The 122623-nt window shown below is 37.3% G+C and overlaps 5 protein-coding genes, 1 long non-coding RNA gene and 2 other non-coding genes across 12 annotated transcripts; 5 read left to right on the plus strand and 3 right to left on the minus strand.

Moving 5' to 3' along the window:
• Positions 1-28428: 28428 nt before the first annotated feature.
• LOC137013136 (uncharacterized) lies at positions 28429-35936 on the minus strand. Its single transcript, XM_067376760.1, has 5 exons — positions 35798-35936; positions 33429-33767; positions 33144-33317; positions 31217-31320; positions 28429-28918 (listed from the first exon to the last, which is right to left on the minus strand). Exons 1-5 carry the CDS (start codon positions 35853-35855, stop codon positions 28856-28858), a joined length of 738 nt encoding a protein of 245 aa, XP_067232861.1. The 5' UTR covers positions 35856-35936; the 3' UTR covers positions 28429-28855.
• Positions 35937-36271: 335 nt separating this feature from the next.
• On the minus strand, positions 36272-51787 carry LOC137012207 (uncharacterized). Its single transcript, XM_067375347.1, has 6 exons — positions 51658-51787; positions 51044-51382; positions 50174-50224; positions 48342-48392; positions 45716-45832; positions 36272-36606 (listed from the first exon to the last, which is right to left on the minus strand). Exons 1-6 carry the CDS (start codon positions 51713-51715, stop codon positions 36272-36274), a joined length of 951 nt encoding a protein of 316 aa, XP_067231448.1. The 5' UTR covers positions 51716-51787.
• A 26035-nt stretch (positions 51788-77822) lies between these two features.
• Positions 77823-90848, plus strand: ppp1r26 (protein phosphatase 1, regulatory subunit 26). 4 transcript variants are annotated; one of them, XR_010893581.1, is made up of 7 exons: positions 77823-77960; positions 82713-86189; positions 89302-89385; positions 89765-89882; positions 90218-90267; positions 90496-90565; positions 90788-90848. XR_010893581.1 is itself a non-coding variant. In XM_067375834.1 (4 exons), the coding sequence occupies exons 2-4, from the start codon at positions 82777-82779 to the stop codon at positions 89979-89981; spliced, it is 3714 nt and encodes a 1237-aa protein (XP_067231935.1). In that variant the 5' UTR covers positions 77823-77960; positions 82713-82776; the 3' UTR covers positions 89982-90159. The 4 variants fall into 4 exon arrangements, 3 of the variants coding, with proteins under 3 accessions (XP_067231935.1, XP_067231936.1, XP_067231937.1); XM_067375834.1 differs by lacking the exons at positions 90218-90267; positions 90496-90565; positions 90788-90848 and having other exon boundaries at positions 89765-90159; XM_067375835.1 differs by lacking the exons at positions 89302-89385; positions 90218-90267; positions 90496-90565; positions 90788-90848 and having other exon boundaries at positions 89765-90159.
• Positions 90281-95584, plus strand: mrps2 (mitochondrial ribosomal protein S2). 2 transcript variants are annotated; one of them, XM_067375839.1, is made up of 4 exons: positions 90281-90894; positions 91021-91253; positions 91797-91940; positions 94784-95584. In XM_067375839.1, the coding sequence occupies exons 2-4, from the start codon at positions 91126-91128 to the stop codon at positions 95316-95318; spliced, it is 807 nt and encodes a 268-aa protein (XP_067231940.1). In that variant the 5' UTR covers positions 90281-90894; positions 91021-91125; the 3' UTR covers positions 95319-95584. The 2 variants fall into 2 exon arrangements, with proteins under 2 accessions (XP_067231940.1, XP_067231938.1); XM_067375837.1 differs by having other exon boundaries at positions 90288-90894; positions 91140-91253; positions 91811-91940.
• Positions 95585-97638: 2054 nt separating this feature from the next.
• On the plus strand, positions 97639-101235 carry LOC137012852 (uncharacterized). Its single transcript, XR_010893623.1, has 4 exons — positions 97639-97659; positions 98305-98363; positions 99493-99861; positions 100112-101235. It is a non-coding gene; the product is annotated as an uncharacterized lncRNA (long non-coding RNA).
• On the plus strand, positions 99257-99386 carry LOC137013377 (small nucleolar RNA SNORA17). The gene has a single exon (XR_010893714.1). It is a non-coding gene; the product is annotated as a small nucleolar RNA SNORA17 (small nucleolar RNA).
• Positions 99898-100035, plus strand: LOC137013376 (small nucleolar RNA SNORA17). Its single transcript, XR_010893713.1, has one exon. It is a non-coding gene; the product is annotated as a small nucleolar RNA SNORA17 (small nucleolar RNA).
• Positions 101236-101408: 173 nt separating the features above from the next.
• On the minus strand, positions 101409-115877 carry dipk1b (divergent protein kinase domain 1B). The gene is made up of 5 exons (XM_067375866.1): positions 115369-115877; positions 108695-108829; positions 107610-107717; positions 105844-106020; positions 101409-104006 (listed from the first exon to the last, which is right to left on the minus strand). The coding sequence occupies exons 1-5, from the start codon at positions 115432-115434 to the stop codon at positions 103194-103196; spliced, it is 1299 nt and encodes a 432-aa protein (XP_067231967.1). The 5' UTR covers positions 115435-115877; the 3' UTR covers positions 101409-103193.
• Positions 115878-122623: the final 6746 nt, after the last annotated feature.

Raw genomic sequence — 122623 nt, forward strand, 5'->3', positions numbered from 1 at the left:
CACACGCTGTTCTGATTGGCTGTGGTTTTTGATTGATTTTGTCACATCTCATAGTCGCACTGGAATCTTAACGCATCGCGTCTAGTTAAGACACGTGTTAAGGTGGCTTGATGGAACGGACCAAGGGGGACAACCCAACCCTGGCTGGACAAGTTAATAGCTTTATTTAAGTATTTTAATTAAAATATTTTTTTGAAATAGCACTTATTTATTTCTATTTCTCTCTTTTTTTAGCTCAGTGGCTGAAAGCTCATTAAGGTGAAGAGGCACTTCCTGGGGGACAGGAAGTCAGCAGCAGGTGGCATGAAATAACAGTGAGTTGTCAAGCCATAGTATGATGAGAACACACACACAGCTGCCACCTCTAAGACATCGTCTGTGTCTGTTGGTCTCTCCTGCTCACTCTTTCTGTGTCTAGAAGCAGCTGAAGATAAAGAGAGAGAGACTTATGTATAATTCATGCTACTGGAGACTCATTTGCTATGGAGACAGAAAGGCACATGAACTTGTGAGTAAGTGTGTGGAGGGATGAGCACATACGTGTGTGTGTGTGTGTGTGTGTGTGCGTGTGTGTTTGTGTGATGAACAGCCCTGCAGTGCTGGTGTCAGAGCTCACAGGAGCATTAGCACACATTCTTTAGACAACAACATTTGCTAAAAATGATCTCTTCTGAAAATAATATCTGCTTTGTTTATAATCAAACATTATTAGCTGCTGTGAGTCATTTCTCAGCCTCTAGTGGCATCATGTGGAATGAAAGAAAGAAAAAAAAAGAGTGTTTTCAAACAGGTTTCCTGAACATTCAAGGCTGTGATTATTTGGAAGTCCCTACAGTAATTAAAGGATTAGTTCACTTTCAAATGAAAATTAGCCCAAGCTTTATTCACCCTCAAGCCGTCCTAGGTGTATAAGACTTTCTTCTTTCTGATGAACACAATCGGAGAGATATTAATAAATATCCTGACGCATTTGTGCTTTATAATGGCAGTGAACAGGGGTCACAACGAGTATGAGCTGAAGAAAGTGTCTCTATCCACATCCATCATAAACTTACTCCACACGGCTCCGGCGGGTTAATAAAGGCCTTATGAAAGGAAGCGATGCGTTTGTGTAAAACAAAATCCATATTTAACAAGTTATGAAGTAAAATATTTAGCTTCCGCCAGACCCGCCTTCCGAATTGAAGTTACGAAGAAAGTGCAAACTGGCGTCACGTCAGTTACACTTATTCCGTAAGTTGAATAGGGATAGCGTAGGACGTAGTGTAAGCTTTTTGAACTGCAATAGTTTTACACTTCCTTTATATGTTGAATATGGAAGCCGGTCTGGCAGAAGCTAGATATTTTACTTCATAACTTGTTAAATATGGATTTATTTATTCTTTTAATACAAATGCATCGCTTCACTTCAGAAGGCCTTTATTAACCCCCCGGAGCTGTGTGGAATACATTTATGATGGATGGATGTGGATAGAGACACTTTCTTCAGCTCATACTCGTGACCCCTGTTCACTGCCATTATAAAGCTCAGATGCGTCAGGATATTTATTAATATTTCTCCAATTGTGTTCATCAGAATGAAGAAAGTCATATATACCCAGGGATGGACTGGGACCAAAAACCGGCCCTGGCTTTTTGGCCCAGACCGGCCCACCACCACATAAGATCACAAATACCACCCGTCCTTCCGCTTATATATATAAAATTTATTCTACTTATTTATTTATTTTTAGTTGTTTACAACCAAGTCACCAAAATACGATGAATACACACTGAGCATAACCCAACACACAACAGTAAATCTATTAGCCTTATTACAGTTTACTTATTCTTATCACAATGTTAATTGTTGTTGGTGTGGGTTACTTATATCCAACAAGCTATGGTAAACAAGCTAGGTAACATTATAATCTCTAAAATAGCGGAGTAATCGGAAATAGCGGAAAAAATTCAGTCAAATTCATCAGTTATCATCTTTTTTTTTTGTTGTTGTTGTTATGACTAATTACTCAGCACCATCAGCGTTAAAGAGAAAATAATCACTTCACCCGATGTTTCTGAATAAAATAGCCTTGACAGCCGACTTACTGGAACTCATCTGTCTGTAGAACTGTTCTCTCCCGCCGGCGCCGCCGGACTTCTACAGAATCTAAGCACAAGCGAGTGTGACGTGCGCGGTGGACCAAACCACTGTGAGGCAAGGGAGGGGTGACTCAAAATGTTTAATAAACTTAAAACGCCCGTTTGCGTTTGTATTGCTTTACTACTTACATAATTATTTTAGGTTTATATAATTTATGCACAATACTTAGCGTGGTTATTAATTATATTTTTTATATTGCGTGCAGGCAGAAATCTTATAGATGGTGCTGTTCAAAGATATGATTGAGCCAGTCCAGTGTCAATCAAGAAAACAACCAATGGGCTACATGTTTCATGAGCCGCGTCTGTCAGAAGGAAAAAAATAGCCTATGTGATATTTTTGACTAAAGTGTTTTGGGCCAGCAGCCCAGTGTCAAATGAAAAAGCATTGGGCCGCCGATCTAGGCCTACCACTTTCATGGGCCGAGATAATTTTTTTTTTTTTTTTTTTTTTTTGGCGGTCGGCGACCGTCGGCCCCAAAAAGCACGTCGGCCCACCGGGAAAGTGCCCGGTATGCCAGATGGCCAGTCCGCCCGTGTATATACCTACAGTAGAATGGCTTGGGTGATTAAAGCTTGGGCTAATTTTCCGGTCATGAGTATCAGGTAACGCAGCTCTGTTTATCATATTAGATATATTTGAGTGTGTTGAAAATGATGTTATAACGTTACTCTGTGCGTTCGCTCGACGGCTGCTGTGAGACACTGTTACACACTGCAGTAAGATAGATTGATTTTAGAATATCATATTAAATGTTGGATGGCTTGTGTGGATAAATGGCATGCAATTCATTTTAAAACGTATTGTATGATGGAGAAAATGCTGTATTACTGTTACTAAAAATAAAGCTGCATCTGATTATGCTATGTTAGCTACTTCAAAAAATAGTTTTTTTTTTCTCTGAGGCACACTGTAAAATGTAATTAGTTGAGTTTACTTAGAAAGCTTAATTAAACTGTTGGGTTTACATAAAAAACTTAAGGAAACCGATTGCCTTAAATTTAGCAAGTAAGTTAACTCATCATTTTGAATTGATAAAACTAGCTACCACACAGTACAGAGTACTTAAAATCTTGAGGATTGGTAATTCAATTTTACAAATTGAGTACTTAGTTCAGTCATGTTAAAAATCTTGTTCACATTATGTAGAAACTACCTTAAATTTCTCAAGCATTTTTTACTCAAAGTTGCAACAATGGACCATACATTTATTTGTATTTATTAAACTGGAGATACTGTTGAAAATAATAAAGTTTGATGTCACCATCATGGTGGAAAGTGTTTGCTTTAGTTGGGCTCTTGACCTTGACTTTTAACATTAGTGTTTCTCTGTCGTAACTCAGTGTTTGTAAGACACAGCTGTTATGGTGAAAAAAGCCAAGAGAAATACTGTGATTGATCTGTTGGATCTGTACTTATAATGTCATCATCAAAAATCCACAGGTTTCATTCCAAGGTTTGTACTTGATCAAAAGTGTGCTTTGTCACTATAAACAATTAAATATTTTATTGCTGAAACTAGATCAAGAGACTGAGCACGGTTGAGATCATATATTTTTAATATTATATTTTGCAAAAAACATTTTGGACTACTTTTAGACACACAGAGACATCAATAATCAGCGTATAAATCTCAACCATGGTGACATGCAATGCATGCTGGGAGCCATCATAGTATAAAACTCATCCATGGCTCCCAGCATGCATTGCAGCATGAAGCATGTCACCGTTGTTGAGATGCATACACTGATTCTTGATGTCTCTGCGTGTCTATATAGTCCAAAATGTTTTTTGATTAACATATTAAAAATATGATTTCAACAGTGCTCCGTCTCTTGCTATAGTTTCATTGATTTTTAAAAAATACTTATTTGTTTTTAATGACAAACTACACTTTTGATCAAGTATAAACCTCAGGGTCAAATCTGTGGGTATTCAATAATATCATCAGGAAAGATGCAACAGATCAATCCCAGTATTTCTCTTGGCTTTTTTCACCATAACAGCTGTGTCTTACAAACACTGAGTTACGACAGAGAAACACTAATGTTAAAAGTCAAGGTCAAGAGCCCAACTAAAGCAAACACTTTCCACCATGATGGTGACATCAAACTTTATTATTTTCAACAGTATCTCCAGTTTAATAAATACAAATAAATGTATGGTCCATTGTTGCAACTTTGAGTAAAAATGCTTGAGAAATTTAAGGCAGTTTCTACATAATGTGAACAAGATTTTTAACATGACTGAACTAAGTACTCAATTTGTAAAATTGAATTACCAATCCTCAAGATTTCTAAGTACTCTGTACTGTGTGGTAGCTAGTTTTATCAATTCAAAATGATGAGTTAACTTACTTGCTAAATTTAAGGCAATCGGTTTCCTTAAGTTTTTTATGTAAACCCAACAGTTTAATTAAGCTTTCTAAGTCAACTCAACTAATTACATTTTCCAGTGCATGGTAAATCATGGTACTCACCAAAAATCAAGAAAATTAGATTTAAACAATAAGACTAAATGTGTTGAGCTATATAATAATAATTATTTTTCTGTCTATAAATATATCAGAACAGTTGTTCCTTTGTCTATTAAAACATGTAAATATTAAAGCATCTTTGGTGTTTCCATGGTTTCTACAAAATAAAACGAGGGTAACGCGGGTATGACGCCATTGACAAAATTCTTACATATTGCACCTTTAAGTCCTATATAAATAATTATCAAAGAGATGTTTTTTTATTTGAGATTTTTTGTTTTTGTTTTACTGTAGCAGTTTGAGTTAATTTCTGTATACATTAAAATGTAAAAAAAAAATATATATATATATATATATATTATTTTAATGTTTTTTATCTTTTAGAATATCTGTTTGAATGGGCATTATGCCTCTGTCATTCAGGCACAGGCAGCTCCACAGTGGCTGAATTTATAAAGAGATGTGTGTTCACGATGTTTACGATAAACTGTGTGACTGTCAAAGCAGCTAAAGTGCAAAACACAACCTGACACTCAATGTCATCGTGTCCCCACAGCATCAGAGGAAAGGAAAGACGTGAAAAGAAATTGGAAGAAAGAGATTTTCTGCTCTCAAAACATCACTTCAAAGCCATTCACACGCTACTGTATTCTGTCATTTTGCCCCAGTGTTTCCTCTTGAGCTTTTTAAGTTTTTATCCTTCAGTTGACACATAAATACACACACAAAGACATTTTCAACAAATATGGATTGTCCTATGGGATTTGTACTGTTTTCATATAAAGCTAATTATAACAGAAGAACTCTAACCCTAGCCCTAATTTTTTTTTTTTTTTTTTTGAGAAGTCAAACTCACATTATCTAATAATATAACTATTATTTTAAGCACTTTTGTTCTCTAGTCTATCCGTGCTCAGCATGCATTGCAGATGGAGTGTTTACTCGCCTCCTGATACACACATCTGACTCGAGACAGTTATACTGTGACCTTTTGTTTTGTTTTCAACACCCAGTTGCAAAATTTCATTACAAAGACAAACAGAATCGCATCTCAGCAGACTAATGCAATCTCAAATACAAACAGCTCCTCTGTGAAATTACTCCACAAACACTTTTCTCTTTGTCTCTCTACAAAACGATTTACTTCTCTCTTGCTGTTTCCAAATTTCATGTGTTTTGTACCTCATACTTTACTACTCTATTTTCTGTTTCACATTGGAAATTGGAAAACCTTTTTTCATCAGGTTACTGTCACGTGAAAAGAAGACTGGATGCAATAGCAAGTTATTCACTTTAATAGTGCTTCACGCCAGGTAGTCAGATATACACACACAGTACAGTCACAACACAGACAGCAGGAGAGATGGTAACACAGGGACTGGATGGGCGCTGGTGTCCGTGGTGAGTGGTGCTCCGTGGTGAGAATCCGTGAGATGAGATGAGCAAGGTAAATCCAGAACGAGTATCCAGGGGAACAGACAGGAAACAGCAACGAGAACTCCAACTCCAGGAAACAAGAAACACGGAAACACAAGACAACACCAGGACTCCAAAACAACGATCTGACAAACATGAGACGAAAGACAAGGCGTTAAATAGGCAAGATCTAATAACCACCAGCTGCCGCTGATCAGTAATCAGCGGCGACGCCCACACAGAACAATCAGGTGACACAACCCACACACAGACAACAGAATGACACAGTGGATCTGCGAACCGTGACAGTACACCTCCTCCTAGGAACGCCTCTCGGCGTTCCCACCACTCCTTACCTGTTGATTGTAATCATCAATAAGGGAGTGATCCAGAATGTCCCTCGCAGGTACCCAACTTCTCTCCTCCGGACCGTAACCTTCCCAGTCCACCAAGTACTGGAATCCGCGTCCCCTCCGCCTCGAGTCCAGAATACGATTAACCGAATAAGTTGGTTCCCCGTCTACGAGACGCGGCGGTGGAGGAACCGGAGGAGGCGGATTAAGTGGTGAATGAAAAACTGGTTTGATTTTGGACACATGGAAGGCGGGATGAATCCTCCTGTACGCCGGAGGCAATTTGAGGCGGACTGCCACTGGACTAATGATCTTAGTGACAGTAAACGGGCCAATGAATTTGGGAGCAAGCTTATTAGCCACGGAGCGGAGCGGAATGTTCTTAGTAGAAAGCCACACTTTTTGACCAACGACGTATACGGGTGGCTTTGACCGGTGGCGATCGGTCTTAGCCTTGGTGCGCGCCCTCACTTGCAACAGAGTCTCGCGGGCTCTGTTCCAAGTGCGATGGCACCTCTGGACAAAGGCGTGGGCAGAGGGGACCGCAACTTCGGACTCCAGACTGGGAAACACAGGTGGCTGGTAACCTAGGCTACATTCAAACGGAGAAAGGCCCGTAGAAGACACTGGTAACGAGTTGTGAGTGTACTCAATCATAGAGAGTTGTTGGCTCCAGGAGGAAGGATTCTTGGACGCCAAACATCGCAACATTCGCTCTAAATCCTGGTTGGCTCTCTCGGTCTGACCATTGGTCTGGGGATGGAACCCAGAGGAAAGACTAACCGTTGCCCCCAGTAACTTACAAAACTCTTGCCAGAATTTGGACACAAATTGGGGACCCTTGTCAGAAACCACATCCACCGGGAGGCCATGTAGCCGGAAGACATGATCAATGACAGTAACTGCTGTCTCCTTAGCAGAGGGTAATTTGGCTAAGGGTATAAAATGGGTCACCTTCGAGAACCGGTCCACAACGGTCAAAACAACCGTATACCCTTGGGAGGGTGGGAGGGCGGTCACAAAATCTAGCGCGATATGGGACCAGGGTCTCGAAGGGACAGACAGCGGTTGGAGTAACCCATCTGGAGGGCGGTTGGAAGTTTTACCAGTAGCACAGACCGAGCAAGCCAAAACAAAATCGCGAATGTCGCGAGCCATACCTGGCCACCAGAATCGTTGCTTGACCAAAAATCTGGTTCGATTAACCCCTGGATGGCAAGCCACGTTAGAACAATGACCCCACTTGATGACGCAGGACCTTAACTCATCCGGCACAAACAAACGGTTCGGTGGGCATGCGGGCGGAGGCGTTACCCCTTCTAAGGCCGCCAGGACCTTCGATTCGATCTCCCATGTAAGAGTGGAGACCACTAATGTCTCGGGAAGAATACACTCGGGAGTAGACGGGCGTTCGGAGGGATCAAAAATGCGAGAAAGAGAATCGGGCTTGATGTTCTTGGAGCCCGGGCGGTACGATAGAGTAAAATCAAAACGACCGAAAAAAAGTGCCCACCGAGCCTGCCTGGAATTGAGTCTTTTAGCCGATCGTATATACTCTAAATTCTTATGATCAGTCCAAACGATAAAGGGTACCCCTGAACCCTCTAACCAGTGACGCCACTCTTCCAACGCTAATTTGACTGCCAACAACTCTCTGTTACCAATATCATAATTGCGTTCAGCGGGAGACAAACGATGAGAATAATACGCGCAAGGGTGCATCTTGTTATCTGAGGGAGAACGCTGGGAGAGAACTGCACCTACCCCCACCTCTGACGCGTCGACCTCCACCACGAACTGACGCGAAGGATCAGGGGCTATCAGAATGGGGGCCGAAACGAAGCGGCCCTTCAGTTTGGCAAATGCAGCCTCGGCTGCATCTGACCACCTGAAGGTCGTTCTGGAGGAGGTCAAAGCGGTCAGAGGTGCGGCTAGTTGGCTGAAATTGCGAATAAAACGCCGGTAAAAATTGGCGAACCCCAGAAACCGCTGTAGGGCCTTACGGGAATCTGGACTTGGCCAATCCACCACAGCCTTAACCTTGTCAGGATCCATGCGAATTCCCTCAGACGAGACGATGTACCCTAGGAAAGAAACAGATTGTGCATGAAATTCGCATTTCTCCGCCTTGACAAAAAGCCCATTCTCTAACAGCCGCTGAAGCACTCGTCTGATGTGTTGAACATGCTCCTGGAGAGACGATGAAAAAAATCAATATGTCGTCCAGGTAGACATATATGAACTGGTCAACCATGTCTCTCAACACGTCATTGACGAGTGCCTGGAAGACCGCGGGCGAGTTGGACAGCCCGAAGGGCATGACCAAGTATTCAAAGTGCCCTCTAGGGGTGTTAAAAGCGGTCTTCCACTCATCCCCCTCCCTGATGCGGACCAAATGATATGCGTTTCTTAAGTCCAATTTTGTGAAAATGGACGCTCCTTGCAACCTCTCGAAGGCTGAAGACATCAACGGCAAAGGATAAGTATTCTTTACCGTGATGTTGTTCAGCTCCCGGTAATCAATACAAGGTCGCAAAGACCCGTCCTTCTTCCCCACAAAAAAGAACCCCGCCCCCGCTGGAGATGAGGAAGGGCGGATGAACTTGGCTGCCAGGGAATCAGAAATATATTTCTCCATGGCCTCCCTCTCGGGAACAGATAGAGAGTACAACTTGCCTTTAGGCGGAGACTTACCCGGAACTAAGTCTATTGCACAATCGTAGGGACGATGCGGAGGGAGAGAAGCAGCTCGGGACTTACTGAACACCTCCTTCAGGTCAAGGTACTCCTTGGGCATGTTAGACAGATCCACCGCCTCATCCTGCAAAACAGAAACAGACACCGTGGGACAAGCAGACAATAGACAAGACTTGTGACACTGGGTGCTCCATTCAGTAATAGTTCCGAGTTGCCAGTCGATGTGAGGGTTGTGTTTGGTGAGCCAGGGGTGTCCAAGAACGACAGGTGCGTGAGGGGTGTCCATGAGGAGGAACTGTGCTTCTTCTGAATGGTTACCGGAAGTGACGAGGGTGATGTAATCCGTAGTGTGGGAGAGACTGGAAAGAGACTGTCCATTGAGTGCGTTGACTGAAATGGAGTGCTCAAGGGATGATGTAGGAATTCCATGTTGTCGTGCAAACGTGATGTCCATGAAACTGCCCTCCGCCCCAGAATCCAAAAGTGCGCTACAGGTGATGTCGTGTGTAGCCCATCTCAGTCTAACCGGGAGGAGGGTCGATGGCGAGGACTTCTCGGCGGAGATCCCGCCCGATAGTAGCCTCGAGTTTACTATCGGGCTTGGTCTTTTACCGGGCAGTTCTTGATGATGTGTCCCGATGTCCCGCAGTATACGCAAAGACCAAGGGACCTCCGCCGCTCCCGCTCCTCCCGAGAAAGCCGAGCTCTCCCTACCTGCATGGGCTCAGGATCGGGTGCTGGGCTAACCGCATCCACCGGGCTGACAGGAAGACCGCTGTGCCTCTCTCCGGATTCCACTAGTGACTCCACTCGTCGGAGGCGAGAATCAACTCGAAGTGCCAGCTCATCAAGCCCGTTGAATGTCTCTGGAAGGTCCAACGTGTATGTCTCCCGGTGGATACGATCAGCCAGCCCATGCAGGAACACGTCCCACTGCGCCTCCTCGTTCCACCGACACTCTGCCGCGAGGGTGCGGAACTCGATGGCATAGTCAGCGACCGTGCGGTTGCCCTGCTTGAGAGCGGTGAGTTTGCGGGCGGCCTCTTTTCCCGCAACCGCACGGTCGAACACCCTCCTCATCTCGGCGGCAAGTGCCGTGAACGAGGAGCAGCACGGGTCCTGGTTTTCCCAAACCGCCGTTCCCCATAGCGCCGCCTTCCCGGTGAGCAGGGTCAGTACAAACGCCACCTTGGACTCCTCCCTCTCAAAGGTGCGTGGCTGCAGGGTGAAATGGAGAGAACACTTATTCAAAAACGCTCGACAAAAATTTGGCTCACCGGCATAGTTCTGAGGAACGGGAAGGCGGGGCTCCGACAGGTCTCTTTGTACGGGTGTTGGTGGGGGAACGGACGGTGGGGCTGGCGCAGTGGGAGCGCGAAGTTGTTGTAGCTGCTGGGAGAGCTCGGACACCTGTGTTACCAGCGCCTGGACGGCGCGTCCGGTGGATGAAAGACTCTCCTGCTGCTGGTCCATACGATTAACAGCATGACTGATGAACTCCGTGAAAGCTGCTGAACTCGCTGCATCCATAGTAGATGGTCAGATCGTTCTGTCACGTGAAAAGAAGACTGGATGCACTAGCAAGTTATTCACTTTAATAGTGCTTCACGCCAGGTAGTCAGATATAGACACACAGTACAGTCACAACACAGACAGCAGGAGAGATGGTAACACAGGGACTGGATGGGCGCTGGTGTCCGTGGTGAGTGGTGCTCCGTGGTGAGAATCCGTGAGATGAGATGAGCAATGGTAAATCCAGAACGAGTATCCAGGGGAACAGACAGGAAACAGCAACGAGAACTCCAACTCCAGGAAACAAGAAACACGGAAACACAAGACAACACCAGGACTCCAAAACAACGATCTGACAAACATGAGACGAAAGACAAGGCGTTAAATAGGCAAGATCTAATAACCACCAGCTGCCGCTGATCAGTAATCAGCGGCGACGCCCACACAGAACAATCAGGTGACACACCCCACAACCCACACACAGACAACAGAATGACACAGTGGATCTGCGAACCGTGACAGTTACTGGTAACATGCAGTTCTACCACACATCGCAAAGTGCCTTTGAAAAATGGTGGATTTACAAACCGCAGTGTAAATGCAGAGCATTCAGTAACCTCAGTTTAACAAAGACAGATCTGAATGTCAATGCAGCTCCTATTTGTCTTCCTTCAGGTCCTTTAAACTCAGTGTTGTTATCCCAGCTGACTCTTTCTGCCCCTGTCTCTCTGCTGTCATAATTTAGCAAGTGACTGTTTTAAAAAGAACATTCTGGGTTATTTTCTATGGACTGTATCTGTATAGCTTTTCTTTAGATTGACACAGACAAGTACGTTCTGTCTACAAATAAACAGGAAACACAATAGAGTGCAAAAAGTTGGGTTCCAGAAGTAAAACCTCCAGTTTCTCCATAGGGAAATTGATTTTTAACAATAACTTATAAACCTTTAAAGACCCCCTGTGGTGAAAATCAAGTTTTTAATGTTGTTTATATGTGTTTTTAATGAGACAAACCATGTGCAAATTCATAAGTCAACACCATTGCTGAGTATTTTCTCCTCAAAACTGCAGTGAAACAAAAACGCAGTTTGAAATCGATGGTGTCACAAACTCCCTTTGTAACCAGTCACGTCAATGTGTCAGTAGGCTTTAGCATATCATTAACTATGCTCTGAAGCAGGGAGTTTTAGAAGGGAGTCTTCTAAATCAGTTTTTGGTTCAAACATATATGGCTGAATGCAACCAGTATTTTCCACTTGCCATTGTGCAGCATTTACTACAGTAAAGTTGACCGAGTGGATCTCTGAGCTCTTTTGCATATTCATGGCTCCCCATATATTAAATATATAATATATGGGGATATATTATAATATAGTTTTAATATTGTTTAACAGCAGAATATGTGATAAGTGGTGAAAAACTACATTACCCATGATGCTGTACAGTAAATTCCACCAATCAGAGTCGAAATATATATATATATATATATATATATATATATATATATATATGAACAAAAAATATATTTAACCATTTTTTAACACTACTTTTTTTTCAATTTGATTATGCTGTTCGCAATGCTTCATGGGATTGTAGTTCGTTAAGTAGGCCGTTAAGTACACAGTCTTGTACCTTGCATTTTTTTTTTTTTCAATTTTCTAATACTTTTTTTTTTGCTTCAAATCAGAATGTTATTATTCATCTCATTGCTGGTTGGTTCGGTTCATGGCTTACAATGCTTTAACAAAGACTTTTTTGAAATCCCTGTGGGAGAAATGAATGGAAAAAAAACTTCCAGAACTAACTGTGCTGAAAAAGTGGACGGGAACTAATGCACTCTATTATTGTAAAGGAGCAGTGCACTCAAAAACTGAAATTTAATTAAGTAAATATAACGTTATTTTGCTTTATTATTTATTTTATTTTTTGGCTATTTATTTTGATAATGTCCGTGCTGCTCTTTTACTTACTGTACAATGAAGGTGGATGGAGACTGACCAAAAGTCAGTGACATCAAACATGATTTTCATCAATGATGTCTAACATGATACTATGAACATATACAAATACAAAAAAAATATTTGAAAGCTTTGATGAAGGGGAATATTTTCAGTACACTTCAATTTGTTCATCATTTATTGGCTTCAGAAGACTTAGAATGTACAAGTCATATGGACTACTTTTATGATGGTTTTTTTTTTTTTTTTGGACCTCCAAAGCACTTCCACTGGAAAAGAGCAGCAATGATATTCAGCAAAATACCTTTTTTGTGTTCCAAAGAAGCAATAAAATCATATAAAATGACATTAAGATGAGTAAACAATGACAAATGTATCATTTTTTTGGGAAAACTATTCCTTTGAAAGCGCCACTGTTAACATTTAAAATGCCAAACACACATCTGCAAGTTATCCAGTGTATGTTATGGCCACATAAATGGTATTTCTCTTCAAAAGTTGATTATATGCCTGTGAAATGAAAGGGGTATTAGGCCACATGCACTCTTCTGAACGCCCAGGTGGAGGGGTGAGTGAATAGAAGCTGAACTCAACGAGTGGTTTGGGGCTTCCTGTCTGACTCTTTCTCTTCCACCCTCTATCTTTCCCTTCACCGCAGTCTCAACCCACTCCATCAAACGGCCCCAGAGCGCCAGAGTCGGATGCATTGAAAATCTCTCTGACTGCCTTCGAGCAGCTCACACGACATAAACACAAGAAGCTAATTGGAAATGAACAAAACCGAGGGAGAAAGGGCAGAATTGTTGTGTGTGAATTACCAAAGGTGAAAGACTTTGACGAGTTCTGCGTTTGCTCGAGGCATATCAAACATCAAACTTGTGACCTTTGCAACAGGAAATGAGCACATTGGCTGTTCACCAGGGTTTAGGGGCTGCAGAAATGCATCAACCACATTTATAAGCTGTTATTACATAACCACTTGGCACTAATGTAATAAGAAAAAGTACAACAAGGGCCACATAACTAGTTTTAATGGTCTATAACTCTTCAAAATGGCAGTTACCTCCAGAACGTGATTTTTACCGGGAGACCCCCCTGAAACACGATTGGGCTAGTTTTGAGTAGCAATTGGGTGGGTTTTGTTGTGAAAACCTGTCAACCCTGTACTACAAATATTTCTAATACACAAAGCTTCCTCCTCAGTCTACCAGCACTTAATAAAAAAAAATAAGAAGCAAAAATGGGTCTTAAACAGGTCTAAATGATGCTCAAACCCTGAAAACATTGAGCTCAAAGAGGAAACCAAGCCAACATTCAGCGTATGGAGCCACATCAGAGGCTGAGAGAATAAGAGGTTGTAGCTGGTAGCAGGTGAGGTTGAAGATGAGATGAATGGAAAGAGAAATATACTCTGACATCCCATTTGTGAGAGCGTGTATGTGTGTGTATGAGAGAGAGAGATCTCATTCTGTACTTAATGAGGACGGCAGTAATAAAGGAAGGAGAGATAGACCAATGCGGTGTAATTTCAGCCAATTCAGACAGAAAGCAGTTCTATTAGTGGACTATCAGGACTCTGTGTTCTTGCCAGAACTCCCACAAACAGCAGCGGTGCGGGTGAACACAACAGTCGTCTGTGAACAATGTGACCACTTACATGCTCATACATTTCCTTGCTTTACGACTGCAGTTGATGCTGCTGTACAAACAGTCATATACACATTGACTGACTGCTACGGTATTGCTATAAATTTAGAGGAAACTGGGGTTAGTTGTCACATTGGGGAAGGTTTGAGTAAAAAGATAAATAAAACAAATACTTGTTTTGTCCAGCAGGGATTTTTATATGCTGGTTTAAAACACTTTGATGATGCATATACACTATATTGCCAAAATTATTGGGACACCCCTCCAAAAAAATTGAATTCAGGTGTTCCAATCACTTCCATGGCCACAAATGTATAAAATCAAGCAGATAGGCATGCAGACTGCTTCTACAAACATTTGTGAAAGAAATGGTCGCTCTCTGGAGCTCAATGAATTCAAGCATGATACCATTGACACCTGTGCAATAAGTCCATTTGTGAAATTTCCTCACTACTACGTAAATATTCCACTGTTAGTGGTATCATAACAAAGTGAAGCAATTGGGAACAACAGCAACTCAGGCACGAAGTGGTAGGACATCTAAAATCAGAGCGGGGTCAGTGCATGCTGATGCACACAGTGTGCAGAAGTCGCCAGCTTTCTACAGAGTCAATAGCTACAGATCTCCAAACTTCGTGTGGCCTTCAGATTAGCTCAAGAACAGTGCGTAAAGAGCTTCATGGAATAGGTTTCAATTAGGGGTGGGACGATACAGGTACCTCACGATTCAAGTATGTGGCGATATGTGGTCCACCATATGGTAATATCACGATTCATGATATCTACGATATTGAATATATTGGAAAAAATTTCATCAACGATATATCACGATATATGTGACTGAAAAGAAAAAGAAGGAATAAGGAAATTTTATGCATTTATTAATGCCACCATTTCAAACATTGTGCAAAGAAATATGCATTTGCATAATAACTCACTGCCTCCTGGTCTTAAATGTAAACACTGTACATCTAGACAGATAAAAGTGCATGAACATTACAAAACAACATGAACATTAACATGTGTAAACCATAATACTGAAACGTCAGTAGTAAGTTACTCTGTTACGGTGGACACATCAAGGCATATTCTTCTTGAGGAAAACTAACTGATCAGCATGCTCAGATGTAAGAGCACACCTCTGAGCAGAGATTATGTCACTGGTGGTAGAAAAGATTCACTCTGATGGCACGCTAGTACCTGGCACACACAGGTACCTCTGGGCCAGCTTGGCAAGGTGTGGGTACTTGCATGCCTCAGATTTCCACCAACCCAACGGCTCATCTGACAGTGGTAGAGGTGAGGATTCTTGATATTGCTGAACCTCCTTTTTAGCCTTGGAGTTAGGTGATGGGGTCAGGTAAGATCTGGCATGCTGGAATGTTTGTCCAAGGAGATTTGCAAGTGCGGATCTCCTTTTTTTGGTGTGTGTGGTGGTCGGTCCTCATCACTGGTGTCATCAGCAGGACCACTCTCTTCAGTGCTTCCTCCCTCCTCCACATTACCATCAGACTGCATTCCCACATCTGCATTCCCCTATAAGACAAAAAAGCATCTTCATTTTTATTTTTGTTATTAATGAAATAACATGTTCATCACAACAAGAAATCCTCAGCCCCTAATCATTTTAAAATTTAACACATCTTTGCACATGGTTAGATGTGTGGATGACATTTTTCTACCAGCAGTGCAAGAGTTGAAAGTTTAAAAGGCACAAATACAATGAGAATTTCAATGACTTAAGTAACTGCTGTTCAGTTTTTACAAGTTGTAATTACCATCAGGGCAGCAGCCTTGGACACAACCATGGCATACGTCTCCTGCACTTCTGAAGGCGACAAGTAGAGCATCGACTTAAACCTGGGGTCTAAGGCTGAGGCAACGTAGAGGAAGTTTTTCTCCTCTGCAGACATGTAGCGCTTTGATAGGTCTCCATGGATGGCACACTTTATGTCCTTGACGAGAGGGGCATCCTCAATTATGCTGAGTGTGTCGCTCAGAAGTTGGGCGTGAAGAGGAGCAATGATGGGACTTTTCTCCTAACACATGCTATTTGTTGCTACCAGCATTGGATGGAGGTCTTTCACAACCTCTTCTGCATTCTTGATGTCTCCATCAGTCAGGGTAGAGATGTCAGTGGTATTCTTTCTGACCTTTAAAGAAGGAAGGAAAAGAACAGAATGAAGTCAAAAGTTTAAACTTTATAATGCATATATTCCTTATTAATCCAGACCAAGAAGTCAGGAAAAAGCACTTTACACTAAGGAACAAAATATATATCATGTTAACAATAATATTTTATAACACATTACAGTTATCATATGCAATTAAGTAACAAAACAATAAACGCCTTACCTCTGGAGATAAGAGGGCAGCAGTAACAGCTGGCTGTTGCTCAAGAAACTGGCTGATCATCTCATAGGCACTGTTCCAGCGGACAACAACATCAGTTATCAGCTTGTGGTGCGGAAGGCCTAACATCTTCTGGTTCCTCTTCAGTGCCTCAGCTGCTGAGGTGCTCCTGTGGAAGAATGTGCAAATTCTCCTAATTCTCCCGAGCAGTCGAGCAACATTTGGCAGTTTGAGGGCACGCTGCACCGCGAGATTCAAAACATGAGCGAAACAGCGAACATGTGGATATCCAGCAATCTCAACAGCTACGGACATATTCGCTGCGTTGTCAGTCACCACTGCTGGCTCTTTCTTGGTGAGCTTCCACTCGTCTACAGCCTTCTTAAGCACCTCTGCCATGTGAGCACCAGTATGACTGTCATTCATAGCCCGAGTCTGAAGGACGTAGCTTTGGGCATCCCAGTTGTCGTCTATGAAGTGGGCAGTAATAGTTACAAAGGACTCGGTGGCCCTTGACGTCCAACCATCACAGATTAGTGCAACTCGTTTAGCAGACCGGAGCGCACCCTCTACTTTGGCTCTGGTATCTGCATACAATGCAGGGATGACTTTGTCTGTAAAGTGCCGACGACTCGGTATCTTGTATCTCGGTTCCAGTGTTGTCAACATTTTGAAAAATCCATCATTCTCGACCACGCTGTAAGGGCGAAGGTCCTTGCAAATAAATTCGGCGATGGACTTAGTGATACTCTGTGCCCTCGGTGACCCAAAAGGGAGCTTTGCTTTGAACGCAGTATCGATTGTCGGCTGGCTTGGTTTACCCTCATTATCACCTGAGAGTAGTTCACCGTGATAGCGAACGAGGTGCATTTGCAGATTAGTGTGATTAGTGTAGTTAGATAGTGTTGCTGTTATATTTTATCTTTGCAAAGCAGTTCTTGCAGATTGCATAGTTTTTATCCAGTGCCTTTCCGTCAACTGTCTCGTAAAACCCGATGTGTCTCCACACTTTAGAGTGGAAACTAGCGGGTGGGTCTTTGATTAGTTTTTTATTGTTTTCTGCCATTCTTCTCGCTTCTCTTTTTTTCTGCAATTCTCTGTTGTTTAGTTAACTTGTGTTCTTCACCGGCCGCTGTTTGTGCCACTTTACCCCTATTTACTCGAACAGCGCCCCCCGCAAACAGAATGGTAGATATTGGGTAGTGACAGTGACACTGACAACGGGTAAATTAATCATTTTGTGTTGTAATAAAATATCGATATTGGGCGTTAGTGTATCGATTATTTATTGCGACAGAGAGCACAACAATATATTGCAATTTGGATACAGTGGTGTAAAGAACGCCATCACTGGACTCTAGAGCAGAGGAGACGTGTTCTCTGGAGTGACGAATCACGCTTCTCTGTCTGGCAATCCGATGGACGAGTCTGGACTTGGCCGTTGCCAGGAGAACGGTACTTGCCTGACTGCATTGTGCTAAGTGTAAAGTTTGGTGGAGGGGGGATTATGGTGTGGGGTTGTTTTTCAGGGGTTGGGCTTGACCCCTTAGTTCCAGTGAAAGGAACTCTTAATGCTTCAGCATACCAAGACATTTTGGACAATTTCATGCTCCCAACTTTGTGGGAACAGTTTGGGGATGGCCCCTTCCTGTTCCAACATGACTGTGCACGAGTGCACAAAGCAAGATCCATAAAGACATGGATGAGCGAATTTGGTGTGGAGGAACTTGACTGGCCTGCAAAGAGTCCTGACCTCAGCCTGATAGAACACCTTTGGATGAATTAGAGCAGAAACTGTGAGCCAGGCCTTCTCTCCAACATCACTGCCTGACCTCACAAATGTGCTTCTAGAAGAATGGTCAAACATTCCCAAAATCTCACCCCTAAAACTTTGTGGAAAGCCTTCCCAGAAGAGTTGAAGCTGTTATAGCTGCAAAGGGTAGGCCAACTCCATATTAAACCCTCCGGATTAAGAATGGGATGTCATTAAAGTTCATGTGCATGACATCCCTAAACTTTTGGCAATTTAATCTATATAATCTATGGATAATTTTTCCAATTAAGAAAGCAAATGTCTTCTGCATGTCCCCAAAGGGAGGTTTTGTCAAACTGAGTTCACTTCTGGGTACAAATTTATCTCAGAAGTGTAGCTCGCCCACACACACACTGCCAGAGGTGTCTGAGTTCGCAGCTGCCACTAAGACACACCGATATTAATTACCACTGTGTTGATGTGACAGCTGAGAGCAGGGGTCTCCAGCCTTTAGCTTTACAGAAGAACAATACAAGCAAATCCACATTTGATATGACAGCTCTAGGGGGGAAAAAAGAATGATCATTAGGTTATATAAAGAGAAAGAAAACAACACCATTTTGGACACCCTTGACTGAATTTGTATCTGAAACCTTTTGATCTGAAGGTTTATGAATGCTTGAAATTAATTCTGCAGAAATAAATAAAGTGTGCCTATGTAAGAATTTCTTTACATAACTGCAATTGTAATTAAAACTCAAATATAAGACCATTTTAATTGATTCATTTAATAAGTTATTAAAAATTAAATAATTAAAAAAAAAAATTATGGTCACTATAATCCCCATCTGTTATATTTGTATGTATTGTATTGAATAGCTACTATTGCTACATTATACATATTTATGTAGGCTACTTTATGTATTTGTATGTGTATGTATACAGAGAGACTTTGTAATAAAACTCAAGCAAATATAATTCAGCTCAATATTACAATACACAAACACATCTGTCATATAGGCATAGAGATGTTTATTGAGTGAGTCTGTTATTGGACGCGAGTTTCTATTAGTCTGAGTGACAAATGCAAGACCGAGGGAGACATTTATTATTAAACCCTGTGATGACAGACAATCAATATGCAGGTGTTTGCTATTGTCCCAGACGCAGGTGAAGCTGTCTACGACAGACAAAATTATTGACTTACATGCAGTTTTTGCTGTGTGATAATCCAGTTAGGGCCTCCTGCAGTCTGTCAGCTGAAAAGAAACACCGGTGCTCCGAGGATGTTTGTGTGTCGCGTGCGTTGAGAACAGGAGACGAGATTAGCATAGTGAATGACGAAAGGGCTGATTCACAAAACAGTACACATTTTTAAGCAAAACCACCAGTTATTTTTTAATATATCACTGGCAGTGCAACTTTAGTTTTCTTCCTTTAATTTATTATCGTTCATTTCTTTTCATGCAAAATAGGCTTGTAGCATGAAATTCAGCTACTCCATTTCAGAAAAGTTTGTATTTTTTATTTTATTTAATTAAAGTCCCCCTGAAATCTAAATTTTAAGTTTTGTAGCTTTTAGTATGAATATGTTAGCTTTGAGGTTATGAATAAGCTGGTGTGTTCCAAAACAATGAAAAAATTCACATTTAGGAGATATAAGCATTCAAAACCTAGTCTCTCACTTCCGCTAAAATGGATCACAGATTTTCATGACATCACATCGCACTTTAGCTTCTCATCAAATCCTCTGTCCAATCAAATGCTCTTTAGAATCTGAAGTCCCGCCCCTTCCCACACTACAAACTAGTGATGGGAAGTTCGGTTCTTTTCCGCGAACCGGTTCTTTCGGACAGTTCGATTCAATAAACCGGTTGAAAAAAACGGTTCATCGGTTCTTTTACGCTCCGACGTAATGACGTCATCCGTGATGACGTTGTCTATCGCGGGCCGGGTTGAAAAAAACAAGTGATTCAAATATATAAAGTTAGTAATCATAACATCAGTCAACTAAAACATTATAATCTGAAGCGTTTCTTACAATTTAGTTTTGCATCTAAAGCATCCAAACACATATACAGGCAGTGATGTGCAAACAAAGTTTTACAGTTATAAAGTGAATAAAGTAGTCTTCATCAGCGCAGAAACCATCCTCTTACATTATGATTAAATAAACTTACGTTTCGCCAGATTGGCCCCTCATTCGAGTCCTCTCATAGCATCAGTTGTCCTAGTTAGCCGGTGCTGTGATGTTACTATTCGGTAGCTTCAGATCACACGCTGAATCACGCATGCGCAGTATCATCAGCTCATCGGTTCTCAAAATCCGAAAGAAGCGGTTCTTCGGTTGTGTACTGATGATCCGAAAACCGTTGCAACCGATTCTACTCGAGAACGAGATTGAGATTCGAGAACCGCGAGAGCGATTCAAAAGGAGTCGCCAGTTTGCTCTCGCTGTAGTTTGATTACGTCATTTTTTATCTTTATATCACCTTGTTTAGAAATTAAAGCTGTCCATGGATTATTTATGAAACAAATAAATGTTTAGTTTGATAAATCTAATTGTTTTCAATCTTTAAAAAAATAACTTGAAAGCACAACTGCACAACTTTTACTATATTGCTTTTTAATTAATATTAATATAGAAAAATGAATTTGTAGAACTATTTCTGAACATTAGTTTGATCTGTGGACAAAATATTATGTTCATGTTGGCATGTAGTTTATTATGTACAGTATTATGTACAGTATTTTATGCTATTAATCTGCTATGGTGTATTTGGAAAAGCACAATAAACTTTTTGTATTTTGAATTAAGTCATAAACATATTTTCAGTATGTTTTATATTATCACACTGTCCGATGTTCAACAAAATTTGACTAACGTGCTTTTCGTTCACTTGAAATGTTAAACGCATGCGCAATATCATCAGCTCAACGGTTCTCAAATCGTACATGTCCGAAAGTAGCGGTTCTCGGTTGTGTACTGATGATCCGAAAACCGCTGCAACCGGTTCTTGACTCGAGAACGAGAACCGTGACAGGCCGTGTTCGTTCGTGTGCGCCGCGCATGCGCACTCATATCAGCTGCTCTGCAGCTCGTGCCCATCATCATCAGTTCTCTCTTTACAGCAGGTTAAATCACTGTATTGTTGGAGTAACTGAATAACTCCGGGATGTTGGTTTATTTCGAGAGGTAGTGTCAGGCACGTCAAAAAGTATGGAAGTAAAATAATGCCAAATGTTTTTGAAATAAAAAGCTTGTTGAATTGCACTATTTGAAAAAAAATATGCATTACATTAGCTGTGCTTGCATTTAGATGCACTGTATTTTTAAGGCTTGCATTTTTATGGGCTGAAATACAACATGGTCGTATATTTAAGCTGTAAATATTTCAATTAAAAATATTTCACACACATTTTCATTATTAAAAATTCAATAATTCATATTCACCTTTTAGATTTCACTTCCAAAATATTCATTCTGTTTAAAAATACAACCTATAAAATTCGACTAGCAATTTTCAGTCCATTTTATTTCGCTTTACAAATTCGCTTCCACAAATTCAGTGGCTCAAATTCGGCAGAAAATTCAACATTTCACATCCGGGAACTGCAGGAAGAGCAGTAGAGTGCCGATGCATCATCTCTATCTGCTGTTAGTCTTCTTCACCAGCAGGTGTCGCTAGCGGCTGTTTAGGAAGACCAAAGCAACGCTAGTAAGTCATCATTCATTCATAAAAACGGATTTACAGAAATGGAGCAAGTGGTAAGTGAATGTGTGATGATTATCAGGGCCAGTATAAATGCAGAAAAGCTGATAAAGACACAAAAGCTGCATTTATGTTTAATTCAGTGTATTTACGCTTACTTTCCCTGTGTAGCTACAGCTTTCTCTCCAGTGATCAAGATAACGTTATTGCCCGATGCTGGTGTACAGATCAAACGTTAAATCTGAGATATACATATATTTCTCTCTGTTGATAAGTTTCCTTAACTTTATATCGCAGCGCGGTGTTGTAATAATAGGGTTTCCCTCATCCGTCATAGGATTCCCCTGCCATCAGGACATATAAAACTCTTAACACAGCTTAATGGACTCGTACAGTGATATAAAAGACCAAACTCGCACCTCATTTGTGATGTAGGTTAGACTATATAGGCTCCAAGAAAGCAGATACTGGCATTAAGTTGATTTGACGCTGAACGTTTGATTATGATATTCGCAAATTTAGGGACCGTCTCTAAAGTTACGACATTCTGTATTCACGTTTCTACCTTCAATAGCATTTAAAGAGAATGACTTAGTCACAAAACCAACTCTAAAGTGTTTATCTAGGTGTCAGGTATAATGCAAACCTTTTAGATTATTGATGTTTATTAAAATAAAAGGTAACACTTTATATTAAATAGTTGATATGAACGAACAATGAACTGCACTTCTACAGCACTTACTAATCTTTGTTAATGTTAATTCCAGCATTTACTAATACATTATTAAAATCAAGAGTTGTATTTGTCAACTTTAGTTAATGCATAGTGAAGTAACATGAACAATGAACGCTGTATTTTTATTAACGTTAACAAAGATGAACAAATACAACAACAAATGTGTTGCTCATGGATAGTTCACATTAGTTAATACATTATGAACCTTACTGTAAAGTGTTTCCAAATAAACTGTCAAGTAATATGTAAAGATTGCTATGTATTTCACTACTGTATTGGATAATTAGAAGCTCAATAACATTTGATGAGAATGATTTACAATCACCAAAACTACCTGTGAAGTGTTCATCTATAGGTGCCAGGTCGAAGAGTGATGCACCCTTCTCTCTCTCTCTCTCTCTCTCACACACACACACACACATTCAAACACACTCAACTCAAAGTACATGCACATATACTTTTTCTTTTTTTTACACATTCATCACACAATTAGTTCTACTTTGTTAATTTTATTTCTAAATTTTATTTAAAATTTGTATAAGCAGGATAATCTATGATCAGGTAAAATAAAAAATGAACAAAGTAAAAAAAATTGTGTGATGAACATGTAAAAAAAAAAAAGTATATATGCATGTGCTTTGAGTGAGGTGTGTTTGAATATGTATATGTGCATGTGTGTCTACAAGATTTTGGTAGAAGGTAGAAACGTGAATACCAAATGTCGTAACTTTAGAGACGGTCCCTAAATTTGCGAATATCATAATCAAACGTTCAGCGTCAAATCAACTTAATGCCAGTATCTGCTTTCTTGGAGCCTATATAGTCTAACCTACATCACAAATGAGGTGCGAGTTTGGTCTTTTATATCACTGTACGAGTCCATTAAGCTGTGTTAAGAGTTTTATATGTCCTGATGGCAGGGGAATCCTATGACGGATGAGGGAAACCCTATTATTACAACACCGCGCTGCGATATAAATTTAAGGAAACTTATCAACAGAGAGAAATATATGTATATCTCAGATTTAACGTTTGATCTGTACACCAGCATCGGGCAATAACGTTATCTTGTTCACTGGAGAGAAAGCTGTAGCTACACAGGGAAAGTAAGCGTAAATACACTGAATTAAACATAAATGCAGCTTTTGTGTCTTTATCAGCTTTTCTGCATTTATACTGGCCCTGATAATCATCACACATTCACTTACCACTTGCTCCATTTCTGTAAATCCGTTTTTATGAATGAATGATGACTTACTAGCGTTGCTTTGGTCTTCCTAAACAGCCGCTAGCGACACCTGCTGGTGAAGAAGACTAACAGCAGATAGAGATGATGCATCGGCACTCTACTGCTCTTCCTGCAGTTCCCGGATGTGAAATGTTGAATTTTCTGCCGAATTTGAGCCACTGAATTTGTGGAAGCGAATTTGTAAAGCGAAATAAAATGGACTGAAAATTTCTAGTCGAATTTTATAGGTTGTATTTTTAAACAGAATAAATATCTTGGAAGTGAAATTTGAAATGTGAATATGAATTATTTAATTTTTAATAATGAAAATGTGTGTGAAATATTTTTAATTGAAATATTTACAGCTTAAATATACGACTGTGTTGAATTTCATCCCATAAAAATGCAAGCCTTAAAAATACAGTGCATCTAAATGCAAGTACAGCTAATGTAATGCATATTTTTTTTCATTTAAAGCAATTCAACAAGCTTTTTATTTCAAAAACATTTGGCATTAATTTACTTCCATACAAAAAGTGAGTAACTTTAGTAATTTGTGGATTCATGCTTGCTGAAGATGCGAACTGTTTGGAACGATTCAGACCGATTTGGTGAACTGGTTCAACCGGTTCACTGAAAAAAAACGGTTATAAAGAACGATTCGTTCGCGAACCGGACATCACTACTACAAACAGACACTGAAGCTGTGGCTGAAATCGGTCATTTGTTCACACATTTACTAGTTTCTACATGGTGAACGGCACATAGTGCACTATATAGAGAATAGGGAACGATTCAGACAGTGTAAATATGCTTTCATTGACGCCAATGAAGTCCGTTTTTACGTCATTGTCACGTGAACTGCCGCAGCACGAGACACAAGAGCACAAAGTGGATCATATCTGCGGACCGTGAGTCAGCTCAGACCACGAAAGGTATCGGACCCATTTGAATTCTGCACAATGCTGTATTTTAAAGTGATATAGAGGAGATTAGGAGGAGAAACGGTTAGAGATTAGAAAGAAATGTTATCGAGTTTAACGGCTCTGGCCGAGTTGTGATATAAACAAAATACTATTGGCTATTTTTAAAAAAGGGGTGGAGCTGTTTGATACATCTTCCTGTTTTAGTTGAAATTAGGTCAACACATTGAATAATGCTGCACATTCCAACAAGGCAATTCAGTGGGCCTTTAAACACTTGGGAAAAAAAAGCTATAGTCTTCCCTATTGTGGCGTATATTCGAGTGAAATGCTTCTTAAACAAAGAAAATGTAGGGCAGGACTTGACTTAGTCCACCCCATTAAATTCCCATAGGGATTTTTAAAAAACTCTTCATTAAAGAATTATAACCCATGATCCAAGACAATCAGCTACACGGTGAATCAGAACAAACTTTGATTTGAAGCCAAAAAGTATTTGAAAAATCAGACAAAAATACAAAGGTACAAGAATGTGTAGGCCTACTTAAAGGTGCTACAGAGGATGTTTTGTTTTATACATTTTTGCAATATTACTTGAAACTGTCTTTACTAACTGATAAAAGACTATTTATTAGGTGCACTGAAAGGAATAATATTAATATACATCATCTGTGCACGAGGTAGGGCCTTAAAAACATCAGCCAATCGTTTGTATGATCATTACACAAACGATTGGCCCTCTGGCTTGTCAATCACTGCCGTGACGTTCCTTGTGAGAGACGTGTGCGCTCCAGTAACTTTCCACAGGCGCTGCATGCAATGTTTCAGGAGTAACAACTGCAGATTGTGAGTTACCTGCGGTGAGTCCAACATAATGAATCCACTAACACGACACAGCGAATGCCAGTGGTAAACACTCGTGTTCTAATAATCGTGCACGAGTTTTGCGAGGCGTTCCCTCGAAATGAGCTGTGAAGGAGGGGGGGTTGTTCTTAGGCATGTGCTCATTTCAAAAACTCACTAACAGTCTTTGGTTTCTCAGTCAACGAAAACATCCTCTGTAGCACCTTTAACGGCTTTAGTGAGGGAAAGAAATACAGTAACATGTATGAAGCATGATCGAAAAATATAGAACTACTCATTTACAAATGTTACAATTGTTGTATATGAAGAGTTTGGTTCCAAAATGCGATAAATGCCATTTTCAAAAAAACTGAGTTTCAGCCAAAATCAGTATTGTATCTGGTCGGTATTGAAAAGTCATTTATTAATTTTGCACAAAATGCGATATCCGTCGTGTTATTCTGTCATGTTTTCTCCCTTTCTTTCCAAAACACGACAAACGCCAGTCTCCTTTTTTCTGCAGAAGGCGATATATCCGCTCAACCAATCACAGCGCTCCATTCCACCCACTGTAAACATTGAAAGCTTTTTTAAAAAGCCGTTTTTAATACCACTGTACTCGGCAAATGTGTTTATTTAACCATGCGGTGGTGCCAGATACTCTTTAATTGGTAATGAAAAATAATTTATAACATTAACAAGATGACCCCTTGAATTCATTTTTGGGAGCGACGGCTGAATGTATTTTTAGTAAAATGCCTGTATATAAGATAAATATTGGCAAAGTTTAGACTCTGTAATATATGTGAATCAACTTTGTTGTGTATTTTCAATTTGAAAAATAACTTTTATATTGATGGATTTTGAAAAAAAAAAAAAAGTGTCATGGATTTATTGCTTTTTGGGGAAAAAATAATAAGTTTTTATAATAAACCTTTTAAAATCAAAATGTAGATTTGAATTTTTAATGTTTTTATAACCAAAAGATGCTATGTGAAAGTTTGAATCAGAAAATAGTGGTTTTCATCTTGCTGCTTTCTTGGTAAAGAAAACACCTTTACTCAAATTAATCAAAATGGAGTTCTAGTGTTTTGGAACCAAACTCTTCATATATACACAAGATCTTATGCCATGTGTTGCTTTTTTGACTCTGATTGGTGGAATCAGAAACAGCATTATGGGTAATGTAGTTTTTACCAGGAATTCCACTGTTATTTTATATAACACTATTATTAACATATAATAACAATATTATTTTAAAAAATCTGAAATAATGTGGTCTAACATCTTCAACAGAAGCAAATACCATGGATTAACATCCTTGTAGCTCACAGTAGGGCTGTCTTTAAAGGTTTATTAGTTATCATTCAAAATCAGTTTCACTATGGAAAAAAAAATAGTTTTTACTTCCGGAACTGTTGCTCTCTATTGATCGATCTCATGTGAGTGACAGGTTGTCCCTCCCTAGCGCCAGTAAACACATTTAAAAAATATATAATGATGTGTACAGATTTATTATTTAAAATAAATACTGCAAAATTCCATAAATAAAAAACAAGAATTGTCCATTATGATTTCATGGTGACTTTATGCTGTCATGCTGTGACATCGATCTTCTATATTAGTCAAACATCTTCACGACATGTGAAACTTCTTTGCATGAGCTTGCGTTCCCAGCCTCCCACATTTGCATGAGTATGAATGGAATCAAAGGAAGTAAAGAGTAGTCTGACTGTCCTGTCAAGCATTTATTAAAAAACACCACGATTCATAGTGGTTTCCCTCCTCAATGTTCAACCACTGACCATGACCTTTAATAAGCTAATAATGACGCACAAAAAACCTGCAGTTTTTGTGACAACTGTAAACAAAAAATTGCTTAGGTCAGAGGGGTCTGTAGGCACTGAAAGTTGAAAACTTAAGCTACACTTGCTATATGTGTTTTAATGAGCAATGCTAACACCCCTGGACATGTTCAACTGAAAAAGTGAACTAAAGTCAAAGTGTTCCCTTACTTGCACTTGAACTTCGCTGCATCAGTTGTTTTCTTCAAAGAACATTGACCGTTATCCTGCCTGCTAATTACAGTTATTTGTCTATAGGGATAAATCTTTCCTTTAATTGAAAAAATTGTTGGCTATTTAGTGAAGCAAATCTTTCACACCAAAATGGACCAGCACAAAAAAAGACGTCATGGTCTATAAAGAAGGATTTGATGTAGTGAAACGTAATGCACGGTGTAATGTAGTATAGTTTAGGCTCATATTATAGACAAATGCAGGTTTTATGTTTGTGAGAGAAAAACTGAATCTAGGTCATGTGGTTGTGCATGGCGAGGACTAGTGGCCTGATGGTGCTTTCGTCTCTAAATTCAGCCAAAATCTGAACATATTTAGTGACATAATTAGTTTTATTTTCCTATACAAGAAATAACCTAGTGTTTTTATTCTGACTTGGGAGTAAAATGTGATTTCTGTGAAATCTGTTTTACTTGTTTGGTCAACAGAAGTATACGACAGTTTAAAACAAGGTCGAGGAAACCAGATGCACAGCACTTTCCATTTCCTGCCATTGACCTGTCAATACCACCAGAGTTTCCACCCTGAAATGCAACATCTACCTCTCTCTTCTTCTTTCTTTCGCACGTAATGACACCAGTATCGCAGTCAATGGTTTTCGAACACTTTTATTGTAAATGGCAAAAGAAACCACAGTATGAAAGTATCAACATTTCTAAGAAGCCTGAAAGGTACGGCAGACATCTGTACAGTGTAAATCTTCACGGTTAGACTTCAGGTGCAGGGCTGCAGGCAGTATGTACTACTTTTATACATGTTTGAATTGCATCAGTTTGGGCATGAATGTATCCAAGTAGTTTTCCATGGCAGGTTGAAACTTTTTTTTAGACAACTAAAAAGACAACAAAATTAAAATAAGAACAAAACGATCAATCAGTGGAGCTGCTACAAACAGAGATTAATATCTGAAGCCACAGTCAAGAGCTCAGATGGTTTCCACAGATTCTATTTACAAAAGCACTCTCACAAAAGAAAGAACAATGCAAAATACAGTCCAATGAACAGAGCATCACGATTGTCTTTCCTGTCATTTGTCTTCTTCTTCGCCCCTCTGCAGATCAAAGTAAGACCAGTAAACTGGTACTTGATACTGTAAAGAGACAGAACATGAAACAAACATTGAAATATGGATGGAAACATTTCATCTGAAGCTGTAGAATTTAAAGAGATCTGCTCTGATAAAAGAGCAGATTTGGCACAGAATGAGGCTCGGATGCACACGAGTGAGATCTCAGAAGTCATGGTGGAATTGCAGATGTTGCTCGGAGATTGTGCATTATGACATCATACACTAATGTGGGAAGCAAAACAATCCAGAGTAAAAACATCTTTTAATTTATTCTGATTTAAAAGAAAAACATGTTGTTTTTAAGATGTAGCTGGACACTTGCATTTGTACATCACAGATGTTGCATTTATTGTGCTCTGTATTGCAATGTGTTATTGGTGATTCGGGTCAAGGGTCCTTCAGTGAAATGTTTGGAATATGCAGTATGCAAATTTCTGTATGAATATCAATGAATACCTGAATGACCTACCACATGTTACAACGTTACACTCAGAACACACTCCAAGACGACACATCAACATTTATTTACGGGTTGACTCATTGTTGAATTTGCATTGAGATTTTGCTAATCGAATGAATGGTAATATTGTAAATAGCTTGCATATTATTAGTATATTGTCTGTTTATTAGTACTTATGAAGCACAAATGACGGAGTATTTTAAGTCTGTTTTGCTGCAATGTGAAAAAAACCCTGCAAAACGCGCCGGCGCGTTTTCAGACCTCAGAGTGTTAAAGGGATAGTTAACTCAAAAATGAAAATGTAATCATTATATTACCATTAATTTATCTTTTAGTGCAAATCAGCTTGCGCAGTATGTGTAGTTAGCTATTATAGTTAATAAAGGTTTAAATATGGATATTTTTCTCATCGCTTCACTTCAGAAGCCCTTTATTAACCCTCTGGAGCCATATGGATTATAATAATGAGGCATTTTTTTGGGCTTCAAAACACACCCACATTCACTACCATTATAAAGCTTGGAATAGCCTGGATATTTTAAAATATATCCCATTGTGTTCGTCTGAAATCAGATAGTCATATACACCTATGGCTTGAGGGTGAGAAAATCATCGGATAATTTTCATTTTTGGGTGAACTATCCCTTTAATGCATTATTCTGCATGACCTTATTCTACATCCTTTAATCCTACTCAATACCTAAACTTAAATGCTTCAAAAATGCGACCTTACTAACTATTAATGAGCAGTAAATTAGGAGTTTGAGGCAAAAGTTGTAGTTAATAGTGAAAAAGTGTTCCCCACACTGAAGTGTTGCCATCTTTTGTTAACCTTTTTACAACTATCTAGCATTAAATGTTTTATTTATTTATTTATTTTAAGTTGAAACTACAACTGACATTTTAACTATTTCAGCATTGCTGGCTGGGACTATGTGGAATACAATTTTCCACAATAAATGCAATACAATAAAATGCACTTCTGTCCGGTGTGATCAGTATCAACCATTTCAAATCTCCTCTTAAAAGTGAGGAGATTTGAAAATTGGAATAAAAATGCAAAATCGCCCTAAATAAAATGAACTTGTCTGAACATGCACCATCATGATCTGTAGCATGCTACAGATTGAAACATTACTATTTTGTTTTTACAAAATAATATACAGTACATAATTTGAAGTATGCTTGTATTCCATTTCAAACCGAGCCAAAGACCAGCATTCAAAGCTGTGGGTGTGTTTAGAAAGGTCTCACCAGCACATTCTTACAACAACTCCATTTGTTCAGCTTTTATAGTTGTTTCTTATTACAAGCATGGTTAGGCTTTAAACATAATGTAAAAAAAAAAATGTAATAATGTAAATAATTTACAGTCAAAAACTGTAAACTGACCTTCCCACAATTCCCTGCGTGACACTTCACATTTGAAGGTATTTTGTTTAAATAACAAAAACTATTAAGAAACATGATTATCAGTTTTGCACATAAGTGAATGTTTGTTGCATGTCATGCGTGTTACCATGATGGTATTTTGTGTTTGCATGAATGACTAGTGCACAACCTATTAGTATATCAGCTTGGGAAAAAGCTGTTTGTGATGACCTTTGTGATTCTTCATGTGGCTTCCTCTATTACCACCTGCATTATTATGGTGGTCGTCAGTATAGAAGCAGTGTGGGTTGTTGAATTTACTGGTTGTTCTGTATAAATATTTTACATTTTCACTGTATTTTTTATAGAATTATTCTGGCAACCACAGCTGCCAAAACACATAGTATGTTTTCGCATTGCTCAACATATACAGTTTTGCCATCTTGTACATGTTATTATGACTTCTCATGAGGCTGGATCTCACTTACCCATTGGAGGGATCCTCGAGATGAGCCTGTGCTGCCGTCCTCCTCCTCCATGTGCTCATGCTCCTCACCCTCGCTGTGTGGCGTCTGGTGAATGACCATTCGTTCTGAGGGAACACAGAGACATAGAGATATATATTATATATAGCTCTTTGCATGGGTAGAGAATATGACAACATGTCTACACTGCAAGCAAGCGATGTGACCAACAATAGACTGTTCCTATTGCAACTCAACAAGGTGGTCTATACTGCAAATATATATAGGGGTGTTAAAGTCGTTGCTTGCAAACTTTGTTCAGATAACAAAGAAAAAGAAACCTGGCTAAAAAAAATTAAAACCTGCAAACCAAACACAGCAGAACTGAGAGAGCGCCTCAGCCAACTCAAATAGTTATGCTACTGAAGTAACGCAGTGGTTCTGCGTCAGGACTCAGGTCCAGGTTTTACATTGGATTTTGTAGAAAAGTAAACAGAAGGGTCCTTATTTAATTATATTAATATGAGCTGCATTGGCTGAAAAGGAAAATTGTACCAATACTATTTTGTAAATGCATGAATGCGTTCTATCAGCCGAACACATGGAACAAACACTGATGCTACATACTGTAATATTATACACATTTTTAAAAAATAGCTTAAAAAAAAAACAAATCAATCAAATTTACACAGTAAAATACTGTTTCCAATGACAATGCATTCTGGGTAATATGTGTTATTTTCATATAGGCTACTTTCTCATAAATTACAAATATTATCCAGAATGCATTGGTATATTTTTGTTTCAATGAAAAAAAAAAAAAAATACTGTAAATTTTAAATTTTACTGTGTAAATTAAAATAAAGCTTTATTTATTTATTTATTTTTTTTACAACCAAATGATAGAAATTAGTGTTTTTTTTTATTTAATTTTTTAGTTGCTTTCCACTTTTTCTTTTTTTTTTCTTGCTGTTTGGGAGTTGCAACTCACCATTTGAGAACAATGTAACATTTATTATATAAATAAATATAAATGTTTTATTATTATTTATATCTAAAATCAAATTCATATATATATATATATATATATATATATATATATATTTTTTTTTTTTTTTTTTTGTTAATATACTTACAAGTTTTTAGAAGTAATGATTTAGAACTTCATAGAAATATATATATATATTTTAAAAAACACAATAACTAATACTTTTAAAAATAATGTTAAAGGTGTGTTTGAATAAGCTCAACAGTTGCACTTCCTGTGTGGAGAGACCACACCGTTACAAAATCTGATAAGCTTTGACAAAGACCTGCTCACACAGCAACTTTGTGACACAGGCTACATTATTTTTCATATTACATGCACTTGCATCATACGCTGTACTGTTAGTCAGTAAGAGTGTCTGGATGTTTGCATGACAGCGTACTGCTGTTTAGTCAGCTGAAGAAAATGTCCAATCCTTCCTTTAATTGAATAATAAAATGGACACACTGGTTGTGATTTCAGTATTGGACTGGGTAGAAGAATTCTTCATGTTTAATGTCTCGATAAAGGAATGCAGTGCGCATGCCTTCAACATACATACAAACATGTCAGTACACTCTCAGGAAAAAAGGTTCAGTGGGTTCTTTATAAAACTCCACTGGGTCTGTGACTCAGTTTTAAAGAACCCCTTTTGCCAAAAAGGTTCGTTATAAAGGAGAAATGTTGTAAATGATTTATTTAATTTCGTCTAGTGATAAATTATGTTCAAGAGTTATTTAATTCATAAAATGTAATAAAAATAAAAAAATAAAAAAAGAATTAAACCTAAATCCATGAACTGATCCCATGCTGGAACCCATCTAATAGGTTCTATACATGAAGCATCTTCAAGACAAGTTCTACTCTATATAGAACCTTTCCTTCTAAGAGTGTATTGAGTCTGAGTATTAAAATGAAGTGTACCTGTTTTTTTACAGGAGTTCCTCATCTTGCACACGCTTAAGGCCAAGCAGAGGGTCACCAGGCCGATGGCAGCGGCTAGGGACAAATGCAGGGTGAGGTGATGGTGATCTGATGGTGATGATGATGGGGCTGTGGATGTACCGTCTATAGTCTTGAGTATAGGCAAGGAAGTAACTTCAAAAGAAGAAATAGATTGAATTAGTTCAAATATGAGTTTAATAATAGTGGTCTTTTAACTGTACTGAAATGTGTAGAGAAAATGATATTGTGACAGTAGAATCTTACCAGTCGTTGTCTTTTCTAGTTGTCCGACACTAACAGATAGATCTGTTCCATTTCCTTTCACCTCAACCAGGATTGGTATGTCTTGAGTCACTTCACAAACATAAAATCCAGTATCATTTTTAAGTAAGTTTGTGAGGTGGAGCGTTGAACAGTTCTGTGTTTGATTCTCTTGGCGTTGCTCGTTTATTCCTGAAAGTTTTGTCTCATTGATGTACCAAGCAACTTTAACTTTATATTTGATTTTATTCCAGCAGCAGGTGATTTGAGCAGAATCTCCCTCATTCACAGTGATGTTGGATGGGCTCTGATTCACAGTCAGCTCAGAACTTGAACCTGTGACTGAGAAACAACAACACACAAGAAACACATGAATGTTAATGGCTATTTTTGATGGTGTAGTAGTTTGTATCTTTAGGGACTTCTCCATTACTCAGACTTGAAAGTTTTAGCCATAAATCCTTTTAATCATATAAAACAGGAACCATGTGTAACTTCATATCTAAAAATGTCATTTATTTTTTTAAAATTGCTTTTTAAATGTTACATTTTTCCAGGATGCAATGTCTGTTAGAATCTTATTTTGCTAAATTGGATTTGAAAACCAGGATAAGAGGAAACGCGTCTGTGATTAGACAAAACATACAGATCATAATGGTGTAAAGCCACGGATTTAAAAATATATACAATATTTTTGTTTTTAATTAATGTCTTACATAATGGGTGATAATTATGAAACAAAATAAAAGACCAAAATCTCTTTTCCAATGCTCTTTGCTAACATTGACAAATATCCTTAAAGACATTTCCAAGCAGCTTACTTGTGTTTCTTTTTCTGTTAGATGAAATAAGAATGAAAGTGCTGTAAAGTTTTACATTTTGCTGAGGTTTCAGCATATGTACCATTCTTCCCTTATGTTATATATAGATGATAATAAATGATACATAATTACTTTATCTAGGGGGTACATTAATTAATGTATATAAAAACCCTTACAACTCATATCCGTCTTAACTATACCAGCTCATATCTGCCAAATTTTACATATATTGTAATAATTTTGATCACAACATGTAATCATTGCTTTAATGAGATCATTGTTTCTGCTTAAATTAATATGTGACATTAGTTAACTGCATAATTTGTATCATCTTAGTACTGTACATTTCTACAATTATGGACATTACTTTGATGGTCACCTCTGATAACGGATTACTCCGTAACCATGCAGTAACTGATTATTTGTAATCTGTATTATGTGGATCCTAAAACTTAAATACTTATAATTATATTACATTTTAATATACTCAATCAGAATTCAGTTACTTTTTTATTGATTACATGATTACTTAATGTTCTCAAAATGGCAGTAATTTATTCAGAATTCTCTTTTCCCTTTTCAAAAGTTTTATGGAATTGCATGCACACACACACCAGCCATTAGTCAAGTGTATATAATTACATGGAATACAAAGATTTTATGTATTTTAACACTTTTATGATTTAATTAAGCTTTTTAAAGTTTATGAACACCTCTTCGTTCCTTCCTAAAGCCTGACGTAATGTAATGTTTAATGCATTTCATTTTGTTGATAACCATTTTTCTTTATCTTCGAAATTTTTCTTTTCTTTCTTTCTCTTTTTTTTATCAACATAGTACAAGATTATCCTATTCAAATCAACATTATAAACGTTTTATGTCAAAAGTAATCTAAAAGTAATCAAAAAGTAGTCCTAAAATTTGTAATGTACTGGATTACGTTACTAACTACAGTTTTTAATTAAAAAATTTGCATTAAGTAATGGACTACAATTTGTAAGTAATTTGTAAGTAATCTACCCAAGACTGATTATAAACATGCATTTTCTGTAAAGCTGCTGTGAAACGATGCATTGTTAATTGAAATTGAATAGAAATGTGAATTGAGCCGAATTGAATAAATATCCAAACATGGGCTGCTTGTTTACAGGTTGTTGCATTTATAATGACTACAAATGTAACTGACTGACTTAGCGAGTTTTAAAAACGTCTTACTGCAATTTAAATTAATATCGTCCTCCTTCCTCCTGCCTATACAGCCCTACCTCATAAAAAATTACATTTAAAAATCAACAAAAATATTTAAATTAATTTGCATACATCAAATGTATAGAACGAATCAGATTAAAAGTTACACAAATTAATACAATCCAGATTTCAGAGCTACAATGTGACAACATTAAATGATGAATAAGTGTGTTTAATAAACAGTAAGTGTTTATTAAAATCCTACAAACATTCAATTTACTTTATTCTGGATGAATACTAAAAAGTATCCTTAAATGTCTATGCTGGTTTTCCTTTCAGGAAGTTGTTTTGTGTGGCACTTACCTCTGAAGCAAAGGCATGACATGAGGAGCCCACAGAGGAATCTGGAGGAACACTTCATTTCTGAGCATCTGCTGAGAATCTGAAGTCTGCCTTACTCCCACATCACAACCTTTCACATGAAAAAATAACTTGTGCTCTCAGATTTTCTCTAAACACCCCCCCCCCCAACCCAAAACAACCACGCGACTAATTTTGTCAGAGCGAAGCCCAGAGAAAACCACAACACTGATCTCACGCTCGTTCTACCCCGGACACACTGAGCACAACCATACACACAACCCCACAAAAACACACAAAGATTCATGCATGAAGCTGAAGACATTGTTTTATTGTTTCAAAACCAGTTCGGAAAAAAACATACTGAAGAATTCAATTGCAATCAATGTAAACCATTAGGAGTCAGCAAACAAGCTATGATACAGGAAGTGACATCATCGAACGGAACATCACACCCATAACTGCATTTCCTGTGTCTCACAGAGCTGAAACTATTCCACTTAGCACAGAAATGGTCACGTCTTCAACATCAGCCATTAGATTTGTCTTTTCTTCAGTGTCCAGAACAGAAACGCTCTTGTTTTCATTGTCCTGCACTGGAGATGAAACTTGTTCCACAACCACAACGGTCTCTTTTTCTTCATTCTTTTTTTCTTTGGTTACAGCAGTAACTTCAGGTTTCTCTGAGTTGTCCCTCCTGTTCTCCTGTTCAGAAACTTTCTCACACTGTTTTATCTCTTCAGTTTCATTTATCTGTGTTTCTCCGGCCTCCAGGTTTTCATCCGGTCCTCCTGATTCTACAGCATGCTCAACTGGTTCAGATTGAAATATGAATATATATGAAAATCAGTAAAATCTCAGCAACATCTAAGGATATAAACTTACTTCAACTGTGGTACCAAACATATTATTTAAATTTGCTTACCGCACTTAATCATAACAAAGAGACAAAAGAAGAAAAATGAACCTTTTGACCACAAGTTCATACATCACTGCTGCGGTTTTAAAATCTGAATATTATATCAAGGGTTTAGTGGTCTTAAAGGGATAGTTCACCCAAAAATGAAAATTTGATGTTTATCAGCTTACCCCCAGTGCATCCAAGATGTAGGTGACATTTTTTCTTCAGTCGATCACAAATGACGATTTTTAACTGCAACCGCTGCCCTCTGTCATTCAAATAATTGCAGTAGATGGGAACTTCATCTATAAGAGTGAATAAACCTTGCTTAGACAAATCCAAATGAAACCCTGCGGCTCGTGACGACACATTAATGTCCTAAGACACGAAACGATCGGTTTGTGTGAGAAACCGAACAGTTTTTATATCATTGTTTACCTCTAATACACCACTATGTCCAACTCCGTTCAGCTTCCGGTGAGTGAGGTCTGATCGCGCTCTGACAACGGAAGTGATGTCTCGCGCTCATTGAAGTATATGGACGAGACATCACTTCCGTCACCAGAACGTGTTTTTTGACCTCACTAGCAGGAAGCTGAACGGAGTTGGACATATGTGTATTAGAGGTAAAAAATTATATAAATACTTTTCGGTTTCTCTTACAAACCGATCGTTTCGTGTCTTAGGACATTAATGTGTCGTCACGAGCCGCAGGGTTTCATTTGGATTTGTCTAAGCAAGGTTTATTCACTCTTATAGATGAAGTTCCCATCTACTGCAATTATTTGAATGACAGAGGGCAGCGGTTGCAGTTAAAAATCATCATTTGTGATCGACTGAAGAAAAAATGTCACCTACATCTTGGATGCACTGGGGGTAAGCTGATAAACATCAAATTTTCATTTTTGGGTGAACTATCCCTTTAATAAACTAAACAACAAAATAAATAAAACTTGGCTGACTATGCAGTAGAAAGGTGGAAGAAAAAAATTATATTGGTGCTACCTGACTAGAGAAAACAGAGAAAAAGGCTGTTGTCTTCCCTATTGCCAAATAGAAAACTTCAACACCCATAATGCACTAGGCATGTTGTTACCAAGCAAAACACCGTAGAGTACAGATAAGAAAGCTGTTGCCATTGTGTTCCATATTTACCATAATGCTGTTTAAAGGTGCCCTAGAACTGAAAATGGAATTTACCTCGGCATAGTCAAATGACAAGAGTTCAGTACATGGAAATGACATACAGTGAGTGTCAAACACCATTGTTTCCTCCTTCTTATATAAATTTGATTTGTGCAAAAGACCTCCGAAGAACAGGTGAATCTCAACATAACACCGACTGTGACGTAACAGCCGGGATCATTAATATTGTAACACTCAGCCTGTATAAGGCAGTTTACACAACGTCAACCGGTTCTTAATCCCTTTATTTTAAACGGGTTTGAATAAAATACTCCACAAAATAAACAGAATAAATGTCAAACCAAAGTGTATTATACAAGAAACATAAATATACCACAACCCCAACAATATATACAATATATATATATAAACAAAAATGTATGTATGCGTGTTGGAATAGTCCGTTTCAGTCCAATGTAATGTGTGTGTGTAGGTGTGTGTGTGCGGGTGTGTGTTGAATCGGCCTCACCGGAAAGGCTTTTAGACCGGGAGCACGATGTATAGCGTTGTCCTGTCCCGTATCCCGAAGGGGAAATAATCCAATGGATGTTACTTCCACAACGAGATGATCAGTCACAGACGATGACAAACAAATAGTGTGTAGAGCGATCGATCGCGATATCCACGTAGCAATGAGAGCGTCCTCTCCCGAACACCGGTAAACCGGCTTCTTTTATCAGACGTGACAATCAGCTGTCCAACCCCATGACATCACGGGGATTCCCTGGATCTTCCCGACAGCAGTCTCGCGTGAGTAAAACGGGAACACAAACACATATCCGGGCAACATAACACAGGGGAAAACATATATACAAAACAGCTGTACTTATATTATTAATTAGAATAATTCACAGCAGTATAAATGTTCCCCATAAAGTGGCCGCGCTACATAAATCCCCCCCCCAGCCAGCGGCATCGGAGGAGAACGTCCATAATAACGCTTCAGGTTTACCACATTTAATACGTCTGTTCTAGGTGGGTTGCCCCAGGACACAGTGTAATTTATTGGCCCTGTTTTACTCTTTATTTCAGCTGGACCCTCCCACTTGGGCGCTAGCTTGGCAGAGAACTTATTTGATGAACTAGAGAGAGGATGCGTTTTAATCCAAACCAGGTCACCCGATTGAAACTGCGCATTTTTTCTACGGTAATTATAATACCTAGCTTGTTTGGCTTGACACTTCCTCATTCTATTTTTCACCTCCTCCGCCATGATGTTTTGTCTTTCCACCAGGGAATATGCAGCTTGATCTGGTGAAGGTGGCCGATGGATTAGGCGTTCCAGTGGTCCCAAAATTTGCCTACCCATCATGAGCTCAGCAGGTGTCCTTCCTGTGGTTTCCTGTTGGGCGTTGTTGATGGCATAGCGGAACTCTGGCAGCCACTGGTCCCAGGTCTGATGTTGTTGACCCACAAAAGCAGCAATCATGGTCTTTATCGTTCTGTTAAATCTCTCAGTTAGATTTGACTGTGGGTGGTAGCTCGTGGTTAGTTTTTGAACACAACCCCATGTCTTGCACAGATCGCCCAGAAGGCTGGAAGTGAATTGGGGCCCCCTATCAGACACCAGGTATTTGGGCACCCCCCATCGGGTAAATATCTCCTCCCTGAGTATTTTCACTATTCTCTGGGTCTTGCCGTCTCTCAATGGGAACATTTCCACCCACTTAGTGAAATAATCCACAATGACAAGAAGGTAAGTGTTCTGTTTTTTACTGCCGGGAAATGGTCCCATTAGGTCCACTCCCAGCATGTATCCCGGTTCTGTGATAGGTGAACTCTGCATAAATCCAGACAGTTTTGTATTGCTGGGTTTATATTTCTGGCATACCTCACAGCCTTTGACATACTGCCACACATCCTTCCTGACGGATGGCCACCATGCCACATCTAGGACTTTCAGCAGGGTTTTCAACTGTCCAAGATGGCCACCTAGGGGATTATCATGGTAATAATGCATGAAGTCAGTGGTTAACGAGGATGGTACTACCAACTGATACTTCTCTCCCTTATTTCTTAAAGGAACCTTGCGGTACCACACCCCCTGGTGGTCTTCAAAGGTGATGGGTTGTTCCTTGACTGATCGAGGTTTGATGCCAGACTGCAGGTGAGTGATAGTATTGTCCATACGTTGTGCTTGAGCGATTTCTTCCAGCGAGTGGGGTAAAGTGGATGAATGTTGCGATGACATGGAAAGACATGGGGCATCATCAGTAGAAAACGGCTCCTGGACCCGGGATAAAGCGTCAGGTCCCAAGTTAAGGCAGCCCTTTCTGTGATGGACCTGAAAGTTGAATTGTTGCAGGCGGAGTGTCCAGCGGGTTAGTCGGGAGGAGGTTTTAGGGCAGTTGAATGCCCAGGAGAGTGCTGAGTGGTCCGTGAAAACCTCAAAAGGACATCCCTCCAGGTAATGCCTCCACTTTTCAACAGCCCACACCACTGCTAAACATTCCTTTTCAGAAGTGCTGTAATTCTTCTCGGCCCCTGTTAAGGTCCGTGATGCATACGCCACCACTTGTTCTCCTTCATCCGAGTGTTGAGTGAGGATGGCGCCCAGTCCAACATCACTCGCATCCGTGTGAACCTGGAAGGTTTTGTTGAGGTCAGGTTGTATCAACACAGGTGAGTTCTGTAATCTTTGTTTAAGAGCATCCATACTAGCCTGACACTCTGGAGTCCATTCCCACTTTACTCCTTTCTTTTGAGGTGGTTCAAGGGAGCAGATATGTCAGCGAAGTGGGGAATGAACTTATGATACCACCCTGCCAGGCCCAAAAACCTCTGAAGGGCTTTGAGATCTTGTGGAGGGGGGAACTCATCAACGGCCCTGGTCTTTTCTCGATCAATCTCCACCCCCCTCTTAGAGACTATATGGCCTAAGAATTTGAGCTGGCGTTTGAAGAAGTGGCATTTCTTCATGTTCAGCGTCAAATTGGCTTGGGTAAGTTTGTGTAGAACAGTGTTGAGATCTTGAATGTGTTGTTCTTGTGACGTTGAATAGATGATGATGTCATCAATATAGACAAAGCATATTTTCCCCCTCAAATCAGCTAGCACCCTCTCCATCAAGCGCTGGAAGGTGGCAGCGGCATTTCTGAGTCCATACGGCATAGACTTGAATTGGTATAACCCCTTGGTGGTGATAAAAGCGGTCTTCTCTCGACTCAACTCCTCCATCTCAACCTGCCAGTACCCAGACTGTAAATCCAATGAACTAAACCAAGAAGCACCTTCAAGGGACTCAAGGATGTCATGAATCAAGGGCATTGGGTAAGCGTCAGGTACAGTCTTGCTGTTTAGCTTCCTATAGTCCACACAAAACCTATATGACCCATCAGGTTTGGGGACTAGGACCACCGGGGATGACCAAGGTGAGAAGGATGGCTCAATAATGCCGTCCTGCAGCATCTGATCAACTTGCTCCTCTATGACCTGTTTCTTGAGAGGAGACACTCTATATGCTCGGGATTTGATTGGTATGTCGTCCATTAATGTAATCTTGTGTTGTACCACTGATGTTTTACCCAGGGTGTTAGAGGTGGTGCGTGGCCAGGTGGAGATCAATTTCATCATCTCTTCCTGATTGTCTGAACCCCACTGAGTGATCTCGGGGTTGAATGATGTGAGCTCAGGAAGAATGTCAACCGGTGGTAAGGCGTAGTATAGATTCAGCTTTGCCGCCGTAAGAGAATGAGCCTGTCCTGTAGAGGTTGCTGGACCTGCCGGTATCAGCGAAGGCAGGAAAGAGTAATACGTGTATCCTTTTTCAGATTTCAACCCATACCTGCGTTGTCCCACCTCCAAGACAGCACCTGTGGCACTCAGGAAATCCAGACCAGCAATAAGAGGAAAGGCGAGGTGAGTATCTTTCAGGATATAAGTATCCATACTGCACTCTTGATCATGCCACTGAAACCTGATCTTTTGCAGGTCTCTGGATTGGTGAATTGTGCCATCCGCCATAATAAATCTCTGAGGACTGGAGTTAACAACCGCTGGTGTCTCCCCCTTCAACTGTTTCCACAGGTTCTCCTGCATTAATGTGTACGTGCTGCCTGTGTCCAGAACCGCCCTCACTTCTCTGCCATTCACCCTTATAGGCACAACAAGGAGAGAAGACCCAGGATGGGGTTGGGCTAGATTTACTCCGGCCAGGTTTTTGTTGAAGGTACGTTCTCCAGCTTTTTTGCATGGCTTTTCTTTGCTGCTCTGAGTGCTGACTTTTTGCCAGTAGTCTTTGGCTCCCATGCAGTCCTTCTCCACTCTTGACCCCACCTTCACCAGTTGCTCCACTGAGTGAACTGTCCCTCTCAGGCATCCTGCGACCCTGGGGTTGATGTTGTTCAAGATGCGGTTCACCAGTTCCTCCTCCAAGATCTCTGGCTTCCATTTAAGACAGAGGGCCCGGTAGTCATAAGCAAAGTCCCTCAGGCGTTGTTGTGGCTGCTGAACCAGGGTCCTCAGCTTTTCCTCCACTTCAGAGAGGTAATCATCTGAAAGAAAAGCAGCCATGAATGCCTTTTTGAAGGACTTCCAGTCCGTTACCTTCGCTTTCTCTGCCTTCCACCAGCTCAGAGCGGGTCCCTTCAGGACCGTACTTAAGGTTCCAATAAGCTCAACACAAGGAAGGGGCCTGATCTCCAGGAAGTTCTCACATTGCTCTATGAAGTTTAGCACCTCAGAGGTCTCACAGGAGTCGCCAAAAGAGGGGAACTCAATGCGGATGGGAGGTCGAGCACAGAATGAGGAAGCACCAACCCCTACTGACGAAGAGGTAAGCACATTTTGACGATTAGTATGCACAGGGGGGGGAATGTCATATGTATCATCAAGAGGTTTAAAAGCTGGAATTTTCTCCCTAGATACTGGAACTGGGGTCTGAGGATGACGTACAGCCGAAAAGCGTGAGGCATCCGGAGAGTAGGCCTGTAATCTGGAGAGTGTGGGAGTGCTAGTCAGTCTCAATTTCCTCATTTGACTTTCCCATTTATGGTCTCTCCTAAGAAAACAATTTGTTACAGCCTTTTCTAATTTTTCCAGTGCCTTCATAAAATAATCCTCCAACCCTGCCAAGCTAGAATCCACTGCCTGCCTGAAGTTGGTTTCCCTATTCAATGTGCTGTCCATTGACTGTTTGAAATCTTTGTCTAAAGTGAGTACTTTTTGGTTAAATCCACTTTACATTGTGCCATGTCTGTGTGTAATGATTGTGCCATATCAACATTCCTTATACCATTATCATCATCATCAGACTGTTCAGAATCAGAAATGTACAGTGAACTAATCATAGACGTTATTTCTGCAGCTGGATTACGCCTTGTCACAAATGGGCCTGCAGTAAAATCCATATCACTTGGTTCATTCTCACTTTGTACAATTCCATGTGTAACAGTGTCATCAGTTTGCTCAACATGAACTTCAACAACTGTTTCAGTATTTGTCCTATCCATAATGCCCGTTGAAAGAAAAAGAAAGAAAAAAAAAAAAACACCTTAGTCGGGAAAAATCCCCGTACGGGCCACCAATATGTAACACTCAGCCTGTATAAGGCAGTTTACACAACGTCAACCGGTTCTTAATCCCTTTATTTTAAACGGGTTTGAATAAAATACTCCACAAAATAAACAGAATAAATGTCAAACCAAAGTGTATTATACAAGAAACATAAATATACCACAACCCCAACAATATATACAATATATATATATAAACAAAAATGTATGTATGCGTGTTGGAATAGTCCGTTTCAGTCCAATGTAATGTGTGTGTGTAGGTGTGTGTGTGCGGGTGTGTGTTGAATCGGCCTCACCGGAAAGGCTTTTAGACCGGGAGCACGATGTATAGCGTTGTCCTGTCCCGTATCCCGAAGGGGAAATAATCCAATGGATGTTACTTCCACAACGAGATGATCAGTCACAGACGATGACAAACAAATAGTGTGTAGAGCGATCGATCGCGATATCCACGTAGCAATGAGAGCGTCCTCTCCCGAACACCGGTAAACCGGCTTCTTTTATCAGACGTGACAATCAGCTGTCCAACCCCATGACATCACGGGGATTCCCTGGATCTTCCCGACAGCAGTCTCGCGTGAGTAAAACGGGAACACAAACACATATCCGGGCAACATAACACAGGGGAAAACATATATACAAAACAGCTGTACTTATATTATTAATTAGAATAATTCACAGCAGTATAAATGTTCCCCATAAAGTGGCCGCGCTACAATATGTACGCCCCCAATATTTGCATATGCCAGCCCATGTTCAAGGCATTAGACAAGGCAGTATTAACGTCTGGATCTGTGCACAGCTGAATCATCAGAATAGGTAAGCAAGCAAGAACAATAGCGAAAAATGGCAGATGGAGCAATAATAACTGATATGATCCATGATATTATGATATTTTTAGTGATATTTGTAAATTGTCTTTCTAAATGTTTCGTTAGCATGTTGCTAACGTACTGTTAAATGTGGTTAAAGTTACTATTGTTTCTTACTGTATTCACGGAGACAAGACTGTTGTTATTAAACACTTGCAGTCTGTATAATTCATAAACACAACTTCATTCTTTATAAATCTCTCCAACAGTGTGTAATGTTAGCTTTAGCCACGGAGCACTATCAAACTCATTCAGAATCAAATGTAAACATCCAAATAAATACCATACTTACATGATCTGATATGCTGCATGACGAACACTTTGTAAAGATCCATTTTTAGGGTTATATTAGCTGTGTGAACTTTGTTCATGCAATGTATTATAGAGTTGCGAGCTTGGGGGCGCAGAGCGCAAGCATTTAAAGGGGACGCGTGCTGAATCTGCACATTTATAATTACGTCCCAAAATAGGCAGTTAAAAAACTGAATAATGAAAAAAAAAATCCATGGGGTATTTTAAGCTGAAACTTCACAGACACCGTCAGGGGACACCAGAGACTTATATTACATCTTGTGAAAAAGCATTCTAGGGCACCTTTAAAGAGTTTCTATCCACATATTTTTATGCGCTTTTTGGGATATCACATAAAAAATAAAAAATAAACGTTGGAAACAGATCTTGTTGCACAGCATCTGAAATATTGTTTTGGTCATTCTGTAATACCTGAGCAAAGGCCCCGTCCAGGCATCTGAATGCAGGATAACATGACAGCATTTATTGCGTCTCGTCTGAGCGCTCAGAGTCGCAAATAATTGATTATATATGAAATGTATTATATATAGTGGCTTCTACTGACGAAATGTCCATTTTTTGTGATATTTATCGCCAGTGTATCAGGAAGTGGCGTTTTTGTTCTCTTTGACTCGCTGGATGGAAACACTGCTTTATTTGAAAATATTTTATGCAATATTCAAAATTTGCGCATAAGTTAAATATGCAACTTTGGATGGAAACATAGCTATTGTTCATTTATATATACTATTGTCATTATAACAATACAAAGCAGGTGGAAAATTGGAAAAACTTTCACTTTAAATAATACTATTTGTTTGCCATAAACAGAGTCACTGTCATGGGGTATAAAATAGTGATTTTCATTATTTTTATTGATAGTTATTTAATGCATTTTATTTCTAAATCTTTTGTGCATTATTCTTGCATCATCGGGGAAATGTTTCTCTCTCTCTCTCTCTCTCTGAAACTGTAGCAATGCATTTTTGCAATTCTGGGATTTTATCTTTTTTTCTAAAAAAATGTTAAGCATACAGTCTATTTCCAGTTTTCAAATATTTGCCTCAAATCAAATGTCTTCTTCTCAGAGCTGGTTTATTTGATTAAATGCCAAACAAACAACTAAACTATATTGTGAATTTGGTGTTGGATATGTTACCTGGTTTTGATACTGTGGCTTTTTTGTCGTCCCTGTTCAGATAAAAGAACGCCATCAGCAGACAAATGAAGGGCAGACTTCTGAAAATGTATATCATCACAACCTCATGTGAACTACCTGTGAGAAACAATTGATCTTTTTAACAGCTGATCTTTTACAATCATAACACCTACCACAAGACTCTTGGGATTTGTAGTTTGCTTAATGGCATATCCTACTTTTTAGAGAGAGAATTTACTACAAAAGTAAAGCTAGTAAACCTGAAAACAAATTCATAAATATAAATATATATAAATATTTTTAAAATATATTGTGTTGGTCCCCCTTTTGCTGCCAAAACAGCCCTGACCCGTTGAGGCATGGACTCCACTAGACCCCTGAAGGTATGCTGTGGTATCTGCACCAAGATGTTAGCAGCAGATCCTTTAAGTCCTGTAAGTTTTGAGGTGGAGCCTCAATGGATTGGACTTGTTTGTTCAGCACATCCCACAGATGCTCGAATGGATTAAGATCTGGGGAATCTGGAGGACAAGTCAACACCTCAAACTCTTTGTGCTCCTCAAATCATTCCTGAATCATTTTTGCTCTGTGGCAGGAGCATTATCCTGCTGAAAGAGGCCACCACAGCCACCAGGGAATACTGTTTCCATGAAAGGGTGTACAAGGTCTGCAACAATGCTTAGGTAGGTGGTACGTGTCAAAGTAACATCCACATGGATGGCAGGACCCAAGGTTTCCCAGCAGAACATTGCCCAAAGCATCACACCGTCTCCGCCGGCTTGCCTTCTTCCCATAGTGCATCCTGGTGCCATGTGTTCCCCGGGTAAGCGATGCACACAAACCTGGCCATCCACGTGATGTACAAGAAAACACGATTCATCAGACCAGACCACCTTCTTCCATTGCTCTGTGGTCCAATTCCAATGCTCACGTGCCCATTGTTGCCACTTTCGGCGTGGGCAGGGGTCAGCATGGGCACCCAGACTGGTCTGCAGCTATGCAGCTTCATACGCAACAAACTGACATTCTGACACCTTTCTATCAGAACCAGCATTAACTTCTTGAGCAATTTGAGCTACAGTAGATCGTCTGTTGGATCAGACCACACGGTCCTTCGGACCTTCGCTCCCCAAGAGCATCAATGATCTTGGCCGCCAATGACCCTGTCGCCGGGTCACCTCTGTTCCTTCCTTGGATCACTTTTGATAGATTCTGATCACTGCAGACCAGGAACACCCCACAAGAGCTGCAGTTTTGGAGATGGTCTGACCCAGTCGTCTAGCCATCACAATTTGTCCCTTGTCAAACTCACTCAAATCCTTACGCTTGCCCATTTTTACTGCTTCTAACACATCAACTTTGAGGACAAAAATGTTCACTTGCTGCCTAATATATCTCACCCACTAACAGGTGCCGTGATGAAGAGATCATCAGTGTTATTCACTTCACCTGTAAGTGCTCATAATGTTATACATTACCCTTTATTTTGATAGAATCCAAAATGAGAGTTCTCATCTTCTGGATTTATTTTTGGGTGGTTAAAGGTACAATTTGTGATATTTTTTCCGCTAGAGGTCGCTAGAAGCGTATTCAAAACAAAGCCGTAGTTTGATGACGCCAAGTTTTAGAGCAGAAACTTGGGACATGTGGTCTCCATCTCAACGGATGATGCAAAAGAATAGGGATTGGAGTCTGGAAGAACTCATGTCCGTGGATGCGATTTTTTAACGTTACCGTAGTATGAACCAGAGCAGGACCGAGTGTTGCGGGAACTGAACGAGGAGCTGGAGCGATTGATCAACACAAGCCTCACGAGCAACAGGACTTTAATTATGACACAGTCGCCGGCGCTGCTTCCGCTTTTCCGGTCATGAGTTTACGGGAGCTGTCCTTGTCGACAGAACCAGCGGCAGATGGAAAACACTAATTATGTTCCATAAATAAGTAACACAATCCACCATAAAACGTGTAAGAAGTAAATAAGGAACTGCTTGAAGCAAGCTAGTGGTTTGCTGGACGCTAGACACTACTTCCGCATTTGTCCACGGCACTGTTGTCATGTGGTTTCTACGTCAGTAAAGGCGGTAACAAAGGGTAACTGACGTCATTGAGAGGCGACTGCACTGCCCCGTGTCACGGTTTAGAATGGGAATTTTCTCATGATTTACAAGTAGTTGAAAACATTAGAGATATTGTTAGTAATCAGCTGGACAAAATATATAACACTAGCCTAGTGGTTTTTGGATATTTTACTGCAAAAAATTTTACATATTGTACCTTTAAATACATCTGCCTTTTCTTCAATTATAAAATATTAATGACAATAATATTTTCTGATGACATTTAGCCTGCTAATTTAAGAATTTATCATAAATGTAAAAAAAATTTTAATTTATTATTTATTCACTTTATTAGACAGAGACAACAGAGAGTGACACTGCAGTTAGTGGAACGGATATCCATCACTGAGGATACAGTCACACTCTGACTTGAACCCAAATCACCCATGTGATCCATGACTCAACTCATCCAGACAACATCTGCTACACCACAGAAAAATTTAATTTAACAATTTAATTGAAAAAAAAAAAAAGAAATCCTGTGTTTGCATGCTGTAAGTACTCACTGGCTGATGGGAGTGTGGTGGGAACCTGGACCACTGTAGGTGGGGTAGAAACTGTAGGAATATTTTATGTAAAACAGCAGAATAATTAGATCATTTTCATTATGCAACAATCCTTAAATCTGATATTGCTTAAATGACACACAGGAATAAATGCACATCTTCCAAAATAGTGGTATTTTAACTGAGGTTGGAAATTGTGTGATACAATCTCAGTTCTCGAATGAATCTGAATCATGCAATAGGGCTGTTTTTATTCCCAGGAACGGTACTGTATGTCCTGAATCACTTTTCAAACATAATCACCTACATCATTTTAATTGAGATTTTTAGAATAGATCAGTTCAGCATTGGCAACATCTGTAAAAGGCTTTTTTTGTGCTGAAATTCTTCCTTGTTTTTTCCAGGCTGGTTTTATTCTAGCAGCAGGTGATTTGAATGATAATGAATACTGTAGTGCTCAAAAGTTTACATACTCTGTGTAGAATCTGTGAAAATGTTAATAATTTTTACAAAAATGAGAGAGATCATAAAAATCATATGTATTTTTCATTCAGTACTTCCCTCCAGAAACTACAGAAGATACTTGCATGTTGCATAAACCTTTGAACAGGATAATTTTTATAAATTTAGCTTTAATTATTTTGTCATGTTGACTGCGCATCTGTTAAGTGAAATAACTTATTCAGGACAGTATGAAATAAAAAAAAATACAATGCCATTTTTATGATCTCTCTTATAATCTCATCTTCTGGATTTATTTTTGGGTGGTTAAAGGTACAATTTGTGATATTTTTTCCGCTAGAGGTCGCTAGTAGCCTATTCAAAACAAAGGCGTAGTTTGATGACGCCAAGTTTTAGAGCAGAAACTTGGGACATTTGGTCTCCATCTCAACGGACGGTGCAAAAGAATAGGGATTGGAGTCTGGAAGAACTCATGTTCATGGATGCGATTATTAACGTTACTGTAGTATGAAGCAGAGCAGGACCGAGTGTTGCGGGAACTGAACGAGGAGCTGGAGCGATTGATCAACACATGCCACACGAGCAGCGGGACTTTTATTATGACACAGTCGCCGGCGCTGCTTCCGCTTTTCCGGTCATGTGTTTACGGAGCGGCAGATGGAAAACACTAATTATCTTCCATAAATAAGTAACACAATCCACCATAAAACGTGTAAGAAGTAAATAAGGAACTGCTTGAAGCAAGCTAGTGGTTTGCTGGACGCTAGACACTACTTCCGCATTTGTCCACGGCACTGTTGTCATGTGGTTTCTACATCAGTAAAGGCGGTAACAAAGGGTAACTGACGTCATTGAGAGGCGACTGCACTGCCCCGTGTCACGGTTTAGAATGGGAATTTTCTCATGATTTACAAGTAGTTGAAAACATTAGAGATATTGTTAGTAATCAGCTGGACAAAATATATAACACTAGCCTAGTGGTTTTTGGATATTTTACTGCAAAAATTTTACATATTGTACCTTTAAATACATCTGCCTTTTCTTCAATTATAAAATATTAATGACAATAATATTTTCTGATGACATTTAGCCTGCTAATTTAAGAATTTATCATAAATGTAAAAAAATTGTTAATTTATTATTTATTCACTTTATTAGACAGAGACAACAGAGAGTGACACTGCAGTTAGTGGAACGGATGTCCATCATTGAGGATACAGTCACACTCTGACTTGAACCCAAATCACCCATGTGATCCATGACTCAACTCATCCAGACAACATCTGCTACACCACAGAAAAATTAAATTTAACAATTTAATTGAAAAAAAAAAGAAAGAAATCCTGTGTTTGCATGCTGTAAGTACTCACTGGCTGATGGGAGTGTGGTGGGAACCTGGACCACTGTAGGTGGGGTAGAAACTGTAGGAATATTTTATGTAAAACAGCAGAATAATTAGATCATTTTCATTATGCAACAATCCTTAAATCTGATATTGCTTAAATGACACACAGGAATAAATGCACATCTTCCAAAATAGTGGTATTTTAACTGAGGTTGGAAATTGTGTGATACAATCTCAGTTCTCGAATGAATCTGAATCATGCAATAGGGCTGTTTTTATTCCCAGGAACGGTACTGTATGTCCTGAATCACTTTTCAAACATAATCACCTACGTCATTTTAATTGAGATTTTTAGAATAGATCAGTTCAGCATTGGCAACATCTGTAAAAGGCTTTTTTTGTGCTGAAATTCTTCCTTGTTTTTTCCAGGCTGGTTTTATTCTAGCAGCAGTTGATTTGAATGATAATGAATACTGTAGTGCTCAAAAGTTTACATACTCTGTGTAGAATCTGTGAAAATGTTAATCATTTTTACAAAAATGAGAGAGATCATAAAAATTATATGTATTTTTCATTCAGTACTTCCCTCCAGAAACTACAGAAGATACTTGCATGTTGCATAAACTTTTGAACAGGATAATTTTTATAAATTTAGCTATTATTTTGTCATGTGGACTGTGCCTCTGTTAAGTGAAATAACTTATTCAGGACAGTATTAAGTAAAAAAAAATACCATGCCATTTTTATGATCCCTCTTATTTTGTTAAAATTATTAACATTTTCAGTTTCTGCAAAGGGTACATAAACCTTTGAGCAAAACTTAACTGTGTTCTTTTAGTCTTGTAATAGTATTAGAATGTGTAAAGAAAATAATATTGTGACAGAAGAATCTTACCAGTCGTTGTCTTTTCTAGTTGTCCGACACTAACAGATAGATCTGTTCCATTTCCTTTCACCTCAACTAGGACTGGTATGTCTTGAGTCACTTCACAAACATAAAATCCAGTATCATTTTTAAGTATGTTTGTGAGGTGGAGCGTTGAACAGTTCTGTGTTTGATGCTCTTGGCGTTGCTCGTTTATTCCTGAAAGTTTTGTCTCATTGATGTACCAAGCAACTTTAACTTTATATTTGATTTTATTCCAGCAGCAGGTGATATGAGCAGAATCTCCCTCATTCACAGTGATGCTGGACGGGCTCTGATTCACAGTCAGCTCAGAACTTGAACCTGTGACTGAGAAATGATAAACATTCCATTAACATATGCATTTATCCACTGCATCCAAAGCAGCTAACAAATGAGGAAATATTTTTTGTTGGATCAATATTTGTGTCAATAAACTGTACATTTGATATTTAGAAACCCTTTGGGCTGCAGGTACATCTAGAGAAAGATACGTATGCTTCTTTAGACATCCCTAATGTAACCTCAAGATAATAAAAATAATAAGACAAGTATTTAAATAACTAGTATTTTGAGCAGGTGTTGAGGCGGGATGTGACTCTTACCATTGAAGCAAATGCAGGACAAAACAAGACCACAGATGAGAGGACAGGAAAACTTCATTTCTAAACATTTGATCACAAATGCAAACTAACAAAAGCTCCGACACACCCGCTCACATTAAAACACATGAACAGTCATAACTTCCTGTTCATAACTTCCCTAACTGTTTGTATCTGTGTGCCAAAGGTGTGAACTCCCCCCCTCTTTCGCCTCTATCTTCTGGTCAATCTGCATTAAGTGTGCCAGACCACAGTTATAACATTTACCAACTACACTTTTTATTGTTCTCAATATTCTCAAAATGGATCTTTACCCAATACTCACAATTTATTGCTGTGAAATGTATTACAATTTTAGAATGAAATACAAATTATAAATTATAACATCAAGATGAATTACAATTTTCTGTTCATTCTGATGAACATGTCTGAAACAGTTTGATAAAGGATTCAGTCTCCTGAAACTCCTTTCTGAGGGTCTACTCTGCTCTGATTGGTCAGATGGCCCAGTCTGTTGTGGATAGTCCATCACTTGTTTTAAACGAAACACCCATTTCCATATCTAAATTTCAGCTCTGAATATTTCCTCAGCACATTATGGCATCAGTTTTATCACATCAATTCGAGCCAGAGTTCTCATCCTTTGGAAGTGCGTGCCAAGTGGGATTGATTTCGCATGCTCAGAAAACAGCATCTTCACGACATGTTGATGACACAAACCAAACTCTTCCAGACCTACAATGACAGTGTTTGACAGAGGGACAAATTCGATGTTGTTTGCGGGCTTGCAAATTTGTCACAAACCAACGTAAAATCAAGCAGGAAGTAAAACTGAATTACTGATAACTCATTTCAGGCAGTTCATAATCTGTTCTTTCTTTTGGGAGAAAGTAATCCCATTTATCATGCATTTAGATCTTTGAAACTTCACAGACCTTTTTCACAGACAGCTATATTACACACTATATGAAAGGTAAAAAGCCCTTTAATGCTGACCTTTTGAATGACTTTTGAACATCTAAATGCATGCTGGGCACTTCATTAAAGACATTGTGTCTCTTTGCTAACATTCGCCTGCAGACTTTGTGTGTTAATTAAGTGAGCTGCTGTGGTTAGTTTGATCCCTTCTGCACTGCTGTCTTCTCTGATGCACCTGTGATGCAGAATGATTGTTTTCCGGTGCTGGTTTGACCGCTGCTGTTCTTCTTAAAAGAAACAGCAGATGCAATGATGTCCTGATTGATATGAGCTAGTCATTAGCCACTGACCTAAAGACATTGAACAATTAAAGCTGCAGACAGCATTTAAACTACCTCTTCTATAGATATAGGACATCTGTATGACAGCTTTACACATTTGTGTATGCATTGAATGCATTCCAATATTTTTACTCAAAGTGACACACCGCAATATCTTCAAGATCTGAGCTCATAATGAATTTGAAAAAAATACCTAAAGCATTTTAAAATTGACTACACCACAACTTCATCCATTTGGGGCATCTTCTCACAGGGTCTCTTGGCAGGAAGTGGTCACGATCTTGATAAACCGGACGTCCATAATGGCCTATGAAGAGAGAAGGGTTCTCAGTGAGTGAAGATCAGAGCTGGGTGGGCTTGTGGTTATATGTTAGATGTCTTTGTTTCAAACTAGTTTTCAAACTAAATGTTTCAAACTAGTCTGCTAAAGAAAGCTGTAGGGAGTCTGGGCGTGATGCGTTTCCAGTTGTCTTTGTTTTCTTTTGGTTTTGATTAGACTGATTTTCTGTTTTGTTTGCATTTTCTATTATTAGGTCACTGTAATTATGTTGATCTTTCCCTATGAAGTTCTGTTGCTTTTCTCCCCATTTATATATAAATATAGTTTGGTTAAAATTTTAATTCTTGGTCTTGAAGTGCATTTCAGAACCATTTTTCCTCACTGGATGGAAAGATCACATCCTCTCAAAGAACAGCGGGTGAGATGTATGATTTTACACACCTTTCCCATGGGCATTAACATGTGTGAAGGTTTCATTTCCTTCAGGTCAAATGCGCTCATATAGGCACACGTTACCATGAGAATCACTACAATTTCTGACAGGATGTCAAATCTGTGTGACTAACAGTAAAAATAAAAAAAATAAAACTAAAAATCTGATAAAATCTCTAGCAGGAGTTTGTTAAAGTACAATGTCTGGAAATGGCAAAAACTGCAAAAAAAATATGCAGAGAAAATTCAAAATATCTTACTTCCTGTTGGGTTTTCAGATTTTGCTCTCAGGGACTTTTTTGTAGGTATTGGGCTATTACATGTGTCTACTGAATTTCATACTTGTACGTGAAACATAATGCTAAAGGGTGCTTAATTGAACATTTGTAGGTGGCGCTATTGAGCCATTTTGCCACACCTAATTCTGAAACCCATGTCAGACATAAATTTTCACCACTTCTGACGTGTCTGCAAAGTTTCATGAGTTTTCGAGCATGTTTAGGCCCTCAAAAATGAGATTCATTTCAGAGAAGAAGAATAATAGACCAAGCGATTACAATAGGGTCCTCACACCATCAGTGCTCGGGCCCTAAAAACACAATTCACCATTTAAAATGTGTCACAATATTTCCTTAGAGTACATGTAAACCATGTTGAATAAATATTATCACCTTTTAGCACCATGGTATACAGTATATGTGAGTGTGAACCGTGTTACTACTATCTGATACCGTGACTGTGGCTTTTAACATGTTAGTGTTCTCTGGTGGAGAGAAACAAAATGGAATTGGTGATGATTTTTACTAGCAAGAACACCTCTACCTATGTTGAGCTCATTAAATAAGGTCCAGCAAAAAAAAAAAAAAGCGCACCCAAAATGAAATACCCTTTAAGATGAAGCTCAAAGAGTGCAGAAGGCACAGATCTAAGACACTCCTTCAATCACTCGCCCACTAAATTCACAAAACCCCAAAAATCAATGGAAGAAATGCACCCAACTTCTTTAACTTTTTTCCCCCCAAGCAAATACTCACGATAGACAAATCTTCTCAATAATCACTCTCTTTCCTTCAACATTCTGGCACTCTAGATTTCCACTCATCACGCCCACAAATTCAAGCTATCCTTCTTTCAGTTCCATTTAAATGAGGGTTTTTAAAGGCCTTTCAGTGACCTGCAGCAACCGGCTCCGCCCACATCAACTAGCATATTAGTGGGTTGTACATAAATAAAAAAAAAGGTGAATATCTTCTGAACACAAATTAAGATAATTTTTATAACATCCGATGGCTCAGTGAGGCCTCTATTGACAGCAAGTTAATTTACACTTTAAAATGCCCAGAAAGCTAATAAAGACATATTTAAAACAGTTCATGTGACTAAAGAGGTTCAACCTTAATATTACGAAGTGCAGAGAATACTTTTTGTGTGCCAAAAATGACTTTATTCAACAATATCTAGTGATGGGCAATTTCAAAACACTGCTTCATGAAGCTTTGAAGCTTTACGAATCTTTTGTTTCGAATCAGTAGTTCAGAGCACGTATCAAACTGCCAAAGTCATGTGAACCATTGAAATTTCGAAACACTTATGACGCAAAGAAAGCCTCGTTTATTGAAATCACGTGACACTGATTCAAAACAAAAGATTTCTAAAGCTTCATGAATCAGTGTTTTGAAATCACCCATCACTATATTGTGGAATAAAGTCGTTATTTTGTTTTTTGGCAAATAAAAAGTATTCTCGTCGCTTCATAACATTAAGGTTGAACCACTTTAGTCACATGAACTGTTTTAAATATGTCTTTAGTAGCTTTCTGGGAAAGACATAAATATCTTGGATGAAATGGGGGTGAGTAAATTATCAGGAAATTTTAATTCTGAAGTGAACTAATCCTTTAACATCACTGAACCAACCTATTAATTTATACCATATATTGGTTAAATCAGGTAGAAATAGCTCTTTAACATAACAGTTGCAGGTTACCTCTTTGTACAGCGCATGATTTTCTGTAAAGCTGCTTTAAAATGATGTGTATTGCGAAAAATGCTATATGAATACATTTGACTTAAATTTTAAATTGCAGATTTTCAATGCAATATTTTTGAACGCCACTCTGTGTACAGCGTATGAGCATCAAGCTTTTCCTTTCATACTCTACACCTCCTATCATATGATTATTTTACCTTTCTATGTTATTTAAATCCTTGGGCTTTCTGGCAACAGCATCTTGACATGAAATCATCAATGCAGCACCACACAGTGGTTTAACTTTAGATTTCTGACAGCACCGGAACAGGAGACTCCGAGAAAAAGAAGATGATCTCATCTTCAAGTCAAGAACCTTCATATAGCCGTATGCACCTGCTTTTTCACTGTCTCCTAGCAACCAGAGAGAGAGAGAGAGAGACAGAGATTGATTCTTGAGCCGCTTTACGAGCATTGGGTGTCTGATCATGGCACATAAATGGTGGCTAATTGAATTGTGTTTTTTAGCTAAGCACTTTCAAGGCTGACGCCACGTTTGCGCCTGCGTCTCACAGCTTGAGCACTCCCAAAAACATCCTCACAAGCACTTTAGCCAAGACTGTTTAATTCAATTCAGCTCCATTCTGAGGCCTTATCGATATGACAAATGATCATGTGTTACTATAATTCTCACAGACTTTCATTCAATAGAATGACGTAGCTGATTTGAGTAATAAAGCATACATAATATTTATGAATATAAAGTGACCAAGCTAAAGAAATAAAACATGCATAAATAAAACAGAACATTCCAGTAAACTGTTATTACAGAAGAGGATTAGGGCCAAGAAATAATAAAAAAATAAAACCACCTCAAGATTAAAGTTGTTAAATTTTGAGAAAAAAGTCGAGATAAAATGTTGAGAATAAACTCACTAAATTACGAGAAAAAAGTCGTTAAATTATGAGAACAAATTTCATCATTTTATCTCAACTTTTTTCTCGAAATTTAACGAGTTTTTTTCTCTTAATTTAATGAGTTTATTCTCAACATTTTATCTCAACTTTTTTCTCGGAATTTAATGAGTTTTTTTCTCATAATTTAACGAGTTTATTCTCAACATTTTATTTCGACTTTTTTCTCGAAATTTAACACGTTTATTCTCATAATTTGATAAGTTTATTCTCAACATTTTTCTCAACTTTTTTCTCGAAATTTAACGAGTTTATTCTCATAATTTAACGAGTTTATTCCCAACATTTTATTTTGACATTTTTCTAGAAATTTAATGACTTTTTTCTCAAAATTGAACTTTTTTTTCTCGTAATTTAATTACTTTATTCTCAACATTTTATCTCGACTTTTTTTCTCGAAATTTAACGAGTTTTTTCTCGTAACTTAACGAGTTTATTCTCAACATTTTATTTAGACTTTTTTTCTCGAAATTTAACGAGTTTTTTCTCAAAATTTAACAACTTTAATCTCGAGATTGTTTTATTTTTTTATTATTGCTTGACCCTAATCCTCTTCCGTATGTTTTAGACATTCATATGCGGCTTAAAATAAACATAAAATCAAACCAGACCCTATTTACCTTGTCTTACTGTGCACGATTCGTCTTTGTGATTTCATAGTCATTCCTCAATTACATTACAGATTGTCACATTTGGTTTTGGGGTTTGAAATCTAGAAATTTAGATTATGTCTTTTATTTTGTATTGTCATTTTCATGTTTCTTGTCATGTAAAGCCCCCCATACACTTAAATAGGGCACTAATTGAGGGAACAGCCATTTGTAGTCATGTCAAAAACCATAGAAGACTTATCGAGTGCACTCATTCAATTCCATAATGCATATCTTTAAAGGGATAGTTCACCCAAAAATGAAAATTTGATGTTTATCTGCTTACCCCCAGGGCATCCAAGATGTAGGTGACTTTGTTTTTTCAGTAAAACACAAATGATGATTTTCAAATCCAACCTTTGCGGTCTGTCAGTCTTATAATTGCATGTCAATGGTAACATAATCTATAAGAGTAAAAAAAAACATGCACAGACCAAATTAAACCCTGCAGCTCGTGACGACACATTGATGTCCTAAGACATGAAACGATCGATTTGTACGAGAAACCAAACAGTATTTATATCATTTTTTACCTCTAATACATCACTATGTCCAACTGCCTTGAGCATCCGGTGTGTTAAAAATCATCATTTGTGTTCTACTGAAGAAACAAAGTCACCTACATCTTGGATGCCCTGGAGGTAAGCAGATAAACATCACATTTTCATTTTTGGGTGAACTATCCCTTTAACACTTACTGAATTAAAGACATGTAAACTTTGGAAAAATGCTTGTTTTTTGCACTAAGAGAGTTATGTTTTATGCAATTCTTTTGATGGAGGGAAACAATACATGTCTATAGATTAAACATTATTTATTCTTCAGACATTCCCCTTTAAATGCAAGAAATATCAGCTGTATGCAAAGTGAACCACATTTGGTTTTCAACCACTGAAAATTGGAAACATTCAACAATTTGGACACAAAGTCACATTGGGGTCCCAATATCTATGGGACTGAACTATACAGGCCCTTAAAAATGAAGATTTCAAAAGGAAAAGTTTACTAAGTATGATCATCTAGAAGGATATTAAAATATATTGAATACTTTTAGAATTACAGACATGCAAACTTTGTAAAAAGAATATTTTTGGCACTCAGACAGGTATGTTCTATGCAATTGAGTTGATAGAAAAAAAATGAGGTACATTTCTAGTTTTAACATTATTTGTTATTTAGATATTCCTCTTAGTTAAGCATTAGTAAATAGTTAATTCATCATTTATAAAACATTAATAGACATTAGTAAGCCATTTATGAATACAGCTATAAATGCTTTGTTCTTGATTTATAAGCATATCTATAATGAGTTTAATAATTGTATTTTCATAATTTATTAATGATCAATTTATCATTTTTAAATTATGTATTACATTATTCACAAACCAGTAATTTAGGAGTTGTCAGTGGTTCATAAGATCATTTAGGAAGTGCAAGTAAATGATTATTAAAACATTTAAATGTACATTTATGCATCTTATTATTTATACATATAGTATTAGTTACTCAGTGTGTTAATAAATGCTTTATTAACATATTCCTAGTGTCAAAACTACCTCAGTACTAACTTTAAAAATTAGAGAACAGCAGTGTAGAAGATCACTGAACCTTTAAATCTCATTTATAAAAGCTTTACAGAGCATAAATAGTCCTCACTTTAGATGAGCTCACAAAAATAGTTAACTGACTACTTCTAAATGTTTTATAACTACCTGAATTAATCATGAATTGCAGTAGGAATATGTGTTAATAAAACATTTACTAACACACTAAGTAACTATTACTATGTGTCTAAATAATAAGATGTATAAATGAATGTTTAAATAGTTTATTAATCATTTACTTACACTTACTAAATGAACTACTGACAACTCCTAAATAACTGGTTTGTAAATAATGTAATACTTAATTTAGAAATAATAAATTGATTATTAGTAAAGTATGAAAATACAATTATTAAACACATTATAGATATGCTTATAAATCAAGAATAAAGCAATTATAGCTGTATTTATAAACTACTTACTAATGTATATTAATGCTTTATAAGTGATTAATTAACTATTAACTAATGCTTAACTAATGCTTCATAGTGTGCAGTTATTATAAAGTGTTACCGATGTCTTTAATACTTCTTGAGTTACAGGCATGCAAACTTGAGGTAAAAATCACAAAAAGTGCTTTTTCCCTATTTTTGAACAGTCACCGTTGGCATATAATGAAACAAAGATTGCTAAAGTCAACAGATTTTACTAATAGACCTACCAATCTCTGTGTAAAAATAAAATAAAATACGATTCCATCTTTCTAAAGTCATTTTTACACCTCTCTAATTTGACTCCAAATCTCAGGTGAAAATTGTCATTTTGAGCCCCTACAAAACAGAGGATTACTCAGTAAATACACATCTGTGACATTTAATAATTTGGCTTTCATCACTATTTAGGTCACAGTATTACAACCTAACATTTTTAACTTAAACGTGAACGTGCCTGCATTATTTCTCAATTAATATTCTGTTTCACTCAGAAATACCTCAGAACACAGTAGATAAATTGTTTTGAATGCAGTTTCATGTTTAAATTGTGTAAAAGTTCTACTCAAAAGTTGCTGTAAGGACGATTGTACGCGTCTTCACTCTGTATAATTGTTTCCCTGTTGTGCTGTTTGAGAACCTGCTTATAAATTATTCACAGAACTTTAGAGGGAAACGTCTCCCTTGAAGGACATTTTGTGAAAAAAGAAAATCAACATAGGAAAAGGAAGCACATTTGTCTTTAATCCCCATGTGAAACTCCACAGAGATGTTTGTGTCAACACCAAACTTTAATTATTTGGACAACATTAGCCTCACTACATTAATTTGTGTGTGTGTGTGTGTGTGTGTGTGTGTGTGTGTGTGTGTGTGTGTGTGTGTGTGTGTGTGTGTGTGTGTGTGTGTGTGTGTGTGTGTGTGTGTGTGTGTGTGTGTGTGTGTTTGCCCATGCAAAACCCAATGCCATGATAATATGGTGATGTGGGTGGTTGCCATGGTGTTGCTGTGAGGGAGTGTGTAAACATATAAGGTCATTGAAGAGTTAATTTACAGTACTGGATTGATGTTGTCCTCTGAATGAACTTCCTTCCTATAGAATTTCCACCGGTGATATGATGAACTCTCTGATATGAACACATTTACTTTCATTTTTTCTCTCAGTGTCTGAGCTATGGGGCAGAAACACTAAAGTAAAATGCTATTAGATATCATTAAGCACACATACACACACAGATGTTCCCGCATGAGGTGATTTAGATCTCACTAAGTACTGCTTTTAGAGTCACAACATTAATCACTACAGCAACACACTATCGCATGATGCTTCCCGTAGCCATGGACACTTATGCGGCATATTCAGCAACAACTAATATTCATTACTGAAAACTGCACACCAAAACGACAAATATCAAAAATAAGATTACCGAAATGGAACAATATAATACTTTCTAAAAGATTTACACTTGTGATTTTGTAAACTTATGCACAAGCTGAAAGTATACTTCGTTTTATTTACGCACAGTCGAACGCACAGCCTTGCAAAGTAGGCTATACTTCATTCGCCACGTATGCATACACAGGCATTCGACAAATGCACAGTTTTGAGCAATCTCTCGCCATGAGTTACAACTCATGTAAACATCTTTGTATTCTTTCATGCTAGAGTTGTACAAATGAGGGTACTTTCTAACCTTTTCGCACAATCTGTCATCTATATAGGCCTCCATTTCCGCTGTAGCTCGCATGCGTTCCAGTCTGTTCTGTTTCGATGCCACCTTGTGGATAAACTAATTACTGCAAAAAACATTAAATGCGCATATGCAACCTGCGAATACAAAGTACGCGCGACCCCAAGTGATGCCACTGGTTCATCGGACTTGTTATGGGTATTTTTAGCACCTGGTTATAATTCCTGCAGAATCACATTATGATTTATAGAATATAAAATGCATTATAATCAGTGATGGGAATAAAGGCATTATAAACGTTACTAACGCCATTTTTTTTTTTTTTTAGTAACGAGTAATCAAACAAATTACTTTTTCTCCCGTTACAACGCCGTTACAGTTACTGGCAAAAAAAAATGCAGCGTTACTATAATTGAGCTCACTGAATCTGAGTAGGCTCTCTCTTAGCCATAGGACCTGCAAAGTTTTTTTCTCTGGTGTGTGTTGGGGTTAGTCATACTCAAATATAATTTTAAACTGATAATAATGTTCGATGCTCTGTGTGTGTGTCTATGAGCATGCGAGTTGAGCGCGAGCTCAAACCAGAATGTCTTTGTGACATGCTGGATCGAAAAAATGGGAAATAAGTTGTTCTAGTCGACTAGTAGCTATTAATTTAAGCCATTAGTTGACTAATCACATTTATATTAATTTAATTTCTTAAATACTGGAGAGAATAAACCGTAATAATGAGCGTTTATGTAATAATAGGCACTCAAGCGCATGCATAAAGCTTGCCATAAAGAACCGGCAAAAGTAATAATTATGAATGTGACCAAAACAGCAAGAAGACATTTTAATTGTTTATTAATAAAGTAATGTTTTCTGAATCAGTGTCGGCTGCAAAGATGAAGTTGACTCTCATCATCTCCTCATGGACGCACTTAGAGAGAGAATGCACATTTAATTTGGATTAGGCTACATAATCAGAGTAGCCTATTTCTTTTAGTTTTTAGATATTTCAAGCTTTCTATAGATATATTTCTCATGTCTGCGAGGAAAGCAGCCTCTGAGTTTCAGTTCTGTAGCCTTTAAGATGCGCTCCAGTTCACGCGCCAGTGATCGCGCCCGCGCCTGCCATGAGTCTGCTATATTTGCTTCTTATTTATTAAATCCAGGCAATTGATTGATGAAACACTGATTAAAATTAAAGGTGCTAAAGAGGATGTTTTGTTTTATACATTTTTGCAATATTACTTAAAACTGTCTTTACTAACTGATAAAAGACTATTTATTAGGTGCACTGAAAGGAATAAAATTAATATACATCATCTGTGCACGAGAACATCAGCCAATCGTTTATGCAATCATTGCGTAAACGATTGGCTCTCTGGCTTGTCAATCACTGCCATGACGTTCTTTGCGAGAGACGAGCGCAGCTGCGCGCTCCAGTAACTTTCCACACTCCACAGGCGCCGCATGCAATGTTTTTGTCAGGAGACAGGAGTAACAACTGGGAGGCGTTCCCTCGAAATTCTTACGCATGCGCTCATTTCAAAAACTCAGTAACAGTCTTTGGTTTCTCAGTCGACGAAAAGATCCTCTTTAGCACCTTTAAGATACAATTTTTACAAAACGAAATTCACTTAAAAGAGAGGCTTTCTATAAAACAAAACTTAATGAAGTGGTGAAAATCATGTCTGACCCACTCCATGACTGCGATATACTGCGCATCTTATGATGCATCTTACTCATGGTGTTCACTTTTCATAATCAAGTAAATTAATTTAAAACATAACATATGACTATTTAAACATAAATATGAAACTACATTTTCTTTAATACCAACACGTATTGTACAGTACAGAGAAATTTCATGTCGTGAGGAAGAGCGGATCATTATTCTTTATTATTCTTAGACTTATATTTAATATTGGGGCATTCAAGTTATTTGACATATTTAAAAAAAAATTTAAAGTAACGCAATAGTTACTTTCCCTGGTAATTTGTTACTTTTAAAATGATGTAACTCAGTTACTGACTCCGTTACTATTTGTGAGAAGTAACTAGTAACTATAACTAATTCGTTTTTAAAGTAACGTGCCCAACACTGATTATAATGACCATTAATGTCTTTTAAATTACATAATAGAACTGAAGATAAAGGTTGTGAAATCAAGCATTTCAAGTTCTTACTGTTTTTTAGTTAGCTTATGTACTAGCATATAGCATACATAGCCTAGCTTAGCTTATATTATATTAGGTATGTTTTTTGCTTCCAATATAGTTCCCAATTACATGTTTCAAATTAATGATGTTTGTGTGTAGTTAGTATGACAATTAATTTATTAAAAATTATAATAGTAATATACTATATACCACATTGCTATTGTTGTGTAAAACATAGAATGCTGCAACAATCCTTATCCTTTTATACATTTTTAAGCATGGTTGTGTTTAAAGTTTGTTTCATTTTACAATATTTAGGCCATCATTTTATATTTCAAGCACGTTTTTTGTGCATTTAATGTAATAAAAATCATACAATAGTGAAATATGTTATAATTAGTCAAGACATCGCGATAACTTTTGATCAGGCATTACCGCCTGGGCCCTAAAGGAAGCCCAATTCCTGGGGGGGATTCGAACTCTTCTGATGACGAAATTCGTGTCACGCGCACTATATTCTGACCCTCACGTACGGGTAAAATGTCAAGTATACTTTGGCCTACACACACAGCTGTTAAAGTCGGTATAAAACGGAAGTTGTGAAAGTCTTTTCTTCCCTATCAAAGTGCTTCTCAAACAAGAATAAATGTAGGGCGGGACTTGATTTTAATCTCATGTGAGTGACAGGTTGCCCCGCCCTCACGCCAGTAAACACGTCATCAAAGAGAAGAGATGCTGCTGCAAGAAAGAGGGGAAGTTGGGGGGAACATGAATAATAATAATAAAAACAGATGTGCATGGATAAATCGTCAATAATAAACATTGCAATATTCCATAAAAAACAACAAGAATTGCCTTTTTTTTATCCCATTAGGATGGTGCATACATACCCACAGTAAAATAAAATAAATTTCCCAAAGGACTAAATCCCAAAAGATTTGTACACCTCAGAAACTCCCACTTTCACATTACCACTGAATTCTTTTAACCGAGAGGAGGTGGAGCAAACTGCTCATTAAATGATTATTAGCATAAGAACATCACTATCATTACATGTGTGAGGCTGATAATGGCTCTATTGCTTTTAGATGCTCACTTGTCTTTCCAGCTTTTGTCACTGATTAAATTTCCCTCCCTCCAGGGGGTCTGCCTGTGGATAAGACCATAAAACCATATATTGATTCCACATAATGTGGAATTTTGTATGAAATCGTGAATTTTTATGTGAAATATAATCAGTGAAACAAAGGAGGCTTGTTCTAGCTTGCAGCTGAAAGGTGGTTTTAATGTGTAAATTATTCCCTATTCAGCGCCATACAAGTCAAGGATAGGAGAACAGTGCCCCCTGTTGGCCAATCAGAACACCACCTGTTATACTCAACATGCAGGTTCAGAATAGCATACTATCACACTACTCTTACTATTTCTGCAGTATATTATATGTATTCCGAGCACAGTATGCGGATTTTGTTTATGCACAGAATACCTGGATGACCTACAATATTTGTTCAAAAATGTGCAGTATACAGCAAAACACACTGCATGGAATACCGTTTCTCCACAATGCAATGCACTTGACTTGACTTTACATTTCCAGAGTGATAAATGAACAGGAACGAAATATTAGCTTATTTTTTAGTATCTCTTTTATGGCTTATTATTTATTTGGTTTGCCAGCATTTTAACAAAAATAAGGTTAGAAATGCTAAATAACTATTTACATTTAGCATATATTTATTACTGAATTTATTACTTAATCACATGCATGTATGTGTATTATTGATGCATATTAATACATAATACTTTTAAATATTTGCCATTCAAATATTTATACTTTCGAAAGTCTCTTATGCTCATGTATCAAGGCTACGTTTATTTGGTAAAAATAAAAAAATATATAAAAAATAATAGTAAAATATTTTCTGTTTGAAAGGATTGTAAAATGTAATTTATTCCTGTGATGCAAAGCAGAATTTTCAGTATCATCATTACTCCAGTCTTCAGTGTCACATGATCCTTCAGAAATCATGCTGATTTGCTGCTCAAGAAACATTTCTTATTATTTCTTATTATTTCTTATTATTATCAATGTTGAAAACAGTTTTTGTTTAAACAGTGATATATATATATATATATATATATATATATATATATATATATATATATATATATATATATATTTTTTTTTTTTTTTTTTTAGGATTCTAGGAAAATAGAAAATTCAACTGAACAGCACTTATTTGAAATGTTTAATGCATCCTAGCTGAATAAAAGTGCTCATTAAAAAAAAAAAAAAAGAAAAAATCTTACTGACCTCAAGTAGTTATAGTAGCCTATGTCTTATTTACAAACAATATTGCATTGTGCAATGCCTACTAAAACAGCATTACAGCAAGAATTACTTTTAATAAAATACATTTTAAGTAAAACATTTTGACATTTGTCATTCCATTTTAAGTCAAAATAGAGAACAAATCAGATGATCTCACTGGAAATGGAAGGTCAACAAAGCATATTGCATTGTGGGATGCAGTAATCTATGCTAGCTTCTCAAACCCTCACAGCTCAAACAGCAGTATTTAACTAAAATATGCTTCTGAGAACATCAGTGAGTGTTGACTTGAATCGGTGAATCGTTTCATTGAGACGAACCATCCAAACAAACCGATTCACTGAAATGAATCGTATTTCTCAGCTAACCAAGTGTTCTTCATCGATGTGTAACACACACTAAAAATAATGGCTGAAGCTTTTCTGCATCACATGAAGAAGCAGGATATCTAAAATCCCTCCTGCTGAAACTTTCAGTGTAATGACCGGATGTTTGTCCTCAGCGACACGCTCCCTACCTCTGTCCCGCTGCGCCTCAGCGATGCTGCGACGCTCACACTGACCATCCTTGTCAAAACCACTTTTCCTCACAATTCCCTGCTGTGTGAATGTGAGGTGTTTGTGTGTCATTTGAGGCAGAACTACAAGCGTTATTGAATGGTACTTTTGTTAAAAAAATAATAAAAAATCAATACAGCTACTGCCCTTTGAAAAGATGTGGGGCAATGCACAATGGCTGCAAGTTTCTGTAAAAAAAAAAAATTGCTATTGCTTTGATAGACACTGAAAATTGTAATACAAATAATGTTTGCTATATTCTAAAAAATGTCTTTGCCACACAAAACTCTTCATTACAACCAAGCAGAAACGCATTTACAAATCATTATTTTCTCATATTTAATATGGATATTAATATTTAATTTCACTGCAGCATCCATATTTTAAATGCTAAACGTGCTTCTTTTAATAAATCCAAACTAACAACATGTTCCCTTTATTAACATTAGTTAATGGAGTATCATGCAGAAACTAACAATAAACAATATATTTTAGAGAATTTATGAATCTAGGTTAATGTTCATTTATAAGTATACTACTACTAATAATAATAATAATATGTTTTATTTATTTAGCGCCTTTCAGGAACCCAAGGACGCTTTACAGTAAGTTGCTATATAATATGAATACATATAAGTATACAGTCAGAATACAACATATAATCAATCAGATAGAATAGGTTAATCTACATTAGACTTACAAAAAACAAGCATAGTCCTGGAAAGTTGAGACAGACAATCAAATAAACAAAACATAAGGTGAATAAGTGCGTTTTGAGGGCAGTTTTAAAGGTCTGAAGAGAAGAGATATCACGAAGGTCTTGTGGTAGCTTGTTCCAGAGCTTAGAAGCTGATATGCTGAAAGCCCTACCACCCACACTAGATAGACGGAACTTGGGTACTGCAAGCAAGTTTTCAGAGCTCGATCTCAGAGTACGGGCAGGATAGGGGATAATCATTTCGCAGAGATAGGAAGGTGCTAAACCATGACAAGTCTTAAGAACTAGAGTAAGAATCTTAAACTGGATGCGATAACTAACAGGGAGCCAATGTAGTTGCTGTAAGACAGGGGTGATGTGAGCAGATTTTTTTGTAAAAGTGAAGACCCGAGCAGCTGAATTCCGAATGAACTGCAAGCGATTTATGACTTTTTTGGGTAGACCATAAAGCAAGGTGTGTACTACTGTGCATTGCTAATTCATGTTTGTTCATTAAACATGAACTTACTTTTATAACATTTAAAAATGTATAGTACTAATATATGCAGACATTAACCTAGAGTATAAATGCTGTACACCTACGATTCATTGTTTATGATACCTAATGCATTAATTAATGTTAATGAATTAGCTGGGGGGAAGGGGGGGAATCTCTCTCTAAAAAGTGTTTCCAATGGTTTCTCTGTGCTATTATCATTATAGTGGTTTCTGAATGATTTTCAGAACTATATCTTTATTGTTATCATTATAGTTATCCTTGGGGCTTACTTTTATTTTATTTATTTATTTATTTTTACTTTGGGAACAGGCCTAGAACTACAGCCCAATATAAAATTACTTATTGTACAATCTTAAAAATAAAACGTTCCAAAGAGGTTTTTTTTATATACAGTAATGACACAGAACCACCATTTTTGGTATCCTAAAGAACCTTTCAGTGAATAGTTCTTAAATTAACCTTTTTTTAAAGTCCTCCTGTGGTGAAAATCAATGTTGTTTATATGTCTATGTGGTATTTTTAATATGCATTAAGACAAACCATGTGCAAATTCATAAGTCAACAACATTTCTGAGTATTTTCTTCTTAAAACTGCAGTGAACCTAAGACAGTTTCAAAAACATGTTTTGAAATCGCTAGTGTTTCAGACATCACAAGCTACCATGTAACCAATCACGTCGATGTGTGATTGTCAACAACTGGAACTCTGAGCTGGTATGAGTAAGTGGAGGTGGGGCTAATTGGCATATTCATAGAACCATGTATACTAAATGAGGCAAGGGTGTAGAGTTAGGGTGCTTTCACATTAGCACTTTTGGTGCGCACCCGGGTTCGATTGACGTCAGAGTTCGGTACGTTTGGATGATGTGAACACGGTCTTCTGAACTCGGGTGCGTACCCGCGAACCGTACCCGAGTCCGCTTAAAAAGGGTGGTCTGGGGTGCGGTTCAAGTGAACTCCGGTACGGTTCGCTTCTGATATGAATGCAAACGTACCAAATTGCGGAAGTGAACCGCTATTAATGCCGTATTATTTGATAAAAATGTGTGTTTGTGTGTGTGTTTCACTCACTTTCCCAACGAGCGTGACTGACGTGCTGCAAACAGAGAGCTGTAGTGTAGCCTTTCTTATTTCTGCTCACCTTCCGTACTACAGTCGCGGCAGATAGAGGCAAGTGTCGTTATGAACAAAACCAACGGTTCAAAAACAAAAATATGAAAGTGAGGAGAGCAACGTTATGCATTTTCCCGCCTTCTCCTGCGCCGTCGTTACTAAGCAACGGAGTAAACCGCTGCTGGTTTGATGACGCAAACGAACCGCGGGTCGGACCCAAATAATATAATGTGAACATATGCTGCGTCCCAATTCGCCTACTTATACTACGTCCTAAAAGTATGTACTGTTTTTGTAAAGAAAAAGTACATACTTTTGAGTGTGTAGTAGAAGAGTATGCAAGTTTTGGGACATACTACCTCGTCATAATTGCGTCTTTAATGGACGTTCTGTTGCTTAGTTACTCAACCTGTAACTGTTTAAACTACCCTGTCAATCATCTTGTCACAGTTAAAATCCTCCACATTGAATTAAATTTATTTTCCTACCGTTTCGGAGAGAAATGTAGTCGCACGTTGATCTGCTAGTCATGGGTCTTTCATGCAGAGAACTCTCCTCATCTTTGCATTATGATGCATTTAAAAGTTAATGACCAAACACATCGTTATAAAAGTTCACAATGCTGTTGCAGATGAAATATAATGTGGATAACATTTAATAAATATCTTTTTGTCAGGTTAGACACTGCTTATTAATCATTCAAGCCTCTTTACCTTAACCGTTGTACATCGCACGTCCGTCATGTTTGTAGTTTTTAAACACTTTTTATTCGTATTTGTAGTTCTAATCGAATCCTCGTCCACAGCGCAATGTGTTATGGGCAATATTAGCCGTTAGAAGTGTGCACGGATCTGCACTTCGAATTCTAACCGGAAAAAGTACACCATCCGGGTATCTTTGGAATACTCATTTCAACATACTACGATTTGGGACATACTAATTCTTTTTTCAAATACTATTTAGGACGCATAGTATGCGAATTGGGACGCAGCAATAGTCCAGTGGGGGCAGGGGGAGGGGGGAGCAATCGAACTCGGGTTCGGTCCAGGCAATCGAACCAAGTGTGAAAGCACCCTTACATTAAAGTTATTTTAAGGCAGGATATTTTTTTTTCCAAGGAAAAAATGTTTAAATATGTAATTTTGGTGATAAAAGATGAGTTTTAAGGGATACAATTATTGATTACAGGGGGACTTTAAAGGTGCTACAGAGGATGTTTTGTTTTATACATTTTTGAAATATTACTTGAAACTGTCTTTACTAACTGATAAAAGGAATAATATTAATATACATCATCTGTGCACGAGGTAGGGCCTTAAAAACATCAGCCAATTGTTCACGCGATCATCGTGTAAACGATTGGCCCTCTGGCTTGTCAATCACTGCCATGACTTTCCCTGTGAGAGATGAGCGCGGCTGCACGCTCCAGTAACTTTCCACACTCCACAAGTGCCGCATGCAATGTTTTTGTCAGGAGACAGGAGTAACAACTGCAGATTATGAGTTACCTGCGGTGAGTCCGACATAATGAATCCACTAACACGACACAGCGAATGCCGGTGGTAAACACTCGTGTTCCAATACTCGTGCATGAGTTTTGGGAGGCATTCCCTCGAAATGAGCTGTGAATGAGGGGGATTGTTCTTACGCATGCGCTCATTTCAAAAACTCATTAACGGTCTTTGGTTTCTCAGTCGACGAAAAGATCCTCTGTAGCACCTTTAAGTGTAAAGAACATTTTAATAATCTAAAGAACCTTTTTTTCACTATAAAAAAAAACATTTGTGCAAAGGAAAGTTTCCAGTAATTTAAAATTTCTTTATGGAACCAGTGATGCCAATAAAGAATGTTTTTTTTTATGGGTGTTTGGGTGTATTTATATCTTTTTAGGTATGTATATTCAGGGGAGGACAAAGTCTGTTCAAGGGGTCAAAGTGTGTGTGTGTTTTGAAGTTTGTCTGAATACAACAAACTTTTGGGGGCAAAGACAAACATCATTACAAGGTTGGCTTTGATAAAACTTTGTGTGTGTGTGTGTGTGTGTGTGTGTGTGTGTGTGTGTGTGTGTGTGTGTGTGTGTGTGTTGTGCTTTTGTTTATATTACATTGTGGGGATCAAATGCCCCCACGATGTAATATAAAAATTAGTTCACCTACATCGTGGGGACCAGCCACCGGTCCCCACAATGTAAATTAATTAATAAAAATACTAAATGATGTTTTTGTGGGAATGTTTTCATGTGTGTGTGTGTGTGTGTGTGTGTGTGTTATGCCCTACTGCAAGGTCAAACACACACATAGATTAATTTATTCAAAAGGCATATTAACAAAATCTCTGCTGAGTTAAAGGTGCCCTTGTAACCAGGTTTACAGGGATGTTCTGCCTGCAATAAATCACTCCAAAAACATCCATAATCTAAAGACAATTATCAGCAAGATAAATCTGCCGCCGTTGAAAACTTTGGGTCATATTTCATCAGAGGAAATTGGCAGCTCAAACCACAGGGAAACAAACTTGTTTAGCGGAACATATCTGATTTCGTTCATCGGACATTGCTTATTTTCTCTCCCTCCCAATCTCTCACTTTCCACTCTTTTCTTATCTTCAGTAAATCATTGGTAATGATGCTCCTGTGCAATTTCCTAGAATTTCTCTCGCTCTTACACCTCACTTGAATACTAACACGTTCATTTAAATACTCATCACTTCCATCTTTCTGCTTAAACGTCTCTTCCTCTCACTTGTTTCACTGATAGACATTTAGAGAAAGTATGACAGTCCAGGGCTGGTTGAGAAAATTTTCATTTCTTGATGAATAAATGAACTAGGTGCAATATAAACCTTAAAGTATTAGTTGATCATTTACTCACCATCATGTTGTGACTTTCTTTTATGGAGCTCAAAAGGAGTTATTTTGCAGACCGTCCAAGCTGCTCTTTTTTTCACCCAGTGAAAGTGAATGGTGACCACGGCTGTAGGACATAATTTAAGGCAAGATTTTTAGTCTGTTCAAAAATTGGACACAGTTGGCTTAATTTATGAACTTTTGATATACAGTTTTTGCTCAAATGCTTGAAATATATTTCATAGTAGTGCATAAGTATACATTTCCTTTATGTTGAAGAAGTTTAAATATAAGATCATTTTGATACACTACATCTGTTGAGAACAATATTGATACTCTAAAATGTGGAAAATTATACTAATGAAGAAAGATAGATGTTCCCAAACGTTTTATTTTATACTGTCTATGTTTTCTGTTGAAATTTAGATTACTTCACATAATTTAGTCCATTTTATCTTGCATATTAAAACACAAAGTGTGTTGTGACAGTCGGGTTACTATAACTCCAATAGTAAAATGCAATTTTACTCCAAAGACACTCTTAAAAATAAAGATTATTTATTGCCATTGACGTTCCATGGAGAACCTTTTACATTCATCATGGAACCTTTCCATTGCACAAAAGGTTCTTTATAGTGTAAAAAGGTTCTTTGGATTATTAAAATGTTCTTCACACTAAGAAAAAAATGGTTGCTTTAAGAATTGATCACTGAAATGTTCAAAAGTGTTTTTTCTAAGGCATCACTGTGAAACCCCCCTTTTGAAACATTTATTTTTAACCAAGTGACTACAGTGGATGGCTATTCAATTTTCATTGCGAATGAATTGGCCAAATCTGATTAAAATTTCATTTGGATTGTAAGGGGTGGCTTAAACCTTTTCAAATCTGATTGAGAGGGCATTTAAACACTTGGTGGGATTGAAAACCAAAACTGAAAGTACTTTGCGTGTGCAATGACATAGAGATGACGTAAAATATTTTGTTTCTAGTAAGTTTTTTTAGTAAATCAGTTGATGTTATCATTATTTATACAGCTCTTTCTGGTTCTCGAATCTGATTGGCTGAGAGGTCTTTCCAGCCATGCGATATTCTACCAGTATCACCACAGTTTCACCGTTTGAATCACTCCGCTTTCAGCATTCTCACAGCGAGTGTCATGGTGGATGAGCAAACCCACCATATTTTTATAGATACTTTTGAGTAGTATTTATAGATACTACTAAAAAAATGTTCACCTATTTGAAAATTTGTTTAGACGCTTTCGGAGATGCGAGCTCCAGGCCGTCAGTGATCGTTCAGCGTCCATGTACCTGCAGAGAACAGCTTCATCTTGGCCAGTCCTTCGAAAATTTGCAGCCATCTCTTATGTGGATATTGTTTAAACATGAGGTATAAAGCTTATTAATCTCTTTATTTTTTTTTCAGTAAATAATATTTTATATAAATAACATGCTGTATTTTTTGATATTGAGAAAGAGTCCATAAGTGATTCCGACTTCAGTGAAAGTTACATTAATACACCATAAGATGGCGGCAAAGACTGTCTTTATGAGTGAGTCAGTCAGTCATAAAAACTTTTATATTGAAATGGACTGAAACAAGGAAACAATGATGTTGTTTTTATTTTAAACATCTTCCAAGACGCAAATGACAAATGCATTGACTAGCGCTGTCATGGGAATGTCTTAAATGTTAAAAGGACAAAGATATTGCTTTCCTCAGTGGACATTCAAACTGAATTTGTGATTATGATTGACCTGAAGAATATACATATTGTATAATATATATAATACAAACTTGTGTCGTCGAACTGTTGTATAAACGCAATATCACACTCGTAGCCTTGCAATATGGTTGTATATCAGCACCGATATATAGCCATATCGCACGGCTATGAGTATGATATTGCGTTTATACAACAGTTCGACGGCACAAGCGTGTAAATAAATAAGAACAACGGAGTGTCTTTGAAAAAACCCTCTTTTGTGAGGAACTACTTCCTTCCGCCACGGTTTCAAATCTCAAATTGACAGTTTAACAGTTGAGTCGCTTCATTGAAACTCATTATAATATGTAGAGTATTATGAGAGAGAGAGAGAGATCGCCTGAGCGAGTGTATTACTTGCATTTAGCGTATTAGGTCAGATTTCTGTTTGTTTATGTGCTTCGTTAATAAATTTAGTGCAAATGTCAGTCATCTGGCAGGAAATCTTGAATATGCAGGTGCTACAAAAGTATAAAGCCACATACAGCCCTAAATAACTCAGTCAAAATGATCAGAGAGAAATGAGGAAGACAAGAGATGCTGTGTCTGGGACTGTGTAGGTGTTACAGGCAGAAGAGAAGAGACAGCAGGTAAAATTATAATGACAGTAAAACACATCTGAATCATCCGCCAAATCAATCTGAAAATCACACCCATTCTGTCTCCGTCTCTTTTCCTCCCACACATGCATACAAAATATCATCTTCTTCACAATGATGAGCAAGACCCCACTTTTACAATGAAACAGACAAGTACAGACTTTGCAATGACATATGAAACTTCTTAGATGATAAAACAATAGATTAGGACGAAAAAAAACATGTCATGCACTACAGCACACCAGCGGTTACTCTGCTAAGAAAACAGTTTGAACTAAAAACAATGAAGAGAAGTGAAGTTAGTTCTGAGTAAAGCATGAGAAAAGCATTCAGAAACTCCAAACATACAACAAAACATACCAAATCGCCTTCTGACATTTCAAAAACAGCCAGTCTGCCTTGATTCTCACTCTAGTAAACAGCGCCACCATGTGTCCAAAGACTGTTACAATATACAATTCAAACAATAGTAGGCTACTGCTAAACTTTATTCATTAAGATTGTAAGAAATAAAAAAAATATCTGCATTCAGCCTCATCCCTTCTGTTCACTTTCCTCTTAGGAATGAACAATTTAAGAGAATTTATTACATGCTTTACAAACAAAGTGTGGATGAATATATAATTTAATTAGTTGGAATACACAACATAAGCAGATATGAAAAGAAGGGGCAAGGAATCAAATCAGAAAACAAGGAGTCAACATGTTTTGATTCTTGACTCTCCCTGTATTCTGATTTAATTCTCCATACTTTGTTTGTAAAGCTAAACATTACGACATTTTATATCCCTCAGTTCTCGCCATCTACAATAAGCCAAGCCAATGTTGATTCTCCTTGATTCATGTTACTATTATCTTGTTTACAGTATGCTGCTTGGTCTATTTGTTAATGTCTATCATTGATAATATGTTAATGCCTGTTTGTTATTTAAAATGATTTACTAAAAATTAAAAATAATAAAAAAACAACTAACCTAATATACCACTCCCAGACCATACACGCGTGTACGGAAATGACGAGACAAGCACGGGTGGGTGACATATGTTTCCCGCGAAAAACATCCAAGTCTAAAATATAAACACCATAGTGAATCATGGTAAGACAAAAACACGTTTTCGAAGAAGGATTAATGATGCATATTATATTTTTAACATTTTTTGTTCGTTTTGAACAAAAAACTTTGCTTAATACAACTGAAATAAAATAAAATATAAATATTAAATGAAAAACCTAAACTTATTTCAGTTAGTAGCCAATTTCCTTTTAATGTCGAAACACTAAAATTACTGAAAATAAGTAAAGCCTGAAACCGAACTACAACTAAAGTAAAAATAAAGCTAAATAGTAATATTTAAAAACAAAACATAATAAAAATGACAAAAACAAATGACAAAATGACTAAAAATTAAAAATAAAAGCTAATTAAAAAGTATAAATAAATAGTATCATATATACGTAAATAATACTAAAATAATGCTTTATAGTGTCTAAAGCCTGGAAGACACCAAGCCGATGGTCGGCCGTCGGGCAGTTTTTGTTCGTCGGCCGACTAAGTTTTCTCAGTGTGTTCCGCACCGTCGGCTGAAGTTATTACTCCTCGGCCTTTTTCAGCCAATTCGACATGTGGAATCGGCGTCGGAGCTCATCGGTAAGTGGGGCCATCTGATCATACTGATTGGCTGTTCAACTACTGCCACCTGCTGGTACGGAAAGGCATTTCTTCTTACGCATGCACAGAACGGACATACTTGGTCATCACGTGTCAAGCATCGGTTTGGTGTACCAGGTCAATTTTGGACCCAGATGCTGCCGACGTGAGCCAACCCCGCAGTCTGCTTTCGTCGCCACTAGTTTGTCGGCGTCGGCTTGGTGTGTTCCAGGCTTAACGCCATCATCCATATACAGTCCTGGAATACATGAAATAAACTAAAGCCTCAAATTCAGAAATGGTGTAAGTGAATTTAAAAAGAAAATAATCTAAACCGACAGTAGCTAAAAACTGTCACATACATTACATGATTATTCAAATTTATTAGGCAAAAATTATGGAGGGTTTGGGGGGGGATCTGACCCCCCTAATAAAGGCTTGATCCCCCCTGAAGGACAACAAAATAAGTCAAAGAAAGTCATCTACCAGTAATATAAAGCGTTACCTATAGATATGAAAATTGCGGCATCACATTTACAGTATGTTACATCATATTTATAGTCATATTTTCTTTTACATGTAGTTTCTAGTATTGAGCATTATAACCAATCACACATTTTTGTTGAGTTTAGCAATGCAACGTCCAATTTCAGTGTCATGAGGTTGCACACGCTCACTGACTGAATTCTGAATCTGAACTCACATGAATTCTCTTTTATCATCATAAACATTGAAATGCAGAAAATCTGCAAGTAAGAGATTCATTTTGCAGTATAGACAGTTTCAGAGGCTTTATAAGGAGTTTTTGCGAAAGTGCATAACTCACATTAGATTAGACTGAATTCATGGACCGTTTCAGTGTTCTTTGATCGCTTTCTTAATGTAATGGCTAAATTCCCAGTTTGAAAAATTGTTATGCTACTGAAATAATCAATGTTAAGACTTATTTTACTAATCCGTAGAAAAGCAATAAAGAAATTAATTATAGCCAGAGTATGATGCTTTTCCCCACCAAAAAACTTTGTCAATTTAATAATCATTACAATTTTAAGAGCAATAATTAACCATAATGATTTTGTCATGACATTGCAGCTTCACCCCCTAGGCTAATGACTTCATGTTTATAGGCGTTTTACATTATGCAATGTAATGAGCAGCATTAAACAGTTGGCCTATGTGTACATAAACATAAATGCCATGTCAGGTGCGGCTTCTGTTCTGGCTTTAGTTGATGGTTGAAAAAAAAAATCATTGGTAACAGTCTGTAGAATAGTGATTGATTAAAGTAACTCTTTAAATTTAGGTATTTTAACAACATATACAGATTCAAGTATATTTAATAAGGTAATTATAAAAACTAGCCCCTACAAAGGTAAAAAAAAAAAAAAGGTGTATATGTATATTGTTTTACTTTGCTGGAGTGTGAAATATAGAAAGAGTAGAAGGAAAGAGTGAGAAATGAAAATACTGAAGATGTTCTGCAGGACTGAAGTTACTGATCCATATAATATAGACTACAACATCATCTCATGGACCATTTATCTCATCTGTCTGCCCAATTCCAATGAGAATAATGCTGAGATTGTTTGCTAAATAAATAATTAAATTCTGATAATAAACTCACAATGATATGCTAGAGTCTACAAAGCATAATAGACATACATATTGACCAGTCATGACCATGAATAGAATAGCCAAAATATGAAGTCATGAAATCAAAATTAACAATTTGTTTTTTTTTTTATGGAATATTGCATTTATTGCATATATTGTATTTATTAATGATTTATACATGCAGATCATTGTGTTGTTGTTGTTTTTTTTTTTTTTAATCTTTTATAAAAAAAATAACCATCTCTTTGCTGATGATGTATCTGCTGGTGTGAGGGCGGGACAAACTGTCACTCACATGAAATCAACCAATAGCAAACCGCAACCATCCAATCAATTCCTTTTGGACAAAATCAAGTCCCGCCTTACATTTATTCTTGTTTGAGAAGCTGTTTCACTTGTATGTCACAGTGGAGAAGCGAAGACTATTGCAACTTCCGTTTCATGCCAACTGAAAATAGCAAATTTCAATGCAAATCTGTATACATCAATAGATGTCAATAGTTTTTACTCAAGTAATTTCTCAGAGTAAGTTTATTCTTTAAAGGGTTGATGAATTTATGTCTAAGTCTTGGCTCCAAAAAAGCTATTGAACATTTCAATCATTGTTGCGCAGGAAAAAATATAGATTTCATTAAACACATGGTGACCTTTTTATAAGGAAGTTTTTCACAATAGTGCCTGCTATTTTACAGCCTTTTAGTCAACCACTGCTTACATTTATTACTATTTTCCACACTTCTGAATAACAGTGAAGTCCCTAAAACTATGCATTCACTTAAATATTAAACATAACATTTGAGCTTTTATTTGTCTGGACATGCACATTCTCTCAACCAACTTTATATATATTTTAGGATGCTTTTCACATCTCCAATAGGTTATTAGACACCTGTTGTTGTCTGCTTTTCTTCATCATACAGTAAATAAAAAAATGTCTTTTGAAAAGAAAGTCACATATTCATCATTCTTCATCATTCATTTCACACCACAAATTGAGTCTGTTCTGCAGTACTGTGTCTTTAAGTGATTTCTAGAGGTAAGTCGGAAGGCAGCAGGGGTGCACGAGACAGCCGCGCGCACCCGCACCCGATGTGGACACTCCAAAAATGTGTTAAGAATCACAAAAGGTGGATCTTTTACACTGGAAGATAAACGCAACAGCTGTTCATCAGTCGTAAGGTGAGCATCACCCCGTTTATCTGTCGCTTGCATGCAGCAGGCTGTTACCAATGTGATGGTTTTCGTTAGAGAGACACAATACAAAGAGGGTTTTGCGAAATGAACCGGCGAGAAGTGAAGAGGCCCCGCGAGCGTCTAGCCGCATACATCTCAAGGCGAACTTTAGCTTTCCTCCTTCCCTTTCTTTACTACATTTTAGGGGGGCTGTTTTATTAAAGGTACACTTTTAACTCAGGACCCCCGAACTTCCACCTAACAGACCCTCTTTTGACACTAAACGAGTGAAAACATGACCGGAGCTACCGTGGCCGGCAGGCGGAAGACGCTCGTCCCTCTACGGTGTCTGTTAGCTCCGCTCCCCGGTCTCTGGTGCAGGCAGAGCCGCGAGATGGGCGCAGGGACAGCCCGGTGCGGTGAAACGGAGCTCTGACGGCGGGTTGCAAAAACCCAAAAAACACCACAAGCTTCTCGCACTGAAGTACAAAAAAGATACATTGTCTCTATTTGGAGGGAGTTTCATTGTAACATCATAGTGGAAGGAGTTATTTATCATAACTTAGGGGAGTTTATTGTCTCTGGAGATGAAGCATTTGAAGGCGGCGGAGGGGCCTCGGCCATTGCACTGCTGCTCGGTATCGGTACATGTAGCCGATGCACTTATAAAATTAGGAATAGGAATCGTAATGAATATTGACATTGTGAATCCTCTTAACTATTCTAGCTCATTATCAGTTCTCTTAGTGCTTCTTTATAGGCTACTTTTAACATATACATATGAAATAAGTAATGTTATTGTTTCATTCCACTCATCAGCAAATGTATCAAAGCAGAAATACATTTTTACACAGAAATTATGATTTGTTATAAATGAAATAATTCCACTAATTGGTTTTAACTATAAAAATAAATATAAAACACATGTATAATTTTCCTTCAAGCATTTTCACTCAAATACCACTGAATAATAGCTTTTGTAAACATTATAAACAACTATGTTGAATGTGTTCAATTTTATAATTTACAGAACATGAGATTTATGGTATTTAATCAGCCTATATTGCTTTTGTATAGTCAGTAACGTTCTTCCTTACCAGATAATGATGATGATGATGATAGTAAATTTTTGAAAGTGAAGTGAAGCCAGCAAAGTGAAGTTGTGATTTATGAGCCTTTTGCAAATCTTAGGGAAATTTTTAGAAATACTCTTTTTGCCTGTGTAATTGCAATACAATACCTGTAAGCTTGGCAGGGCCTTAACCACTATTATCATTGAATTGTGATTTACCAGCCTACACTTGGCATAAACACTGGGCTAAATATTGTATTAGCATTAGATTTTCTTATACCAAATGACTGTATAATTAGTGTAATTACAAAAATTACATTATTATATGGTTGGTTGCATTTTATTATTTGCATTTAGCATGGTTTTACCTCCAGGGTTCATATGAAGTTTGGAAAAATATGGTAATTTCCAGGTCTGGATAATTATGGGGGAAAAATGTCTTTAACATAAGCGAGTCATTTTGAACTTCAATAAAGAAATGTGTTTGTGGCGCTCAAACCAGAAACTGTTAAAGGAACAAACAATCATCTAAACCGGACTGTACTTTGCTGTTTGATGATGGTGCAACATCAAACCACGATTACAGTATCAAACTGATGCGTCAGATATACAGGTTATAAAGCTTTTTAGGTTTAAAGGTTTCTTCTCATCATTAGCGCATCTTATCAGTTGGAGACAACCAATGAAAAAAGAACAGAGAAAATAAAATATTTACAGATGACTGTATTATATTCCAACTGTAATGCTGAAAGTAATGATGTGTGAACATGTATAATGTGATCTGAAAAATCAACAAGGTTTGGAAATTTGAGTCTGGAAAAGTATGCTGTAACATCTGTTTGCTTTAATGTCAGTAACTCTTATATAGGCTAGTTTTCAGTAAAATAATTTATACAGTTTTCCAATGTTTATCTGCTACAAATTAAAGTGCTAACATCCATAAACTATGTAAATTAACATCGGTTGCTATTGCAAAGAGTGCTGCTGTTACAACCTAGCTGAGTTGTAACAGTTGGTGGGGTGGGTTGTAACATTAATAAAAAAAAAAAATGTGTACACTCATATTTTGTTAATCAGATGTACATGTTCAAAATGACTTGTATACAAACCCCAATCAACCCCTTTCACCAAATCCACCCTGTTTCAATTTAACAGGGTTCGTACAAGGTGCTTGAATTTGACTTTTTTTTTTTAAGTCCTTGAAAACCCTTGAAAAAAAAATAGCCACATTTTTGAAAAGGTATTTGAAAAGTGCTTTCATTATTGAAAGAAAACATATATGAAATTAGTGCTTATTTTTTTTGCTAAAACACAAATACAATGTTTGTTTTTTTATGCAAAATTAACACTGATATAGGTAGATCCATTATGAGCATGATATTGCTTATCAAGTATAAGATACAGCTTCATTCTACATGTTAATAATATATTAATGGGGAAAAAATCAGTTTGAATAAGGAAAGCAATATCTTTTTCATGGTATCCTTTCAATGGTTAAGGGGATTTCCTATGACTGATTCATCACTTGTCAATGGAAGCGTCAGATACAGCTTTACATCTTGTCAGTTGCACCTTATTAGGTGTTGTTCAAAATTAAAATAATTTCCTTGTTTACAACCTAAGCATTTTTAAGGAATGTCTACTAACTCTATCTTAAAGTCAGTCCCTTGCCGTCACCTACTGGTGTAACTATGTAACCTGCACTGAAGTTGTTGATAAATCCCCATGTTTAAAGGGTTAGTTCACCCAAAAATGAAAAAATGTAATTTATTACTCAACCTCTTGTCATTCTACACCCATAAGACCTTCGTTCATCTTCCGAACACAAATTAAGATATTGTTGATGAAATCCGATGGCTCAGTGAGGCCTCTATTGAGAGCAAACTCAAGATCCATAAAGGTACTAAAAACATATTTGAAACAGTTCATAAGAGCTCAGTGGTTCTATCTTAATATTATAAAGCAACAGGAATACTTTTTGTGCGCCAAAAAAACAAAATAAAGACTTTTCAACAATATCTATATGGGCCGAACACTGCTTCAGAGCTTTACGAATCAAATCAGTGAATCAGAGCACTAAAGTCACGTGATTTCAGCAGTTTAGCCGTTTGATAGGAGATCAGAATCACTAATTCAAAACAAAAGATTCATAAAGCTCAGAAGCTTCATGAAGCAGTGTTTTGCCCATATAGTCTTTTTGTTTTTTTTGCCACAAAAAAGTATTCTTGTCGCTTTATAATATTAAGATATAACCACTGAACTCACATGAACTGTTTCAAATATTTTTTTAGTAACTTTATGGATCTTGAGTTTGAATGGCTTTGCTTTCAATAGAGGCCTCACTGAGCCATCGGATTTCATCAACAATATCTTAATTTGTGTTCCAAAGATGAAAGAAGGTCTTATGGGTGTAGAACAACATGAGGGTGAGTAATAAATGACACTATTTTCATTTTTGGGTGAACTAACCCTTTAGCATACTAGACCGTTTCGCAATACCAAGTATGCCAACAATATAATATAAAATATTATTTTATGAACAATAAAAGCCATTATAAACTTTGAGTTTATTAGCCTATATATTATTAAGTAAGTTGTATTTTGGATACCTTATATCTGTAATTTTGTTTTATTAGTATATTTTTATTTATTTATTTAGGCCTACCTTTTTTTTAGAATTTGAAAGCTAATAAAGATATTGTTTCATAAGTGGGATCTCTGATTGTTGTCCTTGAAAACAAAACAAAAATGTAGTGCTTGAAAAGTCCTTGAAAGTTTCTGTTCTGTATGAACCCTGGTTTAAGCCTTTTAATTCAAAAGGTAAAATCAAAAATGTATTTTTAAATTCCAAACAAGTTGGACCTTTTTCTGGGCAAGTGTGTTCACATTAGGGCTGCACGATTAATCGCATGCTATTCTCACGCGCATTTCGTCAGTAAAGCCGGTTCCCTGATTACCGCTAAATCGCCATCACCTGCTTTTAAACGGAGCGCCTTTTAATAGACAGAGCCGTAGTTCACAGACAAGCCACGCAATATTGCGTTCATTATCGCAGGCGATTCATCTGCGATATGAACGCGATATTGCGTGGCTTTTCAGTGATCTACGGCTCTGTCTATTAAATGCCGCTTCATTTGAAAGCAGGTGATGGCGATTTAGCGGTAATCAGGGAACCGGCATTACTGACGAAATGCGCATGAGAATAGCATGCGATTAATCGTGCAGCCCTAGTTCACATGAGGGTTTTCACAGGCCAATGTGAATAAATCTAGCCCACGTTAAATCATTTTAGTCCATCCACAAGACTCATAGAAGTCATCAAATATATGACATTGTATGGTTTATGTGTGTTTTTCAAGCCATCTCTGGGTGTTTTTTATAACAATAAATTACATGAATAATGCAGTGCTAATTGACATTATGAATTGACAGCCTTTATTTATTACAGTATTTTATGCCTTATTCTGTGGTAATTTTTTTCACAGTATATAATCTATGATTATTTAATGCACAAGTGTTTGTAGTACATAAACCAATCATAAAATTGTCATAAGGAAAATATAAGATAAAAATATTATAGAATACAAAATAGTGTTTATTGTTCAGCAGTGTATTTGATTTCTTAGCCAATTAAAAGAGATATAAAAAAAATGTTGAAATTAAGAATTCTGTGTCTTCTATTTTAGAATGTAATGATCACCGGTGGAGATTCCCCATGCACCTACATCCCTTCCATTCCGACCTTCTAGAATGTTTCTGAAGACGGTTCCTCCGGTGGTGGCTATTCACTCAGAATGGAGGTCCAGTAAAAGCTGCAGCCTGCCTCTCTTTTTCAATGACAGTGCGTCCGACAGCGACCTTGCCTCTGTTAGCGGCACCCCCTTCCCACAGAAGATCCAGATGATTATAGAGAGCCTACACAGCACCCAGTCTTCGGACATGAGTGAAAACGTGCAGACCGAAAAGGCTGCTCATTCCAGCCACGAAGCTGGCTACAAGGGTCAAATGCGATGTATGGACACGTTGGCGAGATCCCGGGGAGCAGGGGCAGACACTAAGCTACAGACCGCCAGGGCTGATACTGGCGATGATTCAGACAGTGACGATTCTGTGGACAGGGGCATTGAGGAAGCTATTCAAGAGTATTTGAAGGAAAGGGTGGACCACAAGCGCAAAGGGGATCTGGTGACAAGTTCGCCCCCAGCGCCCAAACTTCAGCGGAGAGAACCAACTGCCCCAGATGCTGCTAAACCACACACACATTCCAGTAGTGCCAAGGTGTTAACCGCTAGCAATCATATCCAGAGAGCCTTGAGTGGGTCGCTGGCCTTAAAGAAGAAAGTCATAAAGAAGAAACTAAGCAAAGAAAATCCCTTTAAGAAAGCAGACTCGAGTAAAGTTTTGCCTGTAAAAAGTCTTCCTCTTCCCAGAACTAAGAAAGGATCTTCCTCGTCTTCTGAGATGGACAGATCTCCACCTCGTCTGGTCATTAAAGAGGAATGTCTCGATTCAAGCAGCGATGATGGAATCGAAGAGGAGATTCAGAGATTCCAGCAGGAGAAAAGAGAAAAACAGGAAAGTGACAAAGATGCCCTGATATCTTCACGACAAAGGGAGGACTCTGATTCGAGCAGTGATGAAGGTATTGAGGAAGCCATCAGACGCTTCCAGGAAGACAAACACAAGCAGAAGAAAAAGAAAAGTCCTCTCAAACCTGCCCAACTGCTGCCTGCGCAACGTAACAATCCATCCATCATTTCTCCCGAGCGCATAAGCGCTCAGCCACTCAAAGCGCTGTCAAAGAAGAACAACAAGAAGAAATTGGCAACCAAGAAGTCTAATCTCTCAGCACCACTGGCCGTAAGCCACTGTTTGAACAAGTGTACATCCCAGGGCTCTAAAGTTAAAGGGTTTATACCCCCCCCTTCAAACCCAAAACAAACCCACACAGAACATCAGATCCACTCCAGCCTGAAGGTCAACACTGCTGAGCTGATGTGTGCAGAAGCCATTCTAGACATCTCCAAGACTGTCATGCCTGAGGTGTTTGAGTCCAACTTGAGCATTGCTAACAGAAATTTGCTGCAGACTCCACCATTCCCTACTGTTGCACCATCTGAAACTAAAAGTGATGAGAGCTCTGTTGACAGTGAGGATGGAATTGAACAGGAGATAAGGAAATTTTTAGAGAATAAAGCAAAAATGAACAAAGAGCTTCCGATAACAGTGGGTGCACCTCTACCAGCTTCAGGAGATCCAACAGCAAGCAAGGAGCCAAAGAAGAAGACGAAGGAAACACAGCCGAATAAAGCAGTTAGGCTCTCCCTGTCAAAAAAACGCAAGATTAAAGAGGAACAAATCAAACTTGACAGAGATGGTGATGTGGTATTGAATGTTAAAGAGGAGCCTCCAGGGACACCTCTGATTCATAGTGACACCACCAGACCAGACATTTCTACCACTCCCACTGTGACATCACATTCAAGCAGTCTAACCACCATAAGAAACAGCAAACAAAAGCAGAACTCTCCACCTTGCAAGAGTTCGGATGTTAGTGTACCCAAAGATAAAGGTTCCACTTATAGTACATCCAGCCCAAAGACTGTGACTGGCTCTGAGAGAAATGACAGCAGTGACAAAAGCAGCTCCCTGGACAGTGATGAGGACCTAGATGCTGCAATTAAAGACTTGCTCAAGACTAAGAAAAAAGTCAAAAAGAAAGTGAGGGACATGAAGGCAAGGAAAAATGCCAGACCTTCAGAGACATCGTCTTTGGATGTCACGAAAAAACAGAAAACTTCCACAGACCAGAAGAGTATCCCACCTGCCAAGCTTGTTAAGTCTGGCATCTTGAAAGGTGGCAAAGAAACACTGAACGTTCAGGCTAAAAACGACAAGGGTTCTAAAAGCAAAGCTGTTAAAGGCAAATCAGAAGTCCAGAACATCAAACAATCTAAAAGCCCTGCACAAACCGACAAGGCAACTGGGAATGATGGGGTTCCCAAGGCCACAGATGGGGACATCCCTTCTTCCAGTCCACAGGCAGAAGACCATGACAGTTCTGTTGACAGCGATGATAGCATTGAGCAAGAGATCAGGAGATTTCTAGCTGAAAGGGCCAAGGTGTCAGCGCCTCTCACCACGAACATCAAACAGGAAGAGGCCGTGAACTCCTTGACCTCATCTGCAGAGCTTGAAGTTAAACCAGAAATTCAAAAGATTCTAATTGAAACTCCAGTTGCTGCTTCAACATCAACATCTGATAGACTTTGCAAAAGTGCAATGCAAGAGGAATCCATTTCCACACCCACAATACCCATGGATGCACCTTCAGAACTCAACAAGGGACCAGTCCTGACACCAGGCAGCTCTTGCATTATGGGTTTCAGGAGGACCGAAAGTCAAAAATTTGAGATCTCGACCCCAAGAGATCCAAAGAACGGCAGCTCCCAGACAGGAAAGGACACTCCGACAAGTCATGCCATCAAAACCAACTCCTTCACAACACCCTCTGTGATGTCAGAAACGCCACGTTCATCAGGTCATCAACATCAAAACTTGTTCCTGTTGACGCCCGTTAACAGCAGTATGAGTGAAGTCAAGGAACCCTCCTCTGCAGACTGTAATGTTCTTTCCATCAGCCGCCCGAGTAGATCAGCCACCAGGATACCTTTAAGGGATGTCATTAGCTCTCTTTGTCCCTCCCCTCTTTCGAAACCTCAGATCAGTTCCCCTGCAGATAACCCTGCCATCATCACTGGTGACCTTCCGACCTCGGCACCCCCTGGGGGCAGGACAGAGGGACTTTACTTGCATAACCGCCTGAAAAGGGACAGACACCTCTCCGATAGACCACACTTATCCCCCACCACCTCACATCCGTGCCAGCCTTACATGGGCGATAGCGTAACCCAGGTGCAACGGGACCAGGCTGCTTTCCCATCACTCTCAGCAAAGACAAACCTAGCTGAGGTCAACCAAGCTGAGTCGACTGAATCCAGTGCAAGTTTAGGAGAAAAACAAAGGGAGGGAGAAATTGTTAGCAAGGAAGAGAAAGAGCAGGATGATGAGGAAGAGAAATGTGTTGATGAAACAGATGTAGAGTCAGATGAGGAAAGGAAAGATCAGAAGACAAAAGACAGGAGGAAGCAGCCCACTAATCAGTGAGTACTTACTTGTTGTCTCCAAACACACACACACACACATATCAGTTGAGGGAACATGATCGCCAAAAGCCCAGTACCTATCCATGCTGTTGTTCCATCTAAGATACGAAAGACTTCTTCATCAAATTGTTGCTGTCTTTAATTACAATGATTAATGAGTGTTTTGGTCATTGGTTTGGGTGGAATTATGGATCTAAATTCTGATCCACAGGTATTTTGCAAGTTTCCCAACCATGCAGCCGAAATTTTTCTTCGGCTTTAAGTGTTAGTTGTGTTTTATTTTAGCATTAGCCTGACGGACTGCAGCATCTTATCCTGCATTTCAAAATTTCTGTCTTTTTGTACTGTATTATTTAGGTTTCAAGGGACGTCACATAGGAATGTTTGAGTGTACCACATCCTTTTTTGTATGTTTGTACATTTATAAATATATTTAAAAGCAGACATGATGTCATAAAGAGAGATTAAACTTTGTTTTTATTGTTTTTGTTGTATTTTCTCTGCAGCAGCTGCGGCGATTCTCAATGAATCCTGCTTTACAAACTTTGCTTTATACATGTTGTTTTAAAATTGTGACTATGAAAAGTAATTGCGATGAAAAAACAAAAGTTTATGAAAAGACGATAATATCATTGGTGAGTTTACATGTTTAAGAATTCTACAGGTCCAAATATTCACCCATCCATAGATAAATGAATTTTTCGCCCCAAAAAAAGAATATATATATTGCTAAAGGTTAAATAAAACCATGCAAATTGCATCTTCCAGTACAAAACTGTAAAAAGGACTGCAGAATGTAGAGGCCAAAAGAATGAAACTGTTTTAGTGTGCATCAATGCGCATTCATTTTCAATGGTTCTCAACATTTTTTGTAAATCTTTTGATATTTTTGAGTAATTTAGCCTCCATCCACAATAGAATGACATCATTTTGACTCTTGACCTCTGAGAGGGAAGTCTGAGTCACCTCTCAGTAACATTAAAATGTTTCCTGAGGGTTTTATATGTGGAAAATCTCAGTGCAACATTGAAGGACTAAAATAGGCCTCATTTGTGAAACATGAGCAAAATGAATTTCTGTTAAAATATTCCATAAAGCCCTTCTTGTATAAATTGTTCCATTCAGTTCAATGTGACAATCTATGCAAGAATAGTCTTACAATTTACAGATAAATTTGTTCTGCTTGTGTTTCTTAATGAGCCCCTTTGAGTTTACATACAATATGTATATAGAATGTGTATGAAAAACAGCCATTTACTTGGTATGAAAATTTTACAGAAAAATGGCAGTAGCAATTATTGTATCCTTTGCCCTTTGAATTAATACCTTGCCCTCAACAAATGCATTTTTTCCAGATGTGCCCTTTTAACATTTTTTTGTATTTAGTTAGGAATTCTTTATATTCTTTTGTCATAACTAGGTTATTTTTGTACCACTGAACTTACAACTTTCAGAGATTTATATCACACTGCAAATTACAGGGTGGAAACTCTGTTTCAATATTCAGTCATCTTTCTCTTTTTGCATACTTACCCAAACACAATTATCAAGTCACACCTCCCTCTCTCCACACATTTCTTAGTTCCTGTTTCTGTTGCTTATTATATGTAGGTGTTTTCCTATGTGAAAAGAATGTTATTTATTTTTGTTTATAGAAGAGAAGAAAGTAAAGACTCATGCTGACTATGCTGGGCATTGCCAGTTTTCATAAATATTTTGCAAAAAAAAAATTTTTTTTGGTCCCCTGCTCTGCACAGAGAAAAGAAACTCAAACTGTATCTCTGAAGATGTATAATAAAAACTGACTTTGAGACACAAGGCTGTACGGTTCTTAACTGGGTACGTGTGCAAACATGCATGAACGTGTGAGTTCCTGTACATGTTTATAAGCAGTATCTTATGTAGCTTCTTCTGTTTTATTTTAAATGGTTCCTATAATGCCCCTTTTTCTAGATGTAATACAAGTCTCTGGTGTCCCCAGAATGTGTCTGTGAAGTTTCAGCTCAAAATACCCCATAGATCAGGGATGGACAACTCCGGTCCTGGAGGGCCAGTGTCCTGCAGAGTTTATCTCCATCCCTGATAAAACTCACTAGCCTATAACTTTCTACTAATCCTAAAGACCTTGATTAGCTGGTTCAGGTGTGTTTGATTAGGGTTGGAGCTAAACTCTGCTGGATACTGGCCCTCCAGGACCGGAGTTGTCCATCCCTGCCATAGATCATTTATTATAGCTTGTCAATTTTGCCCCTATTTGGGTGTGAGCAAAAACACTGTTTTATGTATCCTTTTAAATGCAAATGAGCTGCTGCTCCTGGCCCGTTTTCCAGTAGAGGGCGGAGCTTTAACAGCTCACGCTTCAGTTGCTCAACAACAACAAAGCTGGAGAATCTCACACAGCCAAAATGACAACTGTCAACACTCTACTACAACAACTCTTCCAATTCTCTAAGGGGCCGTTCACATATCGCGTTTTTTGCATGCGCAAATTCGTTATTTCAAATGTAGGTGCGGGGCAAGCTTGCTCATAATAGAAGTGACACGTTTTTAGACGCAATATGTGAACAGCCCCTAAAGCAGCCCAACATGGCCTCGTCCCCTTTTTTGCATGTTCTCGGGGGCAGGGTTTATGTATATTTTAGGGTTAGTGATGTCACTAACCTGGGAAGAATCTCATTGTAGTCCCTACCAGCCATTTTTTGTAGTCCTTAAACAGAGAATTCTTTAAAAGAAAATATCTCCCTTTGCATTGAGCTTTGAGCGCCGTAACTTTGCAAATGTTGTTTATGCTCAAACAGCAACATTGAAATCAGAAAAAAAAGAGAAATCATAATCAACCACCCCTTTAATATAAAGTAGCTTCCTTTCACACAGATGTCTAAGATAAAAAATAAAGCTAATGCTATATGCACGCTTTTGAATATTCTGTCAAAAACAACTACAGTTTCCTTGCAATTTAAAAATAAACTATATCTGCGTCATGTGTAACTGACTGATGAATATACAATATATATATATATATATATATATATATATATATATATATATATATATATATATATATATATATAAATTTATGTCCTGCTGAATGTTCATGTTTTTACTCTAGAGTAATTAAACACTCATCAAGACACAAAAAGGAATGGGCTGTCAATTTTTCCTCACAAAGAAGATTGGAGGATTTCTTAAGCATGTAATGTAATACATAACTAATTTTATTCTTTGTCAAAGAAATGTTTGTTGCATTATTGTGTCCACATGCTGTGTTGGTTGAACTTGATGCATGATGTTGCAGACCAATATAATAAGCAGATAATATTTTATATATATATATAACAGTAGCTTTCTGTATAGTTCACAAGTATTCTATTGTAAATTGTGATGTTTTGTTTTTACTTGAACGTGTAATTCTAGATTCATTGCTTTATCTAAACTGAAATGCTAAAGTAAATTCCAAGTGAACACACATCAAATTAGTTCAAATCAAATTCAATCAAATGAATTATTGGCGTTTGTAGATGACAGATGCAGAGACTATGTATGTGTAAATATGTTTCTTTTGTGTGCTCCAGGTCTCTGTCCACCTCTATAGATCCAGGGTTCTTACTAAGTCCATATATTGCCCTGGACACGGAAGAGAGGAGTCTGAAATTCAAAACCAGACGCCTCCATATTCAAAAGCAGCTAGAGGTACATACAAAGACTATATTAAAAATTCATGCATTTACTTGCACATACACTAATGTAACAGATTTGATACACTCAGTACATTTAAGAGAATATATGTGATGGTTGTGTTTTGATTATGTGCACATAAGCTAAATGGTTTTAAAAGTCTGTCTGTGTGTGTGGGTCCTGGTAAACCCTACATTATGGGAACAAAATGTCCCCACAAAGATGATAATATCAGGCAAAAAAGTTTTTTATGAGTTTTGCACATGTTTCTGTGATGGGTAGGTTTATGGGATGAGTTACGCCATAGAAACTAATATAGTGAAACAAGTGTATGTGTGTGTGTGTTGTAGGGCAGCAAAACAGTCAAACGAAGGCTGCAGTTTTTGATCAGTGTGCCCAGGTAAATACATCTGTCTCCACTACACAGATGGAAGTATTGCTCACTAAATTGCACATATAACAACTTATACACATATAACATCTGATGGCTCACATGATAAATAGATACATTGATGATGCTGTTTTTGTGTAAAGAACTGTGATTAAGTGATCATACAAAAAATATTTAGATGACTTCTGGTTGTTGTGCATTAGTGGCACTTGTCCATGATGTTTTGTTTTATTACAGATAAACTGAAGCCACTGGAAAATATAATGAAATGGAGGTTCTCATGTTCAACAAAATATTGTAATATGAAGTATGTTATTTAAATGTAACAAATTATATTTAAAATGTAACTGTAAGTTCTGGTTTTATATTTGTTCTTACTTTTGTGTTTTAACCACCAGTTCCATCTAAATTGTTCTTTGCAATCAAATTGACACCTGTTCCTTGAATAAAGTTTTTGTTCATTTCAAATCACGGGGCCATTGTGGCACTTGTAGTTCATGTGGTGTTTAATGCAAACGGTTTTTATCAGACCAAAGCTCTGTATGGAACATCACTACCCACAATCCTCTGCGCTTTTGCGCAATCTCAGTGGGCGGAGCTCTAGCGGAAACATGGCAGCTGGCATCTTAACTAGAGGTGAAATAAAACGTGTTTTTATGTAATGTTAATGCACTTTAAGTGCGTTTTATTATGTAAACCATTTTAAAATAAGAATAATTATCAATAACATAATTACTTTGCAATCTTGCTTGTGGTTTGCAGTTACACAATACCTTACGTGTGAAACTACATGACCATCTGAACACTGAGCAGACTTTGGTTGTATATATATATATATATATATCAAATGTAATAAATGAACGTTATATGATGGTTTTCAGTAACGCAGGTTCTCCGGGGCCCTCGGTTGGTCTCTGCTGTGTTCTCGTGTCACGGACAGACATTCAGCTCCGCAGCAGCTGCAGTCAAATCAAAGCCACCAGCGAGAGACACCGGTGATTATGATTATTATTATGATATGCATACAGAACACCTGAAACCCAGCGACCTAGAGATACAGTTTCTGTCTGTATATAGTATATAACAGGGCTTTTCAAACTGGGAGTGTTTGGAGGTTGATGGAAACGTTTAGAGATAGTGAATTTGAAAATAAATAATAATATTGAAATAAATTAGTAGGCATAAATATAACATTACATTTTAGGATGGTTGTTCGTTGTGTTAGGATAATCATATTTGGGGGCCTGTGGCATCTAAAGATTGAAAACCCTTGGTATATAACATTTTGCATGGTTTGTTTATCCACAGTGACACAGTGGTTAATACAGATTAAATGTTTCATAAAGAAGCAGCTTGCATATAGAATTATTCCTCTTTAGCTATATAATTTGATGTATACACTTTAATGTAAATATACCTGATATGTACGTTTTTTTCTGTAAAGCTGTAAAAAAAATATATTTAAAAGCGCTATACAAAAAAAAACTTGACTCATACAATGAGAGTGTGAGATATATTTATTCATAACTAATATGCAGTCTTACATATGCAGCTGCTACAGAGAAAATCCAGAACTTCCCACTTACTCAACCAGACTATTTCCGCTTGTCTGAGCTCTTCACCATGAAGGACCTGTTTGAGGCCCGTGTTCATCTTGGACACAAGAAAGGCTGCCGACATAGGTGGGTAATTGACATGACATTTTCAAGTAGTGTCTTGTAGTATGACATGATGTTTCTTATATGGAATATTTGTATTTATATTTTTTATCTGATAGTGTATATATATATATATATATATATATATATATATATATAGATATATATATATATATATACACACTATCAGATAAAAAAAAAAATATATATATATATAATATAATTCTGTCAGATAGATACCTTAACCAAGTTTAGTGTTTTGTTAGTGTCCTTATTTAAAATATTTTAAAACTATAATGTTAAACTTTAAGGTTAAGGTAGTTATCTGATAAAATTATTATATATCACACATGTGTATATTTATACAGTACTGTTTTTAATTACCCTATAAGTTTGATTAACCCATCAAAGTATGAGGAAAATATTTTACTTAACTTTTTATTTTTTTATTTTTATTTATTTTTTTAAATGTTAAATATGAAGGGAGACAAAAACACTAAACTTGGTTAAGGTATTTATCTGACAAAATTATTTGCCAAAAAAAGGCAAACTACAGCTACAGGTTTTATTTTAATATGCAAAAAATTCTAAATTACTCTGCAAGAAAAACAAAAAGCTCACAGAAAAAAAGCATACATTGACTACAACATAAACAGTTATTAATATTTTGTTGCTTCTCTTGTTTTTGCATGTGTTTATTTCTTTGCACAATACACTGTGTTCCAAATTATTATGCAATTGACATATCAGTAAGATTCCAGTACAATAAACATTCATATTTTAGTTTTTCTAAGAAAATGTTTGTTTCTTTTATTTATCCATGTCTTTTTAGATAACTGGTATCAATCTCAGACAAAATAATTTGCCAGATCTATGGAAACCCTACTTAGAGGTTGTTCCACATTATTAAGCAAGTCACAGTTCTCATGCAATATGGGGAGGAAAAAAAATCTTTCTGAAGATGAAAAGCATGAAATGGTGCAATGTTGTGCAAAAGGCATGAAAACAATGAATATTGTGTGAAACTGAATGGAGATTATCGAATTTTCATAAGATTTGTGAGTGATTTAGAGCACAGCAGAACTCGGTCATATAAAGGCATATTAATGAAAGTTCCTATCAAAAAAAATGAATTGTATTAAAAGGGCAGCTATAAAAAAGCCAGTGTTGAGCAGCAAACAGGTATTTGAAGCTGCTGGTGTGTCTGAAGTCTCAAGAAGCTCTCCATGCAGGCTGGCAGTTGTGCGTAAATCGTAGTACAGCATTAGTCAGTGAATAAAACTATTTAAAAATGAGTCTTCATGTATTTCTAAACCCACTGTAAATGTTTCTCTTTGTGAGGTTTGGAGTGGCTGAAATGCATCTTTACGCACAACTGCCAGCCTGCATGGAGAGCTTCTTGAGACTTCAGACACACCAGCAGCTTCAAATACCTGTTTGCTGCTCAACACTGGCTTTTTTATAGCTGCCCTTTTAATACAATTACATTTTTTGACAGGAACTTTCCTCAATAAGCCTTTATATGACCGAGTTCTGCTGTGCTCTAAATCACACACAAATCTTAAGATAATTCAATACTCTCCATTCAGTTTCACACAATATTAATTGTTTTCATGCCTTTTGCACAACATTGCACCATTTCATGCTGTTCATCTTCAGAAAGATCTTTCTTCCTCCCCATATTGCATGAGAACTGTGACTTGCTTAATAATGTGGAACAACCTCTAAGTAGGGTTTCCATAGATCTGGCAAATTATTTTGTCTGAGATTGATACCAGTTATCTAAAAAGACATGGATAAATAAAAGAAACAAACATTTTCTTAGAAAAACTAAAATCTGAATGTTTATTGTACAGAAATCTTACTGATTTGTCTCTTGCATAATAATTTGGAACGCAGTGTATGCTTACAAAATCTTTAACAAATTTTTAATGATTTGAATAAAAGGTGAAGATGTCAGTTTTCCAAGGCTGGACATCACTTATAGCCTCTACTGTATTTAACTCACTCTCTCTCTCTCTCTCTCTCTCTCTCTCTCTCTCTCTCTCTTTTATATATATATATATATATATATATATATATATATATATATAGAGATATATATAATTTATATATATATATATATATATATATATATATATAATATAAAATGTGTAAGCAATAAGGTACGAGAGGCTGTGCTGTATCGTGAATAAGTGCCTGCAACCACTTCAGCCGTGACTGACTTATTTACGATACAGCATTAGCCTCGAGTACAACTTTTACTAAAAGCCTTCGTGCCGCCAGAAAAAACAGTCCCTGACCGTGAACAGCAACAGACGTTACATTATTATGCCTTTAGATGGTGGCAAAGACTTCTTTATTAGTGTGTCAGTCAGTAGTGAAGACTTTTACATTGAAAAGACTGAATTGTTGTGAACACGGAACAAGACGCAACTGACAAATGCTTTGACTAGCGCTGTCATTCACAAGAAAACCCCTTAAATGTTAAAAGGACAAGATATCGCAGCGGACATTTAAACAGATTTTTTATTATGTACATAGGACTGACTTGAAGGAAAATGCTAAATCTGAATGCAGGTAATAAACTCTTTCTCAGAGTACTCGTCTACATAATACAGTAAGCTTCAATGAACAATATCAATTGAGAACATACAGTTGATGTTGCTAAGGGTCTTGTGTAGTGATACACAGAACCGTTGGGTGAAGTGGTCATTGCCGTGTTTTATCTTGAATAAAGCAGATATTGACCAATCAGAATCAAGGACAGGAACTAACGGTTTTATTAATATATACATATATATGTCACAATCTCTGAACTTTATTTCAGAGATCACTAGGGTGTTTTTCTCTTTGTTTCTCTCTAGGCTAATGGAACCGTATCTGTTTGGCTCTCGTCTGGATGTTGACATCATTGACCTTGAACAGACAGCAGAACACCTCCAGCGGGCGCTGAACTTCACGGCTCATGTGGCGTACCGCGGTGGCATCATCCTGTTCGTCAGCCGCAGGCGGCAGTTCGGTCATCTGGTGGAGACGACGGCGAAGGAGTGCGGCGAATACGCTCACACGCGCTACTGGAAGGGAGGACTGCTCACCAACGCCCCTATCCAGTACAGCCCCGGCGTGCGACTTCCAGACCTCATCGTGTTCTTCTCCACGCTCAATAACGTTTTCCAGCAGCACGTCGGGATCCGGGACGCAGCCAAAATGAATATTCCCACGGTCGGGATTGTGGACTCTAATTGTAACCCCAGCCTCATCACCTACCCAGTGCCAGGCAACGATGACACTCCTGTTGCGATGGAAATGTACTGCCGGCTATTCAAAATGACAGTTAACAGGGCAAAGGACAAGAGGAGACAGATGGAGCTTCTCAAGGGGATTTCATCCTCCGTATGAGGGAAGGTCGATGAGCTTCATCATCTGTAATCGAGAGTCTGTCCACATTTAGAAAGTTCAGTGGAATTATATGAGTCCAAGAAGTAACTGCAGTTCAAATTCAGACATCTTCAAAACGTAAAAAAAATAATCATCCCAGAACTGAAGATGTCCAACAACTTAATTTGCCAGTGTAAAATCCAGTGGCTTCAAACTGAATATTTATTGGTTTTGTATTGATTTCCATTGCTTTCTTATTATGAACCGAATAAAGTTTCACAAATCCATAGTGTGATGTTTATCATCCCTTTTTATTTATAAAAATAAATGTCAGTAAGCAAATTAGTTTCAGAGGGTTGAGTTTTGGAAAGTAATTAACTAATTAACTTATTCTGTGTCACATGATCCTTTGGAAATCATTTTTAATATGCTGATTTGCTGCTTGAGAAACATTCATTATCAATCTTGAAAACTGTATAATATATATGTGTGGAAAACAATGGGATGTTTTTATTCAGTATTCATTGATGAATAGAGTTAAAAAGTAAAAAAAAAGCAGCATTTATTTGAAAAATAAATCTTTTGTCTTGTCACTTTTAATCAATTTAATGCATCTTTGATGAATAAAAATATTAATTTCTTTAATATTAAACACTAACTTTTATGAATTTTAATCTAAAATATTCATTAAAAACAAATGTGTAAAAAATGACTGCGTCTGACTTTCTATAGGTTAAAATTAACTAATTTCCACCTATAGAAACAGTAAGACGCGCATCCTATAGAAACGCACTGCACATGCGCATTAGCTTGATCCATCCTGAATTTTTTTTTTTCTTTTCATTATCTGAGCATTTAAAAACAAAATTTATGAGACAGTTGTTGTCAGATTTCATTGGTGATTTTAAATTTAATTGAAAGCTTAGCAAACAGCTTTGGAGAAATTGATGTTTCTTCATTCAAGCTGCACTTGTACGTCCGAGAGGCGTCAAAGATGGCTGCCGAGTGAAATGACTTGTCTTATGCTGCGTTCCAATTCGCCTACTTATACTACGCCCTAAAAGTATGTACTCTTTCTGTGAACAAAAAGTACTTACTTTTGAGTGTGTAGTAAAAGAGTAGACAAGCTTTGGGACATACTAACACGTCATACAATCGCGTCTTTTCTCTCTGTCGCATCCTGTCACCGTAAACTGGCCCATAGACATATAATAAACATATGACATATAATAAACATACCCTGCGTTCCAATGTCCATACTATCCACCCTAAATAGTATGTGAGATTAAAATAAGTGTGTCCCAAAGCATAGTATGTTGAAAAGAGTATGCCAAAAGTCCCCGGATGGTCTACTATTTCCGGTAGATTTTTGAAGTGTGGATCCGTGCACACTATAAAGGCTAATATTGCCCACAACCCATTGCGCATTGGACGAGGATTCAGTTCAGAACTACAAACACGAGTAAAAAGTGTTAAAAAAAACTACAAAACATGGCGGATACGCGCGATCGACGCTGAGAGATTTGAGTGACTAATAATCAGTTTAACCTGATAGAAAATATATATTTAATGTTACCCGTGTTATTTTTCATCTGCAAATACCAATGTGGACTTTTATAAAGATCCGAATGGCCATTAACTTTTAAATGCATCATTATGCATTAATATGAGGAGAGTTCTCCTCGTGAAAGACCCGCGACTGCAGATCAACGTGCTGTATTTCTCTCCGATACGGTAGGAAATTAACTAAATGAAATGTGGAGGATGTAAGATGATTGACAGGGCAGTTTACGGTGACTGGATGCGACAGAGAGAATTGACGCGATTGTATGACGTGTTAGTATGTCCCAAAGCTTGTCTACTCTTTTGCTACACACTCAAAAGTAAGTACTTTTTGTTCACAGAAAGAGTACATACTTTTAGGGCGTAGTATAAGTAGGCGAATTGGAACGCAGCAATAGACAGTAAAAGTCTTAAAGTTTTTTTTTTTTTGCTTTTTTTTTTTTTTTTTTCTTTAAAGCGCGTGATAAGGTACTGTTGCTATGGTTATCTTCGTAATGTGAACGCGAGATCGCTAGTGACCTTTTGGCAACAAGTACAAATGCCTGTTCTTACTTGTAATCTTAACTTTATCATTACTGAAATGTTTGAAACATATACATGAGTGTTTTTTTTTTTTTTTTTAAATAACGTTCAATAAGACCCTCGACCTTTTGTTTGACCTATTTGGGAAGGAATTCAAGCTTTAATTCGTGACTCTGCAAATCCGTCTTTTATGGTCCAGCAGGTTGCCGTAGCTCTTCCACTATATCTTTAGCCACTCCTCTTGACTCACTGGATTTTAATTTTTTCCGCAATGAAGGTGAGAGCAACATCTACATATTGCATGATACATATATCCTGATATTACAAAGCAAAATACTTTGCTCACTCGATTTATATTAGACATTATAAGCATTTTATTAATTATTATATTGTATAAGATCTTGACTGTACATTAGATCTTGTGCATTAGAATATTTAGTAATGGTAATGAGCGTGGCGTCATAAAAACATGTATGTAATAATATTTACTATGCATTAATCGCAGTTAATATGGTCTAACGTTATATGCAATGTTTACAGACATAATAACTCGCAATAATTGTTCCTCCGGCTTAAAACTGGCTTAAACCGCCCACGTGTTGCATGCAAGTACGCCAGCTTGTAGTATAACACGAAAACGTTGCTCTACAGTGCAAAATTCTGAATTCTGCTCTTAAAAATTTTTAAAAGTAACCGTGCTGTCATTTTTTATTGCGATGGGTTATTTTTATTCTCGGACACACAGCAGCAGTGCCTTTTGAGGCGACGCAGCGTGTCTTTCAGTAGCGTGCACGTGTCGGTAGGGGGCGTAAGCGCTCTGCTCAAGACACGTGGTTTCGATTCAAAGTGACACTCGCTGCTGTCAATCACAATCCAAAGTATTGCAACCACACTATTATAATTTGTTTTAACTCCACTACAGACCCTGAATGAAGATCTTTTTCTTCCTGTTTGGAAACCACCATGATTTTCCACCATCAGGTAAAGATTTACTGTCAACAATATATTTTTAACTGGGTCTCTGTTAAAGGACATCCTAATTGTGTTGCACCCTGGATACATTGAATTGAGCTTTACTAGCCTACTTCTGCTAAAATTAAATCTTAAAGACATTTTAAAGTCATCAGAGAAGAAAAAAAAAAGTAAATAATATTCCATCATTACTAAATAATTTAAAACATACATAGGTTTTAATTTTTCACACATTTGTTTTTAATGAATATTTTGGATTAAAATTCATAAAAGTTTGGGGTCTTGGTGTTTAGTATTAAAGAAAATTAATATTTTTATTCATCAAGGATGCATTAAATTTATCAAAAGAACTTTTTTAATTCTGTTCATCAAAGAATCCTGAATAAAAATGCATCACGTTTTCCACATATATATTAAGCGGTTTTCAATATTGGTAATGAATGTTTCTCAAGCAGCAAATCAGCATATTAGAATGATTTCTGAAGGATCATGTGACACTGAAAACAGGAGTATTGATGCTGAAAATTCAGCTTTGCATTCAAATAGAAAACAGTGATTTTAAATTGTAATAATATTTCACAATATTTGTTTTTACTGTATTTTTGATCAAATAATGGAACATTGGTGAGCAAAAAAGACCTCAAAAACATTAAAAAATATTACTGACCTCAAACTTTCGAATGATAGTGCAAGTATACTATCTATCACATTTTAATCACATTTTTATTATTAAAAGTAAAATTATTTTACATATCTTAACTAATATAATACAATATACATACAATGTGCATAATAATTCTATACAAATCAGAGAAAAAAAGGATGTTTAGGAGTCCAGTCCGTCAGTGTTTGTTGTCGTATGTAAGTGTGTGTGTGTAGTTGTGTGTTTGTGTTCTCTGGGTTTTGCCCCTTGAGACGTAACTCTGGCTGTGATGTCACTGTTGTGCCAAAAGTGGGCAGAAAGAAACTGGCTTGTGATCAACCCTGCTGTCCTGTATGGTGGACCAGGGGCTTGGAACGAGGCCGGATAACCCAACCCAGACCTCTGTGTGTGTGTTAGAGCCCATTTCAGTCTGTTAAACCCTTTCCAAATACCCCATAAATTCTCCTAAACTGTCTGTGTATTTGAATATTCTAGATTCTAACCATGTGCTTCGCGAACTCAAGACAGACACAAGAAATGGAGCTGCGCTTCACATGGGTGGTGACTTAAAGTGCCCCTATTATGCTTTTTTGTATATTACCTTTCATATAGTGTGTAATATAGATGCAAAAGGTCTGCAAAGTTTCAAATATTGAAGTTAATGTCTACCAAAAGAAAGATATAGATATAGCAATAGGCATTTTGTTTCCGACATGTGCTGTAAATGGTAGACCAATCACAACAGACCGGGCCATATGACCAATCAGAGCAGACCAATCCCTTTAAAATAGCATAATGGGGGCACTTTAACACAGTATGACCCTGAACAGAGGTCAAAGGTCGACTCTGCAGCAAGCTGGACTAGTAAGTTTTCCTGCAGTAAACACACACACAGTTTTTATTGCTCCTCGAGGCGTTGCAGCACAGCTGAGCGTGCCGTGTCTGTGTCATGAGGCAGCGTACAGCAGAAGGGCGCTATAATCTGCACTTTGTACCCATAATTCAATGGTGCAAAGAATGAGTGACAGCCCTTACAATCCAGCACAAGTCCATGTTCATGTTGAATCCTGTAAGGTTTTAATCTTTAATCTTTATTTTGCTTCAATGATTTCAGAAACATTACAAACCATATGTAACAAGTCAGCTGACTGCAATATTTACATCTGCTACATGTCACATACTGTATCTGACTCAACTGAGGTTGTTGATCTCCACCTTCTCTTTGGGCCAAGATAACCAGATCAGATGTTGACCAGCTGAACAAGATCACATGACCCTCACCCACAACATAATTCATTCTGATTGGTCAGTTTTTTTTAATGAGCCATAAACTGTACAATTGTTTCACTCACATCAATAATCCAATGTCAATGTATTTATTTGCTTATATTGAAAGCTGTCATAACAGAGATAATTATCAGAAAATAAACCTCTTTAGACTGATAACACTCTTTCATGTTTTTTTTTTTTTCCCCCATAATTGTTCATGAAAAAGTAAAAGTTTGGGGTAAGCTTTTTTTTTTTTTTGAAAGAAATTAAGTTTTATATTTAGCAAGGATGCATTAAATTGACTGATGTGAGAGTAAAGGCATTATTATATTATTATATAATATTATTTTAATAAATGCTGTTCTTTTAAACCTTGCACAAAAATATGAAGCAACTGATTTCAACATTGATAATATAAAGTTTCTTGAGTAAAAAAAAAAAAAAATCTCTGAAGGATCATGTGACACTGAAGATTGGAGTAATGATGCTGAAAATTCAGCTTTGAATCAGGAAAAAAAGGTCATTTTCAATTATAGTTATAAACAGTCATTTTAAATTTCACAATATTCTTTTTACTGTTGTTATTTATTATTATCATTAAATAAATGCAGCCTTGGTGAGCAAAAGAGACTTCTTTAAAAATCACCAAACCCAAACTTTTGAACAGTAACATATGTTCACATTAAACATATGCTATAATTACTATCATAATTAAAGTAAATATGCTCTAATTCAGTATATCCATCTAGTCAAATTATTGCATATTTTATGGAATAAAATAAGTCTGATGTGATAATTCTTTTACCATAAAAATATTCAAATAAATAACAGCTTGTTTGAGGTTTGATTCAAGTTTTCAATCTTTTCCTCTCCAGTTTTGGTCCAGTTAGTAACTTGTCCTTTTAAAGGTAAGGTGGGTTTGGGAGGCTCCCTGCACTAATATATGCCGATTCCTTGTTTCTTTCTAAAGGTCGGGTAAAAGGATACGTGCTGTTGTGTTTGACCTCCCACCAATTGCTGTACTTTGTGTGCCTGTGCTTCACTTCAAAAACCACAAAAAAATATTTAATAAAACACATACACACAATATGAGTTTCAAACATTTACTAATCATTGAATAATAGTTGAACAGAATGATGGAGGTAAAATAAATAAGTATTTAGGAGCCTGAAAAAGGCCAGATGCTAATTGTGCTGCTCTCCATACAGAGACACAGAATAAAATAAGAAACATGACTTAAAAGTACATAAAATCACTTCATTCAACAACATGTAATTGTACTAAAGCCTAGCACACACTAGAAGACAAAAGCTCATCGTCCTTTCGTGCCTTATGTCTGCAAAATCAACTCTCGCATAGATGCGAGTTAATCTGTGCAAGAATTAAATTTTAGGGTTGTTCCCACAAAGTCTTGGAGGAGATTGATCGTGAAAATGTGCGCTTGGTCACATGATTCTTAATGTAAATACTCTGATGTACTTCCTGTTGGTTATCCGTGGAAAGTGCACGTTGTTTAGTATTAATGAGATGCAATCTGAGATCTGTTAGTTAAGCTAGTGTGAGATGTTTATAAAAGTGGCTACTGTGAGTTAAGTGGAAGTGTTTACAGTGTGCACACACACTTTCTGCACAAACACGGTCACTGGACCGTGATTCCTCAAACTGTGTACTGACACCACAATTCTGTCTTTAATGTTAAAAGTAATCATTTACTAAACACATTCAGACATAAACACACATACCCTGAGAAACACAGTAGGTAATCTCACAGTTCAAGCATAGCAAATCCCATCACAAATGCTTCAGAACGCTCGGAAAAGGAATTCCTTCCTGTGAAACTACAACATGAGAGAAAGCATCCTCCTAGAACAAACACACTAACACACCATACACTCTGCAAAAAGACATATATAACCTTTACTCAGTCCTTTACTCATACTCATTCCAATGTTGACGTCTTGGATGTGTTGCAGGTTTTGGCCTAGAGTCTAGACATTTCTTGACTTTGAAAGAAAGGTGCTTCCAAACATTGCTAAAGATCATTCTGGTTCCATGTTGAAAGTCAAAAAAAAAAAAAAGTGTGTGGATGTAGTTTACATCACAAAAACGATCCAGGAACAGTCCACTTGCTCAAGGGTATAGCAGTTGTAGAGCAAGACCGTCCTCTTGCAAACTACTTCTTGGAATCAACCCTACTATCTTTGTGCTTGCAGCCGCGATCCATAACCAAAAGTTCACCAAGCAGGACTCAAGGTTTCATTTGGGAAGGGGTTTGCATGGTCAAAGAACGTCCTCCAGTTGTCTTTGTTCCCAATTAGACTTTAACTTCACCTTGGAAATTTCGGCTAGGAAATCTAGGAAAGAGACTCTTCCGATGGTTTTTCTATAGCGTTAAAGGGTTTTCAGATTAATTGCTCAAGTAAAATAGAGGCTGGGGTTGTAGAGCAAGACCATCCTCTTAGAAACTCTCCTTTCCTTGGGTTACTTCTACTTGGAATTGACCCTACATTGTGCTTGCAGCCCAGGTCCTTAAACAAAAGTTGACCAAGCAGAACTCACAAAAATTTGGGAAGGGGTTGCAGAGTTAAATAAATGTCCTCCAATTGTCTTTGTTCCTAATTGGACAGTCTTACTTCATTGTAGGTCTTTCAGGCTAAGGGGTGTTTCTATTGGATTAACGGACCTTCATTTAAGTCGCTTGATCAAAATAGTGGGTGGGGATGTAGTTTATGTCCTTTCAGAGCATAGACTATATTCTCTCTTAAAGGTGATTGATTTTCGACAGATTTTATGTCCGTAGGGGCTGGCAGAGTTCAGCTATTCTGTTGGCCCTTCAGAGGCTGCTGTGCTGACCCCACTTTCGCTCTCAGGATGTCTCCAATCTTCTGCTCTTTGTTGCCTTTCTCTTGATCATCCCTATGTTGGTCTCAAGAGTACTTGGTGTTCGAGATCTTCTTCCACAGTAGTGTTTTGAGGTTGTTCAGAACAAGGGAATGATGCACCTCCATCTGCGAGGCAAGTCCGCTGAGAGTCACACAGGTGCGTAACTGTTTTTCAAGGTCCTCCCTCAGGTCTGATGGCGCTCCAAAGAGCAGGAAGTCTTGCAGTAGCGCGCACACCTTGGCTAAGTTAGGCTGCACCACCTCGACATTACACTGCCTTGCCAATCGGTCGCACGTCGCGGTGCAATCTCGCCCGTAAGTGCAGTCGGCATTTGCCTCGCAAGTTCTCCCTCGCAGGAACCCCTTGACGGTTGCCTCCGATGCTACGCTCTGAAGGTCTGCCATTTTGAAGTCATATTTCGCATTGTACCCAACCCGCCTCGGGCTTGCGTCACATATGTAGAAGCTTCCGTAAAGGCCATGGAACACCTCCTCCACAAACTCGAGCAGACCGATGGTTATTCGAGCCCTGCGGGGCCATGCGGGAGCGAGCCACTGGTTAAGAGTGACACCTAGCGCCTCTGGAAACACTGGCTGTAGCCAGCCAGGCACCTCCAGCCTGAAGAGGGCACTGTGTGCTACGTGTTCAGTGACGTAAAGGTCTCCACAGAAGCCCAGCAGGTGGGGAGCATGTTCTTTATCCTGCAGTGCCACCATTAAAACAAATTCATTGATCTGAAGCAAAGCCCACACAGATTTCGCCTCTGCTAATGAAACTTTGCCATCACCATTAACATCAGCTAGAGAAATCACACGGTTTACAAGGGTGCCAAGAGATGATTGCTCTCCAACACTGTCCTGTGAAGGAATGGGTGAGAAATTTTAGTTTTGGAATAAATTGCCATCAATAACCTTCTTGTCACAGTCATGAACTATGATTTACTACTTTCTATTTCTAGTCAGAGCTGGGTGGTATTTATAATTTAGGAGTAGGGGAAGAATTCATTCTAGAGAGCAAAGTATGTGTACGAGATCATTGTCAATATTTTTGTTTTCCTGGGAGAAAAAAAAAGTACACCTTCTATTAAGATGCTTTTTGGTTGATCGGATCACAAATGGACAAGGCTAAATACAGGTGTAAATAGGGTCTAAAACATTTTTAACTTGTCCACTTTCAACCACTTCCAGAGGTAGTCGAGAAAACATTCAACCGGATTGCTTTTGTAGTGGAAATGCTCATGTGGTCAAATGCGTTCAAACAGCCACAAAAGACCGCCTACTGAACTAATGCGTAAACAATATGGGAAGCGCGATAGCCAGACAGGATTTAAACTTTGTCGGCTAAAGACCCAAGTTTGGTTTGAAGATGAAAAATGTACCAAGCACAATGCTCTCTCACCTGATTCCTGATTTCTAACAAACGGTGTTCGGCGTGGTCATGTGGCTGTCAGAGTGGAAACAAAAGCTGCTGCTCTCCGTATGTTTTTCTTTCGTCTCTGTGCATGTTCATATGTAAATTGCACAAGCTTATTTTGTCCATTAGATCGAAAGATCTGGAAAAAGCCCACACATTTACCGCCAATAGACCCTCCCCTCGAAGAAATCAGGACTGAAGTGGTTGAAAGTGGAGAAAAGAGACGGATTAAAATACCAGGTGTATTTGGGTATGTGTCTGCCTCGTCCACTTATGATCCGATCGACCTAAACACGTCCTAATACCAGGTGTAATCAGGGCATAACTGACATGGACACAAAACTATTTTTTTATTTCATGAAATGTCTAAACTACAGTCTTTATCCAGTACACATATATGCCTTTATACTGAAGGGTGAATGGCCATTTACAGCATTTTGTGTGGGTTGTGTTTAAGTGTGTGTGTTTGATGTCCTCCCCTGTGACACTGAGAGTGAGTGTATTGTTCTGGCTGTGACCTTTTCAAGCTCCTTCAGTTATTTTTGGCTTCTCTTCCCTGTTACCCCATTCCCTCCCCTGCTCTTTCTCTCCATTTTCACCCTCCTACAGGACACCTTGAGGAACAGCCGAAAGCTTAGAGAGGGTTAGACTGTCTTTAGTTCCGTTTCTGCTTTCCTCTGCAGGACATGAACTTCTCAAATATCAGTCACAATTAGAACTGAGTGATATTGCGAATATTCATCATATATTTCTGATCATTTGACTGGTGATTTCATTTAATCAACATTTAAAATCATTGCAATAAATGTTAAACGTAAGATAGACAAAAATTCATTGGATTGGCATTGGAGGTGGTAAGTTTGATTAAAATGAGGTTTTAATAAAACTTTAAAAGGTTTATTAAAATTATTAAATATCATATGCTAATGGTCATTTTGTGAAAAACACTAATTTTGAACTAGATTTTCACTTCTATTAAACATTTTAAATCTTGAAAACATTGGCTGTTAAGTTGAAATTATGGTTAAAAACCCATTTCAGACCAAATGCATTAATATCAATTTATCTATTGAATATCGTCATATGATTGAAAAACATTGATATAAGGCCTGCACCACAACAATTCAAGTTCAAGTTGAAGACGTCAAGTTCCAGAATTTAAGGACAGGCATTTTATGAGAATAAAACTGGCTTCTTTGTCAACTGCAGGTCTGGTTTACTGTGATATTTGCTTTTAATGTGAAACATTGACAATAAAGGAGGTGTAGTAGATGAAGAGACCTTGAGGAAGGAATGCAGCATCGCTCTGAATTCATCCATGGATGTACCGCGGGTGGGTTTATCATAGAGGTTGTTGTCATGCCGTAGTGGAGTGTCTGGACCGCTTTCTCCTCTCATACTCTCTTCAATGCCACACTTCACCAACACGCCTTTCTCCTTCCACACAGCACTGTACACCTGCACCACACATATTAACAAGTGTGTGACAGATGTATGCCTATTTTGGCCCATCATTTCTTTTTTTTTAAATTGTGACCAAAAATGATGGAAAGTAAAAAAAATCTTTAAAATATTCATAATTAAATTATTTGTATTAAATGAATAAATAATGCATTAAAAATTTTATATAGTAAAAAAATAAATTGCAATACTGAGAATAATGCAAATAAAACAGGTAAATATAAAGTAGTATGTCTAGATAAATATTTTGGGAAGAAAAATGTGCTTGTTTGTTCTATAAAATAAATGTGAAGCAAAAACTAAATGCAAAATATAACTTTTTTTTTAATTAAAATGTGACCTGAACACATTTTTGTAAGAATCATCCATAATTGTATATACATGCTTATTTAGGACCATAATTATTTTTTTTCACTTTGTGACAAAAAAAACCCACTTAATTATTAATAATTAAATTATTTTTAATAAATCAAATAAAAAAAAAAGAAAATTAAAAAAATAATATAATAAAAAAGTCACATTGCAGTATAGAAAAATCATAATTGAGAATAATGCAAATTAAATAAAGATAAATATGAAGTAAAATGTCTAGATTCATTACCTCAATGAGAAATTTGGAGGAAAATATGAAAGCTTGTTTTCGCCATTACATAAAAAATAATAAAGATAATTGCAACTTTTTATCTCACAATTCTGACTTTGTTCTCGCAATTGCGAGTTATAAAGTCAGAATTGAGAGATATAAAGTCAGAATTGTGAGATATAAAGTCAGAATTGAGTGATATAAAGTCAGAATTGAGTGATATAAAGTCAGAATTGAGTGATATAAAGTCAGAATTGCGAGATATAGTCAGAATTGCGATATATAGAGTCAGAATTGCGTGATATAAAGTCAGAATTGAGTGATATAAAGTCAGAATTGTGAGATAAAGTCAGAATTGCGAGATATAAAGTCAGAATTGTGAGAAAGTCAGAATTGCGTGATATAAAGTCAGAATTGCGGGTTATAAAGTCAGAATTGCGAGATATAAAGTCAGAATTGAGTCATATAAAGTCAGAATTGTGAGATAAAGTCAGAATTGCGTGATATAAAGTCAGAATTGCGAGTTATAAAGTCAGAATTCTGACTTTTCACAATTGCACATTATCACGCAATTCTGACTTTAACTTGCCATTCTGACTTTATATCACGCAATTCTGATTTTTTCTCAGAACTGCAAGTTATAGTCAGAATTGTGTGATAGATACTCGCAATTGCGTCTTATGAAGTCAGAGTTGCTAAATAAACTATAAAAATCTGATTTTTTTTCTCAGAATTGAGTTTATATCTCACAATTCTTACTTTATCTCATAATTCCGACATTACAACTCACAACTGTAAGTTTATATCTCGCAATTCTGAGAAAAAAAAAACATAACTGTGAGATAAAAAGTCGCATTTACCTTTTTTATTTTTATTTTTAATGGTGGAAACAAGCTTCCATAGGAAAATGTGCTTGTTATGGAAAATAAATGTGACAAATGTGACAAAAACGAATGCAAATTATAATTTCTTTTCATTAAAATGTGTCCTTGTGTGTGTTTACCTGGTGCGTTGGTGACGTTGAAAGACAGTGTTGAAGAGACAGAGTTTTCTCCTCACAGAGAGACTTACACACAGACCCCGAGATGATTCCTCTGCGGTAATGATCACACTAAACACACGCAGAAAATGGACAGGCATTAATCAAAAACACTATATACTGTAAATACTGTATCTTGACATCTTTTCCCAATTTAACAGTCTTGTGCAAGCAACAGGAGGACAAACCAGCCAGTTAGAGGACAAAAGGGGTCATGATGTTATGATGGACTGGCACTTGTGCAGATAATGACCCACAAACACACAGATCAGTCTAAAGTCAGTGTATAACTTCTCCTTCTCAACTGCTTTCTCTCTCTTCCTTCTCACTTTCATTTCTGATATCTACCAAAGTGGCTTTCAGCACACATGTTGCAAAACAAGAGCCGAAAAGGCCTTTCCTTTCTCTGGGCCTCACCAAGAGTCTAACACTGACACAGACGTACAGAAGTATTTTATAACATCAAGTTTTAAGGCTCTGAAAAGACTGGCAAATTAGTTTTTACAGGGACAGCACATCGAAAAATGAAAATGCAGCACAAAGTGAGGTTTCCAGCAACTAATACTTAAAATTTACTATAGTGTGGCTTTAAAAGACTGTGGTGCACGAGTAGATGGGGAGTAGATGAGATCATTTTTTTGGTAGCTGAACACAGAATTTGTGATTAAACTCAATCACACAGCATAATTAGCCTACTGCGACAATAAAACTGAGAATATTTAAATGTGGTTTCCATAACAGCATAATTATGAACTGCCACCTCCTTTTAATTTTCCATTTTCAGCAGTTCTGTGCAATGACTTCCTGTCAGGAACGAATGCTAGAGGGCAAAACAGCATAAATATCACACCATCTGTGTGTATGTACGGTATAAGATCGCACCGAGGTGTTTGTTAATCATCATGTATCATCATAAGTCTCTCACTCTCTGTCTAAAGTAGCAAATCCTCTCTATTCCACATTGATTTCACCTAAGTGACAGGGAATGTCGCTCATGGGAAGGGACGTCCTGTTCAACTCATGCATCATGGAGGATTTCAGTGACTTACGATGAGCATGGTACAGACGTGTCCTCTGCAGAGCTCTGAATAAGAGGAATACTGCATGTAAATCACCCAGCTGGCCACCAGAATCCCAAACCACGCCACCAACAGGTACTTGACCTTTACTGCAGGTAAACGGGACTGAAAGAGACACATAAATATAGACTCAACAATATTTCACATGACATTATAATCTCTTGTTTATATTGCACTTTTACTCCGAATTTATTTCCACTTTCATGTGATAAATATCAGAATTTTTCAATGTGCAGTGTAAAAATCATTATATCAATCTTAACTCAACCTTTGACAATTTATAATCATTTTACTCTCTTTACAATAAATATATAAAGTATTGCACAGAAGGGTACATATAACAATGTGTTTAAATATAACATAAGAAAATATTTTTAAAAAATAAGCAATGTGTGATATTTAAAATTAATATAACATTTTTTAATAATTTAATAAATAATATACACTTATACACTTACATTAATTTACATAGTAAAATAACAAAAACAATGCATTCTGGGTAATATTATTAGTCGTTTTTGAGAAAATGACAAATATTACCCAGAATGCATTATTTTTTAAAGTGTATTACTATTACAGTGTGTATAGGCCTCTTTATTACCCAGAATGCATTTTTTATGGTATATTGCTGTTTCAATCTGGAAAACTGTGTAAATTTGTTTCGTTTTTTACAGTCATTTTTTAGAGTGTATAATACTACATTACAATAATAAATAATTTAATAAATGTAATATTTATTGATGTACATAATGTCTCAAATGTTTCGCTTTGAACAATGACAGTAGAAATGCAGATCAGAAGTTCAAAGTTGTTCTAATTTCATATAATAAGAAAAAATATCATATTAAATTGCATTATAAAACTTGTTGATGACGTTATGATGAATATGCCAGGGTGGGGTGTTTTATGAATATGGGGTATGTGCCACATGACATATATAAGCTCTCATTTATATTACATTTTTAATGCCGATCTGGGCCACTTTCATATGTGGACCTTAATATCAGAATTTGCCATCATGAAATTTTTATTTCAATCTAAATTCAACCTTTGTCATTATGTTATGATATACAGGCAAATTATTTATTTACAAAATAACTAAATTAAGTAATAGACAAAAAAGTGCATATAAAAATACATAAGATATGTAAAATATATATAGATGCAAAATATAATAATAATTGAAATTTAATATTTATCGATGTGCATTATGTCTTAAATGTGTTGCTTAGTCCTAAGTTACTTTTTTCCATGTAAGTAAAAATGATATTAAATTACATTTTGAAACTTAATGTTGACAACATTATGATGAATATGCCAGGGTGGAGTATTTTATGTAGGGTATGTGCCACATTTAAAAGGTCATTTGAAAAAATGGTTTTGAACAGAAAATTCGAATGGGGCACATTGGCTTGTGATGTAACTGTAGCTTATCCCACTTTGAGAGAGTTAGAGAGAGAAAGCAACGGTGAACAATATTAGTGGTCATTAGCATGTGTCCTAACAAGATTAAACGTCTTCTCTTGGACAGTTTTCAGGTGTAAAAGGGCACTGAATGCCGAAGGCAGCAACTGTTCTCTGTGCTCGAGTGGGAAAGTGAGTGTGTGTTTGTGTTGTGTGACTCTGTGAAAACACACATATCTGATTACTGCCTGTTGATACAGACAACTGTTATTAGATACCTAAATTCAGTCCGTGTGCATATGTGTGCTCTCTGAAAACAAGGCCTGAACACGCAGTTTTGACAGTGCCACACTTTAAAATACATTCATGTCATGTAAAAATTTGCACTGAATTTTTCATTGAAAAATAAACATTATATAATCATTTACTCACCCTCATGTTGTTAAAAACTTATATGAACAACATTTCAATTGAAATGCCATGAAAATACAATGAATGGGGCTTTCAAGCTTCAAAAAGTATGCAAAAGCACCATAAAGGTTTAATAGAAAGTGTTCAAATCACGACAATAATCTTGAAAAATTCTCACCCTATCTCTTCTTGGCACATTCATTAAGAGTTCATGAAAGTAGAGATGCCGTATGCATGAACAATTCATTCTTTTGAGTCAAATCTTTTCAATGAATCTATTGATCTAGTTCTCAAAACCAGCCTAAATGATTTGTTTACAAATTGAACTGACTCAGTTCTCAAATTCAGCTCAATACATTAAAGGTGCAGTAAGCAATTTTTGATAAACTCTGTTAAAAAAAATGGATCGGACCGAGCGCGGCCACAAACTTGTAGCCAATCGGCAGTAGGGGGCGTGTCCACTCATGATGGGGGAGGAGAGAGTGAGCAAGAGGGAGATTTGAAGAAAGACTGTAGAGAGAGGGCTGAGAGACATTACAAAAAGTTTTGTAGGTCTTTCACTGGAAAAAGTAAAGTTATGTTCAGGCAAGATCTTTAATATTAGAAAAGCTTTCCAGTGCTGGAGAGACCTAAAGCCCAAAGTATACTTCGTTTTTTGCATACACACAGTTGAACGCACAGCCTTGCAAAGTATACTTCACTTGACTCGTACGCGTACACAGGCATTCGCAGTTTTGAGCAATCTCTCACCACAAGTTAGAACACCATGTAAATATATTTAGCCTCATTTCCACCTAAATTACCGAGAACTTTTTTCGCCCCAGACCTGTTGCAGTCTGCATTTCCATTGCGGTCTAATTCCATGCACACGACTTTTCAGTTCCTGCTGAATTTCATCCTCCACATATATGCTTAAAGGGTAAGTTCACCCATTTATTACTCACCCACATGTCGTTCCACACCCGTAAGACCTTCGTTAATCTTCGGAACACAAATTAAGATATTTTAGTTGAAATCCGATGGCTCCGTGAGGCCTGCATAGGGAGCAATGACATTTCCTCTTTCAAGATCCATGAAGGTACTAAAAACATATTTAAATCAGTTCATGTGAGTACAGTGGTTCAATATTAATATTATAAAGCGACGAGAATATTTTTGGTGCGCCAAAAAACTAAATAACGACTTATTTAGTGATGGCCGATTTCAAAACACTGCTTCAGGAAGCTTTGGAGCATAATGAATCAGTGTATCGAATCATGATTCAGATCGCGTGTCAAACTGCCAACGGCTGAAATCACGTGACTTTGGTGCTCCGAACAGATGATTCGATACACTGATTCAAAATGCTCCGAAGCTTCCTGAAGCAGTGTTTTGAAATCGGCCATCACTAAATAAGTCGTTATTTTGGGGGTTATTTTGGCGCTCTAAAACTATTCTCATCGCTTTATAATATTAATATTAAACCACTGTACTCACATGAACCGATTTAAATATGTTTTTAGTACATTAATGGATCTTGAGAGAGGAAATGTCATTGCTCCACATACTCAGATACAAATGTATAGTATAATGCAATGTAAGTCGCTTTGGATAAAAGCGTCGGCCAAATGCATAAATATAAATGTAAATGCTCCCTATGAAGGCCTCACAGAGCCATTGGACTTCAACTAAATATCTTAATTTGTGTTCCGAAGTTTAACGAAGGTCTTACGGGTTTGGAACGGCATGAGGGTGAGTAATAAATGACAGAATTTTCATTTTTGGGTGAACTAACCCTTTAATAAAGCCTGAACCTCATATTTTTAAACCTCATTGTTGATTCAAATAGCGAACAACTCTTACTGCACGCCCTGTAACAGACTTTAAAAAAAGGTAGTAAAAATAATATGCTGCGTGGAGTCAAAATACTGTGTGAACTCAGCATGTTCAGCGCCCAAGTCCCACCCCCAGAAGTTCCAGAACTTTTGAAAAAGTACTATCTCACGAGCAGGGACTTTTTGAGGGGGAAATTTAGACCCTGGTTCCTGTGGTCGAAACCTACCGAGTACCATCACAAAGTCCCTAGTTCCTGGGAAAAGTTTCCCTCAGTGGAAATAGGGCTTTTGTATTCTTTAATGCTAGAGCTGTACAGATGAGGGTACTTTCTAATGTCTTCACACAATCTCTCGTCTATGTAGGCCTCCATTGTCTCTGTAGCTTGCATGTGTTCCAGTCTTTTCTGTTTATGCAGTTTTTGTTTGACTACCTTGTGAATCGACGCCCCCACGGCACAGTTGCCACCTTGTGGATATACTAATTACTGCAAAAAATATTAAATGCGCACGTTCGACCTGCGCACACAAAGTACGCGCAGTTACAAAAATCCGGCGGTGTGCGTACAGTACGCGCATACTCTGATGATGAAATTTGCGTCACGCACACTACGCTGAACCTTGTGTAAAAGCGAAGTATACTTTGGACTTTAGCAGGAAGGCCTGAAAATGGATGCAGGGGCAGCTTTGTTTCTGCTACATACATGAGTAACACTGAGTATGCTATATTTCACTGAACCAAGATATGCTGTTGTTGTAATGTTAGCTATAATAACAGGACAGTTTTGAGTGTCATTGTTTGTCTGGAGCTGGTGTGCTGCTTGAGCATTTTTCTGCATTTTTTGTGCAGTCTTCTTTTCTGATTTTGCTTTGCTTCAGCTATGATAAAGAGACATCCACTCTTGCTTTGCATGTTTGCGCATTTTAGGGGCGGAGCAATGAAGGGAGGGGTGTGTTTGTTTGGGTTGATTTTAAAATCGCTCAGAAATTGCTTACTGCACCTTTATTTTAAGGTATCCATGTTACAGTGTAATTATACATTTACATTCAGAGTAATAATAATAAACTACAGGGTTAGGGTTAAGGCCAAAGTACACCTCAGTTTTCATGCGTATGTTTTCATGTCGTTGTCATGTCGCACATTTGCACTGAATTTGTTTTGCACTAATCAGTTATTCCAAAAGTTGGCAGCACTGGCCTGCATGGGCCATTGTTTCACAGTAAAAAGTAAAAAGTGACAAAACAAAAGTAAAAAGTGACAAAGAGCAACAATATCAACAAAATACGGAGACTGTAACAACAACAGACACCACTGACAAGCGCTTGTGTGAGGGGGTTATGAGATATCCGACATAACTTCTGGAGAAAAATAGCGCAGACACTGGACAAAGATGAAACTTTCTAGAACGCATGTGCCTGCGTTCACACACGCTATCAAATGGAGTATACTTTGAAAGGCTGCGCATATGACAGCATACACATAAAAAACAAAAAAACAAAGTGATTAAGGTTAGTTCCATGTAATTATGCATAATATTACTACAGTAACAACATGTAACGTGTAACAAGGACATTTTAAAATAAAGTGTTACCAAATTAAATATTACTCTGTTCCTCACAAAACTATTGCATGGCTTCAGAAGGTTTGGAATTTAGCATAAGGATCACTTTTATTTTTTAATAAGCTTTTGCATCATTCTTGAAGACTGAAAGCTTCAGTCCCCATAAAACTGCCACTAAAACTCAATTTCAGAAAGTCATACGGGTTTGCAACAGCATGAGAGTGAGTAAATCATGAGAGAATTTTCAGGTCTGTTTAATATGAGGAATTGTGCTTTTTTTGCATCATTCTTGAAGACTGAAAGCTTCAGTCTCCATAAAACTGCCACTAAAACTCAATTTCAGTAAGTCATACGGGTTTGCAACAGCATGAGAGTGAGTAAATAATGAGAGAATTTTCAGGTCTGTTTAATATGAGGAATTGTGCTTTTGTTCAACTTCAGGTTGAATCGCTGCTGTTTTCATTTTCTTGTACGAGAGAGAAGAAAGATGCGTTTGTCATCTGTGCCATCTTCAGCGCAGGGTTCAGCAATGAATCTGACAGAGTTGACCTACACAGTCTCAAACGGTCACAGTGTGCACTTACGGTGAGTGCACTTATGAAAGAAGGCTCTTAGTGCGGATCTACAGAAATACTGTCAGCATACTGTGTGCATTAAGCACTCAGACCAGCCGTGTGTGTGTGTGTGTGTGTGTGTGTGTGTGTGTGTGTGTGTGTGTGTGTGTGATTAGCTAAAGATGGGAAAACAGTATATTAATTGCAACATTTAAAATGACAAATCCACTTTCTTATGATTAATGGAGCCTGTCTTTTAAAAATATAGACGATGTGCAATGCATATAAATCAGGAGGTACAGTGATAGTATCAAATGGTCATACAATGCTACATGAAAGAATACGGGTGAATGGGGCTAGTTGTCTCACTGGGTCACAAAGACATTATTTCAGTAACTTTAAGGAGTACAATTATGCAAATGTGTGTTTTCACTAGCAGAAATTATTTGATATGTTTATGCTTCCTTAAGCATATTTACTGTTTCATGAATTTGTGTGCATAATTTTTAAAAATGTATTATTATTTATTTCATTTTGCTAAAGTGAAAAGCCTAAAATAGGTTATTTAATGGCATGTTCCCCTTAATGTCAACGTATATTCATGGGGAAAAATAGTAAAAATGTTTAATAGCTTACAAAAATTGACTTTCAAAGAAATTTGAGATATGTTTACTGAAGTAAAAAGTGAACTAGCACCGGTTTGAATGACTTCCATATTCATGTATCATGGTATTTCCACAGTATTCATGGTAACACAATGCCCAGGAAACATATCATGGTGCCATGCTCAAAAACGTGGTGATACCCTGGTACTTTTGTGTTACTGTGTTGTTTCAATTTCTTTATCAGGTTTCCGTTGGAAAAATAACACCAAACATTGTCTTTCGAGTGAAGAAAGTTACCTGTAAACCCTTCGATAAGGGACAGAAGAGCACCAGGTGCACCAGCCTGCGTAAACTCCTCGGCATCTTCACAGTATCACTGATGATGCGCAACACAAATACAGATTCCTCTCCAAACGCGCCGTCACTTTCTCATCTCGTCTCCTCCATTACAGACGACACGCCTGTGTTCTCCGGCACATCAAAGAGCAAAAAAATACACATTTACTCTTATTTTATCGCTGTGTGCTTTCGTTTCAAGATGCAATCGGCCATGCGATGGAGAAACATCCCATGCTGGTGGTGCTCAACTCAAGGACACGCGCTCGCACACGCATCCATTTGCACGCGCTGCATCCAGAGACGCGCGAGCTCCAGGCATCATCCTCGCGCGACGAGATGCGAAAGGTCCAAAGATGCTTTAAAAACAAGCTCTGACATTTGCGCGATATTTAGACAGATGTTTGGTTCTCTTAAAGATCAGCGCGAATCGTGTGGATGAGACGGTGCGAGAATGAGAATCACTGACGATCAGCTGGAGAATCGGCCTCTCTGCGACTCCACAAAGCGTCTTAAAGGGGAAGAGACCCTGATCTACACTACCGACAGAAAACAATACTGTCCCTTTAAATGCGATTGATTACAATAGAATAAAATAAAATCTCTGTAAATGTGATGAAACACCTTTAAAAATGCCTTTAATATCGTTTTATGTAATTAAAAGACAATATCCGTGAAATTTGACCACAGACAATAGGATAATTGAGTAAGAATAAATATCCCTTTAAATGTGATTAAATAAAATAAAATATTAAAAATTATATAAAATACCTTTACTTTCGATTTTTTACAATGTGTTTAATTTTGTTTTTTAATGAAAAGACAATATAAGAATATCCTTTAAACTTGACCAAAGACAAAAGGATATTGCAAGTATATTAAAAGCATATACATGAGACTAAATAGAAGAGAAGAAAAATAATAAAATATACACAAAATAAATAATCAACAATATTATATAGATAAGAAAAAAATAGAAATAGAAAAGAATAGAAATAGAAAAGAAATCAATAGGGAATCCTTTTAAATCTGACTTAAAAATAAGAAATAAGAAATATTTTAATTTGTTTTTGCACATAAGGTAATTTATAGTCTAAAAGTAATTGAAGTGTCAAATGAGTAATAATGCATAAATGTTCTTAAAAGGTACACTATGGCCCCCTTGCGGTTAAAAACAAAACTGCATTCGTTTTGCGGAAGAACATTGTTTTGGTTGTGCTTTGGCTTTGCATGACTTCACGGATGAATATCATTCTTTCTCATAACTAAAAAGAAAAAAAAAGATAATTATCCTATTGCTCATAAAACATTCCTAGGCTTAAGAGATAGAAAGGATCTCAAGCTGACTAGCTGAAGATGTTACTGTAGCTTTACTCATTAATAGAAACGGTACTTCCTTGAAAATAAATTCCAGCACAACAACTTATTATGAAATGAGAAATGACCCTTCACAATATAATGCTTTACAATGAACTCATTTATCTGTTCAATAAAATACCTTAAAGGGGTAGTTCACACAAAAATGAAAATTTGATGTTTATCTGCTTACTCCCAGCGCATCCAAGATGAAGGTGACTTTGTTTCTTCAGTAGAACACAAATGATGATTTTTAACTGCAACTGTTGCCGTCTATCACTCTTATAATGCGAGTGAATGGGAACACAATCAATAAGAGTAGAAAAAACTTGCATAGACAAATCCAAATTAGATAAACATCAAATTTTCATTTTTGGGTGAACTATCTCTTTAAGGCCAAAGTTTACTATACTTTTACGTGTACATGAGGGTCAGTGAGGCATCAGAAGAGTACGTGCAATACTGCACTCGCACCGCTGAATTTTTGTAACTGCACGTACTTTGTGTGCGCAGGTCGCACATGCACATTTAAAAAAAAATTCTTGCAGTAATTCGTTTATCCACAAGGTGGCAACCGTGCCCTGGGGGCGTCGATTCACAAGGTAGTTGAAGTAAAACTGCATAAACAGAACAGACCGGAACGCATGCAAGCTACAGCGAAAATGGAGGCCTACATAGATGAGATTTTGTGCGAAGAGGTTAGAAAGTATCTGCATTTGCACAACTCATGAAAGAATACAAAGATATTTACAAGGGTTGTAACTCGTAATGAGATTGCTCAAAACTGTGCATGTGTCGAATGCCTGTGTACGCTTTCGAGTCAAATGAAGTATACTTTGCAAGGCTGTGCGTTCGACTGTGTGTGCATAAAAAAAAACTAAGTATACTTTACTGTTGTGTTCTTTCCATTGCATTGCTATACTATTCATGTCCACTAGGTGGTACAGTGGTGTTTACATGTTCAACTGATGTAAGAACTGCGTGGAAGGAAAAACAAGAGTTGAGTAAAGGTAATATAAGCAACTGCTTGTGTTCTGCCTGCTTATTATCTATTCCTCCTTCAACATAACACTTACTCACCTGTTGAGTAATAAAATGCCATCTCCACCTCGTTTTTACAACAATTCAAATCCGTCAGTTTTTGCCATATCCGAAAAGCCAAGCCAATGTTGGTTCTCATTTTATTACAAACTCTGTTGTATTCGGAGAAAGCAGACTCTACTCTTTTCAACTTTTTTTTTTTTTTATTTAAATGGCCGGACTAGCCAGAGCAACTTTTCTCTATTTACGGATATGACGAGATACGCACGGATGAATTACGTATGTACAAATTTTCCCGCAAAAAAACCCCATCCTGCTTATCCCCACATAAACACATATAGTCCTGGTTTCACAGACTATGCTTAAATAGGTTAGTTCTCCCAAAAATGAAAATTCTGTCATTTATTACTCACCCTCATGTCGTTCCACACCCGTAAGACCTTCATTGATCTTCGGAACACAAATTAAAATATTTTAGTTGAAATCCCATGGCTCCGTAAGGCCTCCATAGCCAGCAATGACATTTCCTCTCTCAAGATCCATTAATGTACTAAAAACATATTTAAATCAGTTCATGTGAGTACAGTGGTTCAATATTAATATTATAAATCGACGAGAATATTTTTGGTGCGCCAAAAAAAACCCTAAATAACGACTTATTTAGTGATGGTCGATTTCAAAACACTGCTTCAGGAAGCTTCGGAGCATAATGAATCAGGGTATCGAATCATCTGTTCGGAGTGCCAAAGTCACGTGATTTCAGCAGTTTCGCAGTTTGATGCGCAATCTGAATCATGATTCGACATGCTGATTCATAACATTCCGAAGCTTCCTATAAAGCAGTGTTTTGAAATCGGCCATCACTATATAAGTCATTATTTTGTTTTGTTTTTTGGCGCACCAAAAATATTCTCGTCACTTTATAATATTAATATTGAACCACTGTACTTAAATTTAAATATTTAAATATGTTTTTAGTACATTAATGGATCTTGAGAGAGGAAATGTCATTGCTCCCTATGCAGGCCTCACGGAGCCATCGGATTTCAACTGAAATCTCTTAATTTGTGTTCCGAAGAAGAACGAAGGTCTTTGCGGGTGTGGAACGACATGAGGGTGAGTAATAAATGACAGAAATTTTTGGGGGAACTAACCCTTTAAGCATAGTCCCAGACTAAAATACATGTTTGAGCTTTTTTAACTGAAAGCCATTGTTTTGTCTCAAGATGCACACCAGTAATGTTATGAATATTGTAATGTTAATAATGTAATATATATTTTCTGAGGCATGTTCATAAAAGCTACTTATCCCAATTGAACTAAGGCCTGTGAAACCAGGCCATAATAGGCTTACCATAGTGAATCAGGGAAAGATAAAAACAAGACGGATTGATGGTGTATTGACTCATTATTTATATTTTGTTAATTTTGTACAAAAAAGTAACACAGTGTACCTTTAAAGTGTATACATGTCTACAGCTAAGCTTGTACTTGCAGAGGTTTCATCTTGCATGCAGCACATTGAGTGAAATAGTCACAGTATTTTATATGTAACATGAACTTACTTTCTTGCAATTCATGTTACGGACAACAGACGGCGATAAAGGTTCATGGAAATAAATCAATAAGGAATGCACAAGATCAATTAATTTTTTTAACAATCCATAACTTTAATAATAAAACAACACAGTTTTTACATTTCTGGATGGCATCCATTATATAAAAGGTCACAGTATCTCATCAATGTGACAACATCTCCTCTGAGGACAAAGTTTAGCTCTAATTTGTCACCGTAGATGTTGACACGATGCGCTCCCTTGACCGTTACTCCCTGACGCCATGATAGGAAGCAGAAGCTCTGCTGTGATTGGCTGTTTAGCTCAGCTGAGAAAACGTCGTTTTTATTAGTCTTCTTGTGACATCAACTCTTTCAATATACTGGATAATACATATAAAGATTGTGTCATTTTAAAATGACAGGCAACAATTTTCATACTGACATAATCATAGACCACATATATTACACATTGATATATACTGAAACTAAAGCAATGTTAGGGAATAAACACACAGACACACACACACAGAGACACTCTGGCACAGAGCAGTGATTGTGGTCAGGTCACATTTAAACACCTTAATGACTCTGTGACCACATGCAGCACTGAAGATCTGCTGTATCCGATTACACACCCTGATTAGCCATTTAATCTTGTTAACTGCAACTCCTATAATTGGTAATCTGGCTATTCACTTCTCAACACTTGGCATCGGGATTTTTACCAGCATTCTAAAATGACAGGAAATCACATTTTAGGGGAAATAATTTTGTAATAAAATCGACAGGCTGTATTGTAGGTGTGTGTCTAAGGCAGGGTTGATGTACTAAAAAATATTAAAAATTACAAAATGCTAAAATTTTAAAGTGAAAATATAAAAATAAAACCTGATTCAAAATATTAATAAAAACTATAACAGTATCTCGATTATACTAAAATAACACTGTAACTCATTTTTATTTTAGTGAACAGGAATAAGACATTTCTAACACTGCAAAAAATGCTGTTCTTACTTAGAATTTTTGTCTTGTTTCTAGTCAAAATATCTAAAAATTCTTAAATCAAAAAGCATTTTTCTTGACAAGTAAAAATTATTTTCTTGTTTTCAGGAAAAATAAGTCAAAATTAAGTGTGGTTTTCCTTAAAACAAGCTAAATAATCTGCCAATCCAAACTGAAAATATTATATAATATATATATATATATATATATATATATATATATATATATATATATATATATATATATATATATATATGATTTTATTTTTTTTCAGTATATATATATTTGGTTTGAAATAATATTATTTTGCTTACCCCATTGGCAGATTATTTAGCTTGTTTTAAGGAAAAAACTCACTTATTTTTGACTTATTTTTCCTAAAAACAAGAAAATGCTTCTTGATTTAAGTTTTTTTTTTTTTTTAGATATTTTGACTAGAAACAAGACAAAAACTCTAAGTAAGAACAGCGTTTTTTGCAGTGAGTATACTCCCACAAAGATTTAGTATGCACAGCATGACACCTTTGTCTTTCCCAGCAGTATTTTACATAATCAAATCAGATGTAAATACTTTAGTTCGGTGTGATCCGTGCTCAAGAAGACTTGTCTGGATCGTCCTGTTAACAGTGCTGAAAATTTTCATAAGACACAGCACACTTTCTCCACTGTTCCAGAACGTTCCGTGGAAGTACTGATACAAACTACAAATATTGCCATAATCTAATATGCTAAATAAAGTGTAGTTTGCACCAAACACACATGACATGGAAATACAAGCAACCAGTACCCGGAAACACACACATACCGGAGGGATTCAAACTTGCAGCAGAATCTTTTGTGCATAAAACAGAGCGTGGGGAATCATTTGAGCGAATCGGTTCGTTTCAGCGATCTGGTTCGATTCATTCAACCGAATCATCACACATTAGTGTTTTGGTAGCTAGTTAAAAGGGATAGTTCACCCAAATATGAAAACTCTGTCATAATTTACTCACCCTCAAGTTATTCTAAACCTGTATGAGTTTCTTTATTCTGCTGAACACAAAAGAAGATATTTTGAAATGTGTTAGTAACAGTTTCTGGTCCCCATTGAATTTTTTCATACCATTGAAGTCATTGAGGACCAGCAATTGTTCAGTTACTCACATTCTTCAAAATACCTTATTTTGTGTTCAGCTGAACATAGAAACTCATACAGGTTTAGAACAACTTGTGGGTGAGTAAATAGTGATGTTTTAAAGGAACACTCCACTTTTTTTGAAAATAGGTTCATTTTCCAACTCCCCTTGAGTTAAACAGTTGAGTTTTACCATTTCCAAATCCATTCAGCCGATCTCCGGGTCTGGTGGTATCACTTTTAGCATAGCTTAGCATAGTTCATTGACTCTGATTAGACCGTTAGCATCTCGCTCAAAAATGACCAAAGAGTTTCAACATTTTTCCTATTTAAAACTTGACTCTTCTGTAGTTACATCATGTACTAAGACCAATAGAAAATGAAAGGTTGCGATTTTCTATGCCGATATGGCTAGGAACTATACTCTCATTCTGGCGTAATAAGTAGCATCTCTCACAAATATCTTCATGCAAGGCAAACAGGGTCACAGGCGCTGCATAATATCATTGCGCCTGCTGCACCCATGGTACGGCAGCAAAGTTCCTTGATTATTTCGCTGGAATGAGAGTATAGTTCATAACCATATCGGCCTAGAAAATCACAACTTTTCATTTTCTGACAGTCTTAGTACACAATGTGACTACAGAAGTGTCAAGTTTTCAAATATCAAAACTCTTTGGTCATTTTTGAGCAAGATGCTAGCGGTCTAATCAGATTCATTGAACTATGCTAAGCTATGCTAAAAGTGGTACTGCCAGACCCGAAGTTCGGCTGAATGGATTCGAAAACGGTAAAACTCAACTGTTTAACTCTAGGGGAGTTGGAAAATGAGCCTATTTTCAAAAAAACGTGGAGTGTTCCTTTAATTTTTGTGTGAATTATAACTTTAAGATAGCTTAGAAGCTCAGAACTGATTTTTCACATTAACGTATCGTGAACATATTTTGAAATATTGTTTTCATATTTCGTGAACATATTTTGAAATATTGTCTTCTTCTTGACACAATAACGTAATCAGTCGACTACAATAAAAACATTGCATTATTGCATTGTCTCATAAAAGATGTGTATTGTAACTATATTGTTTTTTTTGTTGTTGTTGTTGTTGCATACAGTATTGTCAAAGACTAAATATAGGCTAC

This window comes from Chanodichthys erythropterus, chromosome 22 (genome assembly GCF_024489055.1).
Source record: "Chanodichthys erythropterus isolate Z2021 chromosome 22, ASM2448905v1, whole genome shotgun sequence".
Lineage (NCBI taxonomy): Eukaryota > Metazoa > Chordata > Actinopteri > Cypriniformes > Xenocyprididae > Chanodichthys > Chanodichthys erythropterus.

Bases quoted from the DNA above. Each gene is read 5' to 3' on its own strand.
- ppp1r26 (XM_067375834.1), top strand. From the start codon at position 82,777: ATGTTTCTGAAGACGGTTCCTCCGGTGGTGGCTATTCACTCAGAATGG. The intron at 86,190-89,301 runs GTGAGTACTTAC...TTTTTACTCTAG, and splicing joins AGGAAGCAGCCCACTAATCA to AGTAATTAAACACTCATCAA. The intron at 89,386-89,764 runs GTAATGTAATAC...TGTGTGCTCCAG, and splicing joins TTGGAGGATTTCTTAAGCAT to GTCTCTGTCCACCTCTATAG.
- LOC137012207 (XM_067375347.1), bottom strand. From the start codon at position 51,715: ATGAAGTTTTCCTGTCCTCTCATCTGTGGTCTTGTTTTGTCCTGCATT. The intron at 48,393-50,173 runs GTGAGTACTTAC...ATATTCCTACAG, and splicing joins CACCACACTCCCATCAGCCA to TTTCTACCCCACCTACAGTG. The intron at 45,833-48,341 runs GTGAGTACTTAC...TGTTTCTCACAG, and splicing joins CACCACACTCCCATCAGCCA to GTAGTTCACATGAGGTTGTG.
- LOC137013136 (XM_067376760.1), bottom strand. From the start codon at position 35,855: ATGAAGTGTTCCTCCAGATTCCTCTGTGGGCTCCTCATGTCATGCCTT. The intron at 33,768-35,797 runs GTAAGTGCCACA...GTTGTTTCTCAG, and splicing joins GTCATGCCTTTGCTTCAGAG to TCACAGGTTCAAGTTCTGAG. The intron at 28,919-31,216 runs GTAAGTGAGATC...GTCTCTTTACAG, and splicing joins CTCGAGGATCCCTCCAATGG to TATCAAGTACCAGTTTACTG.
- dipk1b (XM_067375866.1), bottom strand. From the start codon at position 115,434: ATGCCGAGGAGTTTACGCAGGCTGGTGCACCTGGTGCTCTTCTGTCCC. The intron at 107,718-108,694 runs GTAAGTCACTGA...GCGTGTGTTTAG, and splicing joins ACGTCTGTACCATGCTCATC to TGTGATCATTACCGCAGAGG. The intron at 104,007-105,843 runs GTCTCTTCATCT...ATTCCTTCACAG, and splicing joins TGCTGCATTCCTTCCTCAAG to GACAGTGTTGGAGAGCAATC.
- mrps2 (XM_067375837.1), top strand. From the start codon at position 90,756: ATGTGGTGTTTAATGCAAACGGTTTTTATCAGACCAAAGCTCTGTATG. The intron at 90,895-91,139 runs GTGAAATAAAAC...GATGGTTTTCAG, and splicing joins AGCTGGCATCTTAACTAGAG to TAACGCAGGTTCTCCGGGGC. The intron at 91,941-94,783 runs GTGGGTAATTGA...GTTTCTCTCTAG, and splicing joins AAGAAAGGCTGCCGACATAG to GCTAATGGAACCGTATCTGT.